At 42.0% G+C, this 101,183-nt stretch overlaps 5 protein-coding genes across 8 annotated transcripts in view; 2 read left to right on the forward strand and 3 right to left on the reverse strand.

Annotated features, from left to right (window-relative positions):
• Nucleotides 1-824: 824 nt before the first annotated feature.
• Nucleotides 825-8,155, forward strand: LOC139915909 (apoptosis facilitator Bcl-2-like protein 14). Its single transcript, XM_078283061.1, has 7 exons — nucleotides 825-881; nucleotides 2,819-2,992; nucleotides 3,137-3,241; nucleotides 3,649-3,750; nucleotides 4,551-4,609; nucleotides 5,242-5,511; nucleotides 6,640-8,155. The coding sequence occupies exons 2-7, from the start codon at nucleotides 2,827-2,829 to the stop codon at nucleotides 6,670-6,672; spliced, it is 735 nt and encodes a 244-aa protein (XP_078139187.1). The 5' UTR covers nucleotides 825-881; nucleotides 2,819-2,826; the 3' UTR covers nucleotides 6,673-8,155.
• Nucleotides 8,156-8,806: 651 nt separating this feature from the next.
• tph2 (tryptophan hydroxylase 2 (tryptophan 5-monooxygenase)) lies at nucleotides 8,807-25,136 on the reverse strand. Its single transcript, XM_071904693.2, has 11 exons — nucleotides 25,011-25,136; nucleotides 20,922-21,056; nucleotides 19,635-19,818; nucleotides 17,240-17,340; nucleotides 16,055-16,122; nucleotides 14,948-15,144; nucleotides 11,808-11,943; nucleotides 10,551-10,677; nucleotides 10,048-10,143; nucleotides 9,725-9,858; nucleotides 8,807-8,981 (listed from the first exon to the last, which is right to left on the reverse strand). The coding sequence occupies exons 1-11, from the start codon at nucleotides 25,119-25,121 to the stop codon at nucleotides 8,807-8,809; spliced, it is 1,464 nt and encodes a 487-aa protein (XP_071760794.1). The 5' UTR covers nucleotides 25,122-25,136.
• Nucleotides 25,137-28,678: 3,542 nt separating this feature from the next.
• tbc1d15 (TBC1 domain family, member 15) lies at nucleotides 28,679-43,943 on the reverse strand. 2 transcript variants are annotated; one of them, XM_071904697.2, is made up of 17 exons: nucleotides 43,846-43,943; nucleotides 42,985-43,086; nucleotides 42,474-42,548; nucleotides 41,810-41,951; nucleotides 41,049-41,256; nucleotides 38,156-38,258; nucleotides 37,216-37,410; nucleotides 36,828-36,956; nucleotides 36,010-36,113; nucleotides 34,689-34,783; nucleotides 34,131-34,247; nucleotides 33,578-33,678; nucleotides 32,600-32,699; nucleotides 31,943-32,040; nucleotides 31,193-31,309; nucleotides 30,328-30,414; nucleotides 28,679-30,000 (listed from the first exon to the last, which is right to left on the reverse strand). In XM_071904697.2, the coding sequence occupies exons 1-17, from the start codon at nucleotides 43,867-43,869 to the stop codon at nucleotides 29,803-29,805; spliced, it is 1,995 nt and encodes a 664-aa protein (XP_071760798.2). In that variant the 5' UTR covers nucleotides 43,870-43,943; the 3' UTR covers nucleotides 28,679-29,802. The 2 variants fall into 2 exon arrangements, with proteins under 2 accessions (XP_071760798.2, XP_071760797.2); XM_071904696.2 differs by having other exon boundaries at nucleotides 37,216-37,413.
• A 597-nt stretch (nucleotides 43,944-44,540) lies between these two features.
• Nucleotides 44,541-77,389, forward strand: zfc3h1 (zinc finger C3H1-type containing). 3 transcript variants are annotated; one of them, XM_071904707.2, is made up of 35 exons: nucleotides 44,541-45,219; nucleotides 45,788-46,222; nucleotides 46,850-47,064; nucleotides 48,122-48,575; nucleotides 49,255-49,466; nucleotides 50,148-50,271; nucleotides 50,534-50,628; nucleotides 51,273-51,464; nucleotides 52,230-52,394; nucleotides 55,553-55,690; nucleotides 56,213-56,331; nucleotides 56,904-57,050; nucleotides 58,511-58,685; nucleotides 59,233-59,361; nucleotides 62,146-62,796; nucleotides 63,897-64,006; nucleotides 64,102-64,233; nucleotides 64,326-64,447; nucleotides 64,696-64,797; nucleotides 65,593-65,721; nucleotides 66,575-66,752; nucleotides 67,252-67,438; nucleotides 68,349-68,537; nucleotides 68,813-69,050; nucleotides 69,481-69,586; nucleotides 70,325-70,523; nucleotides 70,839-70,933; nucleotides 71,394-71,501; nucleotides 72,222-72,326; nucleotides 72,471-72,630; nucleotides 73,550-73,650; nucleotides 74,537-74,638; nucleotides 74,940-74,979; nucleotides 76,051-76,113; nucleotides 76,289-77,389. In XM_071904707.2, the coding sequence occupies exons 1-35, from the start codon at nucleotides 44,688-44,690 to the stop codon at nucleotides 76,424-76,426; spliced, it is 6,387 nt and encodes a 2,128-aa protein (XP_071760808.2). In that variant the 5' UTR covers nucleotides 44,541-44,687; the 3' UTR covers nucleotides 76,427-77,389. The 3 variants fall into 3 exon arrangements, with proteins under 3 accessions (XP_071760808.2, XP_071760809.2, XP_071760810.2); XM_071904708.2 differs by having other exon boundaries at nucleotides 48,122-48,566; XM_071904709.2 differs by lacking the exons at nucleotides 74,537-74,638; nucleotides 74,940-74,979.
• Nucleotides 77,390-80,034: 2,645 nt separating this feature from the next.
• The window catches only part of LOC139915910 (leucine-rich repeat-containing G-protein coupled receptor 5-like), a 29,044-nt gene continuing 7,895 nt past the window's right edge, over nucleotides 80,035-101,183 (reverse strand). The window contains exons 3-16 of the mRNA XM_078283030.1: nucleotides 100,402-100,473; nucleotides 99,782-99,853; nucleotides 93,489-93,704; nucleotides 92,536-92,607; nucleotides 88,987-89,055; nucleotides 88,469-88,540; nucleotides 88,092-88,163; nucleotides 87,274-87,342; nucleotides 86,517-86,588; nucleotides 84,584-84,649; nucleotides 84,379-84,450; nucleotides 83,104-83,229; nucleotides 82,162-82,262; nucleotides 80,035-81,032 (exon numbers count right to left, since the gene is read on the reverse strand). Coding sequence (XP_078139156.1) covers nucleotides 80,035-81,032; nucleotides 82,162-82,262; nucleotides 83,104-83,229; nucleotides 84,379-84,450; nucleotides 84,584-84,649; nucleotides 86,517-86,588; nucleotides 87,274-87,342; nucleotides 88,092-88,163; nucleotides 88,469-88,540; nucleotides 88,987-89,055; nucleotides 92,536-92,607; nucleotides 93,489-93,704; nucleotides 99,782-99,853; nucleotides 100,402-100,473 — 2,149 coding nt within the window. The remainder of the gene's footprint in view (nucleotides 81,033-82,161; nucleotides 82,263-83,103; nucleotides 83,230-84,378; nucleotides 84,451-84,583; nucleotides 84,650-86,516; nucleotides 86,589-87,273; nucleotides 87,343-88,091; nucleotides 88,164-88,468; nucleotides 88,541-88,986; nucleotides 89,056-92,535; nucleotides 92,608-93,488; nucleotides 93,705-99,781; nucleotides 99,854-100,401; nucleotides 100,474-101,183) is intronic.

Genomic DNA, 101,183 nt, shown 5'->3' on the forward strand with positions numbered 1-101,183 from the left:
TCTTAACCTTCCTGCTAGAAATCAAGGCTGTGTATATGAAAAATTGTCAAAATGTAGATTTAGTGGGTTTAATTGGTACGCTTACCCGAATTCATTATGGTATTACTTGCAAAGTGCTGGCCAAAGAATATTTGCGTTTTCAGTGCTTTTTAAGACCCAAAACTCAAGTTCAATTTCACTGCTCATCAATGTCACTTCAGAGTTGTACCAACCAATAAGAATGAAGCAGGGGCGGGACCAGGAGCCGGCTAACGTTTATGTTACCATAGCTAACGTCGGGCAAACGTTTACGTTAGCCTAGCCAACGTTAGCCTATGACACGTCCGTATAACAACCAAGGAAACTATAAAAGACCTAGGATTGGTTATAGGGTCTGAAATTGCTTACTGCAGGTTTAAATAGACTGGCCTAATGAGCCAGTGTAACAGCTGGGTGACCAGGAGACAAGATGCAGCTGCAGAGGCTGCCACCGGCTGGGGAACACACTACTGACCTCTGGCGGGCAAACAGGGAAACCCAGGAGCTGGAAGAAAGCAGAGAGAGACTATATATAATATATATATTATAATATATATATATATATATACAATAGGGAGATGAAGACACAGAGGACGACGGAGACACTTCCATGGCCGTGACACGTGATTTCAAGCCGGTTTCCACATCGGCCCTGGCAGGCTCCATTGAAACGACCTTTGTTCCTGTTGTGAAAGCGAAAGTGAAAGTTAAAATTCTACAACCGCGCATGTGCTTGTCAACAGTAACTTGACTCTCTCTTTTTTTTTTATGGCGGCATCTAGCCAGCGCTCTGATAAAGAGTTCACATCAGTGCAGTAGAAAGTCGTGCAGTATTTACCTGTTCAGCACCGCTCTCACCGCAGGTAAGGACAAGCAACTGATCCATAATCCACAACCGGAAGTGATATATTGAAATTAAAGACGCTTTGTCTGCAGCTTGTTGTTTAATCATTACAAACCGTTCCAGTTTAGTGGTAAATTAGTTTACATTATAACTGCAGTCTTTTGAGACATTTCATCTACTCTTTGTATTCATCAGCCTCACCTGTATTCATCTGCCTATACTTATATAATACTTACATACCAATGCTCAGTGCTTAACACAGCAACTCCGTGTTAAACGGGGTAAACACAGTGAAATTGCACTCACGTGTGATGCCCCCACCCAACAAGTGAAGTAAATTGTCAACCTGTGGAAAACACTTTATTTTTTATTTTTTATTTTTTTAATATTTCCCAGGGTATTCCTATAATATTCCTTCTAGGACTTCTAAATTAGTTGTGTTATGTGTACACTATCCTTCTAAAATATTTTGTAGGATTACTACAGTTGTTGCAATGGATATTGCAGCAACATTTATAAGTAGATATAAACTATGTGGAATAATATAATATAACTATGGACTGTATATTAGACTATAAGACAAAACACATTTAGTTCAAGTCTGCACTAAACTCTGATTGAGCACAAGGCCAACATCACAGTCCTAATATCTGAAATATCCTGCAACTTGTTTCCATTGGGTGGCAGCAGACTATAACACATGGTGTATAAGCACACTGTTGACCAGTGACCACAAGCTTCTGTAATTGGCTGCATTTATATGAAAGGGGAAGTAATAAGGTTCAACAAGATCCTCCTGCAGTCCATGAATACACTGCGCTGCTGACGGTGGTGGAAGCTGAGTTTTATAAAGTGAAAGTAACAGTAAGTAATCCTGAATACGCTTTGCTTCGATGAAAAACATGCAAGTATAATGAAATGGACACATTTAGATTATGTAGTTAATGTATGATAACTATATCAGCTTCTGCGCATCCTTCCCAGGGCTACACTTTTGTGTATACAGTATGTGTGTGTGTGTGTGTGTGTAGGCTATGTGATTGTGTATACATGTTTGAGGAATCAAATGCAGTAGGCCTATTTGATGTGCAGGACCGTGATGCAACATTTTAAAGAACATTGATCTATATAAAATTAAAAAAAAAAAAAAAAAACACTGTTATGGTGTTTAAGGGCCCTGATCAGGCATACTGAGTTTTGATGTGCTGTCACCCCCATGCTGGTACTGTGTTATGTTCTGTCATCATGTCTTGTTCACAGATCAGTTTGGTAGCTACATGTATCCCACAAATGTGCTGTAAGGCATCCAAAATTACTTGGTACCAGCCCACTTTCATTTGGCAGGGATCATCATTTTGCTGGTGACTTGCACACTTTGGGCTTTCAGGTGACCTACAGTACCGCACCCTCTGACGGCCATATTGGAGGTCTTCAGCAACAAAAGCTGTTTTTGTATTTCTAAACATACAAGTTGTCAAAAGATTGAATAGACATGGCTAATTACTGTGCTGTTCTTGACTGGAAACTGATAACTTTACCACTAATACGTCTCTTCGATTTTGTGTTTAGATAACCTTAGCTAGCAGCTAACCAACACTGTTAACACATCTGATTATCACACTAGCTAACATATCTAGAAGCATTAGCAGTGGCTAGTAGTCACATGTTAGCATTAACATCAGTGTCTTTGCTGGCTAGTTAGCTAGCTAACAGTTTGTTCAGGTTAACTGAGCTGACTCTTCTCAAGCTACAACTCAGAGTGTTTTGGAGTAGAGACTAGGGCTAAAGACAAGACAGTTTACTGTGTCACAGTAACCAAATCCACCTTATCACACTATTCACTTTTTCAGCTAGCTCTCTGTTTCTAGCCTGGTTGTAATATATTTAGAGATGAATAATTAACAGCTATTCTATTCTATTCTATTCTATTCTATTCTATTCTATCCTGTGCCCCAGCTGGTGAAATGGAGAGCAGGGCGGCTATGGACGGTGTGGAGGAGAGTGAGGAGTTTCGGCTGCTCAAGGCTTACTGTACCAGGAGGAACCGGCCCTCATTCCGGTCAGGCTTCAGCACGAAGAAGAGCACGTCATCTGGGGGGGCTTGCTCTTTTTTTGCGGACGCATTGGGAAGTGAGTGATATGTTTTGTTAAAAGAGCGTAATAACAATTTGAATTGCCTCTAAATTTGCTACCAGCCTGTGCGCAGCAAATTCTACAAAAAAAGATGAATATATTGAGATACTTCTTCTTGTATTCATGTTGGCGTATTGACAGCACCTTTGCTCAGTGATCTGTGCTCTGTGGGTGCTGCAGTGGGTGTTGTTCGAATGGGTGTTGTTGGAGTCGACGGCCTCTTGGACAGATCAAAGGGCCAAGATGGTGAGCATCCCAACATGCATGTCATACCTGGTCAAGTTTATCAAATTTTATTTATATAGCACATTTCATACGATGTAGCCCCAAAATGCTTTACAAACACGGTTAAAAACAGTTTAGGGTCATGAAAAAGACCAAGGCCAATAGCAGAGACAACATAACAACACCATAAAGAGACACAAGAAGAGGAGAACTGAAATGAATCAAAAGCAGCAGTTAAAATGTGTGTTTTCATGTTCTCTTAAAACCCTCTAGTAAATTAGTAAGGACATTTAGGTTTGCCATTGTTAATAAAACTGAGGATTCAGTTGTGTGTGTGTGTGTGTGTGTGTGTGTGTGTGTGTGTGTGTGTGTTTCTGTTTGTTGCTCTTTGTGTGTGTGTGTGTGTGTGTGTGTGGGTCTGTCTTTAGCCAGTTCGCTGAGCGGTGTGGCAGACAGGCTGGCACAGATCGCTGACTCAGCACCGATCTCTCAAGCAGACCTGACAGCAGCCGGCGTGGAAGACCAAGATGGTGGATTTCCCCTCTCACATTGTTTCATATCATAAGGAAGTCCAACCATACAGTCAAATCACAGTCATCTGACTCATAAATAGTGTGCTGCACCGGGCCGGACCCACGATCAAAATATCCCTTGGGGAACGACTCGGAGACCTAGAAGGGTTCTCAGTTACATCATGTGATTGTGCACTTATGCATACTTGACACCTGCATATCTGTCTGCCTTGTTTAGCCTTGAGGTGTGATCCCTTATTGATTTTTATTGGAGTGATGGATGATCCACTGTCATATTCCCCTAGAGTACATACATACAAACATGGTAAGAGATCAGCAGGGCCTCACATGGACAGAGCAAAACATACTGTGAAAAGTAAATGTTACATATCATTCTACATATGAGAATATTTAATTCCCATATGAGAAACTAATAGCTGGCATTAAAGTAAAACTCACTGTGGAATATAATTCACATCTCACCATCTTGATCCCTTACTTTAAGAACATGTAATTATCTATGATTTTAAAATATTGAGCAACAACAGATGACATTTTTTTACCCAAAATGGATATGAAGCATTTTTGCATTAAATCCACATATACAGTATTTGATATTATGTGGCTATGTGCAATCAAGCAGCATGGCATACAGTATGGTTGCAGCAGGTAGTCTATCTAGGTGACAAATTGAAATTTAGAAATAGAAATTAGGTTTAAAATTATCATTGTTATCAGATACTGTATACATGTTATATAGAATGCATTGTATATACAATTCATGATACAGATTTGACCCACCTCTTGTTTTGCTGCAGAGATTGTTAAGAAACTGGTGGAGTTGCTGAAAACATCTGGAGATGTGATGGACGAGCAGGTGTGTGTTCACATGTAATAATGTTTTGTATACAATATTAAAAGTGGTAATCCTCGAGATCCTCATATTTATTATTTAGGTGGCATCTTTGGTGCTCAGCGCTCATTGCTGTGGTGTTTCTGCACTGCACTTCCCAGAGATCACCTGTCAGTCAAACAGTGTGGGCGGAGCTTGAAGCTTTACTTATCCAAAACGAACTGCTGTTGCTGCTGGAAATGTAAAACACAATCACTTCCTTTTTCCAGAAAAGACCTACCAGAAACCAGGTATTGGGTACAGGCTGAATCACTATTGTGTTATATCAATCAGAGATGTATTGATATAACACTTTCCAAGCATGAGGAACTGCTGGCTATCAGATGTCAACACCAGTCTCCTTATACCCCTAAAACCTTGCGTTTTGGTGTTGTTTCCTGTTGTTGGTTCAGATTACGTTCTCACTCACTGTTTGGTGTGAACGTGCCCTTACATTTAATACATAGTGAGGCTGTGTATGTAATGTAATGTAATATTTACAGGAGTAGACCTCATACATCACCACACGCATCACTACAACCTGTCTGACTCATCCATGTGTTCACTCCGCTGTCACGATCTCACCGCACATTTTCCTCCCTTTCCTTCCATTTCAGATCAAGCAGAACGAGTTCCTCCAAGAGCGGCTCCAAAACTTCTTTGACTATGCCTTGTTTGAGAAGTTGACCTCCAGCCTGCAGAGCCTGGTAGACCTGGGTCAGGCAGGGTCCGAGGACAGGATCCAGAGGAAGAAGATTGCCTGGGCCTTTGAGGTGACCAGCAGGCTGTCAGCCATAGACGTCGTCCCCAGGAGACGAGCCCTGAGCTTCGGGGAGCGCTACCTCCGCCAGCATCACTCTGCCTGGATCCAACAGCATGGAGGCTGGGTGAGCGACCTTTAGATTGGTAAAAGGGGGGCGGCAGCATTAGCCTAAAGATTACAGACAGGTGGGATATCCTGGTGACTCAGTTGGCTAATGCTTAATTTATAATTGAATGGTAACGGTGGTCGCAGAGGTCCTCAGGGTGGCTGCGGCACTTGCAGAGGGTCTCAGAGAGGGATATGTTGATTGGCTTTTCAGAGAGGTGAGGCAAGATTTTTGGTGAAAACACTACCACACATCCACCGTGGCTCTAAATACAAGTCATCTGAGATGGACCAATTTGAAGAGAGGTTAGCGAAGCAAGTTTGTCTCTATGACCCACCTTCTGGTGATTACAAGAAAATATAACCATGAATTCCTGGGGAGAAAATGCTGAAGTGATGCAATCCGATACTGAATAATGCACCAGAAAGTTGAAAAACCTTAGGGCCAGATAAAAGCTAGCTAAAACAAAACGAGTACATGCTCTGCGCACCTAGGCGCAATCATAGGGTGCAATTTTGACAGCATGGTTGCCGGTTCAAATTCCCAAAGAGCCTGGTAAAATCCTCCCTTGCTAACTACTGTTGAGATGCCCTCTGGCAAGGCACTTAATCCTAAATGCTCCAGTGGAGCAGCTCAATGGCCAACAGTGTAAGACTTTGGTTGTACTAGGGGAACATAGAGCTGGGTATCGTCTGCATAGCACTGAAACAGGACATTGTGCTTACGAATAATGTTGCCAAGAGGGAGCATATAGATAGAGAATAGTGGAGGGCCAAGAAGTGACTCCTGAGGGACGCCACAGGTGAGTCTCACTACAGAAGAAGAAGCGTTCCCAGCAACTACAGAGAAATTCCTCCCTGTGAGATAGGATTTGAACAGATTCAGAGCAGTATCAGTGATGCCACCCCAATTTTCAAGAAAGTAATGATACGAGGGCACTAATTAACTAAAACCAGGAAACGATATACATCTTGTGCAATCACATAGATCAAATCACGGGAATGAGGTCCATCTCATACACGTGATACCATCCCGGCCTCAATGTAGTAAATTGTGGCCTGGAAATATACATTTTATTCTCCTGTATAATGCTAAAATGATTCTGAAGATGTTTCTGGAGTGTGTTGTCTTCTTCGTCCCATCTAGGAAAAAGCGTTCGACAGTGACGACATTGACTGAACTTCCACTGCACAGACCACAACGGATTCCCAGGAAGTCACCATTCATTCCAGAGATGCAAGCCATGATGTTTGTCCTGACTTTTTTTTTTTCCTTTTTTTATCATGTATTTTTTGGCATCATGGACAGTAGTGTAGTTGTACAGAGCAATGTTAATTTAATTGAGAAAATACGTGACGATTCCAGCATGTTATTGTTATCATGTACTTGTGAGCCATCAGACATAAGAAAGTTATTTTTATGTCTAGAGACATCAATCTGTATGTTCACACACACACACACACACACACACACACACACACACACACACACACACACACAAGGCATATTCAAGGCAGCTTATTTTGATGTTCATTTTATATCAGTCGTGTGCCGGAAGAAAATGAATACAAAGGAATATGCTTCACACCAAACACCAACACGCTAAATAGTTTTTAATGCATAATTTACACTTTTATATATACTTTTTCATAGGTTTGCACTGTACAGAAACTAAAATCACAATTTTTTACGAACTTTCAAACATTTACACTATGGTTTGTGTCAATCATATAGTGGTGAGACAAGCTATGTGAACTGCTGATGATTTGTTGCTTGGCTGTTTGGAATAAAATAAGATCATCCAGTGAATCTTAATCTTGATAAGATTTTGATGCGACACAAATTATTCAAAAGGTTGCTGCCGTTTCATCATTTAAGAGATGAAAAACCACAGTAGCCCTGCTGAAAAAGTAAGTAAGCCTTTACTTGTAGAATCCCATTTAGACAAGATTATGGCTCCTTGTACTCTGGGGAAATATTTATCTTGTTCTTCAGTGCTAATTTGCTAAACTAATCCCCCCTGTTTAAACCAAATGAGAAAATTAGCCTGTCAGATTAACAATCATGAATGAGCCATTTCCATCAAGAAGCACAGTGAGTTAGAAGCACACAGATTTGCCCAAACATGTCCATAATGCAAATCAAAAGAGAAAATAAAACCACATATGAAAGGGAGCAAGCAACATGGCCATCCCAGTATTTTCAAATACAACTGTATCTTTTGGAAGAAGCTAAAAACATGAGGAAGAGAGGCCGGCCAACAACTTTATCACTGTAGCAGACGACTGGGCAGCAAATCTGGTATTGATTACATTTTACCAATAAGAGTTCTCTTACCTTTTCAACAAGAATACTGCAATTCTACATTTCTGGATTAGCTACATAAAGGTGCTTCATGTAGCATTTTAACATCAATAAATTATTACCACATTCATTTTGAGACATTAGTATAATTACCATAAACAGATGAGACCATCGCAGAGGAGACTGTCAGCCTCTACCGGCCTCTACTCTACTCTGCACATTTATATTTTGTGCCGCCTGGTGGATCTGGAGGGAAATCTGCTGGATCGCTTTACGGCACAAAACAGGAAGAGGTTCTGTTCTTCCAGAGCAAACGGAGCTAAAGCTGAAAGAGTTTCTGGCAGCAGATGGTGGAAGGAGGGAAAGGAAGATGGAGAAATCACTTCCAACTTGATCCTCTTCAGGGAGGGGGAGGGGGGGGGCAGGAAGTGATGGGGCTTATGGGAAATGTAGTCTTAATTTGGAGAAACACTGGCACTAACAATACGACTGGTGTGAGATAGAGGAGACCAATCGTCTCCACCATGCTCTCATTTGTTTACGGTAACAATAATATATTAATGCTTCAAAATGCAACACATTAGCACCTTTAATGGAAATCTCCTCAGCCTAGGCTTAACATTTCTTTTTAATCATTTATGTTAAATTATTTTTAAGTTTTACTGATATTGGAAGTTACAGAGTGATCAATTTTCTAATTATTAATCCAAATGGACAAAAAAGACAAACTAGCTGGGCTTGAAAGTTGAAATGTTCATCATGTGAAAAATATATATTTTTTGTCACTTTCATGTGTTTTACTCATATTATAATATTTAATTGTTCTGTGCATTTTACAAATGTTGTTTGTTGTTTGCATGTAAATTTAGCTCAGATAAGCAAATGAACACAGCTGCAATGACCACTGTTCTCAGATCTGCTGCTTAAGCGCTGTTGTGTGTTAATGTTTAAATCGCTGTCGGAGCTCGACGAAACAGGAGCGAACTTCACATGCCAACCTTAACCGGCTTCATATGCCCAGATACGTGTTCATCTTGCCCAGGGCGTCGCACACGGTGGTGAGGTCGCTGCGGAGGTCCTGCACCACGTTCTCGATACTCCTGGTGTCTTTGAGCAGGTCGATGCTCTGGGTGTAGGGGTTGTAATACACCGAGAACGGACGCTTTATCATCTTGGCAAACTCCCTGTCAGGGAAAAAAACACAGAGCAGAATCAAGGAGATGTGAAATAGCAAAAGTCCAGAGCTGAGCAGACTGGTTTCCTCACACAGGAAGTTCATCTTCCTCACGGGGACCATGAGGAAGGGAATCAGTGTGATGATAGGAGATGATGCGAGAGAAGGCTGCAGACAAGAAACGCAGCTCTCTCCTCTATAGTAGACTACTGTATTGGTGGGAATATATTATAGACGGATATATTTTAATTCTAATATTCAAAACAGTCACTTAACGGGGCCTGGCCTTTCTAATGCTGGAGGATAGCAACTAACTAAAGACTCCTTTGAAAGAATGAGAATACTGTTGCTGACAGGATCCTCTATGTTTCAAAGATATTAAATAATAAACAAAAAAATAAATATATAATAACTAAATAATGATGTTTTTTTGTAGTTTTTTTCTATAATTGAACCTGAACTTCAATTCAAAGCTGCATTAGGCAATTTTGCTAGCCCCAAATGGCATGAGAGGTAACATTAAGGACTTCAACACCCAGAAATCATGTAAGATGACATCAGTAACCTGTTTTCTCCTCAGTGTCTGGTGGAGTGGAGGTGGTGAGGAGGTTCAGAGTCCACTTAAGTGATTTAGGCTGATAAAATGAAGGTGTATTTTTACATAGACGTCTTGCCTGGTGCAGCTTTAAGAACGCTAAATGTTTCTACCACAGCTTCCTGTCGCACAGTGCGAGCTTGTGTTGTTTTTGTTACCGCATCTTCTCCTTGGCCTCCTCGAAGCTCTCAGAGACAAAGTAGACTTCCTGGAAGGTGGTGATGAGACACTCCTGGTGGCAGGTCGTCCGCGGGTCAAACATCTTCACACAGGCCTTATCGGACAGGGCATGCTGGGAAACGAACAGAGAGGGGGAGGGGCATCGGTGTGTGTGTCGTATCCATACTACTGCTCACCAGGTGAAGAAATCACAATCGTAGGCTACACTAATGTATGAGCACTGTGATAGTGATGCAGTGTGTGTGTGTGTGTGTGTGTGTGTGTGTGTGTGTGTGTGTGTGTGTGTGCACGCGTTGTTTACCCTCAGTTCTCCAATAGAAGACAGTAAACCGGCCCCATAAGCTCTTAGCTGACCTTCTTGTTTGCACAGCCCGAACTCAATAGTGAAGAAATAGCACTGTTCAAAATACACAACACATACTGTTATTATACACTGAGTATAGTATAGTATAGTATAGTATAGTACAGTATAGTATAGTATAGTATAGTATAGTACAGTATAGTATAGTATAGTATAGTATAGTATAGCATAGTATAGTACATAGTCATTATGTAAATGTTGATTTGAAACAAGGAAAAACATATTGTATTATCTAAAGGAAAGTAATACATTTTATTATACAAAATTAGAATAAGTTTATTGTATTTTCAACATGTTATATTCATGTTATACACATTTTATTTTCTGTTCCAGCATATGCTCTGTTCTAGTTTTTAAAAACATGCACCATGCATCTTAGGACCCATAAGAGACCGTGACTTTTGTGGAAATTCATGTTGCTGAATGTTCATTTTCAGACTCACCGTTGCCAGTTTCTGTACATCCTCGTCCGACGCTCCCAGAGACGCCAGGCCGATCTCCTGGGAGAACTGGGCGAACTTCGGGTCAGCGAGAAGCGGCACGTGGCCCAGCAGCTCGTGACACGTGTCGCTGTGCCGCAAATACAAAGAGCATCGGAAATAAGCAGAAAAAAACCAGAACTTTTTCAGCTTAAGGTTTTATCTTTATCTACTGTTTCCAGCTGTTTCTACACTAGAAAACAAAATCCAAAATGGCTCCACTGGGGCTGCTCAGTGGAAGACTGCGGTGGTACTGGGCAGCTCCCAGTGTGAATGTGTGGAACTGTATGAATGTGAAACATAGTGGGGCTGAAAAACTGAAAAAGCATATGTGCTCCATCAATCGTTCCTGGATGAATAAAGGATAACAAGTAACATGTAACATGCCGTCCCCCATGAATGATGCAGGCAGCTTTTGGGCCAATCAGTAACAAGATGCATCATCCCTCCAAGTTTCAACAAAATCAGTCCAATGCTGTAGCAGTTATGGCCTTACAAATTTAACATTTTAACAGCGCCCCCATCAGGCCAATCAGTGTATTATGTGTACAAAGCTTTTTTTCAGTGCAGGAGTGCAAATATGATTTGAGAGATGTTTGTAAGTTTACCGTACAAAAAGCTAAAAAAGGGATTAAAAGGAGATGTATTTCTATTGTTGGGGTTAAATTATGGAACAATGTTAATATAAATTTAAGAATGTGTAACTCGCTTTTGGTTTTCAAAAGAATGGTTTATAAAGCTATTTTTGAGGGTTACAAGTGTGAATGATTTTTATTTTATTATTATTTTTTATTTCTGGAGGGTAGCTTCAATTGATAAGAATGTAGGATAGGCATATATAAGCATTATGCTTCTGCCTGTGCCTTTTCAGTCACTACTTAATACATAGATTGTTGATTTTGTTTATACTGTCTCGACTGTTTATACTTATTGTATATTAGATTGTATATTGTATATATTGTTTATACTTATTGTATTGTGTGTGATGACTGAATAAAATACTACTACTAAAATACTACTACTACTACTACTACTACTACTACTATTTTTGTAAAACACCAGAACACAGTGCCAAAATGCATCATCCCCCTAAGTCTCATCCAAATCACTTCCTCCCGCAGTGTATTTTGGTGGCAGGGATGAAAGAAGAAATGGCAGCACAGATATAAAAGTTTAAATATTGTGCTGCAGTGAGAGTTCAGGCTGAGGAGACCAACTTACGGTTCGGGGGTGTACAGAGGGTCGGTGCTGTGGCGGACATACTGGGTGCAGTTAAACACTCTGTAGGCCAGACCGGCCAGGAAATCCCTGGGAGACAAATATCCTGCCACCGGCCGCACCGTGAAGCCAGACCTCTCTGAAACCAACAGGACAAGTGAATTAATGAAACACCTATCAGTCTTTCTTTCTATGTAAGTGTATACTGCCAGTCAAAAGTTTGGGGACATCATATTTTTCGTTATTTTTACCATTTTCCACATTTTAGAATAATAGTAAAGACATCAAAAGTATGAAATAACAAATGGAATTATGCAGTGACCAAAAAAGTGTTAATAAACAAATCAAAACTATCTTATATTTTTAGATTCTTTAAAGCAGCCGCCCTTTGCCTTGATGGAAAGGCTTTGGAAAGAAATTCATACATAGGATCAACTTCACTATTTATATTTGTCTAAGAAACAAATTTCAAGCATTTAAGCAGAAGCCTTTAGATCAAAATGGCTTTAAGAGAATGAAAAACATAGAACATTCAATCAGGTGTGTCCAAATTTTTGACTGGTAGTGCATGTACAGTCTGATCTCAAGAAATTTTGTGAAATGAGCATGATTTCTTAAAATGCAAATAACATCCTCTGTGCATGACAAATGAGAGAAATTTGTTTTTAGGATTAGTTCAAGTTCAACTTTCCATAGCTCTTTATCACGAGCCTGTCTCAAAGGACTGTACAGAGGATGAGCCCAACTAGATCTGAGTGATCAACAGTCAACCATAGAAAGGAATGATAGGGAGAGAGGGAGAAAGGGAGAGAGGGAGAGAGGGAGAGAGGGAGAAAGGGAGAGAGGGAGAGAGGGAGAAAGGGAGAGAGGGAGAAAGGGAGAGAGGGAGAGAGGGAGAGAGGGAGAAAGGGAGAGAGGGAGAGAGGGAGAGAGGGAGAGAGGGAGAAAGGGAGAAAGGGAGAAAGGGAGAGAGGGAGAGAGGGAGAAATGGAGAGAGGGAGAGAGGGAGAAAGGGAGAAAGGGAGAGAGGGAGAGAGGGAGAGAGGGAGAAAGGGAGAGAGGGAGAAAGGGAGAGAGGGAGAGAGGGAGAGAGGGAGAGAGGGAGAAAGGGAGAGAGGGAGAAAGGGAGAGAGGGAGAGAGGGAGAGAGGGAGAAAGGGAGAGAGGGAGAGAGAGAGAAAGAGGGGGAGAGAGGGAGAGAGGGAGAAAGGGAGAGAGGGAGAGAGGGAGAGAGGGAGAAAGGGAGAGAGGGAGAGAGGGAGAGAGGGAGAGAGAAAGAGGGGGAGAGAGGGAGAGAGGGAGAGAGGGAGAAAGGGAGAGAGGGAGAGAGGGAGAGAGGGAGAGAGGGAGAGAGGGAGAAAGGGAGAGAGGGAGAGAGGGAGAAAGGGAGAGAGGGAGAGAGGGAGAAAGGGAGAAAGGGAGAAAGGGAGAGAGGGAGAAAGGGAGAGAGGGAGAGAGGGAGAGAGGGAGAGAGGGAGAAAGGGAGAGAGGGAGAGAGGGAGAAAGGGAGAAAGGGAGAGAGGGAGAAAGGGAGAGAGGGAGAGAGGGAGAGAGGGAGAGAGGGAGAAAGGGAGAGAGGGAGAAAGGGAGAGAGGGAGAGAGGGAGAGAGGGAGAAAGGGAGAGAGGGAGAGAGAGAGAAAGAGGGGGAGAGAGGGAGAGAGGGAGAAAGGGAGAGAGGGAGAGAGGGAGAGAGGGAGAAAGGGAGAGAGGGAGAGAGAAAGAGGGGGAGAGAGGGAGAGAGGGAGAGAGGGAGAAAGGGAGAGAGGGAGAGAGGGAGAGAGGGAGAAAGGGAGAGAGGGAGAAAGGGAGAGAGGGAGAGAGGGAGAGAGGGAGAGAGGGAGAAAGGGAGAGAGGGAGAGAGGGAGAAAGGGAGAAAGGGAGAGAGGGAGAGAGGGAGAGAGGGAGAAAGGGAGAGAGGGAGAGAGGGAGAAAGGGAGAGAGGGAGAGAGGGAGAGAGGGAGAAAGGGAGAGAGGGAGAGAGGGAGAAAGGGAGAGAGGGAGAGAGGGAGAAAGGGAGAGAGGGAGAGAGGGAGAGAGGGAGAGAGGGAGAGAGGGAGAAAGGGAGAGAGGGAGAGAGGGAGAAAGGGAGAAAGGGAGAGAGGGAGAGATTAGGTGGAGGAGACACAACTAGAAGCAGGAAGAAGACAGAAGTTACACTTGGTGCTCTTGTGGATTAAGAAAAAGTAGAGAAGTCCTTATGTGTATAGGAGCTCATTGGGAACAGGAATCAAATCTATAGAAAACTGAGATACTAGCTAAACCTTCTGTGAGAAAAAAGTAAACTCTTCCGTCTGTACTGGATTTAGAAAGCCTTGGACTTTGTGTGTACAGCTCAAGAGTTTACTTTTTTCTCACTGGTGGTTTTCAGTCTTAGAGCGTCAGTTTTCTACAGAAACAGGAAGTGGTTTGACATTGAAACCCGGGTTCAGTTTCTCATGACAAGTTTTCTACTTCTTTCTACTGGGAGGGAAGTAAAATTTTAACCATGACCAAAATCTGAACCTATCCTTAACCAAAGTTGTTTACTTGTCTAAACTGAAGCGTTAGCTAAACTTTTCATGTGACCAACTTCATCTGTTGGTCACATGAAAAGTTTAGCTAACATTTCAGTTGAGTCCAATAATAATTCCTTCTGTTGTCATATAATCATTTTCATGGTGGAGGATCATAATCTTATTCTCATCCATAACATGTAATCTGCGTTTCAGAGTTCATGCTCATTTCACAATGTTGTATGTATGTCTGTATGTCTGTATTTATGTCTGTATGTCTGTATGTACTGCATGATCTATCTGTCTGTCTATCTATTTATCCTAACCTGTAATATATGACCGAACGCAAAAAAGTTAACAAATACAATTTGAGTTGCAGAGTTTGCTTGCAGGAAAACAAAATGAAACTACAATATTAATGACTTTCTCCCTTTTCCCCCCCAGCAGTTATTTCTTTTCCTACTCTATCATCCATGATCATTCTGGGGTCACAGGAAAATTTCTACTGATGTTTTTTCTGGGTGTTGTTGTGACCTCTGACCCTTGGCCTTCTTTCTACTGGTTGCTTGTAATGTTGCTGATCTAGTAATTGAGTCTAGCATTATTATTCTGCTGGACGTCAGCTAAATGCGTTCAGTGTGACAGGACGACCTCTGAGAAACAGGGAGACGTCCTCCAGCTGCGGGATGTTGTCCTCTCGGTAGCCGCAGTGCTTGGTGAGCAGCGGCAGGTTCTTCAGGTATTCGCGGCAGGCGTGGGTGGGGTAGAGCTGGGTGAGCTCCCTGAACACCACGCCCCAGGTCCGCACCTCCTCCGGGGTGTACTCGATACGAGGGATGGGCTGCCCGCTGGGGTGGAGCAAAGGGACGGGGCGGGGCGGGGTTAACTTAAAGAGGAACTAAAACCTCAAACCCAAATGTGTGTAAAGCCTGACATCTAATGGTAAAAAGCATGCTACTGAAATCACCGTCTGCTGTTGGCACATCTGTTGTTTTCTATAGAAGGTGACATCACGGGGCACCAAAGATCAGCCAATAGCAGAAGGCAATTTCAGTAACATGCTTTTTACCATTAGATGTCAGGCTTTACACACATTTGGGTTTGGGGTTTAGTTCCTCTTTAAAGGTGCAATATGTAGCATTTTTAAACATCAATATAAACTGTGCCACTTTGGTATAATTACCTTATCTCTATCTCACACCAGTGGTATTGTTAGTGTTATTGTTTCTCAAAATTAAGATAACAAATTACATAGGTCAATGTATAGAATATAATTAAAATATTTGGTGAATCTGTGCACTTTACCAATGCTCTTTTTCTCTTGTTTGCATCACAGTTCACTTGCAACAAGAAATACAGACACAATTACCACTACATAGTATAATGAAAGCAAAAGTTACATAGATTAATGACTAGAATATACTTATGCTATTTAGCTGTTATATTGAGACGAAGATTAATGTATAGAAATTAATGTACAAAATAAAATTAATGGGTAGATTGGAAAAATAAATCGCTGATGTGAAAACCTTTTCACTCTCGAGTCAAACGCTTCGGTGATCCTTTATGTGCACTTTAAGTTTCATGACCCATGAAACCTGATGATTTCAAAAATACATGGTTGTCAATGTGAACATCAAGCTGCTTTTTCCTAATAAATTCACTTTTTAGAGATACAAGGTTTTCATCCATCAGCAGTGAAAATCAATGTTATTCAGCGAGGGAATATAGATGATATAAATATGGATAGATGCTTACAATTTATAATTCATAGCCACTTCCACAAAGTATTTCCTCCGCTGGCGGTAAACGTTATCTTTAAAACCCTGCGAGGGAGAGAAAAGGTCAAGAGGTCAGCTGAGGGAGGAGCCTCATAGGGTTTTCTCTACAGAGGGGGGGGGGGGGAGGGGGGCGCAGGGAGACTGTCCTGTAACACAAAGATCACAGGTTCATTTCCACAACAACCAATGTGGAATATGTGTCTATTGAAGAATCTTTGAGCAAAACACTAAACCCTTTCCTGTTCACTCACTATAAACCAATCTGGATTGAAACATCAGCTAAATGCTTATATTATAATTTGAAGTATGCAAGATGTTCTTTTAAGTGTTTTGCTGATTTAAAGTAACAATCAGTGACATTTTCATATAAATAAATGTCCAAGTTGCTACTCTCTATCACTGATGTCTCTAACTCAGCAGTAATCCAACCTATCTCCAGTTCATAAATCTTCTCCTCTGTCTGTTCTAAACAGCCGGTGTCTGGTCGTTCTTTCCTGGGAAAAATCCTCTGCCACACAGGAAGTGATGCGTTTTACATTTCCGGTTTGTTTGGAATAAACAGAAGAAGAAGAACTGGGTAGTTAGCATGAGCAGTGATAGCCACCATGGCTGAACAGACAAAGAAAAGAGAAACTCAAACTGCATCAACAGAAAATCCAAGCCCCGCCCACACTGTTTGATTGACAGGTGATCTGTGGGAAGAGCAGTGCAGAAACACCATAGCAGAGATTAAAAAAAAAAAAAGTGAATCTCGTGGATTGCCACTTTAACATCTAAAACATTATAATATTATAACATTAACAGTAACACAGACAAAAGACATGAGAAGCCGCTAAAACATTTTTTTTAAATCGATTATAGCATGAAAACTAATCTCTTGACACTTCATACCCCCACCCCATATCTTCTTCCTCTACTTTATTGAAAAATCTCCCTATTCTCTTTTACTATTACCTAGCACTTCACTATTATACATGATCATTCCAGGGTCACAGCAATATTGTCAGGTTGCTGTGACCTCTGACCCTTGACCCTCCTTTCTATTGGTTGATCTCAGAGGTAAATCACATTCTACTGTTACACTCAGTGTAAGTCACTCTGAATAACAGCATCAGCTAAATGCCTAAAATGTAAACTGTAAATGAAAGTTGCAGTAACTTACCGGATGGTCGGCGTCCAGCTCTGATCCGTACATCAGCACTCTGTGGGAACACTGGTCTAACTCCGAGATTTTCATAGGGAACCATGGAACATCCTCTCCGTCTGAGATTTACACACGATGAGATGGAAGAAATTCGGGAACACAAATAAGCAGGAAAAAACCAGAAGCAGTAACAGTAACCTCCCATTAGAAACACATGGGAGTTGTCTGTCCCAATAATCTGAAAACTTGAAAATGTCTATAAAACTCAAATTTAGTTTAGTTCATTTCCATAGTGATGAAACAAGAAAAACACATGAGAAGGTGAGATGAGTGCAGTGTTGCCAACTCTCTTCCAAGGAAAGTAACTATCGACTGCTCAAAAAGTTGATGTCATCCAGATGATGTCATATGACCATTTGCATATCAGCGCTGTGGTCATCAGACATCTTTGAATTAGACAAGCAAGTAGCGCAAATTGGCATCAGTTGTACAGATTTGTTGCCAAATGGTTTGGGAATCAATACATTGACCCTGATCCTCCTGGTTTCCTGTCACCAAGCTGGAAACAGTGTGCATGTGAACCTCAAGGGCTTCTACAACCGTTTCACTTCAAAAGACAGAAAGAAACAAACAAACAACACCAAAAAACCAAGATGACAAGCTAAGTCAACAGAAACACCTAAACATCTCCCTCCAAGTTTTAGCAAAACTGTAGCAGTTTGGCCTTTCAAAGTTTTTAATTTTGACCTTTAATTATAGCACCGTCATCAGGCCAATCAGTTTATTTTGGGTGATGTGTCTTTTCATGTAGAGGATTCATAGTTAACAGTAATGAAAATATCTGTGAAGCCTATTTAAAAGAGATCCAGTGGGTGGCGATATTGGCTGATAAAAGGAAAAATCTGAGCGTTGAGGACCTAGTTTACAATTCCTACAGCTGCATTCCTACAGCATTGTGAAGGTGCAGGACAAAACTTTGTGCACTCACTGGCCACTTTATTAGGTACATTATTATTTATTATGCTCATTATTGCAAAAAGTCTGCTCCTTCAAATAGCGAATCATGTGGCAGCAACTCAATTTATAAAGCACGCCGACACGGTGAAGTGGTTTAGTTTTGTATTCGACCGAACATTAGAATGGGCAAGATGTGTGATCTGAGAGACTTTGAGCGGTCTGACTGTTGGTTCAGCAGCTCAGAAACAGCTGCTGCCCTCCTGGGATTTTCACACTACAGTCTGTAGAGTTTACAGAGGAGACAGCTTGTTAATGAGAGAGGTCAGAGGTCAGAGGTCAGAGGAGAACGGGCAGACTGGTTCAAGATAACAGAAAGAACACAAATGCTCCAATAACAGTTTTTACAACAGTTGTGTGCAGAAGGGCATCTGAACACACAAGTTGTTGGTCTTTATGATAAATGGGCTACAGCAACAGATGACCAGCTGGCACTATACAGGTGTACTGTACCTAATAAAGTGGCCGGTGAGTGTATCTGCAGGGCCCTGAAGCAAAACAACTGCAAGATAAGGTAAAAGTCATATTCCCCTTAAAAAAGGACAAACTGAGAATGATTAATTTATGAGAAATTTCAGTGACACCAGTACAGGATGAATTATATTCGTTATTGAATGTGAATTTTGGGTCAAACACTTTAGACATTATTTGCACACAGCCAGTTCTCCACTGGACCTCCATGATGCCAGATGAGGTTTTAAGCCGTTTTGACATTTAATCACTGAGGCTACAACGTAATTCAATTTTTACTAGTTATAATTCCGATTAAAGATATCTACAATTCAATTCTAACTGGTCAAGTGTTCATTCTTGATATCATAAATTCAATTTTTACAAGTAAAAATGTTAATTCCAGATATCTTGATGTGTAGGGGAGAGCGGGGTAAGTTGTCTCAGTGGCTTTATTTCTGAAACTAAATATTTTAGAGCCAAAAGTCCAATTACAGCCAAAAGTTGATTACAACAGTCTAAGTCAAAACACTCTAACATAAAAGCAATTTGTATACCTGAAAGTAAATAATAAAAATCTTAGTGTTTTTCTTCTTATTTTTTTCTTATAAAGGAATCAAACTAATTAGACATTGTGACACATTAAAGCAAGGGTCAGCTATAACCTGATAATACATTTGAATGGTTTAGTGAAGCTATGTGCTCCCCTACATATCCACATTATTATAAGTAAAAATGGTCATTCTTTATATCAACCATTGAATTGTTACTAGTAAGAATGTCAATCAACCTTTATTTAGCTCTCGGAAGACACAAAATGTTCATTCTTGATATCATTAAGTGAATTATCACCAGTTAAAACGTTAATTCTAGATATCTGGAACAGAATTCTGACTTGTTATACTGGATGAGCTTCTCTTATTGGCTTGTTTGCAGGTCTGGTTCCTACCTGCCTCTGTGGACCAGACGTGTGCCGGCGTGTTGAAGGAGATGATGTTGACGTGATCTTTGAGATGCTGCAGCAGCTCATTGAACTCCTTCTTACTGCAGCTGCAGTCGGCGTAGATCTCGACCTCGCTGGCGAGGCGCTTCGACATCCGAGACTCGATGTGGTTCAGGTTCACTCGCTTCTCCTGAGGGGGGAGGAGAGGAGGAGGAGAGAGGAGAGGGGAGGAGAGGAAAGGAGAGAGGGGAGGAGAGGAGAGGAGAGGGGGAGAGGAGAGGAGAGGAGAGGAGAGGAGAGGGGGAGAGGAGAGAGGGGAGGAGAGGAGAGGGGGAGAGGAGAGGAGAGGAGGAGAGGAGAGGAGTGGGGGAGAGGAGAGGAGGAGGAGAGGAGAGGAGGAGAGGAGAGAGGGGAGGAGAGGAGAGGGGGAGAGGAGAGGAGAGGAGAGGAGAGAGGGGAGGAGAGGAGAGGGGGAGAGGAGAGGAGAGGAGAGAGGGGAGGAGAGGAGAGAGGAGGGGAGGAGAGGGGAGGGGGAGAGGAGAGGAGGAGAGGAGAGGAGAGGAGGAGAGGAGAGGAGAGGAGAGAGGGGAGGAGAGGAGAGGAGAAGAGGAGAGGAGAGGAGAGGAGAGAGGAGAGGCGAGGGGGAGAGGAGAGGAGAGGAGAGGAGAGGAGAGAGGGGAGGAGAGGAGAGGAGGAGAGGAGAGGCAAGGGGGAGAGGAGAGGAGAGGAGAGGAGAGAGGGGAGGAGAGGAGAGGAGAGAGGGGAGGAGAGGAGAGGAGGAGAGGAGAGGAGAGGAGAGGCGAGGGGGAGAGGAGAGGAGAGGAGAGGAGATTAGAGGAGAAGAGGAGAGGGTAAAGAAAAGGAAAGGAGGGGAAAGGAAGGGAAATGAAAGGAGAGGGGTGGAGAGGAGCAGAGTGGAAAGGAAAGGAAAGGACGGGAATGGAAAGGAAAGGAAAAGAAAAGAAGGTAATGTAAAGGGGAGGAGAGGAGCAGAGAAAAGGAGAGTAGAGGAGAGAAAAAGAGAGGAGAGGAGAAGAGAAGAAAGCCAAGGAAAAGAAAGGAGAGGAGAGGAAGGGAAAGGAAAGTAGATGAAATGAAAGGAAAGGAGAGGAGCAGAGAGGAAAGTAAAGGAGAGGAAAGGAAAAGATGAGAGGAGATAAGGAATGTAAAGACACCATGTCAAAACAAGAGGAGAATACATGAAGCCTGGCAGTGGGGCCGGTCAGGCGGGGCGGGGCGGGGCGGGGCGGGGCGGGGCAGGGCAGGGCGGGGGCGGGGCGGAGTCTCACCCACCTGGAAGAGGCGCAGGGCTTTGACCAGGCAGCCCACCTCGTTCTTCAGAGAGAAAACCACCGCCGTCTTCCCCGACTCCTCGCCGCTCTCTTTGTCCGGCTTCTCGTTGATGGGACAGAAGGACGAGCGCCGCGACTGCAGAGACACAACACACAGTTTATACAGGGCTGCAGGGGGGAAAACCACCTTACTGTCCCGTCCGAGTCAATACAAGACCAAGACCAGGTTCAGCTGAGTCCGAGTCAATACAAGACCGAGACCAGGTTCAGCTGAGTCCGAGTCAAGACCGAGAGAAATGTAACAATATGTATCGTGGGACCATTTTATTCTGCTGTAGTAATCACAAATGAGACGCTTGAGCATCACAATTCGACAAGCTCTCCATAGAAATTATATTATTGCCACTTTATAATGACATTTTTAAATTGTTGTTTACATTCTAGGAGCCAATGCCATCGCTAGAAAGATTTGTGGCTCAAAGATAAACATAATTCTGCACAGTCAGACTTTATTATTATTATTATTTATTATTTATTTATTACATTGTATTGAATCGTGAAGCTCATATCACGTATCGAATCGTAGTTTGAGATAAGCATATCATCCCATCACTAGAAAATAAGCAGGAAACTGTCTTTCTCCACAAATGATGCAGGCAGCCCATGGGCCAATCAGTGACAAGATACATCGTCCCTCCAAGTTTCATCTAAATCAGACCGGTGATGTAGGAGTTATGTAAACAAGTTATGGCCCTTCAAAGATAGAAATTTTGACCATTAATTATAGCGCCCCCATCAGGCCAACCAGAGTATTTATTTAAATGCAAAAACACGTGTAGGTGCATCATCCCTCCAGGTGTCATCAAAATTTGACCGATAGTGTCTGATAGATCATGTTTTTGACCTTTAATTATAGCGCCCCCATCAGGCCGATCAGTGGTAATCCAACACAGTGCCAAAATGCATCATCACTCCAGGTTTTGATAAATTTGCACCAGTGGTGTCTGAGATTTCATCTGGGTTTTCACATTTGATGCTCCAACAGACCACAGCACCATAGTCTGGTGGAGCAGGTGGAGAAAAAAGAAAACTTTGATTTTAAGATTGGTGGGAAAACGTCAATTCAGCATCCAGGAGTGGCCGACACAGCTGTAGAGTTTGGGGGAGACAGAGGAACAGGTATGAACTGTCCCGCACAGTTATTTCTGCCTCAAACGTCCTGTATTCTACTGAAGCACTTCCTGCTATCAGAGGAGGGAAAGGAAAGCTGACACTTTGTACTGATAGTCAATATCTTTAAATTTGACCATTTTCATGCCAAAAAATATAAAAAATTACAAGTATTCAGTGTTTCCCCCTGAATTTTATTCTTGACACTAAAACTCTCCACTGAAACCCAGACTAATGAAAATGTTTTAGGTGGGTTGGCATTGAACAATTAAATGGATAAAGAAAATGTGCAAACAAAATAAAGTTTTACTGCAGATTTAGCAGACTGATTTTCTGTAACAGTGTTCATATCAGAAGTAGACATGACTGATCGACATCTGATATTTAATAAAATCTATATATCGATAAACCCATATATATCGTACTGCCATTGCACTACCTCTCACTTTCTTTGCACATATTTATTATCCTTGTACATATGTATATACCTTTTTTCTATTTTATTATTTCATAGTTCTACTTTAACTTACTATTTCATATTTTTCAATTCTATTTTATTTCTATTACTTATACTGCAGTTGCTTTTATACTCGCTGTAATTGTGATGTGACAATAAAACTTTTAATAGCACAAGGGAAAGTTAGTTACCTTAGAATTAAATTGCTGTTTGAATCCGTTCCCTTCATGATGAGGTACGCTTCACTAAGAGACTGAACCAGATTCTGCAGCAGCCGGTGGGAGGAGCTGCCGGCACATTACCTCTTTACTGTCATACAGCCGAGACATTAAACAGAAAGACGGCCCGATGAGAACGATATTAGGAACTTCCTCTTTCCTGAGAGCGGACCCACAGTGTTTCGGTGGCAGGTATTTGACTCGCCTTTCGAAGTGCAACTGGAAAAGCAGCAGCTACACACTGAGCACCAACTGTCACATCATGAAATAAAGATGTGCTTCTGTAAACCTGCTGATGGATGAGCAGCGACCCGCTCGCCGCCGCAGCACAGGTGATGTTCCTAACTGATTGAGTGAATGCAAACTGATAAAGAAATTCAAAGTGACTGGGACTGGACCGTGTTTACCGAGATGTTGCCGACTGATTACTTTCACAGCAATAAATGGCTCGACTCCAGCTCATATTCCAGAGCTGTTATCTAATGTGCAGTAGTGCATTCTCAGATCAGCAGACAAAACTCTTCTGACTGATTAAAGACTAAAGCTGATCGAGCTTTTGCAGTCAGGTCTATGGAGGGAGATTAGTGCCAGCGGAGGTTGCATCCGCTGGCACTAAGTTGTGCCAGCGGATTGAATTTGTCATGCTCATTATGAACCGTTGAATTAAAAAAAATGGATCTGTTGAATAAATGTATTAAAACTTTTTATTTGTAAGGCACAAGTGGAAATTGAATGCAATGTGCTTGAAATTGAATGTGATTCTTACCGAATTGAACTTTTAGCTACGATTTCAAATTCAGTTTTCTGATTTCAGATTCAGCCTCCTGAGACAGACAGATGGGCACAGGGGACTTCTGCTCCCTGAACCTCGACTGGAAGGCAGCCGCTTCCTCCCAGGACATTTTAAATTCAGCGGTTCAGTATGAGCATGAAACATTCAATCCCCATGTATCAAAACCACCAGCGGGTGGATGCTGAGGAGGAGGAGGAAGAGGAGGAGGAGGAGGAGGAGGAGGAGGAAAAGTAAGAAGAGGAGGAGGAAGAAGAGGAAGAAGAGGAGGAGAAAGAGGAGGAACACGAGGAGGAGGAAGAGGATCAGAGGGAAGAAGAAGAGGAAGTGGAGGAGGAAGAGGAAGATGAGGAGGAGGAGGAGGAGGAGGAACACGAGGAGGAGGAAGAGGATCAGAGGGAAGAAGAAGAGGAAGTGGAGGAGGAAGAGGAAGATGAGGAGGAGGAGGAAGAAGAGGAGGAAGAGGAGGAGGAGGAAAAGTAAGAAGAGGAGGAGGAAGAAGAGGAAGAAGAGGAGGAGAAGGAGGAGGAACACGAGGAGGAGGAAGAGGATCAGAGGGAAGAAGAAGAGGAAGTAGAGGAGGAAGAGGAAGATGAGGAGGAGGAGGAAGAAGAAGAGGAGGAAGAGGAGGAGGAAAAATAAGAAGAGGAGGAGGAAGAAGAGGAAGAAGAGGAGGAGAAGGAGGAGGAACACGAGGAGGAGGAAGAGGATCAGAGGGAAGAAGAAGAGGAAGTGGAGGAGGAAGAGGAAGATGAGGAGGAACATGAGGAGGAGGAGGAAGAAGAGGAGGAGGAGGAGGAGGAGGAACACGAACACGAGGAGGAGGAAGAGGATCAGAGGGAAGAAGAAGAGGAAGTGGAGGAGGAAGAGGAAGATGAGGAGGAGGAGGAAGAAGAAGAGGAGGAAGAGGAGGAGGAGGAGGAAAAGTAAGAAGAGGAGGAGGAAGAAGAGGAGGAGAAGGAGGAGGAACACGAGGAGGAAGAGGATGAGAGGGAAGAAGAAGAGGAAGTGGAGGAGGAAGAGGAAGATGAGGAGGGGGAGGAAGAAGAAGAGGAGGAAGAGGAGGAGGAAAAGTAAGAAGAGGAGGAGGAAGAAGAGGAAGGAGAGGATGAGAAGGAGGAGGAACACGAGGAGGAAGAGGATGAGAGGGAAGAAGAAGAAGAAGAAGAAGAAGAAGAGGAGGAGAAGGAGGAGAAGGAAGAGGAACACGAGGAGGAAGAGGATGAGAGGGAAGAAGAAGAGGAAGTGGAGGAGGAAGAGGAGGAGGAGGAAGAGGAACCCGAGGTGGAGGAAGAGGTAGAGGAGATGGAGGAGGAAGAGGAGGAGGAAGAGGATGAGAGGGAAGAAGAAGAGGAAGTGGAGGAGGAGGAGGAAGAGGAACACGAGGAGGAGGAAGAGATAGAGGAAGAGGAGGAGAAGGAGGAGGAAGAGGAGGAGGAAGAGGAGCCTGCTCACCATCTGTCCCCCGGTGTGGCGCTGCTGCTGGTGGTCGAACATGGCCGAGTCGAGGGACATCCCCCTCCTGGCCCAGTACTTGCTGGAGAACATCATCATGGCGGGCTGCATCCTGGGCACTGGCTCCGCGCCGGCGTCCCGCATCACGTGGGCGGACGCCATGGGGAACCAGTGTGTGTAGGAGTACCAGGGCTCCAGCCTCGCCTCGTGAGCCTGCCTGCCTGCCGCCGCGCCGTGCTGCGCTGTGGGCCAGACTCAGCCGGCTGCAGCCCCGCGCCCGTTATATAGTGGGACAGGAGAGGAGGGACGGGAGGGAGGGGCCTAACCCTAACCCTAACCCCCACCCCCCCCTCCATCCTGCGCTGTTGACACTGATGATGAGGGAGAGAGGGAGGGAGGGAGGGAGGGAGGGAGGAGAGAGGGAGGAGGGAGGGAGGGAGGAGAGAGGGAGGGAGGGGCTCAGCAGACAGAACGCAGCTTTCATTTCACTGCTCACACACCTGCTTTTGTTGCAAATGAAGGCTTTCCTTCCACAGCAGCACCTACTGACTATAGTTGGATATTTATATTTATCTATTTATACTGTGGGACCAGGTGCAATATTCTCTACACCTGTATGTACTTCTGTTTATTGTTGTTACTATTATTATTTTTTGTCTATTGCTGACTTCCATCGCTTCCAATCAGTCAGGATGCAACAGAGATTCATGTGAATACTGTATAGACAAGAGTCCTATTTCCTAAATTCCTATTTTAATGTATTTATTAATACTACTTACAGCTGCCACTTATATTACTTCCTTATATGCTACCACAAAAAGAGACCTATTCCCTAATTTCTACTTTTCATATACTACATACAGTATTTTATAATGTGGTGTTGTTGTATGTGACCTTCATGAGCAAACGACCAAGTCCAGCTTGTATGTGCAAACTTACTTGGCCAATAAAAGTGATTCTGAATGCTGTATCTGCATTTTCAGGGTCGTGAAAGTCTAGAAATGTATGGAAAAAGAATTTGATCATTTCAAGGATTTAAAGTTTGGAAATGGCACAAAAACGTTTGGAAAAGTATGGAAAAATACTGTTGTGCTGTCCTGATATACATACACACCTTCTGTAGTTTTAGACTCCTGTCATCTCATATATTTTGATATTTGTTGCTATGAAGAATAATCTCTGTCTGATATGGATAGTTAGAAAGGGAAAGACAACTATCTGTGTAAATCATTATAAACACCAAAAACTTCACATCAAATCAATAAATTTAGGTCTGGAAAAAGAATGGAATTTTGGGGGGGAAAACGACCTAATGCTCCTGGTGCAATATTTAAAAAAAAATACATTTTTACATTTTTAACTAAGTAAGTATTTTTAACAAGTAACTACTATATAGGCATGGGTCTTCAGACAGCATGTCATATAGGCTACATTACTGAGTTTTACTTTTCATGCCAGCATCATTTTGTCAGAGCAGGGTTCATTTTTTATCATCTCACATTGGAAAGAAACTGTAAAATTCACCTTTTACAGAAATGCACAGAGCGTTTCCTGCTAAAGAAACACTGCACAGTTTCCTGATGAATGTTCAGTAGAGTCTCCGGTGGAAACTCTACTGCTTGTTAGATGGATGACAAGTGGAAACTGACATGAAATATGGGAGGAACTCGAGACAGAAGACGCCTGAACGACGTCTGTTAGACACCAGAACCTGTGTCTGTGTGTGTGTGTGTGTACCAGGGTTTCTATTGACCATACTGGCACACACACACACACACATACATGGCTGTATGCTGTTGGAACCAAAGTGTTAGAAGATGTGGGGAAAAATCTCTTGTTCTAGTGATGTGAATAAAAGCTGCAGCTGAGGAGAATGTTTACTGCAGTTCATCACAGCAGGCAGGCAGCCGTTCATCAGAGGTTTCACGGCTTTTCTGTATAATTCAAAACCCTCTGGGAAAATCCTTTGACCCTCACTTACTGAAACAATTTATTTTCAATTCCTGACAATTCATTATTCCATTGTGTCTCCCTGGAGGGAGGGGCAGTGTGTCTGTAGCTGCTTGTTGATGATTTTAACTTTAGTCCATCCTCCAAATTCTCTAAATCTGCCTATTAGTCATGACCAAACTCTCAATTCATTCGTTTTATTTGGAATTTAACCATTTTGTTGGTTTTGCCCGTCTTCTCCTCCTTGTTTTGTTTTCATTTGTATTTCAGTAGCCTATTATATGTTATCTTGAGGTTTTCTCTTTCGAGGTTTTTAGAAGCCTCTCAGGGTTTTTTGTCTCTCAAGTTTGTATTTGTTGCCTCCTCCTTTTTTTCCCAATGCTTTCATAATTTGTGCAAATAAACCAAATGAGTATATGTGTTGCTGTGAGGAGGCGTGTGTTCGTGTTTGCCTGTGAATGGGACTATGAATGTTGCTGCTGCCTCCGGAGCCTCCCGTCTCGCCCCATTCAGAGCGGCGCGCGGTGTTTCCAGGTGAGGATGGATGAATGACAGGACAGGCATCCGTCCGCACAAAGCAGCCTCCGCTTTAATAAAACCCAGGGAGATGGCTGGCTGATAAGTCACGGCTATCACCGGTGCGCCGAGGCAATTTCCTGCCGCACAGGAAATGAAAGCGCGGTGAGCCGGCGGACGGGGCCCGGGCGGCTTTGTTCTAATTGTGAAGCGACTTTATGAGCTGATTGCAAGTGATACCTCCCTCCCTCCCTCCCTCCCTCCGTCTGCTCCGGCTTTACGCACAAGGCGTCTCCAAATGTCTTCCATCAAAGGAGAGGAGGGGGGTGGGGGGGGCTGCGGACTGTCACCGGGCCGCCGCGTCCTGACGTCCATCACACACTTGAAAGGGGCTGAAATGCCACTCGGAGCCGCGCGCACCCTGCGGTTTAAAGCAGAACCACGCCGCAGGAAGAGGTGTGTGTGTTCTTCAATTGCAGAGGAAGACGGCTGAGAAATGTCTCCTGTCACATGGGCTCCTGACATTTTTGCAGAAATTCATGAATGGTGGATGGATTTGAATAACAGAAATAGTCATTTTCTAGATGTTTCTGAAATCCATCAGTCAACACGTGACTGTGGTTTGGCAAATGTGGGTCTGTTTTTTCTTTGGTGATGTCAGACTTGGGTCAGCAGGGTGTGATTAGTGTTAAAATTTGGTTTTAATCTTCACACACCTTGAACTTGATTTATTATCTTTGCAAATATTGTTAATGTTTTAATGGGAGGTGCAATTTACATACCATGGTGTTTTTATGCTGATGCCTTTGTTCATCATCTGTTTATTCTGCTGTACATTCATTTCCTCTTTGAGATAATTAAACTCTTAATCTGCAACGAACAATCATTTTCAATCATTATTATTTTTGCCTTAATGGTTATTTTTATTTTGCACTGCTCTTTTTACTTTATTTCTTTATCAAGTTGTATTCTCTGACTGACCTTTGTTGATGCTGAGGAATTGGGGGTTGAAGTTAAGTGCCTTCACCTCGGCTGTGGTGAAGGGAGCGGAGGGCATTTCTCCACTCCGCCTCCAGGTTTTCCCAGTGGATCTGGGGATTCAAACCAGCGACCCTCTAGACACAAGCCTGCTTCTCTAACCTTAAGGCTAATAAGGTTTTGAAGTGAAACCAGTGCGTTGCCATAACAGGATTACACACATATTCACCAGGACAGGTAAAAATGCCCAAGTCCTGCAATGGCTTTATTGCCCAAAAATGTTGATTCCATTAGATGAGAACAGTTGAAATCAGAACTGGTTAAACCTGCTTTTCTCATCCTGCAGCAAAGCATCGCAGAACACGATGAAAGGAAATGAAAGATGATTTAAAACTGTGAATGTGAACGGTTTCATTCCAAAATGCTCAACATCCATTGGAAAACTCGCTACCATGTCCTCACTGCTAAACATTTAAAAAAACAGATGAACATCCTTTAAACTGCTTAAACTCCTTTTTGTAAAAGGCACCAGATAGCTGATAACTTCAGTATTAAGCAATAGTTTTATGGATCTCTCACTTTGGAATGAAACTCTTCACGTATGCCCAACGAAATGAAAATATTCACAGCAAAGCATAAAATTAAGATTTAAAAGACACGGCTTGTGTTGGGTTTCAGTAGATCATGTGACCCGGTTCAGTTCATAAGCATCACAATATAAAAACAATATGAATCAACATTTTCATTACACATCATTAGGGGGAAATTCCTTCTCCATGGGACACGTTAGCATGATGCTTTATTCCATTGCACATGGAACGACCGATTTAACATTAGCTGATTAATACTGAGTGAAGGTTATGTAGTAAGAGGCTATAGTTGGAGCTTTTCTGATACACCGGGCGAGCAGCTTGACAAGTTGTTGATGTTTGTCATATTAAAATTGTAGCGGGCCTTATTGTGACAAAATATCAAGACAATATAGGTTGTCAGCAACTATAAAAACAATATCGGACAAAATGTTGAACCTGGGTGTTTGGAGTTTTTCCAATGTCCATCAATCCACATAATCGATTCTGCACGATTCAGATAGCGTGAAGGGAAATGAAATTGTATTGGTTACAATACAACGCTCTTTGCCCGTCTTTAGAAAACACCATTAGCAAGAGAGAAGGAATGACTATTTCAATGAAAGACAATATGGTACAAGAAATTACAAAAATAAGATTCTGAATAATCTTAAATCCTTTTTACATTCTATTCATCTCTCTTCTCGGGGATCAGGATCGCGTGGCGTCGTCATCCTGCGGCGGACACCGAGTCAGTCTCTGCTCAAATCGATTGTTCACTATGATATGAAGGCAACTTTGCAGCCGTTGTGAGAGGTTTCTCTCAAGTGTCCGTGGCCGTTGGAGAAGGCCTCCTGTGGGTGTGTGGGTGTGGCGGGGGGCGGCGAGCCCCGCGACCCCCGCTCGCTCCGGTCCGACCTGGGAGCTCCCGCTCCTGTGGCGAAGCCCAGGATGTCGCTTATTGAATGAGGCAAATCCTGAGGAAGACGGACAACAAATCATTTATTTCATCATTACACAATTTATTAGATTAGATTATATAATGAAAATAAAACAACAGCTCACACACTGCCAAAAAGGAGGAAATCAAAGAGGCAAATGTAAGCAAAAAAAGGACCGACATTTATTTACATGGAATGCAAAAGGGACAAAACAGTGCAAAAACTAAAAAAGTGCAACAAAGAAAACGTTTTGGTCAATAGACCATCAGTTCTTTTGTCACTTTTGTATATTATGCAAATGTCAGTCCAACTTTGCATCATTTGCACGAGTTCTACCAAAACCGTCTGGCTTCTTGAACGTACCTTACAACCCTTGATCTGCAGACAGATGGCCTCTGCTTTGTGAAGGATTTCTTCAATGTCCAGCTTCATTGAAAGTTCATTTATGTGCTGTTAAAAAAAGGAAAACCACGTCATTAGAATTGTTATGAATCCGACTATAGAGGAGTTACCGCAGGCTTCAGGTGTTTTCTGATTTTCCTTCCCACATGTCTGTCATTAAAAGGATTTTTCACTTTGATTTCGTCAGGAGAGACCTCCACACCCCGCTGTCTCGCCAAAGTAGGTGAATTAGAAAGCCCAAATAATGAAGTCCAATCACACCAGCTAGCTAGACTACGTTTGATGCTCACACTGCTGCTGATGCTGCTTTGTTCTACAACGCATCAACCATCATGCACCTGTTTATGTGGATCCTACAGCACTCGGTTAGAAGACTGTTTACAACTCTACAGCAGAAGTTTTTTTTTTTTGGGCAAGAACAGTCTTCTGACTTCTGCCAGACAAAGCAATATAGTGGAGGACAATATAGGAGATAATGAGGACTTTTGGACCCACAATATAATCGTTTGGCTATAAAACAGTTGGATTATATGGCACAAGCTGCTTGGAGAAATTTGCTGGACATTTAAGGCTTTTTTTAAAACGACACAAAGAAGTTCCCGTTAACTTCAATAATTTGGGAGAAGGCTAAAATGGAACTACAAAAGCCTAACTTCAATGGAGTTTAGACTGACATGGGGGTGAGCAGTTAACGACTACATTTTCAATACTTTTCATTCCTTTTCCTTTCTATTCCTTCAGGAGGCGTGGAATTTCAGAACAGACCGGTAGATGATCCACAGAGAAATCCTAACAGCCGCACATTAAAGCGGCGTGATCAATCTACCTTGAGGATTTCATTGAAGCCGTAGTTCTCCTCCATGATTTTATGTTTCTCTGAGTCGAGGATGGCGCAGCACACCAGGAGATGGAAGTTTTGGCAAGGCAAGCCTGTCCACATCACCTGAGGAAAACACACACGGCTGTTACTAAGTATAAAGTCATACAACAGGTAGTTCCTTCCTTTCAAGCAACCTGACTGGTCAAAGTTCCATTCATATTTATGTATACTACTTTGAAGAAATTACATTTTATATTCTATTTTAGTATTTTACATTATATTTTGTTCATGGTTCTGTACAGTAAAAGCGTGCTGATACAGCAGCCTTATGCATCTGACACACTGTCATCATGTAAGTGACACTCGAGCAACACACAGGGCCAACGGTCAGCTGCAACCGCCATTCCATTATAATTTTGATAATCGATTAATCGTTTTAGTCATTTTATCAAATAAAAATGCCAAACGTGCTGGTTACAGCTTCAAAAAAATGCTAAGATTTGCTGATTTTCTATGTTTAATATAAAATGAATACTTTGGGTTTGTTTTTGGCTACTAGTCAGACTAAGTAAGCAACTGTAAGAAATCACTTTGGGCTCTGGGAACTTGTGATGGGCATTTGTCATTATTTCTGACATTTTATAGACTAAATGATTAATCGGAAAAATAATCGATAATGACAATAATCGTTAGTTGCAGCTCTAATGTCCATATACTTTAATTTATCCAAGATCCAACACCAGAAAGACAGCTCACCTCCCAGAGTCGCAGGACGTCCTGGAAGCTGAGCTCCCTCTTGAAGCGGATCAGCAACCAGCGGAAACAGAAATACAGGTAACCTGAATCCTGAGACTCTGGAAGGAAAACACAGAGCGTGGTTAGTGTCAGAGGACCAAGACACAAAACTGCTCTTTTCACTTGTTACGTCTTGAAACACTGCCACCTCACTACTGGCTTTGTTTACCTTGAGACTCGCTGGATTAATGACATTCTGTTCCATGCTGAAATGTATTTTCTGACCTTCTGATATAAAGACTGACAGGATGTCACAGCTAAACATGCGTTTTAAAGCTGTAAAAAGGTTTACATTTGTAATATTCCTAACGACTGGGGTATAAGCAACCTGTGTTTTAAGTTATGATGGGTCAGGAAAGTTAAACTCTTCAGGAACATAGATGAATATAAGAAAAATAGATAAAAACATGCAAGCCACTGCATTCTCACAAATTCCCCCACACACAGGATCATCACCTCTGCATTAATTCATTTTTCATTCATTCAATTCATTAAACGCAGAGATGATCCTGTGTGTGTGGGGGTCTTTACTGTTGTTCTGCAGACCAATGTGAATACACCCAAAAACACAAGATGACCACATGACTTGCAGACTCCATCTTGGAGGTTTTTTCATACCGAGGTAGTTCCAGAAGACCGAGTCCAGCAGCCTGAGCAGAGTGCTGAGCTGAATCAGCTGAGTCTTCATGCCCTGCATCTGTTCCTCGAAGTTCTGATGCTGTAACACACACACACACACACACACACACACACACACACACACGTCATGATTACACTCTGATGAAAGTGAAAACACTCTGCCCTCCTGATACACAAGGGCTTCCTTTTCCACCTGGAATTATGCGTCTCCTATTCGCATTGTGTCTAGGTTTCACACTGTGTCTGATGTAGGTGGAATATATTTACACCTGACACTAAAATGCGTCTCCAGTATACACACTGAAATCCAATTTCTCTTTCCCTCGCCAAAATGCAATAAACGTAATAAATTAAAATTGACAGTAAACACCTCGTCTTGCTTTTCCCCATCCATCAGTATCCTGACGATACATTTTTGCCTGCTGTTTGTTTTGTGTTCACTTCCTGACTGCGTGTCAAAGTTTATTCTCATTTACATAGTTGCTGTATGTGGATTGGAGACGCATTGCATTTAGACTTTGTTGTTAATGTGGTCAAACGAGTCTCTGAGCAGCTGCAGAGCTGGTTTGGAGGATCGGATCTTTCAGTGTATCTTGGGTGCGTTTACACCTGGATTTTACGCCTTTTTGCGCTATCCAATTACAATCTGATCACCGAGGATGAATTTTAATGCCAGGTGGAAGAAAGGGGGTCTAAGCTATTTTTGGAAGCAACATACTGTACATATGGCAGGATACTAACTATGTCTAGCAGCCACAATGCCTGGTAAATCCATAAATTTAGCAGCTAATTTCACCCAGCATTTTTACCAGCAAAATACAGTTTATATCTTACAATGGCACATCTGAATGATTGTTGGTTTGCAGCTCATGTGGCTGGTAGAAGAGATAAACTTACCGGCCACAACCAAAATTTAAAAGCCAGCCGCAGACAAAACAAAGCTAGGCCTTTACTTACCATTTGGTCCATGAAGGAGACAAAACACCAGAACGCGTCCACCTCATTCTCCATCACATAGAGGATCGGGGACAGGAGGTCGCTCATTCCCTGGACATAACCTGGACAGGAGGGAGGAGGAGACGCTCACTCACAACTGAACTAACAGGCAGGAAAGGAAGACTTTTATTACCACTCACTTAGAGAAAAAGTAAGAGCCACTCTGACAAAATAATGGATAGCAAGAAAAGCTTAGCAGGCAATGAAAGTCCTTGGTTAAAGTACTTTTAGAGTATGGATCCTCTATATTTTCAAGATACTGAATGAAGAATTTGAGATAATGAGTTTTTTTTTTTCTCCAACAAATCGATAATGTTTTGGAATAGAACTCTTCAGATATTTATTACTGGGACAAAATCTCACAATTACATCAGTGTATTATTCTGGCGTTGAGCACGAATTCTATATCTTGCATGCAGGTTGTCATTACTAATAATAATTGAATCTATCTCATAGGAGAGCTGATTTCAATGCTGCACATACAAATAAAAGAGAGGACTTATGTAACTCTCACCCAGGTCGAAGTCGTACATGCAGTACGTCATCAGGATGTCGTGGAGGAGGACCAGGCCGGGGTTGTCGATGCCTTCGTAGAACCGGTTCGTTCTGTCTGTTCGGTTCACGTCTTTCTCTGGAAACACCAGCAGGGCAGACAGTCCAAAAGGTTAGAGAAACTATTATTTTTATTTACCTTTATTTATTCAGGGTGGTCAATTGAGAGCGGATGCCCTCTTTTACAATGACGCCCTGATACAATAACAATAAAACATCACACACAAAAAAAAAAAAAACTGGTGTGTAACAGGAAAATTGTTGGTTTGAAACTCAAAATCTCAAATAGCATCAAATCTCTGTGCTACAGCTGAATTTTAAATATTACAACCAAGGTGATTAACTCGCTTTTTTAAGCGTTTTTTCTGGCATTAGATTTGCATTAGCAGGTTAACTACTGCAGCATGGCTCTGTTAAGATTTGGCTTCAAAAGACACATTTCCCTCCTGACCTGTCCCACATGTTGCAGGCGGACTCTTGTGAAAGCATCATTTTACAGAGCAGCTGAGTCCAGCCTCACCTATCAGACTCCTGTAGTCTCTTAACCTGGAGTTTCTCCTCTCCTGCTCCTCGCTGACCGACTTCCACTGCAGCTTCATCCTGAAGTATTCGTCACTTTGAAGCAAAGGGAGAGAACATTATAGAGAGACGTTTTCTATGATAACTAGCATATAATATTCAACAACATAATTTGTCTATCAGTATGATATAAAGGGTTCCTACACGTTTTCTATTTCAAATTCTGTCCAGATCTCAATTTCTTGACTGGATTTGAAAATTTTGGTTGTTCAAAATTACGTATGTGGATACTGAGTGGGTGATAAACGCAACTAGGCCATAATCAGTCTACAGCTGAAAATAATTTTTAACAACAAATATTACAATATGTGAAATGACAGTGGGTATAAAACTAAATAAAACATATAGTCATGTTTGTATCGAGACAGAGGGACAGGAGAGTCCCCCCCCCCCGCCCCCTCCACCCCCCCAATACTTCCAGTCAATAATCAAATTCAATTCCCATATTTTCTGCTTATCATCTACTTCAATTCATCCAGAAGTAAAACTCAGACTGATAGGTTGCGCTCTGACAAAAACAGTACCAACTTGTAGACAAAATAATGATAAATTTAACTTTATCAATACAATTCATACTTCTGTATCAAAGGGGAAATGGCTACTGGACAGTGTGGCCTTGTGACCAGACTTTCACTTTTTTTTTTTTAAAACAATTTTAAGGTTCTAAAAAGTTTAGGGCAAAAAAAACTTGTGATATGAATCGTAGTTTAAATCACAAATTCTTTGTCGATATCTTTCAGCCCTACTGCATAGGAACCAATGGAGATAAGCATACCATAATTCCTCTAATATTGGCCCGGGCCTTTATTTACCTCAACTGCAGAGGGTACCAGGCCTTTATTGGAAGCAGGCTTATATTAGAGACAGGCCTTTATTTTTAATTCCCTCTGTTTGATGTAGTATATGTATAAGTATATTTGCTCATATTTTAGTCTCCTTGTTTTCTGATCTGCTTCTGTTGGGGTTCGTTAGGTAGCCGTTTTTTTGTTACTGCAATGCATTACGATAATTACGGTAATCGACGACGGCATGCTCCAGAGACTTCTGCCAGGCACCAGGAGTTTACTGGTATCCACCGTTGTTTTTTCCTTTGTTTTTTTCCCCCGGCCTGTATTTGGGGCCGGCCTTTATTTGTTCGTGTCGACCACGCCCCCGGCCATTATCGGAGACCCGGCTTTTAATTGGCCACTATTAGAGGAAATACGGTATTCCTGCCAATTAAATAAAGTGATAGTTGTGAACCGCAGTCTATGGAGCCGTACGTTTTGGCTCTCTGTAAGGCCTTCCTCTCCTCCAGGCTGCTGTCCCAGGGGAAATATCCCAGCAGAAACTTCCACGCCTCCTTCCTCACCGCGTGACAAAGTCCCTGCAGATTAAACAACAGTAAAGACACATGAGTCCCTGATGATCCAGAGGAAACCCCAACAGCAAATACACGACAGGCAGAAAATTCAACACAACGGATATTAATAATGTGGGAAGGGTCAAATCATTTTCAATTGAATCAGTTCAGCAAGGGGACTTTTGTTTTTTCAAAATTCAAAAAGGAGAAAAACTGTTAGTCTATCGAAGCTATGATGAAATTATTGAGAATGAATATCAATAGTTCTCGTTCATTCATTGCTTATTGCAGTTAAGGTGGGAAATGACCACCAGCCACCAGCCACACGCTGGTCAATTTTTACGGTCTCTAGTGAGTTTGTTACTGCTTGGGCCGATATTCAATATTCGAATATTGTAATATTTCGTGGATATCACAATATTTTCCACGGTATCAAATATCCCGTCCCCCACCCCACCCGGCCGTGGCACCATGTGTTGCTTATATCACAATTGTACAAACTATTAAATTTATAAACCTAAAATCTACTAGTGGAAGGGTAGTAAAAAAAAACCAAATAATCATAGTTGTAGTGAAAAATTATAATAATAACATTAATTATTAATAACCTAGAAATTTGATGTAATTTTGAAGAACTAAAATAAAATACCCCGCAAAAAAACCCAGAGTTGAGTGAACTGAAAGTGATTTGACCCATACCCCGGCTGGTAAAGATGTTTAATAATAAATTCAACATGCCCCTTTGAAGATGACTTGCTTGAGACGAGGGACGTTCAGCATCCGTCCCTCTGGATCCTGATGCCTGGCCCAGTCCTCTGCAGACAGCGGCCCCCTCCGCTGCACCTCCGGCCGGGGGCCCAGGTCAATCTGACAGCGGCAAAGACAAATAAAATGTAAACATGTCGTCCCTCATGAATGATGCAGGCACCCATTGGGCCAATCAGCAACAAGATCATCCCTCCAATCGATTCAATGATGCCCGAGTTTTGACCTTAAATTATAGCACCCCCATTAGACCAGTCAGTGTAATTTGCACAGCCATTTTCCATCCACCTTGCAGCTGCTCCCCATTTGGCTTTAATGTAAAAAGGTACTGGCAGTTTGAGAAAAGCGGCCCTCCTCTCACCCTGGTGATGACCTCGAAGCCGGGCTCCTCCTGCTGGTTGATCTCCAGTCCTGGGATGACCTCCCCCAGCAGGTCGGCCATCTCCTCCGGGGGGCGCTGGTGCTGCTCCTCCGATCCCCGGAAAGCATCGTATATGTAGTTGGTGACTTTGGAGAAGCCGCCCAGCGTCGTCACGTACGGATCCTTCTTCAACTTCTGCTGGAGACAAACAGTGACTTCTTAAAATGATGTTGATGTTAAGAGTGATGATTATCAATGATTGGAAATAGGCAAAAAAAAGTGAGAGACTTGTTTTTTACATATTGGCAGAATCTGTTTTGTCAAAGTCCAGTCTCCCACCTTTTTTCGCCTATTTACAATTATTGATAAATGTATTATTTCCTTCATTCCTTCGGCATAAGTTTCCTCCGACCAGATTTCGGTGTTACACAAACTGAAAGGTTTAATAAACATAAAGAAAGCGATTCACTTAACCACAATTGAGCAATATTGTAGAAGTGTGATATTCAGACTGTTCCTCCATACAATGGCAGTGAATGGAGAGAGAAAAAAAAACACAATTCTCCAGTCTCCTCTACCGGAGCAACAGAGAACAGAATCACTGATTTGGGGATTTTATCATGGAGGAAGAGACACAACCCAAGACACTACCAAAGCTCAACATCACTTTAAATGAATCAATCCCAGGCTCAGTGGACATCGCTGCTAAAACTAAAGTTTCAAAAGATTGGAGAACATTTGCTTTCTCACCCACGCCCATGAATCTTTGAAATTACACACTGAGTTTCTGACAAGTCTCCAAAGCCTGAGGGCGATGAAACTCACTCAACACCTAAGTGCCATGCCAACTTTCAAGGAAGAGATACAAAAAGCCAAAATGTGTTTAGCAGTACAGACTTTGTGTTTACAGTAGCTAAGTGTGATGATTTTAGCTCCTTACATGAACGAGGCCGTAGTTGTTGTCGTCCAGAAGGTTCTCAAAGGACTGGGACAGGGCCTTGTTGGGGGTGCTGACCAGAAGACACGTTTCATCATCTGGAGCCCTTCAAAACACAAAATGCGCAAAACAGACATGAGCATATTTACAGGTAAACACCAGTAACTGTGATTCTAATTGAGGCCCAGTGCGTCCCCCCGGATCTGAACCGCTTTATTCACCAAATACAATAAATGAAAGGGAATTCATCTTGGAGATATTGGTGCAGAAAGATATTGACAGATAACACTGTGTGTACTGACACCTGGACACACACCGGACATACAGCACACAGTAGACTCTCCATGTGACTGTAAATATATGTATATTCAGTTCTCTATCACTGTGCATTCAGGCTACATGGTAGACATGGATGGTAGCTGATGGCGAGAACCATACAGGATCTCTCATATATTTCACACAGTTTATTATATTTCACACAGTTTATCGTTTTATGTCCCTACACGAGCCCTCAGGTCCTCAGATGGCTCTCTCTTAAACATTCCCAAGGTCAGCAAGAAAATTGGAGAGGCTGCTTTCTCCCACTATGCCCCAAAACTGTGGAATAGCTTACCTTTAGGTATTAAAGTGGCACACTCACTCCATATTTTTAAACAAAAATTGAAAACATACTTGTTTACCTTAGCTTACAAATAGTAATACTGTCTACTTTTGCTTTGCCAATTTTATTGTTTCTTTGATGTGATTTCTCTGTACATCCTGTTCTCTCTCCCCATTCTTTAATTTCCCTGTTTTTTTTTTTAAGTATATTGACTGGATACTATGTCACTTTTATCGGTTTTCTTTTGCCATCCTGTAAAGCACTTTGAGTTACTGTCCTTGTATGAAAAGTGCTCTATAAATAAAATTCATTCATCATTTATTTATCATTTATCATACAACGGAGAGCAATGTAATTCATCTCTTAGACAGTCAGTTACAGGATGTCTGCCAGTACTAATGCCTGTTAGTAAGAACTTTAAGACCTATTTTGCTGTGTGAAACTGAATACACCTATAGACTTTATCAAAATATAGGTGTGTGTGTCTGGGCTGATTTTTCTTAAAAAAAACAACAACAACAGCATTTTTAAGACCTCTACAACTGAATTTAAAAAGCTTTATTTAAAGGAAAATTCAGCCTCAAATACTCTTACACTGCCATATCAATCTGTGATGTTCAGTTAATTCCAGGAGTTATTTTGTGATGTAGTATTGTGAGTTATTGTAATTTTTGGTGAACCCACTCTCCGTCAACCTGCCTCGTCAACTTCTACTTGAGTTAGTGATTTCCTACACTTCCCACGGCTGTACTTGGCTTTTGTCACCTTTCGACAACCCCATGAGAACGGGCGTGAACTTGTTGCATTCAGCTGTGGGTTATATACGTAGGCAGAGAGAGAGAGAGTGATAGCAACAGTGAGACAGTGAGAGTTTCTCCAATCCAGAAAGGGCATTAATCAAAATGCAATCTCTGCCTCCTCTACGATGGATTTCTCCCTGTATGATTGTTGAGCGTCTCTTGGTGCAAAATGGCGGCTCTAGAAAGAAGCCCTCGCTCTTTGATTCTGAGGGACTGACACCAAAAACTGATGTTTGCTATTGATGATTTAGATAGATTAGGCTACATTTTTTCTCCTATTAAACTAGCTAAGTAAATGCAAAGTACATCACCAATAGCTGTTTTTTAACAGTGTAAAAGTGTTGTAGGCTGGATTATTCCTTAAACTGTATCCAAGGACTTTTGAGGCTTTGAGTTTTCATAACGAATTACATTTTATGCCTTTTTCAGAACCAGAAAACCAGAGTTAACAGCTTCAGTCTTCCACTTCATTCAACTCTGTAGACTTTAACCTCTAAGAGAAGACAACCCGGCCGAACAGGAGACAGAGCTGCAGCAGAACGTCACCAGCTGTTGGTTTTCTGCGCCTGAAAATGCCCGGCACTTAATCCAGACAATTTCATTATGAAAGGCTTTGATAAGAACTTTAATAACAGCTATCTGCACTGAGATAGAGAAACACATTGCCCGTGTCCACCAGAAAATAATCTAACATGATATTTGGTTCAGAGGGAAAAGAGAACAGTCCACCGTACATCAGACAGCCGGACAGATGAGTAGAGACTGAGAATCCCTTTGCTTTTGACTGTATGTAAATCACTCGAATTAGCATATAAATGACACATTAGAATAACTGTAGTGTATCAGAAGGGGAAAAAATTTAAACTCAACTACTTGTTACGGCAGGTATATCAACAAATTTAAATAAAATAAATAAATGATAGGACTGTTCATTTATCCTTCATACAAGAGTTATTGATACAGACTGAAGACGACTTCAAATAGGTAAAAAAATATGAATCTATCTTTGTGTGTTAAGGGTGAATACTAATACAAATTTAATGGATTTTAAAGTTCCCTCTGCTGGACAACAATTGTAATACAGGCAGCAGTGTGCAATATTTGATGCACCTGATTTACAACACATACACACACACACCTGACTTAAAGCCTCGGGAAACCTGGCTTCAAATATTAAAATGTATATAATATCACAGTTGACCATCACATTAAATATCCACCCAAATACGAGTAAAACGTTCACAACTATTATCCATACCAACTCCGCTGCAGACTGCAGCTGTAGATTTTTACTCTTCTATTTTCCCGGTAGTATTTCTCTAATGTCTAACCAATCAAGATTAAGTCAGTTTGTCATCTTGCCACTTTCAATGTACCACTGAAGAAGAACAATGTGCCTCGTAAATTGAGACTCTGCGTCCTGAAGTGCAGTGTGGTGCTGAATGTGAGCAGGAGGACACACACTGGCTAGTTCGGTCTGTTGTACGCTACTCACTCGCTGAGCAGAGCGAATCTCCTGAGGCTGTCCAGGAACTCGGTGCTGCCGCCCTGGTGGAAGTGGAGCACCGGCAGGGAGGCGGACGACTCTTTCAGCTTGAAGACCAGGTAGGACCAGCCCTCCTCCTTCATGGTGATGGACCTGAGGTCACTGACGCTGAAGCTGAACGCCCACCTGCTCCTCTCATGACTGTGGTTCAGAGCGCCTGAGGAAGGATCCCAAACAAAACCAGAAAGCAGTTTAGCAGCCAAGCGCTTTCACTACAGTGATGCTGGATGCAAGACTAACATCACATTTTGGTCATTTTCTGTTATTATGTTATTCTACTATCCCTTCATGCTAAACAGCATTATGGGTAGCTTTTTTGTACTATTGTTGAGAAAGTGTTTAATTGATGTCCACCCAATCAAAATAGTAAAACAGTATTAGCACCCTGGGATTTTCAGAATGAACTGTTGATACTCAGTGAAACATGAAACATCTTATCCACTTTCCTTTCCTGGAGAGTCAGGAGTCCAAGCCAGGTTTCTAGTGCATAGGCATTCATTGTAAACAGAACCATGGATAATTACACCAGATCTTGTGTACTGGAAATAATCAAAATATTTGAGTGATAAAATATAAATAATGCACTGCAGGAAGTGAGGAAGAACTAAAATGAATCCGTGCCAACAGTGCATTAATTGAACATATAATTTCTCACCCTGCAGTTGTTAGAACGGGTTTAAAAATGGCAGAGGAAGATGATGAAAACCCACCTTCTCCATTTGTACAGGTTTTCCTCTTGAAGGAGACAGCGTTGACCATATCCCACTCTGTCTCGTAGCTCTGCTGAGCCTCCAGCAGCTGGTGGGACCTCTCGCCCGGACACTGGGCCCATTCCATGACAGAACTGGAGTCCTAACCAACACACAGAAACTCAATTTTTAAATTTTCTCCCTTGTAGACTCTACAAATCTATGTGGGAAGGGGAGCTGAATTGTGAGCACCATCTCTGCTGAGTTGTGCACAGGTCCAGATGTCGGACAGGGTGCTTTTACAACTGTCTAATTGCTGCCATCTACAACAAGGAAGTGAAATTATGACCGGCCACCAGTCAAATGCTGAACTAGGTTGGATTGTGGCCTGAGAATTTGTGCACTCTACCAGACAGCTAAGTAGGTAACAAACTAACATTTCCAGTTTCATTTGCATTCTTAACATCCATTTGGCCAAATGCAGAAGCAACTACTGAATTTTGGAATCCACCTGCCACTGTGGTTGGTGTCTGAAAAAGCTGAGTTTCCTACAATGCCGTCACTCCCTGTAAATAATTACAAAATACTAACAATGCACTAAGCTAAGTGGATGTCTACAGTCAAATAGCATAAGCTGGGAGTTGAACTGTAATGTTAAAAATCAAGATGGTAAACTGAGACAAACCTTGCCAGCACACAGCATGTTTGATGTGTCAACAGTGTCTTCCAAAGGTTTGTACTCCACAACGATTTCCCCATCCTGACAGTGCGGAGAAGATAATGCAGTCAACAGGTTTGGTTATACCAAGCACACCAGCAAACCAACCATATGTGATGTGTGTACAGTGTAACCTGCATGTGCACCATCATGCAACAGAACTGTTACTCCATATTTTATTTAGTTAACTTTTCACTGCACATACTGTAGACTTTATAATTTCTTTCACTTCCTAGTTTCTATTTCTAAAATTGTTGTAGCTTATATGGCTTTCTTTTTTACTAGCAACAACACAGGAACAGCAAAGTGGAGATTCATGGAGCTGGGAAAGCTACAGTAATGACTGAATGATAAGTTTTGTGGAAAAATCTACAACCTCCAATAATAAAAGATGCACAACTTAAACATCAAATAATATCCCTGTGTGATCCGTAGATATCACAGGGACACAGTTAATACCATGTAACGTTAGCATTACCTTGTCAACTATCCGAAGGGAACCAGAAAGCAGTAAATCTTGCTCGATGCCGTCATCATCACTGTTTGAATGTATGAACACTCCGTCGTGTTCATAAATAACCTACAAGAAAGACAGTATGTTACCAGCAGGTAGCTACAACTAAATGCATGTATTTTGATCCAACATCGAAAAATGTTAAGTGTTATACTGATGGCAATACCGTGTAGATAAAACCAGAAGTTAAACTTTGTTTGCTATCCAGCTAGCCATTAGCCAACACTGATTGAATGTCACCCACTGATTCGTAGTAAACTGCAGTGTCACGACCTGGCTAAATACAGTGAGACCTGACGTTTTCATTCAGACAGCTAACCGGCCACCTGAAAACACTGGCTGGCGGTTTACAAGCGGACTGAACGTAGTTGGTTAACTGAAATGTCTGACTTACTGGGCCCCCACTGTGTCTACTAATGTTAGCTTCCTAACTAGTGAGCTAATGCTAATGTTAAATGTTAGCATTTTAAGTAGGAACATACAAGTCATGTTGTACATTAGAAGACGAGAACAGTGGCGGCCATGGTCCGTCAGTTTACACAAGTTAGCTACAGCTGTGGGTTATGAGCTAAAGGCAGACTGGTTGCTTTCGTGGCATGTTCTTGTAGGAGGTGGTGGGCTGGTGTCGCTGTGCAGCTAACACAACACAGCTAGCCAGCGGCTAACGCTAGCAGCTCGTCAGCTAACCTGCGGTGATTTAACGAGCAGGGCGGAACCAGCGCCTTGGATAAACACAGTGACTTCATCTCGACAAAAGTTAAAGCTAGACAACCAGGAAAACTTTTGAACAGAAACGCTTTTCAGATGTTGGATATTTTTCAGTACCTTGGGAAGAGTATCAGCCGCCATGTCGACAGTTCGCTCTCCCGATGACGACGGCGGCTCACGTGCCTGTCAACTTCCAAAACAACACTGACAAGTCAGCTTCCGGAATTCTGGGGCTGCGCAGGCGTACTGCGTGTTTACACATACAGTTTTGTTGGCCGAAATGCTCTAAAGATATACAGTATTTCTCCTTTCGACACCGAATAGTCTCCCGAACAACAAATGTGGCTAATGATAATCTATTTGTATATTTGTATTTTACTTTGAGGACAGTTGAGCTAGCCTTCTCTCTCTCTCTCTCTCTCTCTCTCTCTCTCTCTCTCTCTCTCTCTCTCTCTTTCTCTCTCTTTCTCTCTCTCTCGCCCCCCCTCTGTGTTATACTTGAGAATAATGAGCTACAAAGTTAAGAATAGAATAGAATAGAAAAAATAGAAGCAACCATACACTAGCAATTTTATTTTAACAAATGTCGATTATGAATGTTGTCAATTATTTCACTTTGGCATTTGTTTCTCAAAAATAACAACAAAATATGGCAAGCCAAAATGTCGCATTTAGTTTTTGGAATACAGGAAAAATAGTTTCATAATTAGAAATTTTATTAGTCTCCTTATTTGGTGCATGTTTTCCCTTCTTTCCGGTCTCGTTCGTCTGTGTGTATCGCGATAGTTGGACGAGACAGGGAGGAAGAAGAAGAACGTCGTAGCTAGCTGACATGAGCTAACCGGTTACCGGAGCTGACCAAATTTATAGGATTCACTTGCCAGTCAAGCGGTAGCATCAATTCCATAATTACGAACAAATGAGTTTAGTGTAGCGGTTAGCTTTTATTTTACTACAAAATGGATTTGAATTCAGTCAATCGCTCCCCGAGGGAAGAAGGGGAGCTTGAAGACGGAGAGATCTGCGATGATGAAACGGAAGAGAATGTGCTGATCCCGCGGGGGGATGGTAACGTTAGGCCCGGCAGCGCTTCTTCACGGACACAGAAACTGCATCAACATCCACACAGTATGCTGCCACTCATGGCGCACCCACCACCAGATTTTCGCCTTTTAATGCCATACAACCTCAGACCTCATGTACACGGCCCCTTCCCCCCGAGCCACCGGCAGCAGTGCGGGCCTAGCGGGCCCGACCGGCCTGCTCCTCCGCCACCGGGGCTCGGTCCTCACGGCGAGCCGAGCCCACGATCAAACTTCTGGGAACGAAGCCACGGCGCCCTGGGCCGGTTCAGGCACCGGACCGTACCGAATGGAGGACGCGGGGGCTGGAACCGAGGAGTCCGGGGAGACGGTAACAGCAGACCTCCCCCGGGTCGTTACGGGCCCGGAGAGAGTCACAGCAACAAGAAGGACTCTCCCACGAGAAAACGTATCCTTTTCTTAGCTGTTGCATCATTGTGATAAATAAAATCATCTAGGGGCACTGATTTAATTTCAGTTCTCGAGGGCCCTGACAACATTTGATGTGCCTCCACCCAAGATAATGTTGCTATTAAAAGCTCTGACTTGCCAGACCAGGCAGGTTGATTAACTGGGCTACTGGTATCTTGTGTCTGCCAGACTGTGACCAGTAAATGACAGTGACAATATTGGCATTGTCATAGAATTAATAAAATCACTGCCTTGTCAATTTCATTTCTGTTGCAAAAGCACTGATTTAATTTGTACACAGGGATGTGACTGTGACAGAATGAGAATATTTAATTTAAGGTTTTACTTATCTAACCAGGATGGTAGTTTTCCAGGTTTTGTCATGGGTTTTGGAGATGATCCTTAAATCAAAGTGAACATTCATGTTCTCATGCTTCCCCCATTATTTCCAGTCTCTTCCTGTGTTGTCTTGATCAAAGCCCTGCATTGTACATCTCATAACCTCCAATCTAACTAGTTCAAGCCCATCCCTCGATGTTTCCACTTTCCTTAATGATTTGCCTCAGAAAAGCAGTCTGGAAGGAATCAGGCAAGAAAACTGGCGCACAGTGTTGCCAAATCAGAAAACGGTGTTGACGAGACCTTTGAGGACTTGCTGTCAAAGTATAAGCAGATCCAGCTTGAGCTGGAATGCATTCGCAAAGAGGAAACCATGGCTCTGGAGCCCAAGGGTTCCCCCGCGAGAGACGAGGCACCAGAGAACGCTGCCAGTATTCCCGAAACCAAAATAGTACCAGAAACAGCCAGTATTCAGAGTCCAGCTGCCACAGAGGAAGTGCCAGTTCTGGAGAAGGCTGAGAAAAAAGTGTTCCAGGCGTTCAACATCAAGCCTCTACGCCAGAAACTTCCCACGCCGGCCGAGCTGGACGCGCTGAAGAGGAAACAGCCGGAGCAGCAGGAGGAGGGCGATGATGGTGACCCAGCACCTGATGCTCCTAAAGGTTTGTTACTAGTGACGGGACGATCTGCTTCTCTCACGATACGATTTTATACACGATATGGGATTCACGATTCGATACAACCACGATACGATGTGATCAATAAAAGTTCAATGACAACAAAGTCTGAGTAGAATTATGTTTATTTCTGAGACACGAATCTTTCTAGCGATGTCATTGGCTGCTAGAATGTAAACAACAATTTAAAAATGTCATTACAAAGTGACAATAATGTAATTTGGATGGAGAGCTTGTGAAATTGTGATGGTCAAGCGTGTCATTTGTGATTACTACAGCAGAATCATGATTAATGTTTCTGCCCCATGATACGTATTGTCATATTTTTGCATTGCGATATATTGAATTTCGATATATCGTACCATCCCTAGTTGTTATATACATATACATATACATACATATTGCCAGGGAAAGAAATAACCTTTTCTGACTGCAGGCCTCATTGGCTGGTAAAATTCACTCGCTACTTTCGCCATTTTAACAGCCAACCAGGTTTCTAGAATAGAATAGGGTCTCCAGAAATGAAATCACATCTGGTCATGACCAGTTGAAGCTTCCTTAAGGCATACATCATCACAATATGAATTCCTTTGTTGTGTTCTGTCTCGTCAGGCGATGAAGGAAGAGCGAAAGAAGAGGGAGCGAAGACGGAAGAAACACCTGATAATAAAGAGGGCGAGGAGACGGCGACGGCGAAAAAGAAGAAGACGTGCGTGTGCTGCAGCCAGGAAACGGAAAAGGGAGAGAAGGGGAAAACGAAAAAGTCTTGCACATGCTGCAGCGAATCATCCGCTTCCAGTGAGGACTCGGCCACCTCCCCTGATAAAGTAGGTCTAAAGTCACGTGTGTTTTGGGCGTGTTGTGACATGATGTCCGTGTTGACAAAGATAACTTCTTTATGAAACAGCTTGTGCAGAACACGCCTTCTGACTGACCAAGAGGCAGTTCTCCAGTGACATGATCTGACTGGTCGATTATGCCCATAAAGCAGCCAATCCTGCTTTACTGCTTACCGTGCCGAGTCTTGTGGTAACCAGGAAGCTAGTTGGTAATATTATGTTTTTATTCTGATGTATGTACAACAACTAATTTGGAAGAAAAAATATGTTTTTGTCAGTACACATGTATTGGTAACTGTTTTATAAAGGCCATAATTCCCTAGAGGATGTACCTTATGGGATTATGGGTATGGCGGTGCTGGTGACGGGACTCGTCTGCACTTCCTGCCTTCTGCCTCACTGTTGTACCCGCAATAAGAGTAAAAACACTCCACTGGATCATTGCTGCACCCGGACTGATGTTACAATGGAAGCGTTGATTCCAGTTGGCTAAATATACAGCGCTTTATACAGTTTAATTGTCAAGAAATGAAGAGATCATTTCCATTTGGGGGGAAAATAACATTACCCTGTGTTCATCAGTCCATATCTCTATAATAAAGAGGAGTCCAACTGTAAACAGGTTCTCATTTTGTCAACCAAGGATTGAAATGACCTCCTATGCCATAATTAGTGTTAACTATCTGCTTTCTTTTTGTAATAGTAGGTATCAAGTTTTTCAAAAGGTGGATATCTCATTTTAGTACTGACATCCAGTTCTTTGCTTGAATCTTGTTTTGTGAAATTATGTCTACAGTGACTTTCTCATTTTTAGACTGGCCATGTCAGACATGAGAAGTGATGCAGTGTTGCACAGGCCCACTAGATAGTAACTGCTTTGTAGGTTTGTTGGGAGTAGTCAACTGGAGTTAATGTAAAGTAGTTCATTTTCATATTGAAGTTGTGGTTTATTGGTCTGTACTTTGGTCATCTTTTCAAATGAAAATGACAGGTGGTAGTGACTGTTTGTAACAGATTGTACCTCTCTCTCTGCTCCCGCACCCAGCCGAGGACGAAGGGTAAGGTTGAGGAAGAGGAGCTGTCAGAGCTGCAGCTGCGTCTCCTGGCCTTGCAGTCGGCCAGCAAGAAGTGGCAGCAGAAGGAGCTGCAGGTGATGAAGCAGAGCAAGGACCGGATCACCAAAGCCTCCCAGGAGAAGAGCTCCGCCTCCGCCTCCGGCCCTGGCGCCGCTCCGTCCGGCAGGCAGAGGGTCACCACCAGGTCGGCCTCCTTCGCTGCTGCTGCTGCTGCTGCAGAGAGGACCAGGACCAGGTCCAAGCCTCTGGAGAGGGAGCGGGACAGGCCCAAGGCCGGGGCCAGGCCTCCAGAGAGGGACAGGGAGAGGGCCAATGCCTTGGAGAGGGAAAGGCCCAAACCTGGCTCCAAGCCACCGATGGAGAGAGGCAGACCTCCAGCCAAGCCCCATTTAGCCAAGAAGATGATCAGCCCAGGTGAGAAGGGTCAGTACCTGCCTCGTGAGCCGATCCACTGCTCACTCTCTCTCTTCATTAAATCTGACATTTTGTTTTTTGAGATGAAGATGCCAGGATGATGTCAGGAATTTCCTATTTTGTCATTTTATCATTTTATGACTTATTCAACCTTCACATCTCGTTTCCTGCACAGTCTGGAAATGTATTGAAAATGAGTTTGATCATTTGAAGGCAATTTCCTTAAGTTTGGAAGTTTCATAGTTATTCAGTCACAATCCACACGGACTACAGTTGCACCACAATATTTATGGAGATATAGACTAAATATCATTTCACATAGTTCTATTTGTTTTTGTGAAGTATAATGAGGCACAAGTAGTGCAGGAACCCTGTTACAGACAAGTGCATTTCTCCATCCTTTCTAGCGGTGTAAAGATGTTCATTTTCATATTTAGGGATTTGGGACACTCCATTTTTATCATAATTGCTTGAATACTGAAACGTTTAGATCCCCTGTTTGCAATTAAAATACTTACAATTTTCATTTGATAATTACTTTTACCCAAAACGCCTGGGAGTACCATGTGCACATTTATATGGCATCAAATCCCAGGCAGTATTACTGCTATGCTGCCATGCCCACACAGGAGCAGAACATCACCTCTGACTTTTGACTCTATGTGAACCCCCCCCCCCAACCCACCAGGCTCGGCAGCCAAGCAGGCGTTCAGGAAGCAGCAGCTGCGGACGTGGAAGCTGCAGCAGCAGCGGGAGCAGGAGGAGACGCGACGCCAGGAGGAAGAGGAGCGCCGCAAACGCGAGGACGAAATCCGCAAGATCCGTGACCTGTCCAACCAGGACGAGCAGTACAACCGCTTCATGAAGCTGGTGGGAGGGAAGAGCCGCACCCGCAGTAAAGTAAGACGCTGCCGACAATCGCTCATGTCTTCATTCGTTAATCACTACGTAGTCGATGATGATGATGATGAGACGTTTCTTTTGTGGGATACAAATCCATTCTGTGTCATGCAGTTCAGCAAAAACATTTCAGTCAAGCAACCATCTTGAGTGCATTCAGTGACAACGTACGGTGTCTTTCATTAGTCGTTTCAACCTGCCCTCCTCGACTTCCCCTCGGCAATTCCCATGGCGGAATAAGTGATATTTAAGTGTAAGTAAACAAACAGTGCCGAGGGGAAGTGAAGGAGGGCCTGTTAAATGACTAATGAAACGCAGGGGATAATCTGAACCAACTATAGGAAATGACCCCAAAACGCAAAGGATTGTGGGTAAAAGGAGACAGAGTTCCTAGCAGTTCCTCATACTTGGAAAGCCTAGTAGAACCACATAAAGTCTGGACTGATGCTCGTAATCAGCTATCTCTTCATGCGTTCTTAACTGGTGTGAACACACAGAGAAGAAGAGCGCAGACAAGTCCATCATGCTTAGCCTAAGTTTCAGGGACTTTGTTTTGTTGTGACACAATGTTCCCAAAATAACTGCGTGCAGGATAGATGCATGATGGGAGACTTCTACAGCGACTGCCACAGAAATGTCAATCACATGCGTTTGTATCTAAGCGGTGTGTTTGTGCTTCAGTCCAAAGACCGGGAACACAGGAAGTCAACGGGGAAGCAAGGCCTGGATGCCTCAGGGAACCTCTACCAGTATGACAACTATGATGAGGTCGCCATGGATACGGACAGTGAGACCAATTCACCAGGTGAGCGACCGGTTTACGCCTCGTTAGGGTTAAGAGTTTATATTTTTTCCACAGGTGAAATTGATAAATCACTGAAAGAACAGAAAACATAACAATTTGTGCAGGAGAGATTAAAAATAAACACAGGGAATTTAACATCTCACCTTCATTTGCTGAACGGCTGCTGTTGGTATATATACAGTATATGCATATATGTTACTGTCATATGGTGAGTGATTCCGTACATTTCCCAAGCCTGAAATCCCTGCTTCTTTTCCCCCAGTCCCTTCACCAACACACAATCCATTCGTAGCCGAGGATCCAGGCTGTATTTCTCAGATGCCTCTCTACCCGACGGACTCCCCTCAGTTTGGAATGGTAACGTGAATTCAAACACTGTGATTTGATAATAATGAGAACTATGTCCAATATATACATTAAACAAACCACTTGTTACCTGATTTATTATTTTAAAAAAGCATCTTTGATCATGTCCTCTAAAATGTCTCTGTCTTGTAAGCCAAGGTTTTTACATGATTAATGGCCTTAATAATTATCCTTAATAATTTTACTTTCAGCTAACATTTTGTTGAGGTAGGGCTGCACAGTTATGGCTAAAATGATAATCAGGTTATTTTGCATTCTGATCACGATTATGTATCATCAGTTTTAGTCTTGATTATGCATGTTTTATGTTGTTTTATTTAATTATTGAGTTTTGGCATCTTACAGCAACATCCTGAATATTTTCAACTATAGTGGCTCTTTTAAATAAAATCAAATGTTTCAATGTCGATATGCCTTGATATGATTGTCAATTGTGGAGACAAAAATTATAAATCATTATTTGTGCAGCAAATTATAAATTATCAATTGGGTAGGTGTCACATTTTTCACTCTTAACAGCACTTTACTCAGCAGAGTTGCAGAATGCTGTAGAATAAAAGGAACAAAACACATTAACAGTGACGATATAATACCAACTAGACTTTTCTTGCTCTGTGTTTATTGACCCGTTGCAGGATTTCGCTCAGCCTTTCCTGTCCTCCATGCTGTCCGGTGTTCCTCCCCCGCCGCCGCCGCTCCCCCCTCCTCCAGACGAGATGGAGCAGCCTCCCAAACCGCCCTTCGCCGACGAGGAAGAGGAGGAGGAGATGCTGCTCAGGGAGACCTGCCTCATGTCCATGGCCCACAAGAGGGTGGTGGTGCCGGAGGTGTGTGTTCAGTCTACCAAACTTGAGTATCAGCTCTGGTGTGGCGTGGTAAAAGCTCCTCCACTGACCTAATCATATGTAGTTTTTCAGACAACCATGCCAAACCAAGCCAAACCTCCTGTTGGACAACTACAGTCGTTAACTAATGTTCTTGTCGTACACCTGAACTTGGGATTGTGATTGGGCCTAAACAGAATAATCAATAAGCAGACTTTTTTCCCCATAAGTCATAACGCTAAGTTTTGTACCATGACCTGTGAATGTTTAGATCAGTCCTTTAATGTGCATTGCTGACTGTGCACAGTTGGTGTTACTCTCATTTTGGTTTCAACATGTAATAATAATAATAATAACTTTATTTATATAGCACCTTTAAAAACAGAGTTTACAAAGTGCTTTGACAGTCAAAATAAAAGCAGAATACTCAAAATTTGAATTGAAAAAGCAATGAAACAATAATAAACAGGGATTAAGTTCAGATAGGAGGACAGAGGTGGAAAAGAGCAGCATTCAAGTAAATAGTAGGATCACCGTAAGATGAAAACCATAATAAACAGTAAGGATAAAATAAAAGTAAGACAAAAAGATAAAAAGACAGTAAAAAGATGATAAAGATGATGTATTCCTCAGCGCTACAGGAACAGTGATAAGTTTTTCGACTGCTGCTGCTGACTTGTATCATTTCAGCTGAGCCTTTCTCCAGACATCACACGACAAAACCCCCTCGCCTCTGTGTCAACCCTTGATTTTTATCTGACTCTCTAGGAGAAGACGACCACCAGCGGCCCTCCCTCTCCGAGCCCGCAGCTCGCTGTGGGCGTCCAGCTGCCGCCCCGGGGCAACCTGAGCACGGTCAGCCTGAACACGGTGGCCCAGTCACGCGGCAAGAAGTTCACCAGAGGGCATCACGTCCCCAGAGCCCCTCTTGTGGTAAGAACCTGAGAGCCTGATGCTAAATACAGACGTACCAGAATAACCAGGGTGGGAATTTAACACAAGGTTGTTCTAATCTAACAGCTACTTTGGCAGGTAATTGTCCATGATGCGGAGGTCCGATTCTATTCTAAAGATCTGGTTGGATGGCAGACTAGTAGGGCTGTAGTCAACCAAAGAAAATCTTGGTCGACTGAAATTCTACCTACTCTTCAACCAATCGATTGGTCGACGGGGGAAAAAAAAAAAATCTGCACGTTATCTCTAGATTAACTAAATCGGCCAGAGTGCACTCTACCTGGTAGCCTAAATGAATTATAAATAAACATAAAAAGCTATTTGCAGCATATTAAATTATTTTTAACCTAATTATTTTATACTGAAATGATAACAACAGACTCAGAGCCGACCAGCGTGCACCTGCCCATATTCATATGACTTCCGAAAATAGAACTAGGGGAGCTCTGGTACGAAAGTAACACTTTTTACTTTTTCCCAGTGTCATGTATATAGAAGTTGGCTTAGTTAGTTTGCCCAGCAGGTGGCACTGTAGCCTAGAAGGCCTGTAGTTACGTTGTACTTGATTTTGAGAACACAGAATAAACACCACTTGAGTGAACTTACAAATGGCTGGTGTCTCCTACCGTATATTACATGGTGTCAGAGTAAACAAATGAACGAAAAGGAAAGAGACAGGCGATGAAATACGGAGCTAATGAGACCTCCGAGCTCATTAAGTCTAGAAGGAAATCTAGCGGAAAACTGGAGAGTTTGGATCCAAAAATTCGAACTGTTTCTTGTTGCAAGCGGAATCGCGGAAAAGTCTGACAAAGTGAAATGCGCCACTTTCCTCCATGTGGCTGGGGACGACGCGATCAAGGTATTCAACATATTCAACTTCGATGACGATATTGACGATTTTGAAACGTTGAAAGAGTTGTTCCGCAAAAAAACCTGACATATCTGAGGCACATATTCTTTACAAGAGTGCAAGGACAGTCGGAGTCTATTGATGCTTATGTGTCTGATCTAAAGAACAAGGCAAAAGACTGTGAGTTTGAGCAACTTACTGAGTCACTGATACGGGATAGAATAGTATGTGGAATCACCAATGACCAAGTTAGAGGAAGATTACTGAGAGAACCAGAACCTACGCTGGCCAAAGCAATAGACATTTGCAGGGCTAGTGAGTTAAGTCAGAGCCAGCTTAAAAGTCTCCAGGATGATGCTGAAGTTCCCGTTCATAAAGTCTATAAGCAAAAGAAGCAAGAAAAAAAGAAAGACAAAGACGCCATAGCACAGACTGGAAAAGTGAGAAGTCAGGCAGACCTCTCAGACGTGAGTGCTCCACTGAGGAAGCTGCTAGAAGGAGATGTTCCACGGCACTGGGAGTCAGAGCAGCAACAGTGCTTTGAGAGACTGAAAGCTCTCGTCAGCCGAGCACCGGTACTCAAGTACTATGATGTAGGTTAAGCCAGTTACATTATCTGTAGATCTGTAGAGCTGTAATCCTCCAAGATGGACAACCGGTAGCATATGGCTCCAGGTCTCTCACTGACTGTCAGAAACGCTACGCCCAGATAGAAAAAGAGTTGCTTGCAATCGTGTATGGCTGTGAAAAATTCCACCAATATCTGTATGGAAGACATGTCCAGGTGGAGAGTGATCACAAGCCGCTGGAAGATATATTCAAAAAGTCACTCCTCAGTGCCCCAGCCAGATTACAGAGAATGCTCATGAGACTACAGAGGTACAGTCTTGAGGTGAAGTATAAGCCAGGCAAGGAGATGCATATAGCAGATGCTTTAAGCAGAGCATACCTGCAAGAGCACCCGGAGAAACTCCTCAAAGATGAGCTGGAAGTGAACTTCATCACTCATCAACTCCCTGTATCAGAGATAAAAACTACTGGAGTTCAAAGAAGCAACGAGAGAGGATGCTGAGTTGAAATCGGTCATAAATGCAATTCAGAAGGGATGGCCAGACAAGCAGAGCCAGGAACCAGACAAGATCAAACAGTACTGGACATTTAGAGAGGAGCTATCATATTCAGACGGACTAGTATTCAAGAACTCAAAGTTGATAGTACCACACACACTGAGAAGCGAGATGCTCAGAAACATTCATGAGTCACACATGGGTATTGTTAAGTGCAAAGAACGAGCCCGAGATGTGCTCTTTTGGCCAGGCGTGGCCACGCAGATAGAAGAAGTCGTGGCACAGTGTGCTACATGCAACACACACAAAAACAGCAATCCCAAAGAGCCACATATTTGGTCGGACAAGAGCATATCGACCAACCAATCAACCAGAAGGTGTCAGCCCTACAGAATAGTGAAACTGGTTGGTGAATTTTGGGACTTACCAGCCGCTGTGGACAGAAAAGTTGGATTCCTGCCATGGAATAACTGAATATTCAACAAATCGTTTGAGTCTCATGGTTGAAACCTTTTAATTCTAATTGTTAATTTGAATGTTGCAGAACTAAAGATGTTGTAAATGTGCTGCCGGGACTCTTACAGTCCCTACCTCCTTTTTGTTTGAAGACACCAGATCAAGTTTGGATAGCTAATTGTGGTTAGATTAGCAACACAGTGCATTTTTACAATAATGAATATTTAACATGATCAGTGACTAAATACAATTCTAAATGGATTTGAAAGGCTGAAATACAATTCTTAAACAAAAGAATGCTAAGAACAGGTGAAGATCCCAGAAGTTTACTTGTCATGGTGACTTGGCCAATGAGAACAAATGGGGAAAACCCAAGATTTTATCGCAAAAATGACACATCACATCTAAACGATGCTATAGGCTTCACACTGCATAGCTGGTTAAAACATCAGGGAAAATGAACAGCTGTGTGTCTTAATTGATTGCATGACGTCAAGCACACGGCTCGTCTCAAGAACGAAAGAACAGAGAACATATCCTTGTAGTTTGAGAAGTTCATTCTTATGGGGAAACTTCTTCGTGATTTTGAGGACACGACTTGCCGTAATCACCTTATGTGTTAGAATTGAGAAGGCTTACAAAACATGAAATCTCTGTTTAAAAGCTGTTGAACTGTGATGCTGATGCCGACGCTCTCTCCTGACATTGTTTGCCTGTTTGTCGTTGTGTGTGTGTGTGTGTGTGTGTGTGCGTCCTCCCAGCTGCCCCGGCACAAGGCGGTCGTGGTGTCGCTCAACGATTCGGACGACAGCGACTCCGACATGGACGCCTGCAGCTCCACACAGGCGGTGTTCGGAGGACTGGAGTTCATGATCAAGGAAGCCAGGAGGACTGTCGAGGTGGGTGGCACTTCGAGGCTTGGAAAGTTATAGAAAATGAAAAAGGTTTTTAGAAAAGTCATTGCAATTTCTTTAAAATCTTTTGATTTCCAGCTGGTTTTAGGTGCTGACTGTCTGGCTCAGCTGCTAGTAGATCTGCTACCTTTTGAACAAATGACCTAAATTACAAATGTCCTGATTACATGTTTCCTTGGTAAGTCCTGTGAAGTCTTTGAGTAAACTTCCCTTCACTGAATGTTGACTGTAAGAATGAATGACAGACAAAAAACAGAAGAAATGCAAGTTACCAGTTATGCAGATTAGATTACAAAACCAAGGGGCTTGTAAAAACCTCTCAACTCTTGAGCAAACAAAAACATTTTATCCTTTGATCATCACGTCAGAGAACCTTACAGCTAGGGACATCACTTAATAACTTGGGGGGGGGGAGACAAATTCACTTCATTTATCTCTTCATGTTGTCTTTAAGCCTGACAGTGGGTGTGATGTGTGATTTGAAACGGGGTCTCTTGACATTTCCAGGCGGCGAAGCCCAAAGGAGCGTCGGGATCTGAGAAGGAGAACAACCCAGTCCGGACTCCAGAGGCTTTACCTGAAGCCAAGAAGACCGAGTACCGCCTGCTCAAAGAGGAAATCGCCAGGTACGGTGCGCTCACCAGACATCAGCGTTCCTGTGAAGCAGGGAAGCAAACACACCAGGGGTTATAAAGGAGACAGAAATGACAGGAAGTGACAGAAAGAATAAAGAGTGGAGAGAAGAAGAAGAAGATGGTGAAAGAAGAATTCTGGAAACTTCATAGACTTAATGCAAATTCTTTTTCAACATAGTTAAGAACAATGTTATTATAGTAAACTAAGGCGGAAATTAGCTGTTAATAAACATAGTTGTAAACTGAAATAAAAATAAAAACAAAACTTTGCGGAAGAACTAAAACTATCTTGGCTACGTAAAACGAACTAAAATGAAATAAAAATAGGCGTGAACGGGTTTTAGTTTTTGTCTTTTTGTTTATGTTCAGGGTAAAAAAGAATTTTGGACTGAATGCTAATGGAAAAATACATGTAAACATAATGTAAAAAATACCACTGCTACCAAAACTGCTACAACTTGAACCGTCTGTCAACAGCCATGTTCTCTGTTGAAGCGTCCCTGAGCCCCTCGCTGCCGACTGGTTAAAAGACTAAAATGTTCATCTTCTCTGCCCGGCCACAGCAGGGAGAAGCAGAAGCTGCTGAAGGAGCACAGCCACAGCCCTCGGAGCGCCGCCTCCCCGGCCGTCTCCGACTCTGAGGTCGACTCGGCGAAGGCGACGGCAGAGCTGCAGCTGACTGAAGCAGAGGAGAGGCTGAGCAAACACAGGTGAGGCCCCCGGCACAGGGTCAGGGATGTGATGAGGGAGGCTGGGAAGAAGCAGCAAGCACTGTTCCTTCACAGGTCTGGATAAGTGTGGGAAATTAGAAAACTTACAGGGCTTGAAAAGTTCTGGACTTCAGCAAAATTATGGAAAACTGTTCCTCTGCGATTCTGTTACACATATGAATGTAAACTTCATGTAACTGTAGACCCACTGTTGTTTCACATTGAGATATTAGCTATTATTAAGTTATACAGTGACGAGGTCTAGTCATATCACCCAAATAAAAAGGAATTGAGGTCTGGAGAAAGGATGAAATGGAAGATGTATTGAAACCATGGGCAAAATGCTGAGAAGTGAATGGTGTATGTTCAAGAAACCTGAAATACTTTCCAAAAAACAAACAAACCGGAAAATCACATTCCTGCAGGCCTCTTGGTGACAAAAATTCATGACTGGCTATTTACTCTAGATTGCTGCTGTTGGTTCTCAGTCCTGGTCCTCGGGTTTTCTATCCTGCTGGGGAGTTAATGATATTCACCTGGCATCCCAGGTGTAACTGAGTCCCTGATTAGATGACTAGAATGAAAACCTAGGGTCCTGAGGACAGAGATTGACAACCACTGGCATACTACATACCACATAAACATACTCGAACCAGGGCTTTACTTCACTAAAAACAACAACCCCACCTGTTGGCAATTGTGTGCCTCAACACCAGCAAGCTGAATCAGACCAGTAACTAGGGATGCACCGATGCCACTTTTTCAATGCCGATACCGATTACGAGTATGAAAGTTTAAGTATCGGCCGATACTGAGTTCCGATCCATTACTTTTACTGAACAGTGCAGGCTTACTTCCTTAGTTTGGGGTCAATGGACAAAATTGAGATAAAATCCTTGTTTTTCCCACTGTTTGAGAAATACAGGCTTCTATGTGCCACAAATAAAATCAATTTTATTTCTTACATGTTACTCATGGCTTTCGGTATCAGATTTTAGTCTTGGGTAAAATCTCCGATACCGATATTCCATTTTAGCCTGGTATCGGCACCGATACCAGTATCGGTATCGGTGCATCCCTACCAGTAACTAGTACAGGCTACAGGCATTCACAATAATCATCTTTTGCCTGTCTAATCAGAATCACTTTATTTGCCAAGTACAATAACTGTACAGGAATTTGTCCTGGTAACATTTGTATAGACGCATATCAATAATCATGCAGAAACAGAAGTACATACTGGCACATATGGTACAGGGAAAGCAGGACCTCACATTGAGTGCAAAGGGACAGAGCTAAATATACAACAGACGGTACATATCACTCCACATACATTAAGCATTCTATCACTAAATCCATTCAGGCAGCATGGCGTACAGTATTGTTGTAGCTGTTCAGAGGGATGGTGGAGGCAGTAGGATGCAGAGAAAGAAATGAACTCGTCTCCATCTGTCGCCCAGAGCCTTGCTGCAGAAAGACGAGGCCATCCTGCGGCAGCTGCTCCAACAGGAGCTGAAGAAGAGAGAGTCTCTGAAGGCGGCCGAGGCGAAGGTGGCCAAGCTGAAAGAGCAGCTGCTGGCGTCCGAGAAGATCGTCAGCGCCAACAAGATGCTCCTCAAGAAGCTGCAGGAACAGGTGGGTGAAACCGCTTCGGATCGACAGAAACCCTCAATAAACTGACCAAGAAGCCAACAGGTGTTTAACAGTAACCAGTAAGTCAGTACTGGAGTCCTTGTGGAGAACGCTCTTGCCAAATCTTCTTGGGGAGATTGAGCTTGCGTGCTAGCCCTTTATTACAAGCTTGTTTCAACGGACTTTACAGAGAATGAGCGTAACTAGATCTAACTGATCAACAATCAATCATAGAACAGAATGATATAGGACAAATATAAGGAAGCAGAACAAAGCACAAGACACACAAAAGCAGATTTTAGAAAGACACAATAGCCTACTTATTCTACACAGCCTAACCTATGCTCTACCAATTGAGCTAGGCAGACCATATACTGTAGATATATATATTTTTTGACTATTTCACCTTTTATTAGATAGTTCAAAGTAGAGAAAGACAGGAAAGATTGGGAGAGAGACTGGGATAACATGTGACAAAGGTCCTGGGCTGGTTTCAAACCCAGGACAGCACGTTTACATTGTACGCGCCATTTCCATTCCCTCTCTACAGGTGCATCGTGTTGAACACCGTGTGTCCATAAAGAAGAGCCAGGCCGTGAAGCTGGAGAGGGAGCTGGCTCAGGCCCAGGCAGCCGCCGGCAGAGGGCTGAAACGCCGAACAGACATCAACCAGCTCATGGTGAGCATCACACTGCGTCACACCTACCGTTTCCCTGAATCAGCGGCCTCCAAGTTCATTCATGCAATGAAAATGTTCATTTTTTTCGCACGGGAACCATTTCATCCTCTTCATTATAGGAGGGAATGTGTCCCCTGTGTCCCCCCTGCTTCCTACGCCTCCACAACACACACCTAGCGATAAATCAACCACCACAGATGATTTTGACAGTGATCAGTAAATAGGACGCCATATTTTCAGCTGACCAGTACAGCATGAAATCTGCTTTGTGCTAGGCCCTAGGTCCTTTCCTCGGAGGGTAAACAATGCTTTTAACCCAAAAGAGTTTCAGTTTCCCTGTCCCAAAATATTTATCCTTTGATTATCTGTTCTGGATTAGCTTACAGCACTGTGTTTGGCCCCTGATTTCAGATGGAAGACCCTATCAGGCCAGGCTGGAACCAACGCTGTCTAGCAGTGTTTGAGTCTCCCTTCACCATCTGTCACTGGTGGCCCAAAATGATTGAGCACAGGATAATATGATGTTACAATCTGAGGGCACAAAAGTTTGATATTATTTCATCATGAAAACACTGCCTTAAAAACGAAATGGTAGCAATGGAAACACTTAAAGTCGAGATGAAATGAAAAATGCCTTTTTAACCCTTTTAGATCACATCCCCGGTCATATTGTGCACCTATTTAACAATATATGCCAAAAAAAAACAAAAAACAATCAATTTCTTTGTATTCTTACATCAAAATTCAATCATGTTTTCTTCCTGTAAAACAAAATATGCCGTGTGCTTACATAAGCATGCCCATAACCAATTTCAACCAATAATATCATGACATCCACCCATCAATCAATCTTCAACTTTTAGCGCACAGAGCTAAGATTCATTAGTTAGCTAGCTAGCAACAGCATGGTACTTCGGTGTGTCTTCGGGTGTTATGACACGCCCACTTTTCAACGTTCAAATCCAATTCCTCCCAACGTTACGTCCCGCCTGTCTTTCCTGTTTCACTCGGAAATACGTCACGATACGGAAGTTAGATACTCTCGAAATGCCGTTTCATCTCGACTTTAACACAGTGGACCGCTATGTCAAAGTCAAAAGCCATTTGGGCTGGGCTAGTTTTGAAAATGTATCAGCTTGTAGTTATAAATCAGTTGTAACAGTGATCCAAAACACTGATAAGATTATGGGGACTACTTATCTTATAGTTGCTGATATATAACGTTTTACTGAATTATGTGAAAATGCTGTTCTATATAGGTAGAGTGGGGAAATGTTTTACAGTGTTACAAACAGATTAAGTTCCCCCTTATATTTGACCTCTAAGGGGAATCCTACCTATTTTAACACTTCACATTGTGAAAGATTTAAAATCTGCCCCTGCTCCATCGACCATAAACAGGGCTCTGGCTTTGTTGACCCTAAAGAGTTTTGTGAGTTCTTGCGCCCAAATGAGGTTTCAATTCTGGTTCATACCTGTTAGCAATGCTAGAATATAAACTAAAATATAAACTTTAAAATATAAACACATTTTGGTGTGTCATCTCTGCATTTGCATCTTATGGCTCCACAAAGTCAGTGTGTGTGGAGCAGCTCCTGACTTTACATCTCTGTGACTAAACAAATTCAAGGGTTTTCTCTGTGGTTTCTAGCTTTAGGAAGGAGTGGTGCATATTTACATTGACTAAGGCACAGAAATAATATTGTGAATTATTTAAATGGGTGGTATTCCCCTTTACCTCGCGAGTAAGAAGGTGCCAATCAAAAACCAACTTCATTCCGTCACTCGGTTATCTCCGTGTTTACCGTGTTTATCATCAGTAGTACAGTTATTAACGCCGGTCATTAAAAAAACTTCATTAAAAGCAATTTAACGAACTGGTGGCAGCTAACCTGACACATGTACAGTATCTGACGTGCTAAATAGGACATTTTGCAGCGCATTTTATACCGTATGCAGTATTTTTTTTTATTTAGCTGTTAGCTGGGTAGCAGTTAGCTTTAGCTTTAGCCAACATTCGTTAACATTATTTTGCTAGTGGCAGGCGGCTAACTTCAGCTAACGTTAGCTAACAGCTGAGATGTCTTGTCCTGCTGTGTAACGTTATTACATGACTTGGGATTTTGCATCCCTCTCAAAATATTAAAGTCCCCATGAAATGAACTCCCATTACTTGTACTTCCTAGTAAACAGAGTATCTTTCATGGTGACATCATCGTGTACCAGGAGGCGTAAATAAAAATTCCAACCAATAAAACATCACAGATTTTTTAATAGTCCCGCCTCTCAGCTCCTCCCATCCAATCAAACTGCCTTTCTCTCCCTAACTGATATTCCATTGGTTTAGACTTTTGAATGATCCCTCCCTGCGTTATGTCCCGCCCCAACATCCTGTTTCAACAGGAAATACATCAAATCAAGGAAGTAATGATGCTGTTTCATGGGGTCTTTAAAAGTTGGCAAGCTAATATAGTCTTGAATTGTAATTTTGTTTGCTGTTGAGTCTGTACACGCATTTCCATACCTTTCCAACAACTTGCTCTGTGAGAAAATTGTGCAAATTCGGTTTTGTAGTGACTTGGTTCACTTGGCAACATTTTCCCAACCTAATAACGTGAATCTTTCTTTTGCTATGACATGGCATCATTGGGATACTTAGGTGAATGACCGTGATGGATGAAAGTGGCACAGCTTAATTTTCAGAATGGACAAATGTGTAAAAGATTGGTTCAGTAAAATGAAACTTAAGTCTACATTTGTTTTTTTCTCCTTCTGATCCCTCAGCCCAGTAAGCTGCAGCGTGTGGACGGCGCTCCCCGCGGCTCGGAGCGTCACTTTGCGGAGCTCATCGCCCAGAAGCAGAGGCTGCAGCAGCTGGAGTCGGAGTACGCTCTGAAGATCCAGAAGCTGAAGGAGGCCCAGGCCCTGCGGAACCGGGGCAGCGTGTTGGAACCCCCCGCGGAGCCGCCTGTGCGAGCCTCCACCCCGCCCCACCTTCAGAGCCAGCTGCCGCCCCCCTCCGGCCCCTTCCCCTTGCCCCAGCCCTCCCTGCACGACCTCACCCAGGACAAGCTGACCTTAGACAGCGAAGACGTCGCCGAGGCTGAGGATCATGAAGCCGAGGCCGCGCCCGCACCCGCCGCCGCTGCCGCCGCCGCCGCTGCAGCCACAGGGACCCGCCGCCACTCCCTCCGTCAGTCCGGCTCCTTCACCAAACCCAAACTGGAGCAGCTGGGCTCGACCCCAGTTAAAGACAGCGGCGGCGCCAAGCCGGCCAAGGCCTCGCCTGGCTCCGCGGGGCCTTCGGAGATGTTCGCGGGGCTGGACCTGGACGCCCTGAAGCAGAGATACCAGCAGCAGGCGCGGCTGGGAGAGCTGCTGCTGACAGAGCTGCATAAAGTGGGAGAGGATGTGGAGAGCCCCACAGCTGGAAAGGTAATACCAGAAACTTGGGGGTGGAAAAAAATCTGCCAAAGGGTGAAAAACATTGACTTATTTTCAATGCAGTTTAACTCACTTGAAGAGTTTGAAAAAATGATTATGAATGATGAACAATATCACTTCATTTATTATTTTGTATTCTTGAAACAAGTTGAGTTACTTTGGATGCAAGTGAAATTTGATTTTAATTAGAGTGTGCTTCATACCCTGACATTCTTTGGATTGTCCAAAAAACTGAAGATACCCCGTGCACAGCAATGCTTCTCTTGTGGGTGCCAGCTGGTGCAGGGTAAACCACAGTAAACCAAAAAATCTATATTCCAGCGCACACCAGGATATTAGGATTGACACTATTTTATTAACAAATTACATTAAAAACAAAAAGGAGCGAACTACGCGTTTCGCATGTTGCTTCATCAGATTCGCTCTGTGCTTGATTGCCATCAGGTGTGTCTTTAAATAATCAGGCGCTGATTAGCGGAGAATCCAACAGGTTCACATTCCCCAATGCACTTCAAAAAGTTAACAATAATAGGCAATAGCAAATATAATTCTACCGTACAAAAATAGATATAAATATTACATTTCCATAAGATAATGAGATACAATTAATGTTAAGAGTACAAAATACATAGTCTGGCTATTTCATCTCTAATACTACAGAGGATATAGATCCAGAATGCATACATTTCCATAAGATAGAGTGCAAAGTAATATATCAAAAATAATAGAAAAAAGTAGAAAATATATATTGAAGAAAGACGGTACTATACAAAATACATAATACATTTCACCAAGATACATTACAAAAGTCGGAAGAGGTGAATACTATTACATAGTAGATATTAAATATACCTGTCTTAATAAGGGAGGGGAGGGAAAGGGGCTGTGCCAGAAGGGGTTTAGTGGCTCAACTTTACCTACGAGGTCACCTGTGGGCACAGAGAAACAATGTAGGTTAGACATACAAGCACAAGTTACAAAAATGAACTCAAGTCTAATGCCTCATTCATTCTTTGGATTGTGTTTGAACAGTCTTACATCTAAAACATTTTTCCTCCATGTGTTTTTATGTTTGTTTTCTCGCTCTACAGGTGATTGCGGTGGATGTGGATTCAATCACAAGCCAAGCAGGTAGCGCCGAGCTGAAGCCCGTTCCCTTCGGACCATATCGTAGCCCTCTCCTGGTCTTCAAATCTTACAGGTACACTCCACATTTCCAGGTTGTACTTTCACTTTATATAGATTTATTTAAAGTCTTTTGTTTAAAAAGTTTTATATCTTTTTTTCCCCCCTCAGATTTAGCCCGTATTACAGGACCAAGGAGAAGTTATCACTGAGCTCTGTAACTTACAGCAACACTATAGAACCGAAAAAGTGTTTCTGTCGGTTTGACCTGACGGGAACCTGCAACGACGATGACTGCCAGTGGTGAGTGGAGAAAACCTTGTTCAGATTCCCCCGACAGTCCTCTTCCTCTTCTGCATTGTTTAATGTGCGGTTCCTCTTCCCCTGCGCTTCAGGCAGCACATGAGAAACTGCACTTTGACTGGAAACCAGCTGTTCCAGGATATTCTGTCCTACAACCTGTCCCTGATTGGCTGTTCAGAGAGCAGCTCTGACGAGGAAATCAGTGTTTCTACAGGTTGGCCTTAAAACATTAATATCAATCAATCAAATCACATACATATTCTTATATGAAGAGATGCTTTCCAAAAAACTCAAACCTTATTATTTTATAAAGCAAGGACTTAAATTACCCACTGTACTTTAAACAATTAACCAGAATATGTTTTTTTTTTTGTACAGTCACTTTGTAACACATATGTTCTCAAATGGTGGATATCTCATTTTGGGACCAAACCATAATGCATTTTTCCGTCTCTTTTGTAGAAAAGTATATCAAGAAGCTGTTTGGCGCAAACAAGGACCGCATGGGAATCGACCAAAAGGCCGTTCTCCTCGTGAGCAAAGTGAACGAAAGCAAGCGGCATGGTTGGTGATCCATATCCTTATATTGATTTCAGCTTTTCTTTTAACGCTGATATTCTCCACACCTTTCCATCGATGCATTTGAAGAGTTAGTTTCCATAACACTGTATGTATTTGGAGGGGAGAGTGACTAAAATATTGTTACAGCATCACAAGGGTCCTTTGGGGTCTGTGAAATGTCCTCACTGCGTACATGCCATCGCAAAATCACACTACATAAAATTTTGAAGTTGGTTGCGCCACTTGACTTGACAAGTTCTTTAAGTAATAAAATACTTATGTGAAAGTTTTCCTTATTTATCAGCAATTGAACATAAAATTCTGCGCAAATTATGCAGGTTTGTTCTCTTCATGGATGTTCAGACAGTTGCACCACCTGACATTTTTGGACTTCGGAACACCGAAACTCCAGAAATTAATTGCATTTCAATAAAATGAAGTGTCCCATGAAGCAGATTTTGTAGAATAATTGGATATATTACATGTTTATTCGATATTGCTTGGAAAATAATGGATTTGGACACAAAAAATGCATATTTGTCATTGACGCATATTATGAATTTTGGACAAGAAATGACCTAACCTAAAACTCAGCACTCAATATTGCTAAAATACAGATCATCCAGGCTATAAAAATGTTGTGATTTTGTCAACCGAGACTTGAGCTACTCTTTAAAAACTACCCCAATTAGTTTTAATTTGGTGCTGTACATTATTTTGTAAGATTAGGTGTCACTTTTTTTCACAGTGGATTCACATTGTGGAACTAAACTCTTGTAATCTCCTCTCCTCTTCCAGTCCCTCCCTACACCACATGTAAGGACATGAGGAGGTGGAGGCCCAAGCCGGCGGGGCAGACGAGCCCCAAGCCTGCGGAGGACAGCGAGGACGAGGCGATAGGCGGCGGTCTGGCAACGGGGAAATATGGTGAGGAAGACTTTTACCGGCAGGTTCCTGTGGTCACGGAAAAAGAAAACGTCCTGGGATTTGAACATGTTATGGAAAAATGCTACAGATTCAAAACGTTTTGGAAATGTCATGAAGATTTGTTCATTAGCTTGTTTTTTTTCAATTAGTCAAGTGTTTTAATATTAAGCTTGGCTGCTAGTAGATCTAGTTTATAAGGAATAATAACAAATAAGACATTTTCCTGGTTATGTAAGTCCCAATTGTGACAACTCTTGGGACATTGAAGTCTATTCGAACAATGTGACGTTTCAAACTGGATGCGGACAAGAACTGGTCAAGGAAATTGCACTTTTGTATGTAAAGGAATATGTCGTGGAATATGATGAGCAAAAGATGTGCAGGAATGCTGTAGAAGGAGCGAGTGAAAAAGTTTGTCCATTATATTGTCCTAAAGTTAATTCATCTTCACTGTGCTTCAGACTCAAATTGGAAGGGTCTCTGCACTCAACAGGATACCAAGAAGAAGAAGAGAATACCGATATTTCAGCATTCAAGCCATTTTCGTTGTCTTTGGGAACTTCCCCTTTAAATAGTTTCTACCTTGGCAGGAGTACCCGATGCTATTTGACATGGACGATGACTTAAATGCTGAAGCGTTTGTTCTCTTTTCCTCTTTGCAATGAAAATAATCATTTTTGTATAGTCTGACAGTTTTGGCATCACTTTGTGCGCGGAGTCCTATCAAATCCAAATGACTTCTGATCTCTAATCACAGCGCTTGCTTCAGCCCAGCGGCTCAGAACAGCTGGGTGCTTCGCTCATGACAGACTGGAGATAAATCGCTCATGACTGCGTGTTTATCTCCTAACAGACGACTGCTGCAAGACCAGCCTGTCTGCCCTGGATGTGTGCGTCACGTCAGAGGACAAGCGCTATTTTGTGAGTGAGACGGACGACATATCAAACCTGGAGAGCAGCGTCCTGGAGACGCCCCGGGACGCCCAGCTTTGGATCAAGCTGGCCTTCAGATACCTCAATCAGAATGAAGTGTAAGTGGCCAAACATCTGGGCTGATGTTCACTGATTCCCACTGACTTGCGATGTGGCGTTTGCTGTGATTTTTATGTTGCAGGGGTTCTTGGGAGTATGCATGTCCCCCATGAGGAAATCGAGGCAGACTATGGATCAGTCTTCATCTGTTCATTTGTTTGTTGGAGGGGGATTGCATCAATCATGGGGGGAAACACGTATTTCTATTTTAGGCTCCACATCTGTCACTGTTTTGGTCCCAGTTATGGTTCTAGCGCAGGTTGCAAAAATTGTAAAAAATCACAATGAAATGAAAAATGGCCTTTTCACCGTAACATACACCTATTTAAAAAAAAAATCATTTTTATTTGCTCATGTTTTGATATCTAAATCCCTTTACTTTTACTTCCAGGAAAGCGCTGTATTTTTAGTGGTTACACTGGAAGGCGTACATAATAATTCCAACCAATAATAACATCACAGATTTTTGAACAATCTGATGTTGTTCCTCCTCTGTAGCTCTGCGTCGGAGTGCCTGGACGCCGCCTTAAACACGTTGTCTCGCGCTCTGGAGGACAACTGCGACAACCCAGAGATCTGGAGCCACTACCTGTCTCTGTTCTCCAGACGAGGCAGGAGGGAGGAAGTCCAGGAGATGTGTGAGATGGCTGTGGAGCACGCACCCGACTACCAAGTGTGGTGGACCGTAAGTCCTTTACACGCGATGAAGATCCGTTAACACTTTCCAAAGGCTTTATTCCAGAGTATTAAGTTGTATTAATGCCACTAGACATTGACAACGCTGCAGTGTTGGTACACCATGGAAATCTCCCAGATGCATAATGGAGCCTATTTACTACTTACTAAGCTGGGTACCTACAACTGTTTTATTAGCTGTTGTGGTACATTGTTTATACACTTTATACTCTTATTGTGTTCTTAATAGGGTTTGAACGATGGGAGATTTTAAAGGCCTTTTTAGACTGAAGCTTTTTCATGCCAAAATTACAAGGATTCAGTGTTCGCCTCAGAATTTGCTTCTTGTCAGGGTGAAAAAGCCTCTGAAACAGCATTTAGACCATCATGGGACACTAAAACTCTCCATTAAAACCCAGACTAATGAAGTTCTGTTAGCAGATCTTTAAGGCAGAGTGACCCACCACACCTACTCAATGGTAGGGGATCTCTGGGAAACATTAGACCTTTCTATGAAGAATTAATTTACAAAAACATTATTGAACAATGAAATAAAATAAAATGTGGCAAACAATTAAAAATGCCATTGCTTGCAAGTTTTACAGACTGTTGAGTGTTGACAACATTGAGTGGTCGATATCCAATATTTAATAAAATATCAAAAGTATATTGAAAGTATACCAGTATATAAAAAAACCCTGATAAATCTGTCTAACCCTAGTTGTACTCTTGTAAGTACTAAACTTTCCCTGTTAGGGAGAGTTTCATTAAGCACTTGGAGTATTGTTGTGCACAATACGTATCCATAGGTTACAGGGTGACACACTGTAATAAAGCCATAAAGCCAAAAATCATTCTTCATTGTATATAGTTAATGTCTCAATTTTGATTTCTCATATACATCGATCATTTGTCCCCAGTATTTGAACTTGGAGATCTCCTTCGAGGGGAAGGACTACGTGTGTGACCGCCTGCTGCAGTATCTGCTCACTGTGGCGTCTTCTGACATCACAGAAAAACTCTCCTTCCAGCTGATGGAGGCTCTGCTCTACAGAGTCGACCTCAACCTGTTCACAGGCAGGATGGAGAGCGCCCTCGCCATTTTACAGGTAAAACAGAACAAACGACGACAGTAATAATATGTAAAAAAAAAAACAATAAATCAAAAAGAAACAGTTGAGAGTAAAAGCAATCATTTAGAAGCAGTTACAGAAGTGGGGAGGTTTAAAATGCACACAGCAGTTGAATACTAATTGGTGGACGGCAGACTTGCCTAGTGGTTAAGTTTGATCCCGTGATCTCAATTGACCACTCTAGTAAAGAGCTGAGTCCCCTTTCAATTGAGTACAACTAAAATAATAATTTATATCTCTGATTATTCCAGAATGCCTTGAAATCGGCCAGTGAGAGGAGCATGGCCGACCACCTGACGGCGAGCGACCGGGCCTTGGTCTGGCTCTCCTACATCCACCTGACGGAGTTCGACCGCCTGCCGTCCAGCCTGTTCAACCCGGCCGACTCCAGCCCGTCCCGGCTGGTCAGCAGGGAGCCCTTCCAGCTGCCCTGGCGCACGCCGCGGGACATCAGCACGCCGCCCGACATCCTCATCGCTCTGTTCGAAGGTACGGACAGCCGCAGGAAGCAAAGCTGCAGGGTGACGCCTGCAAATCCTGAGAGAATATGGCAGAGTGTCAGTATGTGAATCAGTCACATTTCTAGGTTTGATAATTCATACTGCTTGATATTTTTATCTTCCGCTACATGATAGAAACTGAATACGCCACTGGTTCCCCCTATAGAGTAGATGATCTGATTCGATTTTGGAGCACCTTGCTGCATAAATTAGCATATTAATGAGGAACAAGGCATAGTTGTGTTTTTTGGGACAGACACCTCCCATTTCTAATAGAGTTCATTCCTGCAAATAGAAACTGCAGCCTCTTGCAATATGGAAATTACAATTTAGATTTTTGTGTGATTACTTGTGGGAAACGCTCCCTTTTTTTGTCTTATCCTGATTCCACCCCTGATAATGGTGTTTTTCCTCGTTAGATGCCATCCATCAGTGCAGCGACGAGGCTCTGTCGCCGGGTGAGAGGACGCTGGCCTGCATGCCTCTCCACACCAACCTCATCTTCCTCAACAAACTCCTGGAAAGGTGAGCTGGCTGCTGCTGCTGTCTGCGGTTTTGGAGGGTTTTTGTAGATTGGTTGTGCCTGCACAAAGGAATTCACCATTTACCAGTTAAATCCTAGCATGACTTATTATTGGGCCAATAGTAAAGTAAAAGTCTATAGGCACTATAAGTACAGGTCAAAATTTTGAATTCAGACATATCGGAGTTAAAAATCTCAGACACCACTTGTCTGATTTTGGCAAAACTTGCAGGGATGATGCATTTTGACACTGTCTTCTGGCATGTATAAAATACACAAATAATTGGCCGAATGGAGACGCTATAGTTAAAGGTCAAAATCTCAAACTTTGACAGGAGCTTCACCTGCTGCACCACTGCTCCGATTTTGATGAAACCTGGAGGGATGATGCATTTTGTTACTGATTGGCCCAAAGGAAGCCTGCATCATTTATGGGGGGGGTTGACATGTTTCACTTGTTTTTTGGATATAAGCTGCAATGATTTGTGATACATGTGGGCGTGGCCTTTGCTACATCATTTCTTTTGCAGTGCTTAAACATTTTCCAAAAGGTGTGTGTGTGTGTTTGGGAGACAGAGGCTAAGTTTTTTCTCTTTTAGGATGCTGTCTGAAACAAAAATTGTAGCCTCTTGGGATTTGCAGTTGTCTATACTCCAGTTTTTTTTTTCAAATTAATTGTGTAGCCCTCCCTGCTGTAACAACACTGTAGTGACAGCTGTTCTCATCGTGTGCCCCTCGAGGTTCGACGTTGGTATCCAGCTGTGTGAGGCTCTGCTGGAGTTTTGCCAGGAGTCCTGCACCCTGCGCGACGCCCTGGCCGACCTCCACATAGGAAAAGGTGACGGCGACCAGGCGGTCAGCATGTGGCTTCACGCTCTGGCAGAGTGTCCCAACAACGCCGAGGTCTTCTACCACTCCTGCAAGTTCCTCATGGCTCAGGTGAGTTCTTAACACTGTAGGTAGATTTGTGTCTGATTTTCATTCACTCTGTTGCAGTAAGTGGTTTAATAACCACCTGGTCTCTTAAAGTAGCCCTGGAGAGTTTCATGTTGGAAAATTTGCCTTGGGCATCATTATGGTGGATTTAAAACCAGTCAAGATACATATTACTTGTACATAAACTTATACTGCTTACTGCTGGTTGCTTGTAATATGAATTTAAGCATATTCTCCTGTTGCACTCACTCTGGATAAAGCTTAAACTGTAAAATATAGAAGTTTTACACTCAGTTTTCCTGTCGTCCTCGTCCACAGGACAAGTCCAGCGCCGTCGTCCCGTTGTTTCGAGGATTCATCCTGTCTCTCTGTGAGGATGAACAGAGTCAGAAGCAGCCTATGGACGTTCTGCGGTAGGTTCTCTGCAGAATTTATTACCCCTAATATGAAATAAACATTGCAGCAAGGCACGCCTCCAGTGTGGGGAATCAACAGCAGCCATCAGGCAAATAATGGTGAATTTTGGCTGAGGGTTGTAAATTTGGCCAGCCTACAGCCACTCTGACAGATAACCAGGCATCTTTTGGCGGTTCCTGTCTATTCTTAAAAGTGTTATTTTGCTGGTAAAATACTGAAAGTACAAAGGGAATTTTTTAAGCCATCAGCCACTGTGACCTATGGACAGAAAAAGGCAAAATAAGTAGACTGAATAATGGGAAGTGGGGAACATAACGAAGAGAGTCTGTTACTTGGTGAACATGTTTGTTTGTTTCCTGTGGTAAATGCATCTAAAACATGGTGAGAGAATGGTTGCTGTCGGCCCAGTGTGTGGAAGACTTGAACTTTGTTGAGTTGTCTCTGTTTTGTTGGTAGGCACATCCTCGGCATTCCCACTGAGGAGATCCTGCGAGGCCCGATCATCAAAAAGGACCTCGAGGAGCAGCTTACCCATCAGATGCCTTACCTCCATCTGGTTCACTGGTGTGTGTCGCTCTGCTCTGTGTGTGTGTGTTTGTTGCTCCACAATATCTACTGATGTGTTTACGTCAAGATCCTTACAGTCAGAAAATCATACTGCAACTTGTAACTTTGTAACATGAGGTTACAACTTTTTAAGCTAGGTCATTTTGCTTTTCAGCACTGGAAAAAATGGTCTGTTGGTGAAAAATGAGATCCTACAGGTTAGAGCTGGCTCAGTTTAAATGTGATGAAAGAAGTCTTTTTCTGCGGCAGAGAAACAACAGCCATGCAGCGTGAGTTGTAGGCCACGGATTCTGCACCGAAACATTGGGCCATGGAAATCCTTGAAAGTTTGTGGATTTGAGAAAAGTAAATTAAGTCCTTAAAGGTTTTTTTAAAATGAATTGATGGGAATTGTGCTTCAGGATTACTGCTTGAAAATATACTTGAAATTGTAGGTTAAGTGTGTGTTGACACCCCAAGCAACTCGACAGAAGTAGATGTAAATTGTAGTCTATTCAGATGCATCATAGCTAGAAAGATTTCTTGATTCAAAGCGTGACTCAGCTTTAAGATGCAGGATGGTTAAACAGCCGGTAACCAGAGGGTCACAGGTCCGATCTCTGCAGCCAGTGTGTCCTGTAGAAATATCCTTTAAGAAGACACTGAACCCCTACATGGTCACTCGGCTAAATGCCTCAAATTTTAAATGTAATTGTACAAATTGTCATCCTTCCCCAGTCGCTGGCAGTGGCTGCATGGCACTGCAGAGGAGACGGTGGACGCCTTCGAGAGAGCGCTGGGATCAGCCATGCAGCAGGATGTGCTTCACAAACTCTGGATGGAGTGAGTCTCACATGCACTAAGTTCAACAGCTTGAGTGTGTTTTCATATTCAGTATTTATCTACAATCCTTTCATGATTTAGCGATGAATTGTTTTCTTGGGGAAAAATACCTGGTGTTGATGCTCAACGCTGTTTTCTCTCTAGCTATCTGCTCTTCAGCAGCAGTCAGCAGGCCGGCCCGGCTCACAGCCAGTCCCGGCTGTTTTCAGATCTGGTGCAGCGCTGTCTGGGCACCGTCCCGTCCCGGCTGGAGCTTCCCTTCAGCCCGGCGCAGTACTGGAGCTGCTACCGCTTCCATAACAAGGCAAGGAAACTCCGCCTCTGCTTGGCTTCATGCTCCCGTCTGTCAAAATAATCATAGTAGGTTTCAACTGATATGGGCGAGGTGAGTTAATGGCTTTAAATTTGATGATTTTAATGCCAAAAAAATGCTTGTTTAGTTTTTCCTCTAGAATTTGTCAGCATTTAGAGCACAGGACACTAAAACTTTCTACTGTACCTATTCAGTAGTAGGGAAACTCTGGGATACATTAGACCTTTAATTAAAAAATAAACTTACAGAAAACATAATTGCACAATTAAATAAATCGAATGCACAAAGACAACAAAATGTCATTGCAGGATTTCCAGACTGTTTTTATGCAGCTGTGGTCAGGGAGGAACCTCCGTCATATCAGCATTGACCGACATCTGATATTTAATAAAAGCCCAATATTGGCCCGATGTATCAGTCTAACCCTAAATGATAGCAATTATTATAATGATAATTGACTTGTAGAAAACAGTCATTTACATAGATTAATCTACAGTTGAAGACATAAAACAGCAGAGGTTATTTAGGAAAGAAAAAGAAAATAAAAGCAGAGATAATGCAATGAAAGACAAAAATATAAAAATGTGAATTAAAAGCCATGCTGTGACACATTAGGTAACAGCATGCCTGGTCTTACTTACTGCACTGTGTAATTATAATGGTTTGTGTGTGTTAGACCTGTGTGTTTAAAAATTTCTTGTGCCTTTAACTTTTATTTATCCAAGAAAGGTTTGAGCACCATGCTGTTTTTCAGCAGCGTCCTGCTTCACATTCATGCAGTTCCACACATTCACACAAGGGAGCTGCTCAGTGCAACCGCTGAAGCAGCTGGAGGTTCAGGCGCCTCGACAGCAGTAGTTGAGGGAGGGGAGAGCATTACTCACTCACTCGCTCTTCATTGGCTCTTCAGGTGGTGAGTCATTACCTGAGCTGTCTGCCGCAGTCCCAGCATGCCCTTGTCCTGGAGAGACTGCGATACGCCATGCCTAACAACACCGAACTGAGCCTGAGGTACAGAATCTCTTTCCACCAAGTGAAATTAAAGTGCAGGAATTTCTCTGGGTGACACTGGTGCAGAGACAGAGCGACAGCAGCATACTGACACATTTTATATGAGGTTATACCTGCAGGCAAATGGGAATATGTGCTTAGCTGCATACTTGTCGCATTTAGGCTGTGGCAGGCAGGGCTGTTGGCTGTAGCAGCCACTTTTCAGCAGGTAAACAACCATCTTTTGGGGCTACTGTCCTCTACATCGATTTCATCAGATTTGATTATAGCGTACAAGACACTGTGAAAAAACGTCAAACAAAAGGTATAATACTGAAAACATAGAATGCATGTTGCCCATCTACAATTCACCCTCAACTTACATTACAAACAATGAATTTCAGTATCGTAGTGTCCAATATCTCATTCAGAATTCAAAATGAATAAGGATTCCTTCCTTCCTTCCCACAACTTAGAGATACTGTATATTGAGCAGTGTCATGGTTTCTAAACGGGTATTGTGACCACCCTCCATCAGAAATAAATCACATTGAATTATCGCACAACAAATTTCTCAAATCATTATAGAAAGGGCAATAAAACAAAGTGAAGTTCATTTTCAATCTCATTTAAGCCACAGAGTGAACATAGTCGCCCTTCCTCTGGAGTGTTACTGTATCGTCCACTTTCAATAGCAAGGGGTATTGTACCTGATCTGTGCACATAATGATCTTTTACCTTTCGTTAGATTGTGACAAATTCATTTTTCTGATAGAATAATGAAGTTTGCGGTCCTCTACCCACAGTAGCCAGTGAATAAAACAGTTAGTTGGTAGTGCTGAGTGCAGTTTGTTGGTGTGCAGGTGTGTGATGTGCACTCGGTCAGTGTTGCTGTGTCACCGTACAGGTTGCTGCACCAAGAGTGGCAGGACGGAAACATTGAACATCTGAAATTCCAGGCCAGGATGTTGAGCAGTAGCGCTCCAAAGTGTTTGGCAAACTGGAAAATGTAAGTCCAACAGAAACTTAAAAAAAAACAAAAAAACCTTGCTATGATGAAGATGTCAGTCTTTTCTTAAGTTTTAGCAATTTGCACATAATCGGTACAAGATGAAAAATTTTACAGATTGTGCAGGTGAAATGTACAAAACCCAAAGGGCTTAAAAACATCTCTCCTCAAAATGAAGGGAAAAAAATCATCACATGCTGTTGGTCAGGTTGTGTTCCTGCTAGCTAACGCTGTGTTAAAGATCTCTGGGAGTTTTGCTGAAGCGAAGCTGACGGCTTGTTTCTGCTGTGTTTCCCGGCAGAGCAATAGCTGTGGAGAGGGAGCTAAAGGAGCAATCTGAGGTGAGTTAGAGGCTGAGGGGATGTGCGGGGCGTCGGGGTGGAAGGTCAGTGTAGCGGAGATGATTTACACCAACACAGTGATAGGCACAGATTGATGCAGGAATGGACGAGTCGACACTATCATGACAACCTGGTTCCAGACTCCTGAATCGCGTCCCGCCCACTCTTCAGGTTTTGTCGAGTGATTCAGAGAGTCTGGTGTCAAGAGCTTCTTCTCGCTCTGAGAAACAATCGAGCCAATCGGCGCCTTTGTGGGCGGGACTAAAGTTTGAACCGTTTGCGCAACAGTTTTTCATTGGCGTTTTGGGGGAATAGATTTGTTGAAATCCCCTTAACCGACAAATTTGTCTTTGCGAAGACGATATTTTTGTCAAAATCGGCCGACATTCTTGGTGAAGTTGGTAAATCGTTGGCTAACCATGGATGTAGAGGCCGACTGGCTGCAGCATCAGGGTGACTGAAGTAACATCAGAGCGATCAACATCACTAGTGATTGATAAAGGCTTTTACTGAAACCCAATTCGGCCTTCAATAGAAATACATAATGTACTCCTGTTTTTTTGGAGTGCTGCTGTTCCCATGTTTTTTTTTTGTGGAATATTTTTGTGAGTTACACTTTAGTTCTTGCTAAAGCGCCCGTCCAGAAGGATATAAGAAGAGGATAGGAACGCCATATTTTAATTTTTTAATTTTTTTTGTCTTCTGTCTGTTCAGCACTGTCCCGACTTCTCGTCTGTCAGTGTGGCTTTCTTGGCTTCCCGTTACCTACCTGACCCAACTGTTCATAATCATGATCATTTCATTTTGTCGAATCTGATTTCTTCCCCTACAGGCTTTTTTGTCACTGTTCACAAAACAAAGTGTAATGTACGGTGGTTTAGAGTTTGGGTGTTTGTAGGATGACACATGACTAAAACCTCTGACTTCATTCCACAATCTTTGTTTTTTCCTGTCCTTGTCCTCCGCTAAACTGACACACTGCTCCGGCGTTTGGTGTTGTTTTGTTTTGTTTTGTTTATTTTTTTTCCCTCCCCCCCCCCTTTTTTTGTTTTGTTGTTTTGGTTTTTGTAGGTGCGACTTCTCTATCAGCAAGCCCTCCAAAACCTTCCACTGTGTGCCGCCCTTTGGAAAGATGTAATTTGCCCCCTCAGTTTCTCTTAACACTCATGACATGCAAACACATAACACACATACCAAACAAATTTGACTTTTTGTTTCTGTTGTTGCACCAGACCAGTGTACACGCATGTTCACCTGCTACCCTTCCCCTCCCCTCCCCCTCCTTTCTCTCTCTTTTCCCCCTTTCCAGCGTCTGCTGTTTGAAGCTGCTGAGGGAGGTAAAACAGATAAACTGAGGAAACTTGTTGACAAGTGTCAAGAGGTGGGAGTGAGTCTAAGCGAGCCCGTAAATTTAGGCCCGGGCAGAACGCAGGGAGAGGATCACTGACGCTCACTACCATTCCTCAGGTCGACCCTCTCTCCAACAAATAATAAAAACAAAAAAAAACATCAGATTGGCGCTAGATTATTCAATCAGACCAGACTAATCAGACGGCCACTGCCTAGGTAAACCAGAAAAAAGGGGGGTCTGGCTGCATTAGTTGCCTCCCCCCGTCCTGCAGCGCCGCCTTCGCAGGCCAGGAGGCGCCAGGAAGCGAGGAACGCTCACCATGGAGACCAATTAACTCCCTCGAATGTCCAAAACTGTCTGGGCCCGCTTATATCACCTTACATCACGTACGTAAGTATAGACCCTGCTAAGTGACACAGTCTTGCCTTTTTCCCCTGTATTTAATTTACGTGTTCCCTATTTTGTTTTTCCCGTACTGTCACTTTTCATTTGGATTTTATTTTCCTTTTTTTTTTTACCCCGGGGCTTGGCGTTGGGATGGACCTTGACATCTCACTGTGGTGTTTAATACCTTGTGTGTTTTAAAGGATGTTTTCCCCCTGTAGTGATGCTGCAACAACTGTACTTTATGTCTTTCTTTGTTCCGATGTCTCCCGAGGAAAGAGATTGAGATTTCACCATTTTGTTTAACTGATCAAAAACAAACAAACTGAAAATTGAAGTCCATGTGGAGCATGGCTGCCTGCTAGTATTCTATTTGGCCTTTCCATTGTCCCTTTGTATTTGTGAGACTGCCACAGAGACTGATGAACGCTGTGACTGTCCTCTGCCAGCCGACCAACGGGGAAGGCCCTTTAAACGCATTTCACTAGTAGTCAAGGACGAGACAGTCAGGACCTCGCTAACATGTTCTCATGTGCAATTTTTTGTCTTTTTTTGTCAAAATTCTATTATACAATGATTAAAGAGTATTAGCAAGGAGAGGAGAATTAAAGTCCTTCCACTGTTGTTTTTGTATGTCCGATTCAAATGTTTATATTAAATTATTTTCTAAAGAAAGATGAGATTGTTCTGTGTTTTTATTGTGTTGTAAGACTCCTAATATTTATTACAAGATGCAACGTATTGCTGCTGTTGGAGGGAAAAAAAGCACAAAACTGCAATTGCAACTTGAATTGAAAGTTTACATTAATGTGTTGGGTGAGTTTCTGTAAAACTCCATTATAAGATTTCAAGAATGGAAGCGTTTTTCACTCTCGAAGATGTTAATTTTGCAGATGTGTGGTTTTTGCCCAACAGCAATATGCCATTTGCTGTCCTATAATCACACCTACACTTTTACACATTACACTTTTAGCATTGGTGACTCCAGTGGGAATTGAACCTCTGACCCTGGCAGCGTTGGTGCCTCGCTCCATCCAGACAGAAGAGATGGAAGAAGACCAGACCAGTGACAGAAACCAGTTTTGTCATAAAAATCCAATGCATTTACTGAATACACAAGGATTAAATTATATATCAACATATGGGCTTCTTGGATCAGAACGTCTTATTGGCATATAAACTGATTTCAGCTGCACTGGCGACACGACACAAAGCAGAAACGTATTTAAATCCTGTGTTGCTGCGATCCTGATGACAGCAGGGGAGCAACAAAGTATTAGAAACTCCTTCATAATGTTGACTTGGACTCTTCTGCACAGTCCAGGTCCCAAATACCTCAAAGCTTAAAAATCCTTTAGTCTGTATCCTCCCTTTTTAATTTCTGAAGTGGATTTGACAGATGAAATCAACAAGGCAGCTTCAGTCTCTCAGTCGGTACATTTCATGGGAGCAGCAAGTGTTGAAGGTCTTTCTAATGGGGACTTTGGTTTTACAGTAAGGCATGAAACATAACATACAGTAAAGAAAGTGTTCAGAAACAGAAGGCACAATGAATAGAGCAGAAAGTTAAGTGATATCGAAGCGGGTGTGATTGGCTGAAGAGTCTAGTCAGTCAGGATTATGGCATGTGGGGTAAATGAGAACTAGTCTGTGTTCCTGTACCATGTTTTACACTGCATGTTTGTATGAAGACAACATTTATTACACTACACCAGGTTCCCACAGGTCATGGTAATTCTGGAATATCATGGAAGTGTATTCCAGATAGGGAACGTCAGGGAATTTTTGACTAATTCTCTGGGGAGGTCAGGGAATTTTACAAATGGGTCACTTTACATAAATATACCTGAATGTGCTTTACAAGTTGTTTCACACAATCGTCACATTAGCTGATGGTTTTCAGCCCAACTGGAGTAGAAACCCAGCTGTTCACCGCTTTCAGAAAACCATGAAACCAGCAAAATAATGTTTAGGTGATGGAAATGCTCTGATTTAGTTATGGAAAGCCATGGATAAGGAACAAAAACAATCCCATCCTTTAATCTTCAGTAACCAAAGCCAAAATGTCCACTGATTTGAATTAATCATAACCAGGCCACATATTACATTTACACTTAAGGTATTATTAAGGTAATTCCCTTAACCAGAGTGACTTGTATTAAATACGCAGGTAGGTAGAAATCAACCCTACTGTATTAATACACTTCTTTTTTTAAACATACATTTTATTGGATGATTCAACAGCTCAGATTTAAGTTACATTTTTGATCTTTGGCAAACTGTAAGGCACATTCAAACTCTAATGTCAGACTCAGGTGGATAATTTACTAATACTGGCAAAACATGACTATTAACATTTTCAGTATACACATGCCAGAATGATCAGTACACACATCTGAGTTATATATCATATTAATCACAAACTGGCATCACAGACAAGGGAATGGGTCGCCTCATCCGGACTGCATGAGAAGTAGAGAAAGAAAATGAGAATAAAATATGTGAAACGTCAACATAAAACATTAATTAGGCTAAATTTAAACAGGTAGTAGCCTATTCTGATACATTTCCCCACCCGACAGGATGGGCTAGCCTAGTCTATCCTAAACTAAACTAGAGGAAAACATTAGCTTGTGTTTCCTAGGAGTTTAGTAAGTTCAGTGTAAAAAATTGAAGCGTACAAGTTTGTTTTTAACATTTATTAAAGGTCCCATATGGTGTAAAGCAGGACTCCCCTTGCCTCTGTGATGATAAAGGAGTTGGATGGTCTATCTAAACATGGTGAAAGTATCAAAACGCACGGTCGCCAACTAAATCCACACAATCCATATTAGAAAAGCGAGCCTCTAAACGAGCCGTTTGGACTTCTGTAACTTTGCGGCGTCACAAAGGTTCGCTCATTATCATTTTTGTAAGAAATAATAGACTAACAAAGTGTTTTTTTCAAAGCGGTCGAGCGGTCGTCATCGTTTATTACCGGAGAGTTTTCCCTACCTGTAGCCGCCGCGCCGCGCCGTCTCACGTTTCACTCTTGAAACGGTTAGCCAATCAGAACAGAGGGGTCGTTAATATTAATGAGCCTTAAAGACACGGCGACAGAAACAGCCTGTTCTTGGTAAGGCTCAGAGAGATGCTGGAAAATGAACGTGGAGAAATGGATTGAGAGTGTTTTTGGTGCATGACACCACACACACAGCTTTGAATGGACCTCAAGACAGAAAATAAAGTAGAAGTGTAGAATATGGGACCTTTAAAAAGCAAAGCAACCTTTACGACTCGACTTCATTGAGAAGCAAGGCAGGCGTGGAGAGAAAGGCCTCTTACAATGAAACAGAGACTAGAGTTTGCATGGATTTACAGGATAGTTTGTCTGCGTCCTCTGAGCTCTCGGCCAAATGTCCAGTGTCTTGTTCTGTCTTCAGCCTGTACGACGCCTGCTGGAGAAGACAGCGAAGCTCTTCCCTGAAATGCGGACTGAGGAACATGTAGAGTAACGGATCCAGACAGGCAGGGAGGGCCGCGATGAGCAACGCCACGGCTTCGTCGACTTCTGGGCCGGGGAGGGAAGGGAGATGGAGCAGGGAGGAGAAGGAGAGGAGGGTCGCGGAGAAGAAAAGCGAAGTGTTTGTGAGGAGGAGGAACGTCGTCAGTTTGGTCGTGGCTCTGTCCTGGACACCCGGCGGCTTTAACGTCACTTTCTCCCGATGACGCCGACGAAAAGTGTGGGTGACGGTCATGAACAGGTAACAGAAGGCGTTAAACAACAATAGGGCTGCGTTGTAGCCCCAGCACACTGAGCGTCTATGGGACACACAGGGAGAAGAGAGGCTAATCTCACCCGTGATAACAAGAGGCAAGGCGGTAACAGCCAGAGCCAGGGTGCAACAAACTGCCGAGGCGACCTGAACGCCCCCGCGCCTCTTCCAAACCTTCGGCCAGTTGAAGTCGCGGCTCGTAGAGTTTTTCTGCTCGAAGACGACGGCCATCATGAGGAAGACGCAGGCCTCGGAGGACAGAGCGAAGAGGAAGTCCATGACTCCAGATCCCGGAGCCTCGGTCTGCGTCCACGGGCCGAAAGCCTCGAAGCAGCCCGCGGTTTTGACGTCCGTCACGTCCAAGGTGGCGCCGGAGAGGCCCGCGAGGAAACGGAGCCAGAAGAGAACGCCTAGAAGACGCTGGGCGGTGGGTTTGGATGCTGAGGAGAGGAAGACGGAGACCAGGACCAGGAAGTTGAAGGCGATGGAGAGGATGGAGATGGAGCACACGCTGAACTGAAGCAACCGGGGAGCGGAGGAGTTCTGGCACAGCCGGGGTGGAGCTGGAGACGGAGACAGACGAGGTAACTTCAGCTTTTTTCTTAATAACATTTTAGAGGATTTAACTGTGTGATTTATGATGATAGGTTATACAGTATATGCAGATGACCCTGCATGCTATTACTCATTTTGATCAACGCTTCCATCTCACATTGTCAATGTAACATTACAAAAAGATAAAAAGATATTATCTGAAATTCATCATTCAAAATCTCTCTAAAATATAAAGGGTGCAGTCTGTAAAAGTGATATAGATTTGTCATCCAAAGACTTAAGCTGCCTGCGCTATCCTTTAAGAAGCACTAACTGGTTTTAACTTTGTCCTATCAATCATTTTGTAATAGTAAGTGTCACTTCTTTCGGATGGTGGACATCTCATTTTGGAGCAAACCTCTTTATCGTCACTGCAGACTCACCTGGTGTTGGGGAACAGCGGACGGCAGGCTGTGGTCTCGTCTCACCACTAAACTCCATGGTCAAGTCCTCTGGATTATGGCTCTCTATGAAAATATGACAAGTAATCACTTTAAAGTTAAAGAAAAATCTTTTGTGGTGAAGTGTTGTAATTTACTTTTTTGGTGAACCCACTTTCCCTCAACCTGCCTCGTCTACTTCTACTTCAGTTAGTGATTTCCTACATTTCCCAGAATGCCTGCATTGTATTTCACAAACTACCAACAACAGATCCACAAAGCTGCAAACTGTCTACACTGCATTCTGGTCTCTCTCCTGCTCCTGTGGGTGGAGAAATTGGTCTCTCTCCTCTTCTACGATGGATTTCTCCCTGTATGATTGTTGAACGTCTCTTGGTGCAAAATGGCGGCTCTAGAAAGAAGCCCTCGCTCTTTGATTCTGAGGGACTGACACCAAAACCTGACGTTTACCGCTGATGTTTTAGATCACTGAATCATTTTGTAGCTGCTGGAAATATCTCGATATGATGACATATCATGTCGTCTACATTTGGCCAGTTATCCGTGGGAATAAGAGAAATACAAGTAATTTCCGGGTGGTCAAATTGCACTCCTTTACTTTTTGAAAAGCATGCTCTCCCACCATGAGTGCTTACAGGTTCATGTTTCTGAATCAGAGTGCTTATTATTATAATGAGAAAAGTCAGAGTTTTCTTACTGATGTTGTCCACACTGTCGGGGCTCCAGGTGTGGAGGCTCTTTGACCTGACACAGTGAAGAAACACACAGCACTGTGAGGCAAACGGCATCTCTGCCACCCTGGGAACAAAACACATGAAGTCATTACAATGCAAAAATATCACTGAAAAACCACATAACAGCAATTATGGTGTTTTAACTTTAGTTTGATTTGAAAGTTTACATGGTCATTTATGAGTGAGTTTCATCACCCTTGGGCCCTTGAAACTTGTAAAATTTAAATAAATAAAATTTCAAGGATATACATGGGTGTTGAAAAGTGCTATGATGTATATATGGTGTTGAAAAAATACATGGGCGTCTATGAGAAAATAGATAATTTAATTATTATTTTCTTCCTTCCTGAAAAGTATTCTTGCAGATACTTGACTTTCTTCTGACAGCATCAGTGTACTGCAATCACTAATATTGTAGCACCTTGCTAATTCATATGTCAAATGTTCAAATAGATAACCACAATACAAAACTGATTAAAAATTAGAAACTTGCATGGAAATGTGTTTAAATGCATGTACCAACAGGGAAATTCCAACAATTTGCAGAATACTATTTCAAGAGTACTACAAGAGAGTACTATCACAACGATGCATAATTTATTTTTTTGACCCACCAAGCTTATCAATCAGATCTGAAGTCTGAGCTTTTACTGTAATACATTAAAGTACTATCAGTAGATCTTATGCTGTCAGTAAATTTGCATTTTTTTAATACATTAATATTGTATTTAACCCTTTTTGTGATACTTTGACTGCTGCTGACCTCTGTTCCTGAGGGGCTTGAACTCACATCCTTCAGACAGTTAATTGAAGACAGTCTCTTTTCACTGTGCCACCCTGCTGCCTTTATCCAGAGCCAGGTCCACTTAACAGGACACACCGCACGGGGCTATGAGCACCGTTACCTGAGTCTGGGCAGCTGGTGGAGGGGCAGGGCGGCTCTCAGCTGCAGGTTCCCCGCCAGCTTCAGATGGGTGAGGCTCTGCAGACCGTCCAGGGAGACGGAGGAGAGCCGGTTGGAGGTGAGGTCACTGAGGGAGAGAGAGGTGAATATCAACTGCAGCTATACTGTGTGCCGTTCTGCTTTTCAAAGCACAAAGTTACTAATGTTGAATTATAGAAAAAATACCACAGATTGGAGTTGTAGCTATGCAAACTTTTCTTAGAGGCAGAACTGCTCTGGAGGCAGAAATAATCTGATTGGTTGAGTTAAACCTCAGTGGGCGGAGCCAACTAACAGAGACTGAAACCCAGTGAAAAAGGAACGAGGTAAGAGAGGAGGAAGCTAATATTATGAAGCCTAGCGCTACAAACTTAAAAAATGTAATCTATCCATAGCTATCTAGGTAAGGTAGTTAGCTAGCTGCTGACCTTCAACATCATGAATGGTCCTGAAAGAAGTCTTTGCTGTTTATATTTATATTGACCAGAGTTCCTTCTTTGCCATTCAAGTTCGCCAGTTAGCTAACTTGTGCTTTAAAGTCGAGATGAAATGAAAAATGCCTTTTTAACCCTCTTAGATCACATCCCCGGTCATATTGTGCACCTATTTAACAATATATGCCAAAAAAAATACAAAAAATCAATTTCTTTGTATTCTTATATCAAAATTCAATCATGTTTTCTTCCTGTAAAACAAAATATGCCATGTGCTTACGTAAGCATGCCCGTAACTAATTTCAACCAATAATATCATGACATCCACCCATCAATCAATCTTCAATTTTTAGCCACAGAGCTAAGCTTCATTAGTTAGCTAGCTAGCAACAGCATGGTACTTCGGTGTGTCTTCGGGTGTTATGACACGCCCACTTTTCAATGTTCAAATCAAATTCCTCCCAACGTTACGTCCCGCCTGTCTTTCCTGTTTCACTCGGAAATACGTCACGATACGGAAGTTAGATACTCTCGAAATGCCGTTTCATCTCGACTTTAAAGCTGTGGATCTTTGGCTCCGCCCATTGAGGTTTAACTCAACCAATCAGATTATTTTTCTGCCTCCAGAGCAGCAGGGAGACAATTTTTTTTTGTGTGATTATGTTTACAGGGGTGATGTGGATTTTTACAGAGCTCTCTTTGGGCACATTTCTACCCAGAACAAGATATTTGTCGTTCATGTCATGTGTTTGTTGAAAATAGTTTCCTGTCTGTGATCTGAGTTCAGAGCTTCTGTCACTCACAGCAATCTGAGTTCCTTCATGTGCCGGAAAGTTCCTGGACGGACCTGATGTATGGAGTTATGACGCAGATCTCTGGAAAGACAAAACAAGTTTCATCTGGCTCAATCGAGAGTAGAGTGAAGACAGTAAAAATAACTATAACTATAACATAGACTATAACATGCAAAAGTGAAAACAACCTAATCTAATACAGCTGATCACTTACATGTTTTGCAGCTTTCTGCAGCTGCTGAAGCTGGGCAGACTCTGGATCAGGTTATGTGACAGATCCCTACAGACAGAAAACAGGTTACATGGTGTGTTTGGGTTAGATGATTATGAAATACTTCAAAAAAGGTGGATTCTGTATAAGAAAATTTCAAGGATGCTTTTGTGTTCTTTTAGGACTCTGTATACAATCAAAGGGTGCAGTATGGATGTGTCTTGTAAGCCCATGTGGAGTTGGATGATGTGAGTAAAAAATATTATAAATCTCATGGTCCTTTGATAGAAGAAAATTCCTCCCACTCATGCCAGCAAATAGCCTGTATCCTGATTAATGTCATTAAGATTAAGCTGTTTCTAGCATGAGCATATCCAAATTATAACAATCTATAGTTCCTCCCGATTTCATCGCGGGGGACAAATATCCCCATACACAGGAATAAGCAGAATATTCCAAATGAAAAGGATCTTTCATAATCTGCAAAAGCCAACAATAAACAGTAGAATGTGTCTACATATCCTGGTTATTTTTTTTGCATATCCCACATATATATACGTTTTTCATATTTGGGTTTCTCATAATTGGGACACAAGCTTGAGTCTGGGTTATTGCAGATGGGACAGTTAAATCTCCTGAATAACATCGGCATATTTATGTGTATATAGAGGCAGAGAGGCGGCCTGGTGACTTAAAGGAATAGTTCCCCCAAAAATAAAAATTCTGTCATCATCTACTCACCCTCATGCCAAATGAAACACAGGTGAAATTTGTTAGTCCATATAACACACAGGGAGGTTGCCAGCACAACTTGGTAGCAGCCTTCTCCAAAACAACTGAAGTCAATGGGGACCAGTTCTTTAGTTCCAAAACTAAAACAGCCAAACAATCACACTGTGAATAGAAAGACCTATACACCATTATTTGTTGCAAATCAATCAGCTGTAGTTAAGATTTGCACTAAATTATGGTGTAAATATACTGTAGGTCTTTCTGGAACTCTGAAGAACCGGTCCCCACTGACTTCAGCTGTTTTGGAGAAGGCTGCTATGGAGTTGTGCTGGCAGCCTCCCTGTGTGTTATATGGACAAACTTCATCTATGTTTCAACTGGCATGAGGGTGAGTAGATGATTTTTGGGTGAACTATTCCTTTAAGAGACTGTTCTGTCCTCGCAAAAGAGTCCCCTTCTTAAGCTTAACAGATAGATAAACTCCTTCCAGCAGCTGTAGTGTTGACAGTTGATTTATTAGCACCAGTTCGTCGATGCAGTACTAGAAACAGAGTAAAACTGAAACAAAGAAACAAACAAGCTATAAGTATAAGTATGCTGAACACCAAGCTTAATTCTCACTAGCTTTACGTGAGGTATAATATTGTTACAAACCCTGAAATATGCTACCATATACAAATCATATCCCTCATAGCAAGATCGGTTACACAGAACTGATAAACATACAGTTGTCATGACAACACGTAAATACCCCCGTAAACGATCGTCCATATAAATATCATCTAAATCAAAGGGTAAGTAGGTTATGAATTATTTTACTTACAGACAATGCTTCTACAAACTAACTGAAAGAGGGAAGAAGTCCGCCGCTCTACAGAATAACTGTCACCGTTTCCATGCCAACAAGATACTTCATCTTTCATTTGTAGGATATTTCAACCGAAACCACATTCTGGATGTTTAGCGATCTCGAGGTGCCTTCAAGTACCGTCGGAAATATGATAATTACAACTTAAACACCCATAAACAAACTCAGCCTAACTACAGGGGCCAGAATAGAGACTGTTCCATCACAGAAAGGTCACAGGTTCTGAATGAGTGTCCTTGAGCAAGATGCTGAAGTCTGCTCACTCAAGTCGTTCTGGATAACGGCTAAGTGTATAAAATTAAATTAAATGAGAATGAGATGCGAGTGTAAACTAACAGCTTGTGCAGGTCGGGCAGCTGCTGACAGACGGAGCTGGGGATGAAGGAGATGTGGGTCGCTGTGATGGAGCTGAGAGGTGAGAATACACAGTTAGTCAGATCAACTCGTTGGTCAAGTGTGGAAGTAACTAATTACATTTACTCACATTACTGTAATTCAGTAGCTTTTCTGTGTACTTCATGGAATATTTTTTAAAGTCAGTAATTTTACTTTTAAGTACATTTTTCACTGAAGTATTACACTTCACTACATTTTAAATCACATCCATTACAGGGGACAGATTTTGTAGATTATCCATAGCAACAACAAGCAGAAATTGGCCAATTGTGGAGCCATTCACATGCAGTGAACAGTCAGTCAGCAAAGAAGAAAAGAGTAATCTGGCTTTTACTGTTTTTGCACTTTATTGTGCAATTTCTAAATTGTCCAATTAAAATAATCTAGTTTGAACTCTCTCCTTTTAGAATCACATGGAAAAGATCACAGCTAACAACGTTCTCTTTTCTAAAAAGGAACTCAGTAGCTTTTACTCTGAGGACATTTTCAATGAGACACTTTTACTTAAGCAGATTTTTACGCCAGCACTTTTGTCAGCAAAGTAACGATACTTCTACTTGAGTAGGACATTCTAGTACTCTTTCCACCACTGCTAATGTTACTATGAAGTGCTTTGGATGAATCTTTTCACCACACGGTCCAGTACGTATCAGCAGGACAGAGATGAGCGGGTTTGGTTTGGTGACTGCAGACTCACAGTGTTTCCAGTCTGTTGGTGCCGCTCAGGTCCGGGAACGCCGTGATGCTGCTGGTTCCACTCAGGGAGCTGACAGGGGAACAGGAGCAGCACATAAAATAGAAATACAGTTTTTTTGTAATGCACAGTTTTTCAAAAGTAGGTATACATTTTTATATACATGATTAAAACTCACTGAATTATTAAACATTTTCCAGTTTCACCTGTTATTTACATTATTGATTAATTCAGCATTATTGAATGTTGAATTATTTTGTTAAAATGCCTAAATAACTTAAGAATGCTGGACGAGCCAAAGAGACCCACAGGGCTTATTTCCCAGAAAGAAAAAATAAATAATCAAAGTAAATGCAGAATGCTAAAAAATTTACATCTATAACTTGTGATGGGTTTGATTCCAAAATGGCATCTATCCATTTTAGAATAAAAACCACATTACTTCAAATTCCAAATAAAAAAAAAATAGGGATGTTTCCATGTTCAAAAATGTAGCTATAGGGAAAAGATAATAAATGGATGGATAAATTAAGTGGATTTCCAGTTTTATTTTCATGCCAGTGATCACTTTGCCAGAGTAGATGTCACTTTTACCAAATGCTGGACTTGTTTTTGAAATAAAACTCTTCACATACAAGATAATTTCACAAGACCATCCGAAGAGGCTTTGCAGCGTGGTAAAATAATAAATAGAGATTATTTTTAGTGAGATACTTTAGTGGGGAAATTCTCTTTCCTCTTGCCTCTCCATATTGGTATATATACAGTATATATATATCTATATATTTATATCTATATGATGAGGACTGCTGGTGCCTTACAGAGTGCGGAGCTGAGCCAGCTGCTGGAAGGCCGACCCCCCCACAGTCTGAACCGGATTGTTCTTGATGTTTCTGTTAGACAAAAATCACATCTTAACAAAATACTGTTAAACACATTAAAGTGGTAATCTGCAAGATCCTTCGCTTTTTCTATTACAATTTTAGCATTTTTCTTACTTAATTTTAAAATGTACATGGTCATTTATGTAAGTGATTTTTTTGATACCTGTTAAAATTGAATAATTAAAAAAATATATGGCCTTCAATGAGGAAATAAGCATTGAAAAACAGTATATATTATATGTTACAGGCGATGAGGTGATTGAAAAGGAATCCAGCTAATCATGATTAGATCAAAACAGCTTGAAGGTACCCACATTGTCTCCAGGGAAGGGTTTCCGATGAAGGAGTATTCTGGGATGGCTTTAATGTTGTTGCTGTGGAGGTTCCTGTGGGTGAACACCCAGGACTTAGTCAAACCGTTTTAAATTGAAAGTGTTGTGTGGCTCTAGAGACGCCTATTCACTGCTGTCATGTGAAAACCTCATAATTTTGGTGATTGTCATGTTTTAACTTGAGTTGAAAGTTTACGTGGTTCCTCTACTGGTGGAGAAAATGAGTTCATGAAAGTCTTTCAAAACCCATTAGATAAATTGAATAAATGATTTCTTAGCTTGTGAAATAAAAGATTGGAGATAAAAGATTTTCCCCTGACAGCGATGTACAGCATCTGTTTGGGTCAACTGTTTTTCATTGGTTGATGATAAAGATTTTTTTCTAATTTTTTCATTCAGGAAAGGATCTACCTGTATGAACCTTTTTCAGAAAATAAAACTGAAAAATCAAAATCAAAAATTAAATTTTTGATTTTTTTGTGTGTGTGAGTGTGACTCACAGCTCCTTCAGGCTGATCAGGGATCTGACGGCAGCAGGAAAACTGTCCAGTCTGTTGGAGCTCAGATCTCTGGAGAGAGGACATGAATACTGATGATATTAATACTAATCATTATAATACTAATATACTAATGCTAATATCACAATTGCTACTACGACTAGTACCACTACTACTTGTATTACTACTGCCACTAATACTACGACTACTACTACTACTATTACTGTTGCTACTGCGGCTGCTTGTACTGGTATTACTATTACTTATACTACTAATAATAATAACAATGCTTCATAGATAATGAAACAATAATAAAGTTAATAAGATAGACAATATAAATGTCAGACATGAATTAAAAACATGGTTACAAAAGAAGAAACATGCAAAAACATCAAAAAAAGAAGAGGTAAAACCAGTCTGTAAAAATGTCTATTAAAGTGATTTAAAGGACGGCGGTGATGTTCACAGCCTGAGCTGCTGAGCAGAGCGCTGCCTGGTGCTGCAGGCCTGCTCACCGGTTCAGCCCAGACTTAAGAATAACAAGGAGGGGTTTAAAGACCTGAGATGTGGCTAGGAGCCTTAAAATGATCAGTATTATTTTAAAATCAACAGCCAGAGTAGATGCTAAACGAGGGATAATAGTCACATCATATGGAGAGCATTAAGTCTTCATCAGTTCCTCAGCAGAATTCTGCATAACGTGCAGAAAGACGGATTTGATTCGACGTGACATGGTTACCTTAGTCCATGGTTGACAAAATAACACTTTTACAGATCAGATCCTATAATTTAGACATTTTGACTGTTGAACTTCAAGTTAGAATTTTCTTTCCATAATGGATATATAGCTTTTCATAATAAACTCTTCAGGGATTTCAGAGGCTCTCCTGATGTCCTACTTTCTTATACGCCTGTTCAAAACAACAATTTTATAACACACCAACATCAAAGCGACACGTTCTGTGTTGCTTTCAGCATAATCGGCTTGTTAGCCCATTTAACACAAGCTGATCATTTTTTTCAGCACAACAATGTGTAAAAAAAAAAAAAACACAAAATGTGTTGCCTTTTTTGTTGCTAAAAGCATCCTAAAATGCTCACAAAATAGACAAATGCGTAAAATTCCGGTGTGATTTATTTAAATCATGTAAAAAAGCAACAAACATAAAGGGGTAAAAGATTTTACTGTAATGTAAAATCACACAAAAACTTTGTATCTTTTGATTTGATCTTTTGGTTTGATGTCTGCTGCATTTTTCACATTAATCATTTCATACTCATCGCTCTGTTCAACCCATAGACTGTAAAAAAACATATGTATACAGGTGATCATCAAAGTGCTTCACAGCTAAAATTCTAATAAAAATCAACACCTCTTCCTTTTCACATTTGGGAACTATGCTGTATAATTTCTCCTCAGAGGCGCTCTCAGAGTTGAAAGCAAGTACGCAACCAGTTCAATATGTTTGACCAGAAACATATTGAGCCACATGAATTGTGCTGCAAGTGCCAATATCATACCCAAGTGCTTTCACTCTTTTCCAAAGATCCAAAGATAAATGGATATATGGCTTTTGATAATTAGCTCTTCAAATGAACATTGCAAGATTAAAAAAAAAAGCCTGATCAAATGAAATCAGACATCTGCGTTTGTCTATAGAAGATTGGCCTTCCTTTCCTCCCATGTGTATGTCTGCTGAGAAACAAAGAGACCGCAAGCGGATCTATCTTATATAGGTCTACGTAGTAATAGGCCAATCTAGATAAATGCCAGCCAGATGCATTATGCTGTAATAAAGCTGCCAGACTGAATCTACATATGCAGATGCAGATCCCACCCTGCTGTCTGGGAGCAGGACGGGTCAGCAGCTGCTCCGGGACGACGCGCATCCATGTTCACTTTCAGCAACAACAAATATCTCCATAACAACACATACTGACTCAGAAGATATTGTTAATAACATAAATCTTGTTTTTAAAAGCAACACAAATGTGGATCAACCCAAACTAGACACGCATATGTGTTGAAAATGACCCGTCCTTTTTGTTTTTTTTTAGAGGGATACAAACAACTTCCTTAGAGTTCTGCTGTTCAATTTTCTTTTCCTTCACAAAGACAAATCCTTCTGTATCATAACCACTGCTGCCCCCGGCCCAACCCCCCCCCCCCCCCCACCCCACCCCCGCTCCTGTGTTATATCCCAGAATAATGAGCGCTGTCTGTCCTGTCTGACGCTCCATGTGCCTGCGGGCTTGTTTGGGTATTGCATCCAAACAGTCAGGAAAACACGTGCATCCTAGATTGAGGGTAATTGTGAGCGGCCTGTGCTGTGACCACACACTGTGATGCTCCAGATGAGGCCGCCCAGCGCCGTTTGAACTGCAGTGGTGGCTCACTTAGGGATAAACCCAGAGAGCTTTCCTGTAAAGACGAACTCAAAGCGCTCCTGTCATGCATGCCGGCTAGGAAGAGCAGCATACCTGCTCTGTTTCTGTTTCTTTTTTACCTCCACCCAGGAGCTACAGTATGTTTTCTGTCCTGTCTGTCTGTCTGTCTGTCAGAAGGATTTCTCAAAAACTTGTGAACGCATTTCCATGAAATTTATTGGACAGATCGGCTTTGGGCCTAGGAACAGTTGATTCGATTTTGGTGTTGATCCGGATCTGGGATTTCCACCATTAGATGATGTTAATTAGACGATTACTGTTTTTTAGCCATATGAAACTAACAAAGACAGAGGCTTGATGGGTATGTTGACAGGCTCAAGAAATCAATTTAACTTAAAAATATTTAAATGATAGGAACGATGCGTTTGGGTGTAACAGCAAATTGGAGAATTATTCAGTAGGCAGAGGTTTGTGCTCTGAGGGACTTTTTTTGCTAAACCTGAAGTTTGTTTCCAAAATGCTAATTACCATTTTTGGCATAAAAAATTTAAATCAAGTTAATCATTCAGTAGCTCTGAAATCTAGATCTAGTCGGTTAAAATGTGATTATTTTTTTGTCAACCGAGGGCTTAAGCCGCTATCCTACCTGCTATCCTTTAAAAACAGTTTATTTTCAGGTTATGGTAGTTGATTATTTTGTAAGAGTAGATTTCTCTTTTATTAAATTGTGGATATTTTATTTTGGAATAACTGTTCTAACAGCTATTTACTTGACATGCATGTGCTACCCAAACACACCCAAAAGGTGTGAATTTTCACAGGATGAGACTAGAGGAAAATGCTGGAAACGTTAAATACACTGTAAAAATGTCCATCTTAAAGTATTTAAATCTCATATTAAGGCTTAAAGACTTATTTCAAGTGAAAGCATCTGCCAGTAGGCTGAGACAATTTCAATATAATTTAGCTTGTGTCAAGAATATTCTCAATATTTTGAAACAGTTGGTGATGAACAATACCTTCCTAAACCATTTATTAGTTCACCAACTTGTTCATTGTGTGCAGGCAGAATATGGATCATGCACAAAACATTAGTTGTTGTCTTGTGATCCTCTTTAGCATCATGTCTACTTGCTGTACTTCAAAGGTCAAAGGTCAACTCACAGGGTCTCCAGGTTGTGCAGACCGTCGAAACAGCTCTCGCCCAGAGAGTGGATCTGGTTGTCATGGAGATGTCTAGGGTCGGAGAAAAATCAATATGCTTTACTGGTAGAAGACAAAATGTAACCAGAGAGAGAGAGAGAGAGAGAGAGAGAGAGAGAGAGAGAGAGAGATAGATAGATAGAGAGTATATGATTCTAACTCCCATTAGTTGCTTTTCATAATCTATTTCATAACTATTTCATATTTTTTTGAACTTTTTAATTTTTTTAAGAAGTTATCTTTTTTTAAAAATATATTTTATTATTGATTATTTGTACTGTTTCATTCCTGAATGCTTTGGCAATATTGTTTCTTTATAACATTCATGCCAGTAAAGCAAACTGAATTGAATTGAATTGAATTGAGAGGAAGAAAGAAAGAAGCCTGTAGGCCAAAGAGTGAAAAGAAACATCCAGCCTTTTGCACACTATAAAGTGTGTATTATAAGTATAAAGTAGTATACTGTATACTGTTACAGCTGCACTAGGCCAGATTTTGATGTAAAGATCCACCTGTCTTATCAGCCTAAATCACAAAGTGTGTCTGCAGCAGAGAGGAGCGTCCCATCCACACTAACTGAGACGCTGCAGATTCATTCTATCTGCCCAAATTCAATTCTGACAACAACAAATGGCAAAACTTTCATGAACTGGATATATCTTGAATCACTATTGTGTTATAAAAATCAGTGACAGAGCAAAACAGACATTAATTTATATGAAAATGTGGCAGATTATTATTTTAAAGCTGTTGTATAAAATCAAAACTAGGCCTACATGCCTCAGTGAGAAATTAAGTATTAATTTCTTCCCTCCTGAGCAATTTTTGCAGATATAGTTTGTATCCGACAACAGTGTATCGTAACAGTTTGTCCCCTCAGTCTAACATCCGTGAACACACACAGCGTCACTCACAGCACCACCAGCTGGCGGAGGGAGCGGAAGGCCCGGTCGGGGATGCGGGTGATGTTGTTGAGGGCGAGGGTGACGGCCTGCAGCGCCGGCAGAGCGGACAGAGCCCCGACAGGCAGCTCGGACAGCAGGTTGTCGTCCAGCCAGAGGTGACGCAGCGAGGCGAGGCCCCGGAGGGACGAGGCCGGCAGGCGGGCCAGGAAGTTGGCATCCAGACGCCTGGCGGGAGTTACATGAGACAAGGCAGGATGAAACTTTATGTTTTAGGGTGGATTTTTCCTTTAAGGGAGAATTCAGGAAGCCATTTACACAGTTCAGAATATACAGTACATCAGAGGCAATAATGATGACAATAATCACCTCTTTTTTTAAAAAAATGCTTGAAGTCTAATGCATAATTCAAATTACCTCTATACTACAGGTTTGGACACAAGATGGACACAAATTAACTAGACAAACTAACTCAAAACAAGACACTGAGTTTATCTTACTGAGTTCAAAAGTGTCAAAATCTTAACAAGTTATTGAATCTTTTATTGAGGCTTTAAGTCCTATTTTTACGTAAAACATCTGCCAATACGATGAGGCAATTTAAATATATTTCAGCTTGTTTAAAATATATACAGTATATTGCGCTATCAATTATTTTGTAAGAGAAGATGCCACCTTCCATTTACTTGATATGAATTGTCTGTGCTACCCAGTTAATGCGCACCCCAAAAAAGGTCAAAATTTCAGAGGATGAGACGAGAGGAAAATGATGAAAAACACACTCGTCTCTCCATGCAAGTAACAAAACGTTAACTACACTGTTAAAAATATCTGAGTACACGGTTAAAAAGTATTGATCTTAACAAGCATTTGAATCTCATTTTGAGACGTAAAGTCAAATTTTTCTTGAAACAAGTGAAAGGGTCTACCAGTAGAGTGAGATAATTTCAATATAATTCAGCTTGTTTAAAAAAAAAATCCCAAGACAAAAGACTACTATATATTTTGATTGTGATGGGGCAACCGTCTCTGACACTCAGACAGGAGCATGAAACCGATGAAAATCACAAAATGTAAGGAAGGAAGGAGACTTCTGGCTGAAATATTTGTGCATCTGTTCCCCTGGCTGTGCCTAAACTCATTAAAGAGAAGATATTTTTTGCATATGCATTGTTTTACATGCGGAAATCTCTCTTTTTACATTTCGCGATATCGTCACCTGCTTCTAGAAACGTCTTTTGAACTGAATTGTGTTGAAACAAGTACAATTATCTCTTTTTTTGCATGTTTTTTTTTGTGTGAGGACTAGACATAACATTAAATTAATAGTTAAGATGGACATTTTTTTTTTTAAAGTGTACCCAGTAAGAAAAAAGCACACTGTCTTGTTTTGACTGGCTCATATTAATATAGAATACCACAGCTCCATATAGCACAAGCCTCTGATTCAGAAGAGGCGTTCTCGATCAGGGAGGTCTTCGCATTCTTTCGGTGCATGGTAGTAATTTATGGTGTTGACATGCGCGGTGGGACAGAGCTGTCTGACAAAGGGTCCTGGCACAACCACAGGCAGGCAGCTGGCACGTGGCCTTTGCCTAAACCCCCCCCCACACCCCCCTCCCTTCACTTCCCGCACCCATCCACCCCCCCGACTAAAGTGTGAAGTTGAGATTGGCACTTCTGAACAACAGTGAGCTGTAAAGTGTGTGCCGGGCTGGTTAGAAATGTCTGGGAGAAACGCAGATCAGGTAAACATGTTGAGAGGTGCCACAGGGCTCAATGTGAGGACCACTTAGTTTGGATCAGAGAGGTGCGTGTGTGTGTGTGTGTGTGTGTGTACAGTATATGTGTGTGTGTGTGTGTGTGTGTGTGTTTGCAAAGTGAGGTCAATTTGGCTCCTCACCTCTACAAGGAGTTTGTTTAGATTTATTAGGATTTGGGTCAGGTTAGGGAATGAAGGAACATCCTCTTAAGAACAAGAACATGGACATGAGTGTGTGTGTGTGTGTGTGTGTGTGAGAGAGAGAGAGAGAGAGAGAGAGAGAGAGAGAGTGGTGGTGCTTGTCTTAGTCAGTCTCTGAAAGCCATTACCGTAAAACGACTTCTGGCAAGGCGACAAAATGTTTTATACTACGTGTTTAGCGTTAGAGTGTTGCGAGAATAATTTAGTAAAGATGTGTGTGTGTGTGTACATGTGTGTGTGTGAGTGTGTGTATTTGAGCATGTTTTGGGTCTCTGAGTAATGCACCTGTGTATATATATATTTTTTTGCTTCTATGATTTACAACAGAAGAAGAGGAAAAATCATGACTGATTTGCATAAGAGTGTGTGTGTGTGTGTGTGTGTGTGTGTGTGTGTGTGTGTGTGTACTTTATCATTGTGAGGTCTGATTGGCCTCACAAAAACTAAAATTACTCAAATTGAGGGCATTTCGCTGCTCCTCACTTCTTAAAGAGGGTATTTTAGGGTAAGTGCAAACGTGTTTGCAGGCACATGTATGTGTATGCCTGTGTGTGTGCGTGTGTGTGTGTGTATGTATACATTTCTTTTCTTATCTGGACAGTAATCTAGACCCGCCTCACCACATTTCTAAACAACATGGACAGTTCCTCTCAGTTTGTGTAGCTCATCAGTCTTCATCAGAGGTCTTTACTTGCCTCTGGAGAGCAGCACCTCCAAACAGCACAAGAATAAACATAACGTAAACCTGAAAATGTGGCTCAACATGCTATACGGTCTGTCTGTCATCAAGACAAAAGTATACGTCTTTCCACAGGGAGCGGGGCTCTGTTATTAAAGACAGCTAAGCCTGTAGACAGGCAGGCTTGGTTTCAGCTTCCAAGCAGCATCCTGTCCGCCCCTCCCTGCCTCCTCCACCTCCTGTTCACTCCTGTCGCTCTCCACAGAGTCCTGTTACTGTGTTCTTACTGCACTGCTGCCGCACTGTTGCTCCGACCCCACAGCAATTTAAAAAGCAAGTTCGAAATTTTGAGATTTTGTTCTTGTTTCAGCCACCTGAAGGAGCAAGAAATGGAGTGACAAACCGCCGTTTAAATAACAGTACTTTTGCTCTACAGCCTACAAATTCACTGCAGTAAAGGCGGGATAAATGTAGGTTGGCTTCCACTGAAGTGGCTGGCTACAGATACTTATATTGGTGTTGGTGTAGCATTTAGATTTTTACATTTTAGGCAATTAGCTGACTCTCTTATCCAGAATGAATTACAATGAAGCTTTAGCTCCGTTTGCTCTGGAAGAACAGAACCTCTTCCTGTTTTGTGCTGTAAAGCGATCCAGCAGATTTCCCTCCAGATCCACCAGGTGGAGAAACTATGGAGGATGCAGAGTAGAGGCTGATAGAGGCTGCCAAACTTCTCTGTGATAGTTTTGTTTGTTTATAGTAATTATAGTAATGTCTCAAAATTAACGTGGTAATTATTTATAGATTTTAAAACTAGGATACTGTCGGGGGCCGACAGCAAGGGTATATCCCCGAAATTCCCCAATCCTCGAAGGCCTCATTAAGTCAGATGTAATAAAAAGCCATTCAATTAATTCCCCAATAATAAAGGGTATGTACCTTAACTATTTTTAATATTTTTAATTTTTAATAATAAATTTAACTACTAATTAAATATAGCCGCTAGCGGCGATGGCTGGGTTCATGCCAGCAGCAGCCAGAGCTGAAACGTGGAAGTTTGCATTAACATTACTGTCAGTAGGCCCCAAGCTATCAAGTTCTGATACTGAAGAATGTAATAGCAAGTTAAAAGTTGTCAATATCCAACTTCGTACTGGCTTTACTGTGCTAGCTGTACACTCAAAATGCTGCTGTTGGGCAAAATCTGGTCGGATCTGTATGGAAATTGGTGTGCATGTTCCACATAAAGGTTGGAACATGATTACCAAGTTTCATTACCAAGTGTCCACTTTCACTAATGAAGACCAAACTTCAGATTTTGACTAGGACATGGTCCTAGAGCATGTGTACCGAATTTCGTGCAATTTCACCAATTGGATTAGGAGATACAGTTTTCTGGCCTTTGTGGCGCCCCCTATTGGTCAATATTTGAATGGCTTTGCACACATGTTCATTCATTATATGTGAACATGTTGTCCAAGTTTCATGATGATTGGACCATCTATGCATGCATCTACAAGCTTACTCCAAATAGAAATAAAGTTCTACGTAATAAGCTAAATATCATTTCTAATAATCCAAACTCATTTTTGGCATTCAATCAGCAGATTGGTCCGCTGTTTCTCCTCCACCAATCAGAACACGGCTTCGCTTCGCCATTGTAACCGATTATGACATCACTGGTTAGAGCTGGACTCCGCTCTACCAATCAGAGCCTGTCTCAGCTGCACTGATGACATCACAATCAGCAGCAGCATAAACAGCCCAGCTCCAGGTGTTCAGCTTCATACCTTACTACACTCTGTGTGGTGAGGTATGAAGCTGGCACAGCTGGTGCTCGGACCGTGGAAAGAGGCTCTCTTGGGAACTTTTTACATGCTCCTCATTTCAGACCAGTAGCTTTTTTCACTGAAATTTGTTTCTGAGAGAAATTTGGACGCTGTGAAAACCGGCAGTTTGCGTCCCGCTGAAGCCAACCTGCCGGCCGCTCCACAGGTGTGGTCTGGCGATTAGCGACGGCGGTTTATTAAAAGCTGGTGGTTGATGCGAAGAGACACCGTTCGCCTCCCACTGAAGCGATCCTGCCAGCCAGTCCAAATGTTGGTCTGGCTGTCGCAGTTGAGACGCGACTCGCCTCCCACTGAAGCCAACCTGCCACCCAGTCCAGACAGTTTGTGCTGCTCCTGTCTGTCTCGCAGGAGATGGGGTTCAACTCCCCAAAATGCTAATTTAAGATATCTCTAATTACAATATGACCTGTCAAAATGCTAACTGAAGATATTTCTCATTTCATTATGACCAGTCGAAGTGCTAATTTAAGATATCTTTTATAACATTATGACTAGTCAAAATGCTAATTTAAGGTATCTTTTATTACATTATGACTAGTCAAAAAGCTAATTTAAGGTATCTTTTATTACATTATGACTAGTCAAAAAGCTAATTTAAGGTATCTTTTATTACATTATGACTAGTCAAAAAGCTAATTTAAGGTATCTTTTATTACATTATGACTAGTCAAAAAGCTAATTTAAGATATCTCTCATTGCATTAGGACTAGTCAAAATGCTAATTTTGAATAAATAATAATAAAAAAAAAGTAAATTGCACTTCTTCATCACACTCCTTTACTTAGTCAATGGTAATACCCAGTTTGAGCAAATAACAGAGGCTAAATATTATAGGCCTGCATATGGCTTTGAATATGAGATTGATTGTTAGAAGTTGAATGGAGTTGATATGGGGACTATTCCCCATTTAATTTACATTGCATTACGTCATTTAGCAGATGCTTTTGTCCAAAGCGACTTACATTTTACATACATTTTATTACTTGCTCAAACATACAGCAACATGATTAATCTGAAATGAAGAGAAAGTACAGTGCGCTCCTCAAATCAGCCCAGTGCTGGAGGAGGCTGCCAGATAAAAGAGTGCCTTGATTGTATACTGACATGGAAATGCCAATAAATGTTTTTGTTGATCTTATGGAGGCTGGATGATGTAACTGCTTGGTCTGTTGGAGCATGTAAAACTGACTGAAAAAAACGCCTCCTTCACAACTTTAAGAGTTAATATCTTCAAAACTACAGTAGATATCAACAATCTATGAACAAAATTTAAAGAGTGTAGTACCATCGATGTTACAGACCGATTTTGGTGGTAATCGGTCAAACGGTGTAGGAGGAGATGTTAAAAATTTGTTTTTTTTCAAAATATCTCAAAACTTTTCCAGGCGGACCTTGAGGGTCCCTATGGCAAATTTATAGAGTATGGTTAGGTGGACATGTGTACCAAGTTTCATGTAAATCGGACAAACGGTGTGGGAGATACAGCCCTTTAAACCTTTTATTTTTGACCTTTAAATATAGCGCCACCATCAGGCCGATTATAATCTTAAATACATCAAAATCAATAGAGTTCTTCCTCTAGGGGTCATCAATGTCCATACCAAATTTTAAAAGATTGTTATAAAAACTGTTCAAGTTATCGCGTTCACACGAAGGATCTGCGGCGGACGAGGCGGCATAATATCCCCAAAACTCATTTCGGGGATATAATGATACTTGTAGCATCTTTAAAACTCTGGTTAATACTGTGTAAGACCACTGTAAAGTAAAGTGAAGCATTATCAAGTGTAAAGTTGAGTTAAGGATTACTCACAAGGACTGCAGGTTCCTCAGGTTCTCCAAGGCTTCAGGGGGAACCTGCTTTAGATGATTGTTCTGCAGCATTCTGGGTAAGAGAACAGGTAAGAGAAATCAGAGCAGGTGATTGGTGAAAATATCAAAGTTACATTTAGATCACTGACTAAATTCATTGGTTTTTATCATGAGATATTAAAATGTTCTGAATCAACCTATCAACCTATGCAACATTGGTATTCAGATTAGTTAGTACTTAATGAAAAGGGTATAAAAGGGTGTAAGGAGTGTAATGACAGTTTTATTATTTGCTGGCAAATAGTAGAATGCGTCACCTCATAGCTTCTAAACTATCACAGTGTTCAGTGACACACAACATCATTTCAATAAAGAAAACAGCAGGAAACACTGGTACATCACTCAGCAACACTTATGTCATTACTCATTATTTAGTTTTGTTTTTTTGTAAATTTTTGCAAATACATTCTCTAATAGGGAGATTTTCATTAAGTACTAATACATTATCATTGTTAAGTTACAATATTTATTTATAGGTTAATACACTGTCATCCATTCTAAACCAACGTGAATTGGTAATATGTTTTGTGTATGTATACTTAAAAGAAATGCATCACATACAGCACTTTCAGATTTATCAGTCCTGCGAAAGCATCTTTGGGGACGTCGGTCAAGCCGTTTCCTGCCAGCCGGCTACAGGAGGAGGAGAAACAGGAAACAGGAGTTAACGGACTTTAATAAAGGTAGAAGGAAACGCCCTGGACACGGGGCACAGAGCTGCACCCCTGTGTGAGCGGTTTTGTGTGTTTGGCAGCTTGCTACTGTGTGTAACCGCCCGTCTTGATTGCATAAACACATCTGCTTCATGTGAGTCAGCTCAGTTGTTCTGAATGCCCACTGAATTAATCTAAATGCTCGTCAGAAGAAAGCCAGCAGTGCGCAATTACAAGTTAGGACTGCCTCCTAACTAATAACCTGCTCCTGTTGTTGCCGGTTTTCAATATCCTGAATCCATATAACAGACACACAAGAAACGCAGGCTAGAAGACGGAGTTTAATTTTAACATGTTTAGTGCTTCTGGCTCCGTCCCCGATCTGTTAGTTCATCTATTCAACCAAATTGATCCCTCAGTGTTCTTCATCTGTTTTGGTGGTTTGCTTTGTTTTTTCCTTTCCCCGTATTTACAGGCCGGCTGTCTAAATTAATCCCACGGTTCCCTCCCCGCCACAGGAGCCAATACTATTTGGAGCCATGGAGGCATCGCAAGGGCCGTAATGTGGCAAGAGGGATGTGAGGCGTTCAATTTCAAGTTAAAGGAACACACAGAGTTTTTTGGGAGATTGGTCAGCTTGTCTGTTTACGTGACGAAAACAGAGACACTAAAATCATCCACGTGTCCCCG

The sequence above is a fragment of the Centroberyx gerrardi genome, chromosome 4, assembly GCF_048128805.1.
Source record: "Centroberyx gerrardi isolate f3 chromosome 4, fCenGer3.hap1.cur.20231027, whole genome shotgun sequence".
In the NCBI taxonomy this organism is placed as follows: Eukaryota; Metazoa; Chordata; class Actinopteri; order Beryciformes; family Berycidae; genus Centroberyx; species Centroberyx gerrardi.

Bases quoted from the DNA above. Each gene is read 5' to 3' on its own strand.
- LOC139915909 (XM_078283061.1), top strand. From the start codon at position 2,827: ATGGAGAGCAGGGCGGCTATGGACGGTGTGGAGGAGAGTGAGGAGTTT. The intron at 2,993-3,136 runs GTGAGTGATATG...GCGTATTGACAG, and splicing joins TTTTGCGGACGCATTGGGAA to CACCTTTGCTCAGTGATCTG. The intron at 3,751-4,550 runs GTGGATTTCCCC...GTTTTGCTGCAG, and splicing joins CGGCGTGGAAGACCAAGATG to AGATTGTTAAGAAACTGGTG.
- zfc3h1 (XM_071904707.2), top strand. From the start codon at position 44,688: ATGGATTTGAATTCAGTCAATCGCTCCCCGAGGGAAGAAGGGGAGCTT. The intron at 50,272-50,533 runs GTGAGCGACCGG...CTTTTCCCCCAG, and splicing joins CAGTGAGACCAATTCACCAG to TCCCTTCACCAACACACAAT. The intron at 72,631-73,549 runs GCAAGGAAACTC...TTGGCTCTTCAG, and splicing joins GCTACCGCTTCCATAACAAG to GTGGTGAGTCATTACCTGAG.
- tph2 (XM_071904693.2), bottom strand. From the start codon at position 25,121: ATGCAGCCCGCCATGATGATGTTCTCCAGCAAGTACTGGGCCAGGAGG. The intron at 19,819-20,921 runs GTGGGTGAGACT...CTCCCCCCTCAG, and splicing joins AAGCCCTGCGCCTCTTCCAG to GAGAAGCGAGTGAACCTGAA. The intron at 16,123-17,239 runs GTAAGTTACTGC...TCTCCCTCGCAG, and splicing joins AGCTGGACGCCGACCATCCG to GGTTTTAAAGATAACGTTTA.
- tbc1d15 (XM_071904696.2), bottom strand. From the start codon at position 43,869: ATGGCGGCTGATACTCTTCCCAAG. The intron at 41,952-42,473 runs GTTTGTCTCAGT...TGTGTTGGTTAG, and splicing joins ACATGCTGTGTGCTGGCAAG to GACTCCAGTTCTGTCATGGA. The intron at 36,957-37,215 runs GTGAGAGGAGGG...TGCCGCTGTCAG, and splicing joins GCTTCGAGGTCATCACCAGG to ATTGACCTGGGCCCCCGGCC.